We start from the raw sequence: 137687 nt of genomic DNA on the forward strand, positions 1-137687 counted from the left end.
GATATATGTGCCTCCATGGTCATTTGACAGTCAATGGTTACACCAACGCCCTTGTCCTTAGTAACAGAAGTGGTAGAGTCGTCTCCTACTTGCAGTGATGGTATGTGCAGCCATTTGTTTGGAGGATATCACTAGCACCTCAGTCTTGTCAGTGATGATCTTGAGGTGATGCTGAGCCATCCAGGTTTGAACTGACCTCAAGCAAGACTCCATCTGACTGACTACAAGAGCGGCCTATAAAACTTTAAAGCTGATATACAGTTCATTATCGTCAGCATACATGTGGTACAATACATTGTTCTTTCTGAGAAGGGCCCCCAGGGATGCTGTGTTGATGTTGAACAGAACGGACCCGAGGACCGATCCATGGGATATACCGCAGCCCAACTCAGTGGTACCAGACTTCGCTCCCTTCACTTTGACAATATGGGTCCGATTGGTAAGATAGGATACGAACCACGTGAGCACAGTGCCCTTAATTCCATGGTCCTTGAGGATTTGCAGCAAGCGTGAATGATCTAAGAGTTATATTTCTACTTTTCAAATGTTTTAACATCTTAAACATAACTCATGTTGTTGTTTTTTTTAAATTCCTATTCCAACTTAAATCGCGTGATCTAACAAACACGATAGAAAATTCTACAAATATGCATACACGTTTTGTAATATACTTGATTATCATTGTGAACTTGCAAAGAAGGATAACTCCAGAGAAGGACATGATAATGAATGGAGTTACGTTCCCTGCGCCAGGTTCTGGTTATAGAAAACCTTTAATAAGAAAGAAAATTCTAGATTAACACTACCCGTGTCAATGAATAATGGTGATGTCCTTATATTCCCTACGATAAAAAAAAATGAAGCAAAGTATACATGTGGACTTAATGGCCGCTGCATTTCATTGATGTAATTTGCCTGTTTGTTTTATATTTTGCTTTATATAATATACATCAATGTTATCTTTAACAGAGCCAATGGGTCTCAGATTTCGATTCAATAAACTACGTTTATATCAATTGTCAAGGAGAGCCAAAGATGCAGTTGTAGACTTTAATTTTCATCACTGAATTTTAGTTTTAGTTAACTAAACAATAAAATGGTTTCGGCTTCTACAACATGTATACTATCCACGTTAAGTAGAGGGGGCTTGTTTTTCTATGTTTATTCTTGCTAATAAATCATAAAGAACGTACTTGTTAACTACGGGTTAGGATTGTTGATCACACATCAACTTCAATAATGACAAAAGGGATAAATCCTAGTTCGTAATCGCCCTTATCATCTATTTCTCATTGTAAGACAGTGTGTCCCTCTATCATTGCAATTTTGGAAATGTAGTCTTTTAACTACATTATAAGAGAATGAAAATTTGTGATCAACAATATAAAATGAGACTATGTGATCGTCTTTGAAACCTTGCCATGCAACATGTTTTGTATGCATCAATTGACCTTTCTTTTCGAAATATGTTATTTTCGTTTTCAAACCATTACTTCACCCCCATATAATTATCTAGCTAGTTACATGTACTTGAAAAATTCGGAAGAACAGAATTCTTATTTTTCTAAGTACTACCCGGGATGAAAAACGTCAAAAATTTGTTAATCGTCTCAGTCTTGTTGACTCAATACAGCAAAAACAATCACTTACATGTATAAGTAAGCGTAGATATGAAAACTATTTTGCACTGAATCTGTAATAGTAAAAGCGGGGGGAAATGATTGATTGATTGAATATTATATACCGTCCCTCTCGAGAATATTTCACTCATATGCAGACGTTACCATTGCCGGTGAAATGCTACAAAATCAGGCCTATGCTCGGAGCTTACGGCTTTTGAGCAGGAAGGGATCTTTTTTGTGCCACATCTGCTGTGGCATGGGACCTCGTTTTTTGCGGTCTCATCCGAAGGACCGCCCCATTTAGTCGCCTCTTGCGACAAGCAAGGGGGTACTGAGGACCTATTCTAACCCGGATCCCCACGGGATAATGAGGACCTATTCTAACCCGGATTCCCACGGGATAATGAGGACCTATTCTAACCCGGATCCCCACGGGATAATGAGGACCTATTCTAACCCGGATCCCCACGGGATAATGAGGACCTATTCTAACCCGGATCCCCACGGGATAATGAGGATCTATTCTAACCAAGATTCCCACGGGATAATGAGGACCTATTCTAACCCGGATTCCCACGGGATAATGAGGGCCTATTCTAACCCGGATTCCCACGGGATAATGAGGACCTATTCTAACCCGGATTCCCACGGGATAATGAGGGCCTATTCTAACCCGGATTCCCACGGGATGCGGTAGAAAACATAAGATATCACCATTTATATTTTCGCAAACAAACGTGGGATTTTCAAAAATCTCTCCCGAGCATTTAGTCGCCTCTTACGACAAGCAAAGGGATACTGAGGACCTATTCTAACCCGGATTCTCACGGGATGCAGGAGAAAACATAAGATATGCGGGGGAAACATAAGATATGCGGGGAAAACATTATATAAATATTGCATGTATTTGAGGGTAACATTGAAAATTTTCACCCCGAGAAAACCATTGGTTTCTCGAGGGGTGAAAATTTCAATGTTACCCTCAAATACATGCAATATTTGTTTTATTATACTGAATGTTATGTAAACTGGAAAGCAGACAAACTTACGTCTGTTGACATTTGATCAATCACTGTCGTGCGATATTTCTTATTTCGATGCGGGTACTCGCGTTTATTACAAACGCTCAAACGACGTCGTCTAGCAATATACGGCGAACCGTACGCGCATAAATTTGACGCATGTGATAATTTTTTATAATATCACCCGTTGTCAAGTACTGTTACCTGTTGCTAGATACTATCACCCTGGGTCGCGTGTTTTCTGTTCTCAGAGGGTAACAATATGTTTTTTCAAATGCTTCTTGACCAATCAGGTTCGAGTATTTTACATGAAAGTATAATAATAGATAATAACAAACAAATATTTGGGTGTAAAGATCCTCACAAATGTATACATCCCTATCACAATAAGTTAGAAACAAACTCCAGAGTATCACTTCTAAAACCGCCAGTGTCGATCGTATGAGACTTTTGACAATATAGACAGCTACTTCCTCAAATCAATTACACGGAGATATTCATATCTTCTTACGAGTCATCCATAAATTATTTTGTTGTATAAAACTACGCATAAATACTCTGTATGAAATAAGTTCATGTCAAGATCCTCAATGACTATCTACATAGCTGTCAGTGATTAAGTCTTCATCCAGTCTGCTGGAATTATAATGGGCAACCATTCTAATCCTTTACTAGCTGTCTTGGTTTTGTATGCTTATGAGACGGAAGTTATTCAAGCCTTGTACATAAGAAGAAAAAATTTCTTGCTATGAGCTGTAACTCGAAATATTTACCCATGCATCAGTTTCGATACATATATCCCAATATATGATCATCATAAAATGATGATCTAACTTGCAAATATAACCTGTCTAAGATCAAATGCTGTCTGACATGTTTCATACCAAGCGTTGGCCGTTCTATACATACTGATTTTGACTACGGATTATTGCGTTTACATCACAGGCAATTATATCGATTGGGGTCGAATTTACTATCAAGGAAAAAAGGTGCAGAACTCTAAATATAGGGTACCCAAGGTCGCCGACGTAAAAACAACAAACTAAATGGTAAAAAATCCCACTCTGTATTTTGATATACTCATTCATAATTAATGTACATTGCTACCACAGTTCATCCTGAGATTCCGTATACTTACCAAGATATATAGAAATGAATTTGGGGAAAATGCCTAATAGCATTATTTGTGGTCGACATTTAGCTGAGTCTTGGCATTATACCACTAAATAGAGTGTCTGAGCATTGTAACAAGTTATTACAAAGAATTTGCAGCATCATATAATATTTCTAAGTTCAATTCAGAAATTGAAGTTCGTAATAGCTCGAAGTGATTAATAGCACCAAGTGATTGAAAATTGTAAAACCGTCTGCACTTACACTTATCACAGCCATTTTGACCGGTGCGACTAACGACCCAAATAAACATCATTATCATAAATCATCAAACACCTGTGTTGATGTTGTTTGGATATAAATAGAAATAATAAGACATTTGCATCTTTATAAGGATTTCTTATTAGCATAATTTATATATTATAATGAATCAATATTGATAACAATTAGTATTTGAGTCTCTAAATCGTTATGGTTCCTTTAATCTCTTTGGGGTAATTAGTTGTACTGGTCAAAATGGTTGTGATTTAAGTGAAAGTGCCGATGATTTTACACTTTTCAGGCACTTGGACCTATTACTAACTTCAGGTTATGATTGGGGTAAGAAATTCAGCTTAGAAATGATACAAAATTATTCACACGGGCGATGGCGCCCATTTCGTTTATCGAAAACGCTTGACGGTAAACAAACATGTTTTTGGAGTGTCTGAACAGGAGAAATAACTCGTAAATGCAAAAATATTGCAAATAAACATTTTGTTTAGATCAATAATCAATAAAAATAGATAAAAGAATACCATGGAATTTGCGAAATGCTGACTTTAAACGAGACTGTTGAAACACATGTACCATAAACGTGTCAGTAGCCTGCCTAGATTTCGAAATTGATGATACGCAGAACAAGGTCGTGCGTATCGTATTCCAAAACTGCCAAAAACCCTTACAAACATAGATACATTGCTGGAGTCATTAAAAAGTCATTATCTTTCCTCCTCACAAACCTATCAACTGATGTGAAGGAGACCATGATAACGTACAATGATGTAAATCAAATGTGGATTCTATAGATTCTAAAGAACTTTTAGTAAACTTGAAATCGCAAAAGTTTTCTCAAATCAACAATACCAAAACGTATTACTTTTCAACACTTTACACGATAATTCCTTATGATAAATCAAAGACTATACTTTTTGACATCATCGAAAGTTTCTTCTTTAGATAAAAATTGAACTATAAGATATTCGTGCATGTATTTTGTGTTCATTCATTTCAAAAATCACTTTATTAAACACCACTCTGATTATATGTACAAGTAGTCTGAAGTAGATATTAAAAAGATGATGGAGTTTCTATTGGAATTCACATGGGCACTAATTTTGCTCTTTTGTTACCAGACCTGTTTTTATGTTCTCATGTAGCGCTATTCCATTATCACCTTCAATGGTGTTTATGTCTGTCAACTGATTCAATACACAAGAGCGTGTTCTGTCTATGATCAGTTTATAAAGCAAGAATCGCTACTGACAAATACGTTTATGTTACAAGGTTTTCAACAGTCTCGTTTAAAGTCAGTATTTCGCAAATTGTATGGTCGTTATAACATTCTAATTTACCAACAAAACCTACCATTGGGTTAAATGCTGTTTCAGATGTTCCATACCAAATAGAGGCCGTCCTTTGCATACTGAGTTTGACTACGGATTTACCTTATTAAGATATATAAGACTCAAAGCGGATGTGACGGGTCGGCAGGGGATGGTTACTCCTCCTAGGCACCTGATCCCACCTTTGGTATGTCCAGGCCAGGGGTCCGTATTTGGGCAACATTTAATTTTGTATTATTTGTAGAAGTTATTAGACCGATCAAAGTTTCTTATCTTCGCCTTTTCATATACATGTACATGTATACAAAAACCACACAATACATCGCATTATCACCTTCTTGGTCTTGACATGGTTTTTTTTTTTAAATATAAAAGTATCAGTTAAATGCTCGGTTTTGATATTCAAAAAACAGCAAATTTCCACTGCAAAATTCATGAATATGCGTTTAGGTTATTTCTTAATTATCATATGATTGAATAATTCCATATTTATGATTGACTACGATCAAACAACCTTGGAAAAATAAAACATGTTATCACAGTTAATATAGATGTTTAGAGGGTAGAGCGATCGCCCCACATGTGGAAGGCCGGGTTTTGAATCCCGACCGTGACAGACCTAAGTCATTAAAACAGGTAGTGACAGTTCCATCGCCAAACGCTCGGTATCAGGTGTGAATGTCACAGGTCTTCGGAGATGACATTAGCGTAGCACGCTAAAGAACCCTCACTGCTCAATAGCCGTAAGCTCCGAGCAAAGGTCTAAATTCTAAGCCCATTACCGGTCTTGGTGACGTCTCCATTTGAATAAAAAATTCTCAAGAGAAAAGTTAGACAAGATACAATTTATCAACAATAATATACAAGTAACATTCCATTTCTCCATCATCGAGCCAAAAATAAATTGGTTCTCCATCTTTGATCCTATATTGAATTGGGAGTTCTTCATGTTAGAGCCTAATATAAATTGGGACTTTCACAATTGATACGATTGATTTTTAGTTTTGGTCACTCAATGAAAATTTCCTTTTGGTCACTTTCGACTACCTAACACAACAACTAAAAAAGGTGACTTTGATTACGAATTGGGGTAGCAATCGTTGAACGATAATGATTTCCAACCAGATCTTAAAATGACCTGTGATACATACATGTAGGTGACAAGTTCTCAAATTATTCAATCATGTAAAAGAACGAAAAACTCCATAACTGTCTCGCAGATTAGCTGTTCACAAAGTTGCCTGATCACGTAGGCTCTGATATTCAGTTTCCTTGTATTGAATTAATCATTTGTATCAGTCAATATGATGCTTCAGCCAATCACCAAGGTCAATATTCACACCCGGGCTAGCTGGATATTGTACTCAGGGGTCTTTAAAGATTTTTGTCTTAAAGTCGTATTCCAATGCTGGGTTGTTTTTGCAAATTAGATCATTATTATAACCATAGACTTTGCGAAATCCTGATGTTAAACGAGACAATTGGAACCCTGCCCAATCAACGTTTTTGTCAGTAGTCTGTCTCAATTTTAGAAAGATCTCTCAAAAGAAATAAGGCTAAGTAGGACTAAATATTTAAATCTAGTAATGGCTAATGAGTACTTGTGAAAAATTCTCATATCCGTAATCAAAGGAATAACCTGGCTTTATTTCATTTCTCATCAATATCCCCTAACATGACAAGATTTTAAAATCTGATGAAGTACGATCCATAAGTGCTTTGGTATAAACAATGTTAATGTAATTAATGTGCAATTTATAAAGTGGCTTACAATGAAAATTTATTCAACCATTAAATACATCCTACATAATTTTAAAAACACTCAAACACTGATCATACTAGACCCGAGTTAATATACACGGTTATTAGTCTTGCAATATTCAGTCAAACGCATACTAATCTCTATATTTACTTTGTTCGGTAGTTCTAACTTCGGTCATTGTAGTGTCATTCATTGCACAATAACACCAAATATTTCTTTGTAGTTAGGTGGATTTTAAATACCCCACAACTTCTATTCTAGCGTCTGTGTATCGTCCTACCAAGAGTCGATTTCCGTTATCAATCGATAATGCATACGGAAAGATAATTTTGTTTGTCGAGATGTACTGTAAGAATCGTCCTTCACGGTCTATCATATGAACGGTGTGGTTGAAATAATCAGCAATTAGAATGTTACCAAGGCAGTCTGTAGCTAGACCACGAGGATTAAAAGACTGTAGGTTTGTCGTATCAGTTTTCCCTCCATACAGAAATCTTAGACCTCCTGCAGGCAGAAACACTGCCACCCTCTGGTTCCCCTCGTCAGATGTACAGACATCACCGTTTACGTTTTCGCAAACAAACGTAGGATTTTTCAGAATCTCTCCTGGGCTATTGGTGCAGGAACCAATTGTTTGCTTAACTGTTCCATTTGACGAGTAAATGCGTAAACGCGCCGTTGCTAGTGGTTTGTTTTGTTCGGCTACTATGAGATCACCAGAACTCCTGCAAGCTACACCATTCGGTGTCCAATCGTCGTCCTTTACAAATGTCTCGTTGGTTCCATTTTGTATCTTCTTTACACCTTGATTGTCATATGTAGTATAATATACAGTTCCATCGGATCCTTCTGTGATAAAATTCGCTTGATAATTAACTGGTATTGCTTTAACTTCTTTTCCATCGAAATCTAGCATGCGAATTTTATAGCTTTTTTTCAGTTTGTACGTCCCGCACACGAGGATGTGATTATCATTTGTGCATGACAAATCGGAAATATATGAGTAAACAGTTTCTATTCTTTTCTCATTCCTGGCATTTTTCAGCACTTCGATTGCTTTCTCCATGTCCACTCCATTTTGAGTTTCAGGTTCTTCTTCATTAATAGACTTTGTTTTCTTTTCCATTGGAACCACCTCTCCTAAGAACTCAAGGCAATTAAAATATGTGTTGCTCCCTCGGAAACTGGGAAATGTTATTTCTGTCAACTTGGGACAATGATCGAAAGGATATGACGTTGTCTGGAAGACGGTTAACTGTTTGGCATCTGCCATCTGCTCATGTATCAAAGATTCAGCACCCTCAATGTCTTCTAGAAATTTCTGTATCTTTGATTTGTTTTCTCTGAGGGAATCAAGGTGTTCCATTTCCATAGCTTCTACCTGCATTTTTAATTTGCATACCGTCCCTTCAATTTCCTTCTGCAAAGCAATCCCTGCATGATCAATGCTCGCTCGTATATCTATGTATTTTGCGGGAACATCCGAAAGTTGTTCTTCAATCTCAGTCAACAGTTTTAGGTACATAGCTTTAAACTGTTTCTCAATTTTTTGAAGCTCTTCTGTCATTGCATTCCTTTGAGAAGCCAGTTGATCCTCCATAGATATCAGACCATGATCATTATGTGCTGTGCGTGAGCATATCACGCAAATGGATTCAAAACACTCTTTGCAGAAGAATTCGCACAATCTTGCATTGTGTTTCTCGCACATTAAGGATGTCGCGGCGATCATTAAGGATGTCGCGGCTGATCGCTCTTGGTATGGAACAGCTGAATGTTTGGGATTCTCTTTGATATGCTTTCCTAGACATTTTTCACAAATGTTTTTGCCACAAGTACACGAAAAATCTACATTTTCCTCACAGTATTCACAGACAACAGCTATTTGAGACTGTTGTGTCATTTCCATTGCAAAATTAAACGTTGGAAATGATCAACGGTGTGTCACATATTGTATAACCTTGCTGACGGCCGACACATGGAATAAATCTATTATACAATCGTCCTGTGTTTTAAATGTGTGCAAACAATCGAGCACAAAGTCCACGTTGCATAAAATCAATATTTCAATAGACGAAATACATCCTTAAAGTGTTAAAAATCGAACCTAGCCCTGTTTTCCCAGTTTAGGAAAGAACAAGGATCAATAAGGGACAATTTTCGTTCAATCTTGCAAATAGTAAATTTATCGATTTTTCAAGAAATGATCCCATTTATACTAGCGGAAAAAGAAAATGTGCATTATCTAATATATGAAAAAATTATTTTAAAATAGCAATGAACAAATTTTATTTTTGTAATACTATTAACAAATGTATTCGTTACAACATTTCACAATCCATTAATGTTAACGTTAACATCGAATAACGTCAATTTCAGCACACTCGAAAGACAATGGTATTCCAGCTTGAATTAACAAAGTTAATAACGAGTGTGACCTCCATTTGCATTCACGCATGCTTGACAACGGCGCCTCATTGATGCCACTAAAGTGTTCAGAAAAGCTTTAAGAATGTTGTTCCAGATGTTGGTTAAAGCCTGACCAAAATCAGTTCCAGTTTTGGAATAAATTCTCAGATATATTGACTACGTATTACATATATCTATTAACAATGATGATTTACATTCATATATCGATTCGATATATCCCAGTGAACTCGAAATAAAAGACACCACATAGTCATCCACTTGAACTGCTTCATACTTAGATATTTATTAACGGCAAACTAACAACTCAAGTTTATGACAAACGGGATGATTTCAGCTTCTCCATTCGTCAACTTCTCATATTTTTAAAGTAATATTCCATTATCACCTGCATATGTTGTTTATATCTCTCAACTGATTTGATACAGAAGTGCACGACTCAGTGGTGTCTTTTATGTCGAGTTCACAGGGATATATCAAACTGACATATACATGAATGAAAAGTATTATTGTTCATAAAGGAAACGTCGTCGATATATCTAAACGTTGAATTGAAGGCCACAGCAAGATTGTTGTTTCTTCTCATGTAATTAAGATATATAGAGATGATACTGAGTAAATAATTACAGTTTGTTAATTGTTTTCATTGATCTCCCATTCTGTATGTTGCTTATTTACTTTATGATTGAAACGCGTTACTTTAAATCAGAGTTATCAGAGTTTTCGTTCTTTGCTGTGTGCTCGTCGTTGATATCATTATCATTATATATTTGTATAGTATATAGCTTTTATATGTTTGGCATACTAGTACATCTACAATAAATATAGGAATTAACCAGAATTTGATAATTATCTTAATTGCATGCGGTTCGCCTGTTTATCTCCCTTGCATACCTATATTGGTCTGGTCATTTTGTATGTGCGAGATGTTTTGAAGTATGCATTGTAAGCATGACCATCAATGGTCTTGTCATTTTGTATGAGCAAGATGTTTTGAATTATGCATTGTAAGCATGACCATCAATGGTCTGGTCATTTTGTATGTGCGAGATTCTTTGAAGTATACATTGTAAGCATGACCATCAATGGTCTGGTCATTTTGTATGTCCGAGATGTTTTGAATTATGCAATGGAAGCATTACCATCAATTATGCATATTGTAATCCCTAAAAAGAACGGAAGAGAATGTATGGCACATTGTTTATTTAGCAGCAGGAACACGACCTCACTAGACTCTCCCTCTCAAAATTTAATGTCGCCCTGATATTCATAATCACATCGAAACTAACCTCAATAAATCATTATGCAATACAAAACTGTCACAAATCACTATCCTAATCAAGATTCATCAGGACATTGTCACTTTATTATATACATAATAATATCATACATGTATCAGTGCAAACAGGTAATAAAACTAACTGACTAGTGAAAAATAATACAAACAGTTGGCCATTCTGTTAATACATGTGGGGTTTCACTCATCTGCACTACTACCAAGGAATTCACAGTTCTTGTGCACAGGAATATCAGAACATTTCAAGCTATGACCCATTTATACATGTGTATAATACTAGTAAAAATTCACCCAGCGCACCTGTACTCATTCTATGACAATCTTGTTGAGAAATATCATATATGTAAACAAATATATAATACTATCAGCAAATCACAAATAGCATGTGTTACAAAAATCCTGGTTGTACAAATGTGTCTGTCATTGAACCACCTAACTGAACATTTTCTAATATTGGGTTGCCCAAGTTTATCATGAGTAAAGATCTTAGATTGTCACCTTACTCGGGTTGTCATAACCTTACTTGTAGTAGTCTCTTCATCATCTGTCATCACATTCTCCCTCGTCACCTGACATAGTAGGATGATTATCATCATCAGACTCCACATGTTGTTCATTTGTCGATTGGAAACTACAGGACGCCCCAGAGACTTCTATCGGCTCTACATCCTAAATGTATGGGCTGGGAGGAGGCACTTCCCGTACACCAATGTCACTGCTACTTGAAGGGGTAAACACCATTGCCAATGGGTTGAGAGGCTTTACAGGGGTGGTGATGGTTATATCCACATCAGATGAGCTATCGCTGCTTTCCTGTATTACACAAGGTTTCTGCTTCCTGCACCACCTTGGATGCTTGTCCTTTTTTTCTTTGAGAATCAGTAGGAACTGGTAAACTTTTAACACAAAAGAAACAAGCTACAATGTAATCTCCTCACCTTTCCTATACCATTCAACTACCTGACATCGTATACAGGCAAATGTTTAAGTGGACGGTCAACTACGACATACATATCCTGATCCCAATTTTCCTGGTCCTCCCTTCTTAAGTAGGTTATTTTGCGAGGCAACACGATATGCTTCCTTCGTGTGTTTCTTCCACTCTGTGACATAGGAAGTGTAGGAGACTCCACATCTTGATGTTCCATTAACCCTATTATTTGGTAGTACAATATCGACTGGTAAAACAGGATGACGTCCGAATAACAGATGAAATGGCGAAAATTCGGTCGAATCATGTTTTGAGCAATTATTATGTACTATTTTGTTTACATGCTTTCGCCAGTCCTAACGCTCATCAGCCTTTAATGGTCTCACCATATGTAATAAGCTGCGATTAAATCGCCCCACTGGCGCATTACCCTGTGGATGATAAGGGGTCGTCTTGGAACGTGTAATCCCACAAAGCCTCTGAAGTTCATAGAAAAACGAGTTTTCAAACTCTCTTCCTTGGTCATGATGCAAACGAAGGGGTATTCCAAATTTCAGAATAAAGTCATTAAACACCTTTTCTGCTGCTGTCGTCCCAGCTTTATTTCGGGTAGGGTAGGCCTGAACAAATTGTGTGTAATGGTTCGTGACTATTAGGATGTACTCACAGCCACCCTTTGATTTTTCTAAGTGCAAGGTGAAGATAACGAACAGTGATCAATCTCATAACTCCTACAAGCAATACAAAATAGATAGTTGGGCAAACACGGACCCCTGGACACACCAGAGGTGTGGAGAATCAATAGAAATCTGTTCTAGGAGTTGCGTTGTCACAATAGCTAGGTTCCATTGGCGGGCGGTCTGTACAATTTGGTTTCTTGCTCATTAAACAATCACACTCCTGTGTTACATACTTCTCCACATCCTTGTACATTTGTGGCCAAACGTAGCGATCTTGAGCCAATGTAAACATTCTGTCAACTCCAAGGTGTCCCATCTCATTGTGTAAATGGTAGATAACAGTGGATCTCTGCTCCTTTGGACGTACAAGCTGATTTACTTTTCCCTCACTTGGTAATGTAATGACTCTAAACAGCACACCATGTTCAACTTTTAATCTGGACCACTCCCGTAAAATTAACTTTACTTCCTGGTCAACTTACTCCGTTCAGATTTCGAGGGCTTTTTTTCCTTTTGTGCCATGTTTATCACTGATTGGAGATCTGGGTCTTCGGATTGCATCTTTATGGAAACACTTTGATTCAGTCGCTTCACGTTAATTTGTGATAGTAAAACATCCTCTTGTGCCCTTGCCTCCCTAGCTAACATTATCTGATTTGTAGGCTCATCATCCCTCAAAGCAACTAGTGCTGAGGCAATCATGTCTTGAGAGCATTCCTCTGTGTACTGTTGGCTTAAAGGTTCAATATCTAAAGGTATGCTACTTAAACCATCAACATCATCTGACATCCAGGCCTGTAATGAACCTTAAAGTTGAAATCAGTAGATGATGAAACCCATTTCAGTCGTGCTGCATCCAATTTAGGTGCTTCGAAGATATAATGTAGTGTGTCGTAATCAATGTAACCATCAAAGTATGGTACATAATAGAGATAATCCCGGAACCTCTCAGTTACACTCCACTTCAACGCTAAGAACTTTAGCTTGCCAGAGTGCATATATAAGCTCTTTTCTGCTGGTGTTAATGTTCTTGACCCATAGGCGACCACCCCTAGCTTCCCCAATGGCTGATGTTGATACAGGATGGCACCCAATCCGTTCTGACATGCATCAATATGAAAGACATAAGGTTCATCAAACTTAGGGTTTATCATTATAGGAGGGGAAACAAGTAGATCAATGAGTTCCTCTAGTATTTTCTCATGCTCGGTCGGCCATTAAACAGAAGGATTAGAACATTGCTGGCCCTTCTTATTGGACAACTTGATTTCTCGTTTCCTTTTCGGTTCTGGTTCCTCTTTAAACAGGTCATATATTGGTTTTGCTTTTCGAGAAAATTCAGGAATTTATCCCCTGTAAAAACCAATGAAACCCGTTAGATGTCTCACTTCACCCACAGTCTTTGGTTTCTTTTGTCGCAGTTTATTAACAGCTGTTGTGTCCACAGGATTAATGGTGTGACCCTTTGTTGTTATAAGATATCCCAGGCAACGAACACTTTTCTGTATTAGATGACACATGCTTGGTTTCAATTTGAGCTCCTTTTCTCTAAGTCTTTGAAACACAGATTTCAAATGCTTCAATTGTTCGTCAAAGCTCTTACTATACACTAGAATATCGTCCAGGTAAGGTAGACAAAATGTGTCTCGGAGAACTTCAAGTGTTTCATTCAAGAACGCCTGGTAAACTCCTGGTGCCCCAGTCAAATTAAGCGGTGTTCGATTCCATTCAAACTGATTGCAACGTGTTGAAAAGGCAGTGAACTTTCTACAGTTCGTCTGTATGAAACCCTGATGGTAAGCCTTGCTCTGGTCCAGTAATGAAAACCACTTGCTATTCCAAAGAGAATCTAAAGCATCTTGCACACGAGGTATTGGATGCTGGTTCTAAATGGTTTTGCGTTAAGTCGACGATAGTCCATACATAGACGAAGAGTTCCATCCTTTTTGCGCACACAAACTACCGGAATAGTACACTGTGATGTTGACTCACGACTCCACTGTTTATTCAACAAGTTCTTGACATAGTCTTTAACCTCTTGTAGAGGGGTTTTTTGAAGAGTCATATATGAACTATGAACTGGCATTTGGTCATTCAATTCGGTTGGCATCTGAAGTCCCACAGCACAACCAATGTCATTGTCGTCTTGTGTAAATGTGTGACATTCACCACTGAGAAGTTCCCTCACCTGCCTAATCTCTTCTTTTGAAAGTAGAGTCAAGTCTAAATCCACTGGTGGATGACTAACTTCAGCTTTTTCCTTTTGGGAATCATCCGCATGTTTCACTTCAGCCAAGCCCTTATCCTCCATGCTACCCACTTGAAGAACTGTACCTACCCTGTGAAGGCTCCCGAGCAGTCTCCCTCTTGGTAGAACATAATCCTGATTGACCCTGTTGGTTACCATAACTTTCACACTGCACTTGTGGTCAGTCCTGACTACTGTCTCTTCCAGCAAATCGTCCTCACTATCCATCTCACTCGGCTGAAAAACAGCTGTTGTATTATGAAGATATCGTTTACCCTTCAAAAATGCTGAGATTGTGACCGAGGTTCGCTTTGAAATCTTCAAGTTGTGTCGACCAACCCTAACCTGACAAATGAAGTCTGATTCATCCCTCATGCTCACCATTTCTCTGATAAGATTGTTAACTCTTGCTTGCAGTTAACTGTCATATTATAAGCAATTATTTAACACTTTCTTCATATCACTTACATCTGTATCATGTAACATGCATTGGATTATATTGTAACCCAAAATACGCTCACTCAACCCAGAAACATAATCATTAACTACCAAAATGGAATCTTGAGGACCTGATCACACAAAGTTACATTTAAGTATAATATGCCTTCTATGGGAATAGTGTTACCTGATGTTGATGGCAATAAAAAATTCACATCCAATATATTGATTACATTCTCAATCTGTGATATCAATGAAGGTATTTTTTTTTATGTTATTGAAGTGAACAAGAAAAACTTAGGCACCTGTATCCCATAAATCTTCACAAAAGTGGCCTTCAATTTCACACTTCACCAGGCAAGGTTTGCTAACAATATTTGCAAAACTAGGGCTAACATCAAAAACTGAGCCCTTAATTTCATTCACGTGTACTTCTACATTCTGACCATATTTTCTTGACATATATTTATATGAAAAACATTGGATTTCAGCAACTGATAAAAAACCCTACACGTGAGACTAAAGATTCCAGTACTTTAATTGACCATATTTATGTGAATAGTCCGGATAAGTTTTCTTCATCAGGAGTATTCCCAATAGGATTAAGTGACCACAACTTGATTTACGCTGTAAATGGTAAAATTAGAGCCGGTGCAAACAGTCACGTTCATATTAAATATAGAAATTTTAAAACTTAAATGAGAGCAGTTTTCAAGAAGAACTAAACACTATTGACTGGAGTCCCATATATGAAATGGTGGATATTGATACTATGTGGCAATTCTTTTATTCTAAATTTTTTGAAGTGGTGGATAAACACATTCCTCTAAAAGAAAGAAGAATTAACTCACGTTCAGAAGAATGGATAAACGATGACATACTTACAGAAATGCACTGTCGTGAACACCTCTTTAAAAAGGCGACACAGAGTAATGATGATCACGCGTGGAACCTATACAGAGCATCAAGAAACAGGGTGACGAAAAAGATCAGGGAGGCAAAACATGCATTTGTTGAGGAAGCAATTTCCCAGGCAGAAAACAAGCCCAAGGACATGTGGGACAAACTTAGGCAATTCTTACCATCTAAGAAAACGAATACAAACTGTACATTTCTTAAGGACAATAACGTAATTTTTAAAGATACAAAGGATATTGCCGAATGTTTTAATAATTACTTTTGTAACATTGATCATGAGCTAGGAAAACATTTTGATGACACTTTACCTACTGTTGAAGAACAAATGCCTAAAAATTCTTATACAATACCAGGTATAACTGCAGAATTTATTGAAAATGAGATAAAATGGAATGTCTGCATCAAAGGCAACAGGTTTGGATGGTATCTCTGTCAAACTTCTAAAACTTTCATCAAACAGTGTATGTGATATTCTTGCATATATTTTCAACTATTCTATATCTTCATGTACTTGTGCAGATGACTGGAAAAAGGCACGAGTTGTACCACTTTTTAAATCAGGGGATGAATGTCTAGTTAATAATTATCGGCCTGTATCCATTTTACCCTGTGTTAGCAAAATTTTAGAAAGGCATGTTTTTAATTCATTTTATGAGTATTTGTCAGTAAATTCTCTAATTACAGATTGTCAGTCTGGTTTTAGGCCAAAACACTCATGTGAAAGTACTTTTATTTCTCTAGTAGATAGATGGCTTAAAAATATTGATGAAGGTAAACTTACTGGTGTAATTTTTATAGACTTACGGAAAGCATTTGACACTATAAATCACAAGGTTTTATTACACAAACTCAAGTCATTTGGCATATGCAATGATACTTTTGAATGGTTTAAATCATATGTAACAAATCGTACACAGAGAGTTATTTGGAAAGGCAATTTATCGGATGAAAGAAATGTAACCATTGGAGTTCCGCAAGGCTCTATTTTAGGCCCATTGTTTTTTATCCTGTATATTAATGACTATCCACAAGCACTGAAACATTCTCATGTAAATATGTATGCAGATGATACTTCACAAGATGTAACAGACAAGTCAATGGAAAATATTGAGTCAAAGATGTGTGAAGATCTTCAGCGCAGTATAATGTGGATTAAGGATAATAAATTAAGCTTAAATCTGTCTAAAACTCAATGTATGCTTATTGGATCGGCACAAAAATTATCAAAGTATCGAAAATTAAATTTAGTGATAAATAACCATGTCATAGAATGTGTTCAGGAGTCAAAATTACTTGGTATTATTATTGATGAAACTTTGTCCTGGAAAAGTCATATATAATCACTTATGAACAAGATTTCCAAGAGAATTGGCATTTTAAGAAGAATAAGATATTTTATGTCAAATGATGCGCTGCTGAAGATTTTTAATACTATGATTTTTCCACATTTTACATATTGTTGTACTATATGGAGCAATCCAAGAAATGCTGAAAATGTGAATAAGCTTTTTATATTGCAAAAACGAGCTGCAAAGGTAATTCTTAACATCAGAAATTTTGAAACACCATCTAATGTCATGTTTACAGATCTTAACTGGTTGCCTCTATCAGATTACTTTGTCTATAGAAAAGTCATTTTAGTGTATAAAGTTTTACATGGTTTAATGCCAGATTATTTAAATGTTTTTAAATATGTATCAGAAGTCAGTCAGAGGCAAAGTAGAAATTCTTATTCAAATATATTGTATATACCCAGGGCAAAAACAGAATATTATAGAAGATCTTTCAGCATTTCAGGGAGCACAGTGTGGAATGCCTTGAGTCAAAATATAAGAAACTCAACGAGTGTTGCGTGTTTTAAGAGAAATTATCTTAGAGATTATCACAATACTTTTTAAGCTTCATTTTGTATTCTATTCATCTTACATTCATAATTATTTCTTAAGTTTATATGTATTCTACTTCTTTTAATCTGTGTTTATTTTACTAATATCTGTCTGTATGTATGTTATATGCAGGACAATATTGAAAACTAGCGTTATCGCTAAATATGTAATCCTGGTTAAATAAAGGTCTTATTATTATTATTATTATTATAATAGAATTACAAATTAATTTATGTTGTGCCCAGTGATCTTCCTTACATAATTTTGAACAATAATTAGAGCAATGACATGCACTACAGCACTTGGCAACATTTCTCTCAATATGTACACTACAGTTCATACATTTGGGACTGTGTGTTGATATGAACTAAACATTTTTGTTTAGTTCATCTAGTAATTCTGCATCTGTTTTGGTACTCCGTAGCCGAGTGGTTAGAGCATCGCCCTCAAAATCACAGGGCCTCTTGCCTCTGTTAGCGTGGATTCGGATCCCGCTCGCGCCGGTAAGTGGGTAAGTTTCCCAGTTTACTTTCGGAAGGTCGGTGGTCTCTTTCCAGGTACATTGTATCTGGGTTCTCTCTTCCACCAATAAAAACTGGGCGCCACCAAATAACTGAAAAATTGTTGAGTGTGGCGGAAAACATCAATCAATCAATCGACATGGTACTGTCTGAGAGGATGAATTTCATCTCCTATCTTAGAACCTGATCCCGAAAACCAGTTTGTACAGTTCTAGCAAACAATTTACGAACTACATCTGGGCTGTATTTGAGTTCATCACTGTTTTTCAAAGATACAAAGAGAATTTTGTTTCTCAAATGAATGCTGCGCATAGGGGCACCTGCAAATGACCTCACTACCATATTCATGTAAATTGTTTCAACTGCAATTAAATCAATTGATTTGAGTTTGCAATATGAGTATACATGTATAATGTTTTTGTGTCATCAAATATTTGGTATAAATTGAAGTGTTGGAAATGGCTTGACTTATTACACTCAGTTAGGCGCACAGAATTATGATGTGAAGTAATTTGATGATGTAACAGTTTGAATTATGATAGGTTTGATGATTCACATTAATGTTTTATTGAACTAATGTCCATGATGTGGATTGGTTGCTGTGATTAAGATTATGGCTGGTTTTATGTTGTAAACAAATTATCTTTATTACAAGACGTAATGATCTGGAGTGATTTTATCACTTTGTCATTATATCAGTTTGTCACTATGGGCGACATCAATTTTTACCGTCTCAATTACATTATAAGACTGACATATTGCTTCCACACCAACTCTCGTAAAAAGTAGGGTTACTTGAGTGGGATTCAATTGTCACAATACATCATATAAGAGTTGAAAATATCTTTATCTGATTGCAACTTGGGTATCTCAGGTAAGAAAGAAGTCGCACTTTGAGGGTGACTTCGACTGGAACTATAGTTCCTACAATCGTGACGACATTGTTGTTTAAAGGAGAGTTTGCGTAATACATTAGCCGAATAACAATAGTTAATACCCGATAAGTTCGACAATGGCTGACAATTTTCCTTTTCTCTATACGCTTTTGGAATTTTTTATTGACGATGGCTCTGATGAAAAATCCGTGACATTGTTCACTTCTCTGAGACACAATATCCTGTTTCTCTTTCAAAGCGTACGCTCAGTTCCCCTCGAATATTGAAGGATAAGTCGAGAATGTCGTCACTCTTTTCACGTCCGTTGATTTTAGATTTCACTTTATAATAAGTAAAGAAATGTACGAGTAAATTATATTGACGATAGGGGGAATGGTTGTGTCAGAGCGCGGAGGTGGTTCTGTAGAAGTTGGTCCACACAAACAAGTTTTAGTATCTCTATGCTACCTTGCCAATCAGTAATCTCTGATGGAAAATTGGCATCATTTCAACGTAGCGATGTCAACTTTTTATACTATCAGAAGAGTCAATAGAAACGGGAATTATAAGGTGTCAAATGTACCAATGGTTATAGCTTTAAAAAATCCACCATCCACATCTCAAAATTACCAGTAGTTTTCATTTCAAAATAGAATACGTCAATCCACATCTCAAAAGTTATAAAGAATCTTAGCGGATTTACAATGGGCTGCCGACATCGTCTAAAGAGTGAATTCATAAAAGAATTGGTGTAGGGAGGTCTGTCACATTAAATTCCCCTTATTCTCATTCTGTATGTATTGTAAATAATAGGCTCTTATTTTGAGTATGCATCGAACACACTCCAAATCCTGTTTGGAGACTCTTTTTACTGTGTCCTAATTAGAACCTCACTTCACTGGATTTTAAACCGCCAGTCCGTGCTGAATTCAGTTTGGACAGAGCAGTCTAGCAGGAAGGACGTTTTTATACTTCTCTGCATATCAGTTTAATATAATTAGCAAACTTCTTTCAGTTCTATACATGGCATATACATAGTGCTACATATGGTCCAGGTTTTCTGGGGTAAGGTGTTTTATTTACTACTCAGCAATATGTCTATTGTTTTATGTTATGTTAACAGTCCTAAAACATCCAGTTATGGAGTTCCTTAGTGTTAACTTAATTTCACACATGTGATTTTCATTCGTATCAAAATGGTACCAAATGAAACAAGTGTTCAGTGTATGGTGCATATATTATAGTCATAAAGTAGACTTTGTCCAATATGTGTAAATGCATAGCAATGCAATGTAAAACTTCGATGTGTTTGTGGAGTCTTTCCAATAGACAAAAGTGTAAATGTATTGTCTTAAACAGAAGGCATGCCCAGGATATAATCTGCAAATAAAATAATGTTGTGTGTATTTATGTGTGTAACGCCACTCAGTGCGTACAAGTAATATATTACATTTTATGTATGTGTATCAAAACAAGTTCTCTCCCTGTGGTGTACTACAGTTATCCTGATGTAATCAGTGTATGCAGGACATGAAGAGTAATTGTATAGTACCAGGACAACCAAGCTCCAGGAGTGGGTACACCGGTCAAGGAACCCCACATGGGCACTTGTGAACTGTGAAATTAGGACCATGTTCATATAAGAGATACTGTACATAATAAACTCATTATAATTATATTGTGACTTTTTTTTCAATGTGTTAGCTTGGTATGGTTACAGCCAGTTCGTCCATCTGTGACAAGGTCAAAGAATGATAACTCTCAACGAAGGCATATAATTGTACAATCGTGTATTTATATGTATACAAGTTGATCATTTAATTGTACTGTTTCTTGTGGTGTTATTGGATTAACGATCATTGATAAAAGTACATAACACCAGTGCTATCCTATGTCTGCCCAGTTTAACTAGTACACTGAGCGCTTAGTATAGGTGTAAATCTGTGGTACTTAACCGATGCAGGTGTTGATATCTCAATGTGAGTGAAAAAAACAAATAGCCATAAAAAAAAGTTTGATATGTTTTTGTTCTATCCAGCAATTTTACGACATGTTTGAGAAGTAATTGTCCAGTCACTGTACGAATTTTATAGAAGACGATGGATTATTTTTCGGATGTTTATTCGAATTTAAATAATAAAATCTAGACAGTGAATATTTTTTTCTGGATTTTTATTTCAATTTGTAGGAGTTATAGGAGGTATGAGATTGATCACTGTTCGTTATCTTCACCTCTATAGGAGTTATGAGACTGATCACTGTTCGTTATCTTCACCTTACATTGATAAAACTTAAACCCCTGTGATAAGAGACTCTTTGTAGAGGGAAATGTTTCTTAGTTTAGCAGCGCACCTATACCTGGATATGTAGGAAAACATCCGGTAATATAAGTTTGTACAGCAATTGTTGATGTTTCGATCTAATAAACTTTTTAAAAAATTCATATAGTGTAATAAAGTTTTAATTAACTTGGATATGCCAGATTTAAGAAAATATCAACGACCGAAAGTTTATGGATTACTTCTTTAATCTCAGGATTTGCACGGACCAATCACACGACGCGTACCTCATTTCATACTCTGTTACCTCCTCTTTGGCTGCCAGTGGAAGAGAAGAAGCTTGTTCGATAAATGCACACCAGATTGTGACAAATAAAAGAGATAAGATGATGGGTTTCAAGTTGAAGGGACTTGTAGTATGATATATCCCTGACCTGCCGCTCACTAAAATTCTTTAGGTAACACTGCAATGACTTGGAAAATGTGTCCTGAACCCGGAATCCCCTGATTGTTTACATTTTTTTATTTCTTACCATGGGTATTTTTTTCATACCGGTAGAGGGTCTATCTTTAAAGCTTACAAAAAGTGTTAACCGATTAGATTAATCGAAAGAGGAAAGAGAAAGACAGGGATTCCACACTTTTCGGAGAAATTATTGCCGCAAAAAGGGAAGGGGTAAGTAGTAACCGTCCTTCAGGTGCCTGTGACCCTCACCCCCTAAAAATTCTGATTTAAGGTTACATATCGTTTAATGTACGGTTAGAGAATTTTTCATTCATAGAGACTTCTAAATTGAAAGTAAATCTTCCACTCTCGGAGAAATAAAGGACAAAATCTTTTGATTCATTGAAGTACTTTTATTGCGAAAACTTATATTGTTTTCCGAAAGCCTTAAAATATGTGTCATTTTATTGATTTCACCTTATAAAATGGACAGTAAATAAAATAAATGATTACACAAGAGATATATTTCAAGGCCTATAAAATCTGTAACTTCCAAGAACTCCCCTGAAACCCTAGTTCCACTGGAGGCCTCAAGGCGGCCCAAAAGTGTTGTAGCAAAACAAGGTTAAGTTGATTATTGTGCAAATTATAAAATGCCGTGCAATTAAATTCTATTCAAGCATTCAATCCATTCTACATAATGTTACAAACACTCGAACACTGATAGTACTAGACTGAAATTGGTGTACACGTTTGTCATGTAATGTTATGCAATGTACGGTCAAACAATACTATTCTCTATATTTCCTTCGTTTAATAGTTCTCACTCTGGTCATTGTAGTGTCATTTATTGCACAATAACAACAAATAGTTCTTTGTAGCTAGGTGAATTTTGAATACCCCACTACCAAGAGTTTATTCCCGTTATCAATCAACAATGCGTACGGAAAGTTATTTTTGTTTGTCGAGATGTACTGTAAGAATCGTCCTTCACAGTTATCATATGAACAGTGTGATTGAAATAATCAGCAATCAGAATGTTACCAAGGCCGTCTGTAGCTAGACCACGAGGATTAAAAGACTGATAGTATGTTGTATTGCTTTTTCCTCCATACAGAAATCTTAGACCTCCCGCTGATATAAACACTGCCACTCTCTGATTCCCCTCGTCACTTGTACAGACATCACCGTTTATGTTTTCACAAACAAACGTAGGATTTGTCAGAATCTCTCCCGAACAATTGGTGCAGGAAGAAATGGTTTCCTCAATTGCCCCCATTTAACGAATAGATACGTAAACGTCCTGCAGCTAGATTGCTTAGTTAGCCTATGATGGTATCACCAGAACTCTTCCAAGGTAAACCATTCAATGTCCAATAGTTGTCCTTCACAATTGTCTCAGCAATTTCATTTTTATTCTCTTATCACCTTCATGGTCAAATGTAGTATAATATATAATTCTACCTGATCCTTCTGTAATAATATTCGCTTCATCATCAACGGGGATTGTTTCAATTTCTCTTCCCTCAAAATCTATTGGGCAAATATTTTAACTTTGTGTCGGTCTATACATCCACACACAAGTGTGTTATTATCATTTGTGTAGGACTAATTTGGAAGTATCCGAGTAAACGGTTTCTATTCTTCTTTACATTTCTTGTGTTTTTCAGCACTTGCTCTTACTATGTTCTCTTTATCTCACATTTCAGTTTCTTCTTCACAAACGGACTTTCTTTTCTATTCTAAACACTTCTCCTAAACTGCAAGATTTAGCATCCTCATTGTCTTTCGGGACTTTCTGTATCTTTGATTTGTTTTCTCCTAGGGATATAAGGTTTTCTATTTCCATAGCTTCTACCTGCATTTTTAATTTGGGTACCGTCCCTTCAAATTCTCTCTGAAAAGCCATCTCTGCATGATCAATGCTTGCTCGTATATCTGAGCATTCGAAAGTTTTTCGTCAATCTCAGTCAACAGTTGTAGGTGCATAGCTTTAAATTCTTTATCAAGTTTTTGAAGCTCATCTTTCATTGTATTCCTTTGAGAAGACAGCTGATCCTCCACAGATATCAGACCATGACCATTATGTGTTGTGCGTGAGCAGATCACAGGAATGGATTCAAAGCAGAAGAATTCGCACAATCTTGCATTGTATTTCTCGCACGTTAAGGATGTTACAGCAAATTCCTCTGAGTATGGAAAAGGATAATGTTGAAGATTCTGTTTGATATGCTTTACTAGACATTTTGCACATATGTTTTTCTCATAACTACAAGCAAAATCTACCCTTTTATAAGTACAGTATTTAAAGACAATAGCTATTTGAAACTGTTGTGCCATTTCTATTGCAAAATGAAATGCTACCTGTAGTCCAAAATGAAATCATCAACGTATGTCACATTTTGTGTAGCCTTGTCGACGGCCAACGCATGAAACAACCTGTTATACAATCGACCTGTGATTAAAACGTGTGTAAACAATCGCCTTCAAAATCTACGCTGAATTAGTATGGTGTCTTAAAAACTTTAGATAAATCAAGTTGAAGAGGCGAAACAAATAACTAAATATGATAAAAATCATAACTAGCTTTGAAGCTTAGGAAAGAAAGAAAAAAGGTCAATAAGGGTCAATTTTGTCCTATCTTGAAAATAATTCATGTAGCAATTTTCAATAAATAGTGCATTGTGTAAACCTTCTCGGCTATTTGTTCAGTAATATTGTCACCAATATATTGGATCAAAAACGTGAGAAACAACCACAAACTCTTTGATTTTAGAAATACTTCATAACTTTGTCAAGAAATATATCGCCCAAGTAAGATATCATGTTTCAAGTCAGTCTAACACAACAAACGAAACTCGTTACAAATGATGTTAACTGTCATTGTAGTGTCATTTCTTGCATGGTAACACCAAATATTTCTTTGTGGCTTGGTAGATTTTAAATAACCCTACAACTTCTATTTTGGCGTCTGTGTATCGTCCTACCAAGAGTTTATTCCCGTTATCAATCGACACTTCATACGGAAAGTTAATTTTGTTTGTCGAGATGTACTGTAAGAATCGTCCTTCAAGGTCTATAATATGAACAGTGTGGTTGAAATAATCAGCAATCAGAATGTTACCAAGGCCTTCTGTATCTAGACAATGGGGATTAAAAGACTGTAGGTTTGTCGAGTTGCTTTTCCCTCGGTACAGAAATCTTAGACTTCCTACAGACAGAAATACCGCCACTCTCTAGGTCCCCTCCTCAGATGTACAAATATCACCTATGATATTTTCGCAAACAAACGTGGGATTTTGAAAATCTCTCCCGAGCATTTAGTCTCTTCTTACGAAAAGCAAAGGGTACTGAGGACCTATTCTAACGCGGATTCCCACGGGATACTGAGGACCTATTCTAACCCGGATTCCCACGGAATTCGGAACAAAGCATAAGATATGCAGGGAAAACATAAGATAACAACAAACAAACCTTTGAGTGTAAAGATGCTCACAAATGTATACATCCCTATTACATTAAGTTAGAAACAAACTCCAGAGTATCTTCTCTAAAACCGCCAGCGTCGATCATATAGGACTTTTGACAATATAGACAGCTGATTCCTCAAATCAATTACACGGAGATATTTATATCTTCTTATGACTAATGAGTCATCCATAAAATCATTTTATTGTATAAAACTCTGATTCTACGCATGAATACTCTGAAGTTCATCCTCAAGATCAGGTCTTCCTCCAGTCTCCTGGAATTCTAATGGGCAACCATTCTAATCCTTTACTAGTTGACTAGGTTTTGTATGCTTATGAGGCAGAATTTATTCAAGCCTTGTACAGAAGAAAAAAATTCTTGCTATGACCTTTAACTCGAAATATATACCTATGCATCAGTTTCGATACATATATCCCAGTATATGATAATCATAAAATGATGATCTAACTTGCAAATAGAACCTGTCTTAGATCAAATGCTGTCTGACATGTTTCATACCAAGCGTTGGCCGTTCTCTGCATACTGATATTGACTACGGATTATTGCGTTTACATCACAGGCAATTATATCGATCGGGGTCGAATTTACTATTAATGAGTAAAGGAACATAACTCTAAATATAGGGTACCCAAGGTCGCCGACGTAAAAACAACAAACCCAATGGTATAAAATCCCACTCTGTATTTTGATATATTCATTCATAATTAATCTACATTGCTACCACATTTCATCCTGAAATTCCGTATACCTAGCAAGCTAAATAAAAGAAATGAATTTGGAAAAATTGCCTAATAGTATTAATTTTGATCGACATTTAGCTGAACCCTGGCACTATACGACTAAACAGAGTGTCTGAGCATTGTAACAAGTACAGTAATTACAAAGAATTTACAGCATCATATAATATTTCTAAGTTCAATTTCTTACCCCAATTCAGAAATTGAAGTTCGTAATAGCTCAAAGTGATAGAAAATTGTAAAACCATCCGCACTTTCACTTATCACAGGCATTTTGACCAGAGCGACTGGGTCAAAACACTGTTGTTTGACATGTTTCATACCAAATAGAGGCCGTTCTTTGCACACTGATTTTGACTACGGATATCTCCGTTTACCTTATCTAGACATATACTACTCATAGCGGATGTGACGGGTCGACAAGAGATGCTTATTCTTTCATGGCATCTGATCCCACCACTGGTGTGTCCAGGAGTCCTTGTTTGCCCAATTATTTGTTTTGTATTGCTTATGGGATTTATGAGATTAATCACTGATCCCACTTTTGGCATGTCCTGGTCAAGGGTCAGTCTTTGACCAACTTTTAATTTTGTATCCTTCATAGGAGTTATTACATTGATCAATATTTCTTATATTCGCCTTTTCATATACATGTATATAAAAACCACACAATACACGGCAATATCACCTTCTTGGTTTTGATATGTTTTTGAAACATAAACGTGTCCATTAGATATTCGGTTTCGATATTTAAAAACAACGTTTTTCGACCACGTAGGTTCTTTTGCAAAATCCTTAAATTTGCGTCAAGTTTATTTCTTAAATATCATATGATTGAATAATTCCATGTTTCATTACGAACAAACAACTTTGGAAAAATAAAACGTTATGTATACCTGAACTTCAGAGTTAATATATATGTAACATTTCATTTCTCCATCATCGAGCCAAAACTAAACTGGTTCTCCGTCATTGATCCTATAATGAAGTGGGAGTTTCACAATTCACTCTTAATTAGTTCTTAGCTTTGGTCACTCAATGAAAAATCTGTTCTTTTGGTAACTTTCGACTACCTAGCACAACAACCGAAAAAGGTAACTTTCATTTCGTTGAATGATAATGAAATCGAAGCAGATTTTCAAATGATTAGTGAGGTATAGGTGACAAGTTCTTTATGTTTTAGTAGACATTTTTGATATTTCGAAGTATTTAGTCTTGTATGAAAGGTGAAGATAACGAACAGTGATCAAATCTCATAACTCCTACAAGCAAAACAAAATAGAGAGTTGGGATAACTCGGACCCCTGGACACACCAGAGGTGGGATCAGGTGCCTTGGAAGAGTAAGCATCCCTTGTCAACCGGTCACACCCGCCGTGAGCCCTATATCCTGTTCAGATAAACAAAAACACCATAACTATCTCACATATTAGCTGTTCACAAAGTTGGTTGATCACGTAGGCTCTGATATTCACTTTTCTTGTTTTATATTAATCAATTGTCGCAGTCAGTATGGTGCTTCAGCCACTCCCAAAGACCAATATTCACACCCGGACTTGCTGAATATTGTACCCAGCAAGAGAAAGAGACTTTTAAAAAATTGTCTTAAAGTTTTATTCCAATGCCAGGTTCTTTTAGATCATTAATATAACCATAGAATTTGCCAAATCGTGATGTTAAATGAGACCATTGAAACCCTGTCTAATCAACGTTTTTGTCAGTCGTCTGTCTCAAATCTAGAAAGATCTCTCAAAAGAAAATGTTGGCTAAGTACATGTAGGACTAAATCTTTAAATCTAGTAATGGCTAATGAATACTTGTGAAAACTTCTCATATCCATAATCAAAGGAATAACCTGGCTTTATTTCATTTCTCATCAATATTCCCTAGCATGACAAGATTTCCAAATCTAATGAAGTACGATCGAAAAGTGATCCTGTAAAAACAAATGTAATTAATGTGCAATTTATAAAGTGGATCACCAATAAAATTTATTTAATCAATATATACAACCTACATGGTTTTATAAACTCCCAAAACACTGATCATACTACACCCGACTTAATATACACGTTTATTAGTCTTCCAATATTCATTCAAATTCATCTCTATATTTCCATCGTTTTATAGTTCTCACTCTGGTCATTGTAGTATCATTTATTGCACAATAACACCAAACAGTTTTTTTTGTAGTTAGGTGGATTTTAAATACCCAACGACTTCTATTCTTGCGTCTATGTATACGTACCAAGAGTCTGTTTTCGTTATCAATCGACAATGCATACGGAAAGTTATTTTTGTTTGTCGAGATGTACTGTAAGAATCGTCCTTCACAGTCTACCATATGAACAGTGTGACTGAAATAATCAGCAATCAGAATGTTACCAAGGCCGTCAGTAGCTAGACCACGAGGATTAAAAGACTGATAGTATGTTGTATTGCTTTTTCCTCCATACAGAAATCTTAGACCTCCCGCTGATATAAACATTGCCACTCTCTGATTCCCCTCGTCACTTGTACAGACATCACCGTTTATGTTTTCACAAACAAACGTAGGATTTGTCAGAAACTCTCCCGAGCAATTAGTGCAGGAAGAAATGGTTTCCTTAAATGTCCCCATTTAACGAATAGATACGTAAACTCCCTGCAGCTAGATTGCTTAGTTAGCCTATGATGGTATCACCAGAACTCTTCCAAGGTAAACCATTCAATGTCCAATAGTTGTCCTTCACAATTGTCTCAGTAATTTCATTTTTATTCTCTTATCACCTTGATTGTCAAATGTAGTATAATATAAATTCTACCTGATCCTTCTGTAATAATATTCGCTTCGTGATCAACGGGGATTGTTTCAATTTCTCTTCCCTCAAAATCTATTGGGCAAATATTTTAACTTTGTGTCGGTCTGTACATCCCACACACAAGAATGTTATTTTCATTTGTGTAGGACTAATTGGAAATATATGAGTAAACGGTTTCTATTCTTCTTTTCATTTCTTGTGTTTTTCAGCACTTGCTCTATCCATGTTCTCTTTATCTCGATTTTCAGTTTCTTCTTCACAAACGGACTTTCTTTTCCATTCTAAACACTTCTCCTAAACTGAAAGATTTAGCATCCTCATTGTCTTTCAGGACTTTCCGTATCTTTGATTTGTTTTCTCCTAGGGATATAAGGTTTTCTATTTCCATAGCTTCTACCTGCATTTTTAATTTACGTAGAGTCCCTTCAAATTCTCTCTAAAAAGCCATCCCTGCATGATCAATGCTTCCTCGTATATCTTAGCATTCGAAAGTTTTCGTCAATCTCAGTAAACAGTTGTAGGTGCATAGCTTTGAACTGTTTATCAAGTTTTTGAAGCTCATCTTTCATTGCATTCCTTTAAGAAGACAGCTGATCCTCCACAGATATCAAACCATGATCATTATGTGCTGTGCGTGAGCACATCACAGGAATGGATTCAAAGCAGAAGAATTCGCACAATCTTGCATTGTGTTTCTCGCACGTTAAGGATGTTGCAGCAAATTCCTCTGAGTATGGAAAAGGATAATGTTGAAGATTCTGTTTGATATGCTTTACAAGACATTTTGCACATATGTTTTTCTCATAACTACAAGCAAAATCTACCCTTTTATAAGTACAGTATTTAAAGACAATAGCTATTTGAAACTGTTGTGCCATTTCTATTGCAAAATGAAATGCTACCTGTAGTCCAAGATGAAATCATCAACGTATGTCACAATTTCTGTAACCTTGCCGACGCATGAAACAACCTGTTATACAATCGACCTGTGATTAAAACGTGTGCAAACAATCGCCTTCAAAATCTACGCTGAATTAGTAAAGTGTCTTAAAAACTTTAGATAAATCAAGTTGAAGAGGCGAAACAAATAACTAAATATGATAAAAATCATAACTAGCTTTACAGCTCAGGAAAGAAAGAAAAAAGGTCAATAAGGGTCAATTATGTCCTATCTTGAAAATAATTGATGTAGCAATTTTCAATAAGTAGTGCGTTGTATAAACCTTCTCGACTATTTGTTCAGTAATATTGTCACCAATATATTGGGTCAAAAACGTGACAAACAACCACAAACTCTTTGATTTTAGAAATACTTCATAACTAATTTGTCAAGAAACATATCGCCCATTAAGTAAGTAAGATGTCATGTTTCAAGTCAGTCTAACACAACAAACGAAACTCGTTACAAATGATGTTAACTGTCATTGTAGTGTCATTTCTTGCATGGTAACACTAAATATTTCTTAAATATCATATGGTTGAATAATTTCATGTTTTGCTATGAAGAAAACAACCTTCGAAAAATAAAACGTGATGTTTACCTGAACTTCAGAGTTAATATATATGAAACGTTTCATTTCCCCATCATCGAGCCAAAAATAAATTGGTTCTCCATCACTGATCCTATATTGAATTGGGAGATCTTTATGTCAGAGCCTAATATAAATGGGGAGTTTCACAATTGATACGATTGGTTCTTAGCTTTCGTCATTCAATGAAAATTCTTTTCTTTTTGGTCACTTTCGACTACCTAGCACAACAACTGGAAAAGGTAACTTTCATTTCGTTGAACGATAATGAAATCTAACCAGATTTTCAAATCACCAGTGAGCTATAGATGATCTTTGTTTCAGTAGCTATATTTGATATTTCGAAATATTTAGTCATGTATGATAAACAAAATCACCATAACTATCTCACAGATTACCTGTTCACAAAGTTGGTTGATCACGTAGGCTCTGATATTCACTTTTCTTGTTTTATATTAATCAATTGTCGCAGTCAGTATGGTGCTTCAGCCACTCCCAAAGACCAATATTCACACCCGGGCTTGCTGAATATTGTACCCAGCAATGGAAAGGGACTTTTAAAAAATTGTCTTAAAGTTGTATTCCAATGCCAGGTTCTTTTAGATCATTAATATAACCAGAGCATTTACAAAATCTCGTGATGTTAAACGAGACCATTGGAACCCTGTCTAATCAACGTTTTTGTCAGTCGTCTGTCTCAAATCTAGAAAGATCTCTCAAAAGAAAATGTTGGCTAAATACATGTAGGACTAAATCTTTAGATATAGTATTGGGTAACGAATACTTGTAAAAAAAATTCTCATATCCGTAATCAAAGGAATAACCTGGTTTTATCTCATTTCTCATCAATATTCCCTAGCATGACTATATTTTAGAATCTGATGAAGTACGATCCATAAGTGATCCAGTAAAAACAAATGTAATTGATGAGCAATTGATAAAGTGGATTACAAATAAATTTTATTCAATCAATATATACAACCTACATAATTTTATACACAACCAAACACTGATCATACTAGATCCAAATTAATATACACGTTTATTAGTCTTGCAATATTCAGTCAAACGCATACTAATCTCTATATTTCCATCGTTTTATAGTTCAAATTCTGGACATTGTAGTGTTATTTATTGCACAATAACACCAAATATTTCTTTGTAGCTAGGTTGAATTTAAAAACCACACTACTTCTATTCTGGCGTCTGTGTATCGTCCTACCAAAAGTCTGTTTCTCTTATCAAACGACAATGCATACGGAAAGTTAATTTTGTTTGCCGAGATGTACTGTAAGAATCGTCCTTCACAGTCTACCATATGAATAGTGTGATTGAAATAATCAGCAATCAGAATGTTCCCAAGGCCGTCTGTAGCTAGACGACGGGGATTGAAAGACTGATAGTATGTTGTATCAGTTTTTCCTCCGTACAGAAATCTTAGACCTCCTACAGACAGAAACACTGCCACTCTTTGGGTCCCTTCGTCAGATGTACAGACATCACCGTTTACGTTTTCGCAAACAAACGTAGGATTTGACAGAATCTCTCCCAAGCAATTAGTGCAGGAAGGAATGGTTTCCTTAATTGCCCCTATTTGACGAATAGATACGTAAATGCCCTCCTGCTACATTGCTTTGTTAGCCTATGATGGTATCACCAGAACTCATGCAAGTTAAACCATTCAGTGTCCAATGTCTTTCACAAATATCTCAGTAATTTCATTTTATATCCTCTAATCACCCTGATTGTCAAATGCAGTATAATATATAATTCTACCTGATCCTTCTGTAATAATATTCGCATCATGATCAACGGGGATTGTTTCAATTTCTCTTCCCTCAAAATCTATTTGGCAAATATTGTAACTTTGTGTCGGTCTATACATCCCGAACATAAGAATGTTATTATCATTTGTGTAGGACTAATTGGAAATATCCGAGTAAACGGTTTCTATTCTTCTTTTCATTTCTTGTGTTTTTCAGTACTTGCTTTTACCATGTTCTCTTCATCTCGATTTTCAGTTTCTTTTTCACAAACGGACTTTGTTTTCCATTCTCAACACTTCTCCTAAGCTGAAAGATGTAGCATCCTCATTGTCTTCCAGGACCTTCCGTATCCTTGATTTGGTTTCTCCTGTGGAATTAAGGTTATCCATTTCCATAGCATTTACCTGCATTTTTAATTTGAATTTCTCACTGAAAAGTCATCCCTGCATGATCAATGCTTGCTCGTATATCTGAGTTCTTTGCGGGAGCATTTGAAAGTTTTTCTTAAATATCAGTCACATTTGTCGATACATAACTTTGAACTGGTTCTCAAGTTTTTGAAGCTCTTTTGTCATTGCATTCCTTTGAGAAGTCAGGTGATCCTCCATAGATATCTGACCATGATCATTATGTGTTCTGCGTGAGCAAATCACGCAAATGGATTCAAAACACTCTTTACAGAAAAAATTCGTATAATTTTGCATTGTGTTTCTCGTTAATTCCTCTTAGTATGGAACACGAGAATGTTTAAGATTCTGTTTGATATGTTTTACTAGACATTTTGCTCATCTGTTTTTCACAAGCAAAATATACCCTTTTATAAGTACAGTATTTAAAGACAACAGCTATTTGAAACTGGTGTGCCATTTCTATTGTAAAATGAAATGCTACCTGTAGTCCAAGATGAAATCATCAACGTATGTCACATTTTGTGTAACCTTGCCGACGGCCGACGCCTGAAACAACATGTTATACAATCGACCTGTGATTAAAACGTGTGCAAACAATCGCCTTCAAAATCTACGCTGAATTAGTAAAGTGTCTTAAAAACTTTAGATAAATCAAGTTGAAGAGGCGAAATAAATAATTAAATATGATAAAAATCATAACTAGCTTTACAGCTCAGGAAAGAAAGAAAAAAGGTCAATAAGGGTCAAATTTGTCCTATCTTAAAATAATTCATGTAGCAATTTTCAATAAGTAGTGTTTTGTATAAACCTTCTCGGATATTTGTTCAGCAACATTTTCACCAATATACTAGGGCAAAAACGTAACCAAAAACCCACAAACTTTTTGAATTTGGAAATACTTCATAACTTTGTCAAGAAACATATTGCCCATTAAGTAAGTAAGATATCATGTTTCAAGTCAGTCTAACACAACAAACGAAACTCGTTACAAATGATGTTAACTGTCATTGTAGTGTCATTTCTTGTATGGTAACAACAAATATTTCTTAAATATATGGTTGAATAATTTCCATGTTTTGCTATGAACAGAACAACCTTCGAAAAATAAAACGTGATGTTTACCTGAACTTCAGAGTTAATATACATGAAATATTTCATTTCCCCATCATCGAGCCAAAAATAAATTGGTTCTCCATCATTAATTCTATATTGAATTGGGAGTTCTTCATCTTAGAGTCTAATATAAATTGGGAGTTTCACAAATGATACGATTGGTTCTTAGCTTTGGTCACTCAATGAAAATTCTTTTGTTTTGGTCACTTTCGACTACCTAGCACAACAACTGAAAAAGGTAACTTTCATTTCGTTGAACGATAATGAAATGTAACCAGATTTTCAAATAACCAGTGAGCTATAGATGACAAGTTCTTTATGTTTCAGTAGCCATTTTTGATATTTCGAAATATTTAGTCATGTATGATAAACAAAAACACCATAACTGTCTCGCAGATTACCTGTTCACAAAGTTGACTGATCATATAGGCTCCGATATTCAGTTTCCCTGTTTGGATTTGATCAATTGTCTCAGTCAATATGATGCTTCAGTCACTCCCTAAGACCAATATTCACACCCGGACTTGCTGAATATTGTACCCAGCAAGGAAAGAGGGCTTTAAAACATGTTGCCTTAAAGTTGTATTCCAATGCCAGGTTCTTTTAGATCATTAATATAACAAGAGCATTTACGAAATCGGGATGTTAAACGAGACCATTGGAACCCTGTCTAATCAACGTTTTTGTCAGTCGTCTGTCTCAAATCTAGAAAGATCTCTCAAAAGAAAATGTTGGCCAAGTACATGTAGGACTAAATCTTTAAATCTAGTAATGGGTAATGAATACTTGTGAAAACTTCTCATATCCGTAATCAAAGGAATAACCTGGCTTCATCTTATTTCTCATCAATATTCCCTAGCATGATTATATTTTAAAATCTGATGAAGTACGATCCGTAAATGATCCAGTAAAAACAAATGTAATTGATGAGCAATTAATAAAGTGGATTACAAATAAAATTTATTCAATCAATATATACAACCTACATAATTTTATACACAACCAAACACTGATCATACTAGACCCAAATTAATATACACGTTTATTAGTCTTGCAATATTCAGTCAAACGCATACTAATCTCTATATTCCCATCGTTTAATAGTTCTAACTCTGGTCATTGGAGTATCATCTATTGCACAATAACACTAAATAGTTTTTTGTAGCTAGGTGGATTTTAAATACCCCACAACTTCTATTATGGCGTCTATGTATCGTCCTACCAAGAGTCTGTTTCCGTTAACAATCGACAATGCGTACGGAAAGTTAATTTTGTTTGTCGAGATGTACTGTAAGAATCGTCCTTCACAGTTCATCATATGAACAGTGTGGTTGAAATAATCAGCAATCAGAATGTTCCCAAGGCAGTCTGTAGCTAGACCACGGGGATTAAAAGACTGAAAGTTTTTCGTATTGCTTTTCCCTCCGTACAGAAATCTTAGACCTCCTGCAGACAAAAACACTGCCACCCTCTGGTTCCCCTCGTCAGATGTACAGATATCACCGTTTATATTTTCGCAAACAAACGTGGGATTTTTTAAAATCTCTCCCGAGCAATTGGCACAGGAAGCAATGGTTTGCTTAATTCTTCCATTTGAAGAATAAGTGCGTAAGCGTCCCATAGCGAGTGTTTTGTTTTGTTCGGCTACGATGAGATCACCAGAACTCTTGCAAGCTACACCATTCGGTGTCCAATGGTCGTCCTTTACAATTGTTTCGTTGGTTCCATTTTGTATCTTCTTAACACCTTGATTTTCAATTGTAGTATAATATACAGTTCCATCGGATCCTTCTGTGATGAAATTCGCTTGGCATTCAACGGGAATTGTTTCAATTTCTTTTCCCTCAAAATCAATCTTGCGAATATTGTAGCTTTTTTTCACTCTGTACGTTCCGCACACAAGGATGTGGTTATCATTTGTGCATGACAAATCGGAAATATACGAGTAAACAGTTTCTATTCTATTCTCATTCCTTAAATTTTTCAGCACTTTGATTCCTTTTCCTATGTCCTCTTCATCTCGTTTTTCAGTTTCTTCTTCACGAACTGAACTTTTTTCCTTTTCAATTGGAACCAATTCTCCTAAGAATTCGAGGCAGTTAAAATCTATGTTGCCCCCTCTGAAACTGGGAAATATTAGTTCTGTCAACTTGGGACAACGCTCGAAAGGATATGACGTTGTCTGGAATACGGCTAACTGTTTGGCATCTGTCATCTGCTCGTGTATCAAAGATTCAGCACCCTCAATGTCTTCTAGGACTTTCTGTATCCTTGATTTGTTTTCTCTGAGGGAATCAAGGTGTTCCATTTCCATAGTTTCTACCTGCATTTTTAATTTGCATACCGTCCCTTCAATTTTCCTCTGCAAAGCCATCCCTGCATGATCAATGCTAGCTCGAATATTTGAGTACTTTGCAGGAGCATTCGAAAGTTTTTCGTCAATCTCTGTCAACAGTTGTAGGTACATAGCTTTGAATTGTTTCTCAATTTTTTGAAGCTCTTCTGTCATTGCATTCCTTTGAAAAGCCAGGTGATCCTCCATAGATATCAGACCATGATCACTATGTGCTGTGTGTGAGCATATCATGCAAATGGATTCAAAACACTCTTTGCAGAATAATTTGCACAATTCTGCATTGTGTTTCTCACACATTAAGGACGTCGCGGCTGATCGCTCTTGGTATGGAGCAGCAGAATGTTTGGGATTCTGTTTGATATGCTTTCCTAGACATTTTTCACAAATGTATTTGCCACAAGTACACCAAAAATCTACATTTTCCTCACAGTATTCACAAACAACAGCTTTTTGACACTGTTGTGCCATTTCCATTGCGAAATGAAATGCTACCAGCAATCTAAGAGGGAATTATCAACGGTATGTCACATATTGCAAAATGAAACGCTACCAATAGTCTAGGTGGAAATTATTACTGCATAGTCTTTCCGACGGCCGGCAAATGAAATAATTACACAATCGCCCTGTGTTTTAAACGTGTGCAAGGCGAAGATAACGTGTGCAAAACATTGCGTTCAAAGTCCAAGCTGCATTGGTAAGACGTCTTGGAAACTTTAAATAAAACAAAGTAAAGCTTGATAGATGAAATAAATAATTGAATATGATACAAATCGTACACAGGCCTCTTTTCTCAGTTTAGGAATGAACTAGGGTCAATAGATGATCTTAAAAATAATCAATTTAGCATTATTCAATAAATACCATATATACGAAAGCTATAGCTCAATCGAGATTCGAATTTCGAAATTCAAAATCCAAATTAACCAATGAAAACTGATGATGTATGTCACAATAGATTAAAGGTTACACGCATATAAACTTAAAATCTAACAGAAAACAAGTCAAATATAGAGCTGAATTCGTGGTTTCTTTGATCTAAAACTACGCAGTACCGTTATACATACGTGCATAGTGTTTATATAGACGTTGGGGATGCAGTGCACTCTTTATGTCTTGTTGATTCTAAATAATCAAACAACTATTGGCAAAAATCGCTAATGTGTTTTCTTTTGAACTATATTATGATGTATGCTTAGCATCCTGACAGGCCCGTAGAAAGCGGGAAGGGAGGGGAAGGGGCTCCCACATATTTAGATATTTAACTCTACATGCACTGTATGTGATAACCAGGTCAAATAATAACGAATGCAACCCATAATATGCCTTAAATTCAAATCAGATATGAAACTTATTAACTGATGATACCCCTCTAAATATTGGTTTTGGATCGATTTTGTTTTCAGTTAAGTTTATCATTAATCAATTGGTTAGGTACTTGTATTCTCCAGCCGCTTGAGATTAAACGGCGACACTTATATTATACAATTATTTTTTTGAAATTTCATTTATTTATTTATTTATCTGTTTAGGCATTGGGCGTTGGGGTCAAGGATTTTGTAGTAAATCTATAGACCTATCCAGTATAACAACCACCATATTTTTTATTAGAGTTACCTTTCCTAATCGGTTAAAAGGCACTTTCGGTTTCGGTTTCAAGCCATTTTATTATGCTATATTTTTTTTCATGTTTTCCACTAATGTTACTTACCCGAAGCAAATTAACGATTGACACAGACACCTGTTGTAATGATATTGTGACAAGAAACTTATCGACTTGCTTCTAGACACCTGTAAAGTTATTTTTCATTAGTTTTTATCCACACAATTTTTTTTATTAATATACTTAAATTGATTAATTGAATTTATAAAATGAAGTAACCGTGATTATAATCTAATTAATTACTTTATCAAAGTACTTGTAATTCAACCACTCCCATTGGCATGTAATTGACCATACGGTATACTAGTTTTGTTTTACTTTAAATCAGCGCCAGGCGCGAACTTTCAAATGTCTGTGGACATTGTGAATTATCGGTTTAAAGTTTGTATTAAGGTCTAAGAGAAATGGATTGATACTATATAAGTGTCTGGTAACAGACGTTTATGTAAAAGAAGATGAAAGATGGGTCCCTCAAAACTCATAGTAAATAACATTTAAGAACGCTTTCGTTCATGAATCCTTTTGTATGAATGAAAGGTGAAGATAACAAACGGTCACCAATCTCATAACTCCCATAAGCAACACAAAATAGAGTTGGCAAACACGGACCCCTGGACATAGCAAAGGTGAGATCAGGTGCCTTGGAGGAGTAAGCATTCCATGTCAACCGGTCACACGCGCCGTGAGCCCTACATCTTTATCTGTTAAACGGGGTTATCCGTAGTCAAATTCAGTGCGCCAAGAACGGCCTAACAGTCGGTATGAAACAATTCAGACAGCACTTAACCCAATGCTAGATTGTATTAGTAGATTTTTAATTAACCGACCAGATTTGCAAGAATACCAAAGACCGAAAGTTCATGGATTGTAATTAAATGTGATTGTAATTAAATGTGATTGTAATTAAATGTAGCTGGCCTTTACTGTATGTGATATTGTCATTAGGTAAGTGTACAGATATACAATGTAACCTGTAAGTGTACAGATATACAATGTAACTTGTAAGTGTACAGATATACAATGTAACCTGTAAGTGTACAGATATACAATGTAACCTGTAAGTGTACAGATATACAATGTAACCTGTAAGTGTACAGATATACAATGTAACTTGTAAGTGTACAGATATACAATGTAACTTGTAAGTGTACAGATATACAATGTAACTTGTAAGTGTACAGATATACAATGTAACTTGTAAGTGTACAGATATACAATGTAACTTGTAAGTGTACAGATATACAATGTAACTTGTAAGTGTACAGATATACAATGTAACTTGTAAGTGTACAGATATACAATGTAACTTGTAAGTGTACAAATATACAATGTAACTTGTAAGTGTACAGATATACAATGTAACTTGTAAGTGTACAGATATACAATGTAACTTGTAAGTGTACAGATATACAATGTAACCTGTAAGTGTACAGATATACAATGTAACTTGTAAGTGTACAGATATACAATGTAACCTGTAAGTGTACAGATATACAATGTAACCTGTAAGCTAGATATTGTCACTAAAGAAGTGTACAGTTATAACCTGTAAGCTTGGTCTGTCCACTTCTATAAAGAGAATATGTTTACGACACATAGGCCTATAATGTACCATGCACGTGAGTATAGCTGTTTATAAGTACTTTTCGATGTCTTTTTAAAATATAGTTCAATACACAAATGAATTAATGCCTGAATTTTTAAACCAAGTTAGAAACTTGAATATGGGTACATGTATAAAGTGTACAAGGTGTGTGTATGTGGGGGGGGGGGGGGGTCATTGATATTTGACAGCTCTCGGCCTAGACTAGATTAACATGGTACAATGCTTGATATGGTTGACGAAACCAAGTATGGTTTATAATTTAAATGAAAGTGTTAAAATTGTCTAATAAACTTAACAAGTTTGTACCTACATATATATGATTATGCAGAATATAGGAATATGAACACGACCATCTAGTTAAACATGTATATGCAGTTTCGGTTCAGATAATGACAACTGGTTTTACTGGCAAGATTTTTTAAAATAAAACATCAGACTTATAAAATACTGTCTGTATTGCGTGGCCATCCCATGTACAAATTTGAGGGGATCAACGCAGTTCTGTTTATGTGCCGTGTATCAATGACCTTTACATGACTTGAATAAACCTGAATAATTCAAAAATCATTTTTCATAATTTGATAATCTTTATAAATACCTGCTGTTCTATTTATCGCACGAGAATGAGTAGAAGAGGACGGGGTTATGTCTCGTAACAACTAGCTTTTTTTCGTTTACTTTATCCATATTACACGTACAGGAATTAAAATGTCGACAAATAATCTAACAGGTTGTCACAGTGTCTACCTGTATACTGTTCAGTGTAGCCCAGATACAAGTGACCCTCAATACACAAAATAACAGCGCAAACATCGGCTTCATCAGGAAGGGATTTAAAACTCTGTCTAACAGTCTCCGTCAAGATCCAAGAGTTCACATATTTTCTGTCATAAAGCGAGGACAATCTCCCTCCTTACCCCTACTGCAGCGCTTCACGCCTCAGCTGAAAAGAACTTCAAACCCATTTTTACGTTATCTGATTAAAATCATGAAATATAGCCCCCGGCCATTCTACATGAGTGCACTTTTCTGGAACAGGACAAAAACTAACATGCAATCAAACACCACTGAGAAAAAAAAGGCAGCCACTCCGCCATTTGTTGTTTCCGTATAAAGTTTTAACGCAGAACGCAAGTTGTAATAGTGAAGCATTTACCACTTTCAATGATAGTGTGTAAACGGACGGCATGTACAATACCATTATTCAAAGTACATGTATATTTTCTCGTAATTCATCAACTGTTCTAGAAGGAACAGTGACGATACAATGGAGTTCGTTAATATCCTTTAACTGGCTGACATTTGATTACACATTTTATAATATGGGTGCTAATATAATCAATTGAAAATGTGAACTAGGAAATAGGGGCTATCGGGGTATATTTCTTCTTTTTTATTTATCTAGTTTGTTTATGATATTAACAAGCAAAATGGAGTTTATCAATATTACCACATGGCGTTTAAATCGACTTATTTGCATCATAAACCAAGGCAAAAAAACCCTGACACACGGCTACCCATGTTCTAAATCATAATGTATCTGTTATGCAAGAAAATTCGTTTGGAGTACGATTGTATACATAAAAAGGCCCCAAAAAATTCTCTCTATAAAATGTGTCTGGAATTAACCTTAATCAGCGTTTTAAGGAAGTAAAATATATGCCAGGTATACTATGTCAACAAAATCAGAATGGTATTCCTAAATGGATAGCATTATGACATCATGAATAAGACATTTCCCGCCTTTATCTCAAAATAAGCCTGAAAACTGTCAGATGTCATACAGATTATTGCTCAGGAAAAGATGTGCGCATTTGTCGAGCAAAATGAAAATGATATATATTGTGTATTATTTTAAGATGAAAAACATGCTTGAATATGAATTTGCTCGACACATGCGCTGTATGTTTTCTGAAAGGAAACCCACTTGAATTTGTGGATATTTTCATTGAAAATGTCATGTTTGCAATTTTATGCCAACTTCAAGCTCTCGTCATATGACACAAATCATTTTGCTGATCAAACTGAACGAATGTTGGATTTACTAATCTATTCCTTATTTGAATGCCAGGGTTTGAGCTCCAAGTGAAATCATCGATATTTTGGGCCAGATGACTTTAAAAACTGTACCTACTTCTTTGCCCCATGATCGGGCCCCAAACCAACAATAGTGCCAGACCATTTGATTTACATTTAAGCCAATCAAGTCAGAGTTACTCAAAGCATCATTATCAGTCTCTTCTAAACATGTATACCTCCGAAGTTAGAGCTTGTTACAAAAATTTTGTGCTGCTCACAATTTACCTTTTTCTCTTCCTTTTTCGGAAGGAACTATCTGCAATTTTATTGGGGATTTGTTTACGCAGAGTTTAAGTTCTTCTACTATCACTTCACATATTTCAGCTATTAGTTATGTTCATAAACTTTGTGATCTTCAGGATCCTACCCACTCCTTTATAGTAGGGAAAATTATCAAAGGTGCCCATAACCTAGCAAGGTCTACTGACACTAGACTTCCAATCACAAAACCTATCCTTATCAAATTATTATCTGCGTTACATCACACAGTTCAAGAAGCTGACACAAAGATTTTGTTGTCAGCAATCTTCTTTCTTGTCGTTCATGCCTTCCTGCACTTAGGTGAACTGGGCCCTAGAAACAGCACGTTTAATGTCAAAGTAATTCAAAGAAAATACATAGTGTTCTGTGATAATAATTCAGTACAAATATCACTCAGGTATTCCAAAATCATGAATGATAGGCAGCCGATAATAATTACCCCGACAGCCAATAACCATTATTGTCTATATACCAACACGCATTTGGCTTTTTATTAATCTTCAAATCAGGGGATCCAGTTCTTTACACTTTTGTGGCATCTCACCTTAAACATACCGTAAATTTTATAGGTTTGGACTCCTCACTTTATTTAGGTCATAGTTTTTGCTTAGGCACTTCTACGGAGGCAGCAAAGAATGGATTGTCTGAGAATGGCATGCAACAACTTGGTCGTTGACACTCTAATGCCATTAGGCGTTACATTAGGATAAATGCTTTAAAATTCTAAATCTGCTTAACTTAGCCTTAAAGGCTTGCAAGTTAGATTTTCCCTTTACACATGTACTGCCACCGACTTTCGTGAATAGACAAGTCAGCATATAGCTGTTTTTCCTATGTTAGGAAGTAAAATTACACAATGCATTTAGCTTCTGATAGAGAATTTTATGTTTGTTTTATTATCAGTTTGGTTAATTGGGACATGGGTTCAGCATATGGTTACTCATATAGTCTTTAAACCGTTCAGTCATTAACTCAGTAAGATTTAGCTTAGGAGGTCAGCGTATAGCTGCTTATATAAACTGTACTGTAGTCAGTCACCTCAGCATAGTTCTGCTCTTACATATGTATATGTGTTACTTAAACTGTAGGCTACTTTTCATGAGGTCAGCATCTGGCTGCTCATATAAAGATTACGCTAGTTGGGAGCTCAGCATAATTTTGCTCTTGAATCTTTTTACGTAGTCTAAACTGGTATGCATGAGGTCAGCATATGGCTGCTCATATATAACTGTAGCCTAGTCATGAGCCCAGCATATGTTTCTCCTTAATGTTTTACATATACTTGGAACTTATTACATGAGGTTAGCTTAAGGCGGCTCATATTTGGTCCTTGTGTGTATGTTTTTGTTCATTCATTGAGGTACACACTGTGATTCATGTATGTTTGGTGCCTAATTCTGCACCAGGTTGTATACATTAATTTGTATTCATATAAAAAGCTTATATACTTTTAAGTTCTATACAATTTTGTATGAAAGGTGAAGATAACGAACAGTGATTAATCTCAAAACTCATAAGCAATACAAAATAGATAGTTGGGCAAACACGGACCCCTGGACACGCCAGAGGTGGGATCAGGTGTCTAGGAGGAATAAGTATCCCCTGTCGACTGGTCACACCCGCCGTGAGCCCTATATCCTGATCAGGTAAACAGAGTTATCCGTAGTCAAAACATTGTACCAAGAACGGCCTAACAATCGCTTTGAAACATGTCAGACAGCATTGGACCCAATGGTAGGTTTTATTGACGAACTATATCGTTATAACGACCATGGAATTTGCGAAATGATGACTTCAATCGAGACTGTTGAAATCCCTCAACCATCATCTTGTTTGTCAGTAGCTCATATGTGTCTTAACAAAAGGACAAATTCCAAATTTTATGTACATTGAAAACCAAAAAGGTGTCCATCCGCAGAGAGGAAACCACATGTACATGAATAGTATGTATTTGCATGTGTAGTCTTGCTTGAGGCAACCAGATAATTTTCACCAATATCTCCTTTTCTTGGAAAACCTTTTGTACAAGGTAATACAAATAAATGCATTTTCCTTGGGTGGCGTTGCATGAATCATGCAAGCATTTAGCATGCCTTGTGGCCTTTTTGTGTACGCCACATTCTTGTAACACAAAGTTTGTAATAACTTTATAAAAATAGCTGCAATAAGCATTAATTTGCAATGTAACATATCTAAGTTTAAATTATTCATCAACTGACCTTATCCCAGTTATTAATTTACATTATTATAGGTAATTCTATATTATATGTGCTTTTGTTCACTCTTTGTCATTTATCTGGACAATAAATGGCACAATCACTCAGCTGAAGTTTTTCTTGCTTTCCTACAATGGTTCAGGCAACAAGAACAAGCTTCAGAAAAGGCATTTAACTTTACTATAAAAGTGTAAGCTTTGTTTAATGAAAAAGTTGTGAATATAAATGATAATTTTACAGCTTTTTTTTAGTTTTAAGCTTTAAATCTTAATGTAGGTTCACACAAACAACGAATTCCATGATCATTCTAGTATTATTGAATGAATGAATGACTATTTATATAAAATCTTGTAATTCGCTCAGGTGTCTCATATAATAATAATAATAAAAATAATACCATATTCATATAGCACCCTTTTCATACACTATGTACACTCAAAGGTGCTTTACAATGCATATACACTTTACAACAGAATGTTATACATATGATACATAGAAAATAAATAAAACATTTTTTAATAAAACATCACAAAATGGTACTCGAAAACTAAGACACACAGTCTTTAGTTTTCACAGTTTTTCACAGAATCTAACCTACACGAATGACTGAAATGATAGAAACTAGTCCTGGAAAACTTGATGGAAAAAATGTGTTTTCAGTGACTTCTTAAACGCACACAGTCTTCTACAGTCCCTTACATGTTCTGGAAGGGCATTCCACAGTTTTGGAGCTATTATTCTGAAACACCGATCCCCGTATGTTACGGTTCGACTTTTTGGAACAACTTGAGTGACTGATTGTTTTATAGACCTAAGATTTCGGGTAGGCTTATATACCTCTAGTAATAGTTTGATATGAGTTGGGCACTCATCATGTAAGGCTTTGTAAGTATAAGTAAGTATCTTATATTGTGTCCTATACTGCACAGGTAACCAGTGTAGTTCTCTTAGTATTGGAGTGATATGGTTGTAACGAGAGGTCCTGGATATGAGACGTGCGGCAGTGTTCTGAATATGTTGAGCTTGCTCAGGACTTTCTTTGGAACACCAACCAGGAGAGCGTTACAGTAATCTAACCTTGATGTAGCTCGGGAGTTCACAAGAGATTTAGTTGCTTCTGTTGTTAAATATTTTCTGATGTGGCCTATTTGCCGCAACTGTGCATAACAAGATCTGCTGACAGAGTTCGCTTGTTTCTCCATATCCATCTTGGAGTCAAACATGACACCAAGATTTCGAACGCAGGTTGAAGGATTAATTTGTGAGTCACCTACTGTCACTGAAATGTTTCTAATGAGGTTTGCATTACGATCAGATGCAAACACAATGATCTCGGTCTTATCCATATTTACCATATCCTGCTTTTAAAAAATTCAGAGGTGTTTGATTTGCTTAGATATCATCATTACAGTTTGATATGCTACATATGTAAGTTAGTTTTAAGTACATTGTGATATACTTTTTAGACGTTGACAGAGGTATTAGTGGAATAGCGGGAACGATAACTCTCTGTAGAGATTGATATTTACGTTACTACTGATTCATATACCCTGTATATAATCATAGGTTATAGACTTTGTATGGGAAAATATGACGACGACCGAGTTTTTTGCCGCGACGAAAAACGAGGTCGTCTTATTTTCCTATACAAAATCTATAACCTTTTTACATGTATCATATGCTTTCAATTTCATTTCGAGACTAACAATGATTTTATTTTTAAGAATTTCTTTATTGGTTTAACTGAGTAAAAGATGAAAAACATGAAAAATTTGAAAATTAAAGGCGTAGTAATTTGCTTGTGTACTGATTGTGACGTAATATTTGCGGGCCGGAATGTTTCCGGACATATATTGTGTGATATATGCCCGCAAACTTTTAAAGAAAAAGAAGAAATGAAATGAAAGTATATAATAATATTTGATTGAAAATCGTAATTACGTAAGCTCAACGCGACGTTTCAGACGATGTGTGTTTTTACGTCATTTGACACATATTCTATTCTGCAGAAAATAAAACATCATTGTCTCATTTGGTAAATGTATTACTTCAGTGAATTATAAATTCATTTATTTTTCATTGACTCGGCTTTTTAATTTTTTTTTATCAGTCCCATTTCCCCCAGAGTAATAGCGTGATCCATGAGAGGCAAAGAAACAATCCCTACAAAGTGTTATCACGGACCAATACATAGATTACAAAATCTAAATATATGACCGTATCCCACTTTCAATTAAAGTCTGCCAACAATGTGCATGTACTTTTAAAATAACAGGGTCGGATTCAAGAGATTGAGAAGTTGTATATTTGAAATGAAAACTCGCCTAAGAGTATAAACACTTTACTGCAGACACGAGAACTTTCCTAATCTTGTCAGGAGATTCCTAGTTTCGAAAGTCTTCCTGACTACCCGAACGCAACGAAAATCTCAATGCGCAGTTTTCTGGGGGGTTTTCCACCTTTCTTTAACTTTTTGAACAAACCCGTTATTTAAATTACACGGGGGTATGTTTATCTCTATGAATTTCGCCGACCGTGCGACAGGGATATGATCACGAGTGCTAATTACATGTGTAGTGCCATACACGGTGATATTGGTCCCCGGGAATTTGTATTTTTTCCACCGAATGAGAGAGAGAGAGAGAGAGAGAGAGAGAGAGAGAGAGAGAGAGAGAGAGGGACAGATAGATACATCCATACTATACACATATTTATATACACCTAAACACTTTCTAGAAATATTTCGACCCTATTACCGGTCTTCTTCAGTTGTGTTTATCTGACGTAGCAAAATAACGCAAGACTACATACACAAAAGTACTATGACGTCACAGTGAATATTAAGTAATGTCAAAGTTTATATTGCACGAAACACAATTGAAAAAGGTAACAGTCTAATAATAAAATGAACAATACTCACCCGACCTCGTGGACACATCCTAAAATATGACTATGCATACAATCAAATATTTGGTAAGTAGTGTAGCAACATTTTAGAAATGTTTGTTAAAAAAGCAGTTAACTTCTGGCCTAAGTGAATACAAACAAGAAATATTACAGTTTAAGTAGTTAATCGTAAATACATCACTATACATTTAATTTGTTAAACAACATCTATAGAGAGAATTCATAAAAGAAACAGAATTGGTTTTACCGTTTAGGAAGATCTAAAAATGATAACTCTTAACGAAGAGATATGGTTGTACAATCTTGTGTATCTATACAACTTGATTATTGTATTCTACAGTTTCTTACTAACGATCATTGATAAAAGTACAGCCATACCACCAGTGCTACCCTATGTCTGACCAGGTTAGTCGGTACACTGAGCTCTGAGCATAGGTCTAAATTTGTGGCACTTCACCCACAGGTGGTGAAGTCTCAATAAGAGTGAAAAGTAAAATAATTCTCGACAGGACGCAAAGACAAACTAACAACCATAAAAAGTTCACTATATATTTTTGGTCTATTACGGTCATCGATCAGTTGAACTTGAGCAAATATTTGCGAAATGCATGAGTATAATTAGGGTTTTATGATTACTAGAACTATATCACCTTATGACATGTGATGGCATTAGTATTTATTGCGAATGACATATACTAATGGTTGTATATTGACACGGAAAAACATGTGCGACGTGTTAATCTCTGTCTCCGAGGCCTAGTACTCACAGAATATATTTCAGAAATAAATTTCATTTTTAAAAAATACACGAGGTCATGAACTGTGACACTTTATATCAGCCTACTTTATGAAGCGCATTAGTACGTCATGAAAAGTGAGCTGGCGTGAAGCGCCGCAATTCATGCGCTCAAGTATTTTTTTCAAAAAATTTCATTTCTGTCCGACTTCCAGCCATACTCTATCAAAATTCACACGCACATTGTTCATATCCTTGTGGAAATAGCTATCATTTGATATATTTCAAAGGCAAAAACAATAGAAATGTAAATATTTGAATATAAAGCGGTTCTTTTCGCTCCTATCAAGTTATGTTTTCACTTTATATATTTCATAATGTAGAAATCGTTACGTACAAATAAAACCCTAATAAACAATTGTGACATGACCGGCAATGTTTTTCTTTGAAGTTGACAGTACAATAACTAAAATACAGAACACTGTTCAGTGGGCGTTCCCTATGCAAATGACCCAAACTATACAACAACTAAAATAAAGAACACTTGAATCAGGGAACATCCAATTTATTTTTAGAAATAAACAAAAAAGAAATGACTAGATTTTTATTTCATAGCAATATAAAAACTGAAAAAACGCAGAAAACAGCTTCTTTATGCCGTTGAGAGACAACCTGAACATAATTCACTTCATAGAGAAAGTACACTCTAAAAACAATGTTTAGGTTTGGAACACTTTTTAAACGTGTTTAGGTCTAAACGTGTTTAGGTCTAAACGTGTTTAGGATTGTGCTTATATCCTAAACGCGAAGTGTAATAAACATGTTCTACCCTAAACATGTTCAGACTGAGAACATGTTTAGCTATGCAAAAATACAGTATCTAAACACAAAATAACATGCTAAACACTTGCTAAACACATTCCTAAACGTCTAAACACAATCCTAAACGTCTATGCGTTTAGGTTTTGAACATGATAAGCTTAGTAACATTGTTGACATTAGTTTTACAGTCTTCATGTAGAATATTCCTGTCTTCTGTAAATGAAATTCGAATTGCAGAAAAAATTGCATGTCAGAATTGCCATACTTCAAACTGCTATAGCGTACCAGGTCCCGATAGTGACCATAGTGTACATCATACGCCGTATTGCAAGTATACACTGTCGAGGTCGATATCCAAAATTGATGGAACCATTAGAAGAGCCGTCTATGGGCTTCAACCCTTTCCTGTTGGAAATGAGCAGAGTTTAGGAGTATCCAGAAAATTTTGATCTGGAATTCCATTTCAACTTGAACAGGTCTGGACACATACATATTGAATTTAAAAAAATAGTGTAATTCATTGTCTCTGGTATTAGACGTGCCTTTAGTGTTAATTTAAACCAATGCATCACTCTTACTTTGCATTGGAACAAAATTCATTTAAATCTTGTGAAAGAGAACATCAGTTGCAATTGATGCCCCCCCCCCTTTTTTTTAATTCAACATGTGACAGTGCCTGTTATGCGAAAACTAGCATATCAAAGACAAAAAAATTGTTGAAGTTGTACTTGCCGGATGATATTTAACCATGTATAGTTTACTTCTTATATGTGCATAAGTGATTTTCAGTGGTTTTGTCTTTAACATGTATCGCGGAAATGTCTACCGTGTTGTTTCGGCAATTAGAATATAGAAATAGACTTGCAATGTAATTTGAGAAGAACCGCCCAAACCCGTGTAGTGATTTTGGGGGGTGGATTTTTAGTATTTCTGGTCGGGCTCGGAGTCCTCTGATCCTGCACGTGATTTTCTCTCTCTCTTCTCCGCGAACTCTAGGCAATCGGACGTGTTTTAGAAAGTGCAGCAGTGTAGTTATTGTATTTGTTAACCCCTTGTAAGTTGTTCTGTGTATTTGTGAATATATCTGTTTATAAGTGTTTTACGGTGTTCTTTGTGTGTAGGAAATCACTTTACCCGCATTGTTCGATTTGAAACATCATGGATCCCAGAGACACAGTTTGTAATGCAAGGGATATTCTTGCTAGATTTTGCAAAGTTATTCTCCTATAATAGAAGAGAAAGCTACTATTTAAGACTCTTTAATGCTGTGGATTGAGTTTTGAATAGAAGGTTAGCAAATCATTTTGTAATTGAGACAAAGTCAAAACCTAAATACAAGGAGAACTAAACATGTTCAAAACCTAAACACAAAAGAGGTAAATGTGTTCAAAACCTAAACACAATAAGGGTAAACATGTTCAAAACCTAAACATAATAAGGGTTAAACATGTTCTACACCTAAACATAAAAAGAATTAAACATGTTCAAAACCTAAACACAATTAGTTAGACGTGCTCCAAACCTAAACACAAAGAGATTTAAACATGTTCAAAACCTAAACACATTGGGTTGAACATGTTCAAAACCTAAACGTAAGAAGTGTTAAACATGTTTAAAACCTAAACACAGAAAGTGTTAAACATGTTTAGATTTAGAACGCGTTCAAAACTGTACACAAGAAATGTGTTTAACTTTGTGTTTACGATCTAAACACCATTTTTAGAGTGTAAAATTACACATATTGAACACTGCTGGAAAGGAACTTAAATCCTTAAAAGGATCACGCTTTGCGGACTCGTTCTTGGTTTCTTTGCACATGGGTTCGCTGAAACCTGACAGGTCACCACTGTGGAAGTGCTTGTAAGACCGCTCATCATTTTTAGGGTCCAACGACCTCTTCACGGAACTCCGTGGCGGATCTAGAACTTGCGACACCTTTTTCAACATAGCCGAGCTGCAATCTTTATACTTCCGCACTGCCTCTGATCGATGTCCGGTTCTTTTCACGATTTCTTGCTCTGGAACTCCCGCAATATACATTTGAGTTGCACATGTGAGTTTTCCGCTATGATTCGTGAAATTCCCACATAGTTCACCTTTTTCTGCTATCACTTTCATGAAACTTTTTAGTTTGTTTATGCCGACATTTTGATGAAAATAGCGGATTTTTGCATCCCCCGTTGGTGGCAGTGGGCGTCGATAGAACGATCCCTCTCCAATAGCTTTCAGATAAACATCAAAGAAATCAATTATGCATCTCTCCCCTAAAATAAAAAAGGCATTAATCAGCGAGCCAAATTTAGCCAATATAAACCATGAGAGAGAGAGAGAGAGAGAGAGAGAGCAGTTTATAATTTGTAAACGTAATGAATGCAATCAATATGCGATCAAACACTTTTTTCAAATTGTAGAATGACAAACGCCAATACGAGAGAGAGAGAGAGAGAGAGAGAGAGAGAGCGAGAGAGAGAATTTCAACTTACCAGGATCAGAGTAGTGTTTGATGTTCTTATTCTGAACATTTAACTGGCCTAATCCCCCTTTATAAGTTTTGGAAGATCGCCCCACAAACTTTATGTAATTTCCACACTCGTCCGCGCCAATGAAAAATTGTTCAGCTGTCAAACTATGATGCTCGTCACATCCTCTGAGGCCAAATAATTTGTTAGCATAAAAAAACATCGTCAACTGCAATTGCTCTCCGTTTTCTTGTCCAAAGACCCCTTTCCCCACAGTTTCTCTTCCTGTTCCGGAAGTATCGGGTCTGCACGTTTTATGTCACAGCCAAGTCCTTTATCAATGAGATTTCTCATTTGTGCATCAGCAATCTTTCGAAATCCAGCAATTCTGTGTTTTTCTCATCCAAAAAATTCTTGTCATATATCCCTTTGTCTCGCAGGTGTCTTAACAGTCTGCACAATATCAAATAAATCGATTTTGGCGGATACTCCGTCCCGTCTTTTTTCGCATTTCCACCACGAACCGCTCCAGCCAGTAACCCATTTCTTTGGAATCCATAACGTGAAGTTTGGGAATATTTTCCGCCCTGTACTCTCGCCATTTCTCGAATACATTGACCGCCCATTTCGTATTGCTTTTAGTGTTTGCATTCTCTTGATCGGACACGAGTTTGTTTAACTCTTCCTCTGTTACCGGTTTCCTAAAGCGCGTAGAATTTTCTTCAGGTTGCATCTCAGGTTTGACGACAAACTCGGGGCCAGTGTCAATGCCTACACCAAAATCGCCATAACCATTAGGAGTTGCGTCTTCATTCAGATTGAGAGATAAATCACACATTCCCTCAAATGCCAAATTTTCATTCTCTAAAGTTTCGCAATTTTGAGAAAGAGTAAGATCGTCTATGCCATTGTCCCAGTTTGCACCAAGAAAATCAACATCCATTAGCTCCGAGTCCTTCGTCTGACCATCCATTCTTTCACCATCCAAATGATACTAACTGACACAATTCGCGCTCGCGCAAAATACAATGTAAATTGATTGGTCACTTTGTCAACTTAAGGAGGTATGCTACACCAGAGAAATTTGATGTAGATGAAAAGTGTAGGATATGTACAAAAATATTTTGAATTTAAAAATTTTCAAATTTACTTTATTTTGTCAAAAAATACAGTTTTAGTAGAAGGTAATCTGAAAAAAATTTAAAACCCCTGCTGGACTCGAACCTGCGACCTACAGTTCAGCAGTCGGTATTCTAACCTACTGAGCTACTCGGCTAGGTAATTTAATGGAAAAGGAAAAGTCAAATATTGCTGATATCGATTTTGTCATCCATGTTTTTAAAGGAAGTCAGCCATTATGACGATGTAGAGTACTACCTTAACCTTTAACTTTGATTTATATTCAGATTAGTTATCATTGCAACATCTGATTCGCTGTGAAAATCATACAGATACAGAATCTTCAAAATCTAAAAATAGCTGAACTGTCATGTGGCAAGTCATTTAGAATACTCGTTCCCTATTGTATGAGAGATACAGGGCGGGGCCCGGCTCGAGCTATCGCTCTCGCCTCAAGCCCCGCCCTGTATCTCTCATACACCAGGAAACTCGTACTCTAAATATTACTTATACTTACTAAATGGAAAACTAAATAAAATACCGATATATCATTCATTTCTAATTTCATCAGTCATGGTATGAAATTTATCTTCAAGACGTTCTAAATCAGTATCTTAAAATTTGGAAGAAGAAAAAAATTAGAAGGAATTGTTACAGTCATAATTTATTTCCGGTTTGGCTAAATGTTTGGCGATAATATACATATGTAACCGGCAAGTGTATTTAATCTTATTTAAACACAGCAAAATATAAAACGTGATATTTAATTATTTATACGATCCTTTAGCAGCTGTTTAAGGACCTGCACAACACTATACGGATCCTCTACATTTACCTGTTGAAATGTTTACTCATTCTCCGCTGTTTTCCGCTTCATTGAGAAATTTAATACAAATGACTAACCTTGTGACACCGTTAGTCCTGACACTAACTGTTGTGTTTCACGAAGGAACGCTTTAATCCACGGTATTGTCACAGATCACCGAGTGCTGTACAACACGAATTAGTATAGAATACACGTGTGTGAAAGTTTCATCCTCATGGCGTGTCTTTATGGAGTTTTTTGTGTTCTGTGTAGTTTTATGTCAATGGCTTTAGGAGAATTTGATTTAACAATATTACACACAAATGACATCCACGCGCGAGTTCAAGAAATGAACGCTTTTGGGGGCCAATGCACGGGCAGTGATTGTTATGGTGGAGTCGCCCGGATGAAAACAAAAGCAGAGGAAATTCGAGGTCAGTTTCCCAACACTTTGTTTGTGGACGCCGGGGACCAGTTTCAAGGGACACTCTGGTTTAATTATTACGGTGGAAATATTTCTGCTATCACGATGAATGAACTAGGATATGACGTAATGGTAAGATTAATCAACATGCTGGCTATTTAAAACGACAAAATGCGATGTATTTTTCAAAAATATGTATTTATTTGCCACTTATTGGAAAATCAATTTGCATGACAACAGTACACATAAGCAGGAGAAATAAACAATTTTTATCATACGATTGTGCCCAGGCATATTTTGATGTAAAGCAATTTTTAAACAGCCCTAAATTTGAGCATTAAGTTTAAGACGAAATGTTTGGTTTAGATTGAAACCTCTTTTTAATCTTTAAGAAGATATTGACATTTAAGAAATTCGATATTTACAAATTTCTGAGGACACATACAACGTTTTACTTGCTCTATCAAACGTTTGCTATTTAAGGAATAAATGTATATGCACATATAAAATATTAAGTAATTGATGTAAAATTATATTAGTGACAATTTCTTTTTTAATATAATATATATCTGAGTATTTCCTGTCGTGTCAGGTTGGTATAATATAAAGAAGTACAATATGATTAATGAAATAGTAAGGTTTTATTCATCACAAAACATTGGTTACTGTAAATGCATGAAGGTAATTCAATACCAAGTGAATTTGCTATAAATAAAACAAGCATTGCTTACTTTGAAAGACAACTAACCCCCCCCCCCCTATCCATTACTGTATTTCGTGTACATATTTTCAGCTTGCAGCTACCTTTCATACTTGGAACAACATTAAATAGGCACCCTCTTCAGAACAGGAAAATGGCGATGTATCGTCTTTATTTTACTTTAAGCAATACAATGGTATGGATTTAGTGGTTTTGAATTTCATGGAAATTATTTTCAGCAGATGGTCGAGTTTTATTCGGAACACTCCTCCCCCCCCCCCCCCCCCTCTCTCTCTCTCTCTCTCTTAGTATGGAAATCACTCTTATACTGGCTCCTCTTTGATTGTGCCGTTATATACACGTTTTACCCGCGTTTGTAGCTGTAGCGGTCAGCCGGGTTCGATCGCCGGTGGCAAGTTAGCTCAGTTAGTAGAGCACCTGACTAGAGATTCAGGGGGCCCGGGTTTGAATCCCGGTCTGGTCCGTTGCATTTTCTCCCTTCCTGTTACATTTGGTGCCGTAGACCAGCCCTTGGAACTGACAGGTGAACATGCCTGCCAAGGGATAAAGATACTGGGTTGATGTCTTCAGGTGTGAAGACATTTAAGGAGGGAGGAATATAGCGGTCAACCGGGTTAGATCGCCAGTGGTCAGATAGCTCAGTTGGTAGAGCACCTGACTAGAAAATTCAGGGGGCCCGGGTTCGAATCCCGGTCTGGTCCGTTGCATTTTCTCCCTTCCTGTTACATAGCCTTAACTTCCCCCCTTTGTAATATTCAGACTTGTAAACATTTCATAAATTCTATTTTTTATTTCATATTTTTTAATCGTATTTATCTTAAATGATGACAATGTTTTAAAGCACTTACAAATGTGAGGAACAGCACACCCACTTCACTCCCTGAATAATGATTGTTTACAAGGATGTGTTTTGAAATTCAGAATCGTGACGATGAAAGAGATCTATTATAATGCGTACGAGGGGAAAACGCACCGTTTTGCTACAATTTAATAAATGGGGTTTTAAAGTAAATTGAGAGGAAAGTCTGGTTGGGTTTTAATGCATGCATGCATTACGAAGTTCAAAAAGAGGAACGACACTTTGAATTTAAACTACTTTTATTCCGAGTAGTCACGTGGTATATTCCTTAACCCCACTCCACCCCACCCCTAATGAAGATATGGAGGGGACGATCAAACCGTGACAAGTTCCGAGATTATCATAAAAGACTAATGATACTAAATAATTAAAAGACTAATGATACTAAATACATCGTAATTAGAATAAGATCCCCGTGTGACATCATTAAAGAGAGTACCCGAAACGGTACATACATAAAATACGCCCGTAAAAATCTTATTATAGGGTGTTTTTCCTAAGCCATGATTTGCAGAACTTTGCTTCAGGCTTTATCAGCCATCATCAGGCTGTGGCATACTTTCTTTGCATTGTACATGTATGAATAAAGGGTCTTAGCCTAAACTGTGACAAGAGGTAGATAGACAAACCAAAATGTTTTGTGTGTAATATATTTCCACAAATTTGAACAAGTTCAACAAACTGTAAATATTTTAAACATTAAAAAAAATAATAATTAAAACTTGTTGAACCACAATCCGTGCAATATGCACATCTTCACGTTATTTACAAAGACACCATCGTCGCAAATGACGGTTTTGATTCCCACACGCTTCCTCAAATGATTTAGAGAATGGACGAGAGGCACCCGTGGGTAACTGACGATGCAAAGACCCTAGCTTCAAAACCGAGATTCTCTCAATCAGTTTTCAAGTGAGAACCTTCGTATCATACCTCAGTAAAGGACAAACCATGTTCTATATTTGGTATGATATTTCCTCAAAACAAACTAAGCTCAACACAGCCTGTAATTTTGAGGGAAATCAAAATTCTTGCAGCATGCACATCTTCAATACCCATACAAACACTCTGTAAATACGAAGGTTCTCACTTTCTAAAACTGTGGGACGAGTAAGCCAGACAAATTATTTACCTCCATTATAACATTAAATTTTCAAACTCCTGCACGAAAAATTGAAACGGATGAAAATTGCAATATGACCCACAAAGAAGCTACACACATGTAGCAATCCCGAATGGACGTACATACAGACAGACATCGCTGTGTATAAAAACTGTCAGTCAATAAACCTCGCAATATCTTTCATGTATGACCTTGAGAGACTGGCATCTTTAGTTACCAGCTGTTCAGGCCGTCCACGCTTCCGCGTCGCCATGTTTTTAACGGTCGTTTGTGTGGTGTATTGTGAGAATATTCCCTCGTGGGGATCTAGGTTAAAATAGATCCTCAGTACCCCTTGCTTGTCGTAAGAGGCGACTGAATTGGGTGGTCCTTCGGATGAGACCGCAAAAAACCGAGGTCCCGTGTTACAGCAGGTGTGGCACGATAAAGTTCTCTTTCTGTTCAAAGGCCGTAAGTGCTGAACATAGTCCAAAATTTTGCAACCCTTCACCGGCAATGTTGACGTCTCCATATGAGTGAAAAATTCTCGAGCAGAACGTTATTTAAACAATATTCAATCAATCATTATGTGATAATAACCGTCGAAAAGAACACTGGACCCCCCCCCCCCCCCCCAAGAAAACCAGTTAGTCAGTATGATTTGACCTCTTACCTTAAAAAAAAACCCATAATTATAGGATTCCACCTCTCATCTTGGAAAATTCCAATATGATTTGATGTGTGTCTCACTATAAAAATCAATGTCATACTCTCGCCATGAAGAATTCAACGATCCTTTCAGATGTGACCTTTTTAGCATAAGAATTATATAAGTCTGCTAAATCTGATGATCCTGTTAAGTATGGCTACTCAAATTGTTCACTCAATGTTGTCTCTGGTCTGTAGTTCATATATGTCCTTGAGCATCAACGAATAACTTGTGTATTTCTGATTGATTGATTGTATCTTGCTTAATTAACGTCCCTCTCGAGAATTTTTCACTCATATGGAGACGTCACCGAAACTGGCAAAGGGCTTCAAATTTAGGCCTTTGGTCGGCGCTTACAGTCATTGAGCAGTGAAGGTCCTTTAGCGTGCCAAACCTAGTGTGACACGGGACCTCGGTTTTTGCGGTCGCATCCGGGACATTCACACCTGATGCCGAGCGTTTGACGATGGAACTGTCATTACCCGTTTTAACCGACTTAGGTCTGTCGCGGCCGGGACTCGAACCCCGACCTTCCGCATGCGGGGCGAACGCTCTACTTCTAGACCACCGCGGCGGTTTGTACTTTTACTTCATGTCTAGGCACTGTGTGTCTGGTGAACGTTTCGGGTTTATTTTTCATTTTATTCAATGTAAGGATATTGTTTAGAAATAAGAGATGGTACAGATCCACTTGTACCAAACACGGAACTACCCGGTAATGGGGCGGATCCAGGAATTGCGGTTACGGGGGGCGCCACTTTATGAGGGGGTACATTTGTACTATTTCTTATTATTTTTTATAAGGTGAAATTAATAAATGAGGCAAATTTTAAGTCCTTTTCGAAAAAATTAAGTTCTACCGATAAAGTAATGCAAGAAATCAAAACATTTTGTCCTTTATTTCCCCAGGAGAGGAAGAAATTATTTCTTGTTTTATTATTGAGTACATTTTTCTAAACATTAATTACATACCACGATTTTCCTTAAATTTGAAAATCCCTCACTGCGGTGTGATCCCTCGTGATAGAGACCGCTAGCTGCAGGTGGAAACAGTGATGTTTTTATATAAGACGTGAGATTCCTCTTTCGTTAGAAGAAGGCAGAATTAGAAAAATGTGTTTAACACGTTAGAATTACAATTATCATTTTCTTTTCAGGCTTTGGGAAATCATGAATTTGATCGAAAAATTGAAGGCGTGCTGCCATTTTTGAAAAAAGTAAATTTTCCTGTCCTCAGTGCTAACATCGACACTTCATTGGAACCGTCCATTGTCCCGTACGTCAGAAAAAGCTATATCGCCCAGGTTGGTGGGCAACAAATTGGAATTGTGGGATACACCACTAAAGATACAACAATTATATCATCTCCAGGTAAAGCGATTTCGACTTATTACCGGTAAGCTATTGAAGAGGGATTGCTTTTTTTTTTTTATGGTTTTACGTCGTTTTGGCAATATTTCGGTCATTTTACGACGGTTAACTAAATGAGATATGTTCGGTATTGAGTTATGGAGTTTCCCTGACGGCTGCCAGTGAGTCTACTCTTTTTCAAAAGTCAGGGAAACGATTTTTTGCGTGCCAAGGGGGTTGTGATCTTTGACACAGAACACCCTTTAACGTTCCATCCGACGGACATTCGAGAAGTGAAACATAGCAAGACCGTATCTCGTTTCGCGAGAATTATCATACAGCTACATAAATGTATATCTTTAATCCCCGCACTAAGTATGTATTGGTATTTGATCGTTTTCTCGTTTTTGAATTATATACAGTACAGTGCAGTTATTATCATTTAGCACAGGCACCTAGAATGAAATTTAGTTTTATACAGAACCAATAATTTATCCAAAATGTGTTATTTCCCCTACCGATCACCTGATACGTCGTTCTGAACAGTCAGTTTCTACTTTCTGTAAGCTTTTGCGATGGCCACTTTATGATATACATACATGTACTCTAGTATCTCACAAGAAAAGGGGGGTGTACATAAGATCTACACAAGTCATCCACACTTTAGGTACTGTGTCAAAAAACATACAAAACTTTCCACCTCTACCGTTCTGACATAGTCTTTAGCGACAACAAAAAGGTTCAACGCATTCGTGGATCTGTAATGTGATTCCCCTTTAATGTTAATTGTCAACAAACGCCAGGTATCTACCCCCAACCCTTGTGTAAACAATAAAGTTCAAACTTCGGCAATACGTTCACCACAAATCGTCGATGTATTCGCTGCTCCAATGAACACAGGCTACACCTTCAGGAAGGCCCACAACAACAAAACATGGTATACAAGGACCTGATCATATTGATGATGCATCATCAATATGATCAGCAAATGCATATAAAGATGTGCAACAAATCATGTAAACAAACAGGGGACTACCTGCTTCGAGACCGATTCATGGGGTATAAACCCACTTTATCGAAGGAATTTCTGCGAATATCTCGTCAGGCTAATGTAGTTCTTACTTAATATGTCTTTCATCTAAATCCCATGCCATCCGTTTTATTTGTTTCTTACCCTCCTCCAGATCATTTGAAAATTCCCTACAAAACATTTTCACTTTTTGATTGGATGTAGGAGTGAAACTCGCATTTCTTATCCCGATACAGATCCATTGTTCAATGTATTACTTCACGATAAAGGTGAGAACTTCCTCCACAGTAGTTTAATATGATTTGCACTTATGAATGGGTTCCAGTAAACGAGACTGAATGCTTTCAGTTACCATGGTAATACCACTACATAAGTGTACGTTACATAGCATTATCTTTGTCGCATACAGTATGGAATACACCTTTTAACATATTTCCGACAACGTTAAGAAAAAGTTACCTTAAATTTCACAGGCTTTTAATGTAATAGAAATTATGGAGATTTAGAGTCTGTGAAACGATCTACATCAATCTTATTAAACAATCCAAAAGAAATTGAGGCCGTGTGAACCGGATTATTATTCTAAATTTATTAAATTTGAAATATCTTTAGCAAATATACTACATGATACCGAAGAGGATGATCCTATTAGTATATACAATTAATACTCAGCAGGTGTACATCTAAAACTCGTGTAAGAACTGGTTCGATTTTGGAGAAGATTCATATGATCTGTATGTAAAATCATTTACGTAGCGTTGTATTGTCATTCCTAATGCATGTCTATCAAGCTTCACATAACTTATTAGTATATCTTCGATGCTAGGATCAGTTGCGCAGTTTTTAATGTAGGGGCTAAAAGGAGCCGTTGATTGTTTAATCTACCATTTTGCTTGATCATAACCACAGGTTCCTTGGCTTTCAATGACGAAGTGAACTCCGTACGGACGGAAGTAGAGAGGCTCACAGGTCAAGGAATCAATAAGATTATCGCCGTTGGGCATGCGGGATTTGAGGTGGACAAAAAGATTGCAAAAATCCCTAACGTAGATATTGTCGTTGGAGGACATTCGAATACCTTTCTCTACTCAGGTACTGTTAGGAGATCAATGTAATGCATGTAATTGTAGCACAATGCACGTATAAATCAGGTAATATTAGGAGATTGTATGATATAATTGTAGCATATTGCACGTTGAATAAAAGTTACCTAAAACATACACAAATTTCTTTTAGAGAGCAATTAGATCATTCCAAGATTAACGCAATCACTTTTCGCCATTGGCTCCTCGCTAATGTTCAAGGCTGACAATATTACTCACAATAGATGTGTCAGGTCATCTGATTCAGGTAACTATGTCAGGTCATCTAATTCAGGTAACTGTGTCAGGTCATCTAATTCAGGTAACTGTGTCAGGTCATCTAATTCAGGTAACTGTGTCAGGTCATCTAATTCAGGTAACCGTGTCAAGTCATCTAATTCAGGTAACCGTGTCAAGTCATCTAATTCAGGCAACTGTCGGGTCATCTAATTCAGTTAACTGTATCAGGTCATCTAATTCAGTTAACTGTATCACGTCATCTAATTCTGGTAACTGTGTCAGGTCATCTAATTTGGGTAACTGTGTCAGGTCATCTAATTCAGGTAACTGTATCAGGTCGTCTAATTCAGACAACTGTCGTGTCATCTAATTCAGGTAACTGTGTCAGGTCATCTTATTCACTTAACTGTATCAATTCATCTAATTCTGGTAACTGTGTAAGGTCATCTAATTCAGTTAATTGCGTCAGGTCATCTAACTCGGGTAACTGTGTAAGATCATCTAATTCAGTTAATTGTGTCAGGTCATCTAATTCAGATAACTGTGTCAGGTCATATAATTCAGGTAACTGTGTCATCTAATTCAGGTAACTGTGTCAGGTCATCTAATTCAGGTAACTCTGTGATATAATTCAAGTAACTGTGGCAGTTCATCTAATTCAGTTAACTGTGTTGGGTCATCTAGCCCGGGCAACAATATGAGGTCATCTAATTCAGTTAACTGTATCAAGTCATTTAATTCAGGTAACTGTATCAGGTCATCTAATTCAGGTAGCTGTGTCCGTTTATATAATTCAGGTAACTTAATAAGGTCATCTAATTCAGGTAACTCTGTCATATAATTCAGGTACATGTAACTATATCATATAATTCAGGTAAACGTATCACGGCATCTAATTCAGGTGACCGTATTCGGTCATCTAATTTAAGTAACTGTATCAGGTCATCTAATTCAGGTAACTGTGTCAAGTTATCTAATTCAGGTAACCGTGTCAGATCATCTAATTCAGGTAACTGTATCATGTAATTCAGGTAACTGTGTCAGGTATTCTAATTCAGGTAATTGTGTCATCTAATTCAGGTAAATGTATCAGGTCATCTAATTCAGGTAACTGTCAGGTCATTCAAGTGACTGCTGCTTGTAGATAATTGAAATACGCTCACTACCATTCCAATAGCAGTGTGCCTCTTTGCTTGATCGAGTATACAAATTTTATTTGCGGATTGGTCGTATGGTTTCAGTAAAAGCGAGTTTAGATGACCACGCTGTTTGTTTTATGGTGATTGCTCACTTAAAATCCGTCCCATGAGAAGCCTCGCCCAAACATTCAAGGGAAATGACAGGCTGTTTTTCAAACGATAATAATGCTGTACTCGAGGCATACTATGGTGGCATATTTCTACCATCACTGGTATCAACTTAACATATGATTATGTCGACTTGTTATTTCGTGATGTTGACTTGTCAGATATGAAGACAAAAAGTAGGTGTCAGCTTATGACATTGGTACGAAATGTATATCATAATTAAAAGATAATGAGAAAATATGAGCGAGATTTTTTTTCTGACAAGTCGACATAAGTACCGGTGGTAACTGACAAGTCAACACAGTTATCTTACATGTCAACTTACAGTGTAATTATCTTACAAGTGGTGGCAGAAATATGCAACCATACTCGAGAAAATGTGGTGTGTAAATGAAATGCCGGCTGCTGTGACCAACATTGAAGGTCTCCAAAATTCAGCAAGTCACCGGTCAAAGACAATCGCTGTAATCCTTGAATTATTCTTAGATTTTATAGCATTCAAGTATTAGTTTCTATTCATTCTTATCCTAATTTGAATATATAGGAACTCCGCCATCCAATGAGAAGCCAGCTGGGGAATATCCCCATGTTGTTCAGAAGGCCGGAGGAGAGCGCACTCTGGTGGTCCAAGATTACGCATTCGGAAAGTATCTAGGATTTTTACAGGTTGAATTTGATGACAATGGAAAAGTTACGAATTATGGTGGCAATCCCATTTTACTCAACAATTCGATTGCAGAAAGTGGGTTAATTTTATGTGTATGATTAAACATTTTAAATTGTTAATTTAAACTTCTTAATAGTAAAGTTTTAGTCCAGAAATAGAGAGAAAGAAGAGAAATATTACACCTCAAAATTCAAACTGATAATACATTTTTAATAATCCTAGATACTCATTATAGTTTTATACAATGAAATAGACACATGTCAAACATCTCAGTTTTCTTTTATTTGGTTTGAAATTTAGATACCGAGTTAAAAGGCAAGGTTGATCTGCTGTACAGCGCTATTCAGGACACAATCACCCGCGTGGTAGGACGGACGTTAGTGACCCTGGAGGGCGGGGAACAGTGTAGACTGAGAGAGTGCAACATGGGTACAAGAAACACATGCCTTATGTAATGACTTCTTGACCGAAATTCGAATATATCAGTCATCCGGGCAAGAGAAACCGTTCTAAATTGTTTAAAATGATGTTTGAATGTAAAGAAATTTTCACGCAGAGCATTCATTGTTTAGTATAGTGCCCGGAGACAAATAGAGACATCTTTAATAAAATTCATATTGCCCGGAGACAAATAGAGACATCTTTAATAAAATTCATATTGCCCGGAGACAAATAGAGACATCTTCAATAAAAATCATATTGCCCGGATACAAATAAAGACATTTTCAATGAAAGTTTATCTGCTTTTTCTGGACGTACGATTACATGTCATCAAAACAGTTATGGTTGCGTTAGCACACAATTTTCTTCTTATTATTATTCTATTTTGATTAAATAATCATGTTTCATTGATACAACGAAAAAGATCAGAAACGCATTCTATACTACAACACTAACGTAATAGCACCCTCTCTTGCGCAGCTACATGTACTTTCCTTTTCGCGGCAACACTGAGGAGCCAGTGACGTCATCCACAATGGAGACGATCACACCCTCTGTATTCTGAGCAATAGATCTTGTGGTAACATATCTGCGCCAGAAGGGGTATTTTTACACCACTTGCAACTTACAAGCTCATCTCCATTAAAATACATGGTATTAAACAAGCCTGTAGCACCCCGTCCCCTTTCAAGAATATCCATTTTATTAATTAATCACTTAATTAGAGACAGGGGAAGCGTTCCTCCACCACCATACAAACATTGATGACAGGATCACACCCTCCACCACCATACAAACATTGATGACAGGATCACACCCTCCACCACCATACAAACATTGATGACAGGATCACATCCTCCACCACCATACAAACATTGATGACAGGATCACACCCTCCACCACCATACAAACATTGATGATAGGATCACATCCTCCACCATCATACAAACATTGATGATAGGATCACATCCTCCACCACCATACAAACATTGATGACAGGATCACACCCTCCACCACCATACAAACATTGATGATAGGATCACATCCTCCACCATCATACAAACATTGATGATAGGATCACATCCTCCACCACCATGCAAACATTGCTGACAGGATCACACACTCCACCACCATACAAACATTGATGACAGGATCACACACTCCACCACCATACAAACATTGATAACAGGATCACATCCTCCACCACCATACAAACATTGATGACAGGATCACACCCTCCACCACCATACAAACATTGATGACAGGATCACACACTCCACCACCATACAAACATTGATAACAGGATCACACCCTCCACCACCATACAAACATTGATGATAGGATCACATCCTCCACCATCATACAAACATTGATGATAGGATCACATCCTCCACCACCATACAAACATTGATGACAGGATCACACCCTCCACCACCATACAAACATTGATGACAGGATCACACCCTCCACCACCATACAAACATTGATGACAGGATCACACCCTCCACCACCATACAAACATTGATGACAGGATCACACACTCCACCACCATACAAACATTGATAACAGGATCACACCCTCCACCACCATACAAACATTGATGATAGGATCACATCCTCCACCATCATACAAACATTGATGACAGGATCACACCCTCCACCACCATACAAACATTGATGATAGGATCACATCCTCCACCATCATACAAACATTGATGATAGGATCACATCCTCCAACACCATACAAACATTGATGACAGGATCACACCCTCCACCACCATACAAACATTGATGACAGGATCACACCCTCCACCACCATACAAACATTGATGACAGGATCACACCCTCCACCACCATACAAACATTGATGACAGGATCACACCCTCCACCACCATACAAACATTGATGACAGGATCACATCCTCCACCACCATACAAACATTGATGACAGGATCACACCCTCCACCACCATACAAACATTGATGATAGGATCACATCCTCCACCATCATACAAACATTGATGATAGGATCACATCCTCCACCACCATACAAACATTGATGACAGGATCACACCCTCCACCACCATACAAACATTGATGATAGGATCACATCCTCCACCATCATACAAACATTGATGATAGGATCACATCCTCCACCACCATGCAAACATTGCTGACAGGATCACACACTCCACCACCATACAAACATTGATGACAGGATCACACACTCCACCACCATACAAACATTGATAACAGGATCACATCCTCCACCACCATACAAACATTGATAACAGGATCACATCCTCCACCACCATACAAACATTAATGATAGGATCACACCCTCCACCACCATACAAACATTGATGACAGGATCACACCCTCCACCACCATACAAACATTGATGATAGGATCACACCCTCCACCACCATACAAACATTGATGATAGGATCACACCCTCCACCACCATGCAAACATTGATGACAGGATCACACTCTGCATACAGACATCAATGATGTCAAGCTCTGTAGATGAGGAACTGTTTTAACTCACTTCAGTCACTCGAGTAACCTATTGCTGTTTTTTGAAAATTTTCAGTTTCTTCTCCAAAACGGTTGAACCAATTTTGGTATAAAACATCTATGGGTGAAAGGGGAAATTGTGAATTTCATGGATTCTGGTTCATGCCACAGGGTGGTACAAATTGGTCGTATATTAAAAATACACTCCCAAGAATATCTTTGAAAATCTTCATTAAGCAGTCAAACTGTTACTAGATACTCTACACACCACATGTTTTGCTCGATTGATTTCATACTTCACATGTAGGTTTGTCATCAAAATTGTTAGAGTCAAAGGTCAATGTCACTTCGGGACTTGGTAGAAAAATCTTGTAGAAACTCCACAGGTCACAGTTTTTGCTCGATTGGTTTGATACCTCGCGTGCACCTTTGCTATCAAGAGAAAAAGAAACCTGTTAATTCGGGGGAACAAAGGTCAAGGTCACTACGGGGCTTTCTAGGGAAAAAAACACCTTGTAGATATTCACTGCGAACGGAGCTCTTGTTTATATATATCTTAGAAAATCTTCTCTACTTCTGGAAAAAAAGGTAAATTCTGATGAGCCTTGATTCTTGTCCCCTATAAATCATTTTATATTGCACGTGGTAATTATACCAATAATATACATTTCATCTAGTACAAAGTACAAAAATGAAAAACACCCAAGTAAGCAATGATTTCTAAAGACCAAAAATTGTGTATACTCAGGTGACCGTTAAAGCCCATGGGCCTCTTGATTTTTTTTTAAGGTAATGCGATCGCTGATGGGCTCGTATACCATAACCTTAAGGACGCTGATGACGTCAATGGCACGAGGGTTTACATAGCTCTGATCAATTCGGGGTCCATCCGGACCTCCTTCAGCAGAGGTGAATATAACGTGTCTAAGCATTGTATTATGTTGATTGCAAATTGGTTGAGTATTCACATTTATTATCACCGTATACTACCCATACAAACTTAATGATGAACATGGTGACATCAGTGTCCTTTTCTGAATATCGCATGCTCATATTTCTGATAATTATACAAATGGCGCATTCTGTACCTGGCGTGGGAGTTAGATATCAGGTATTACATGTATTCCAAACTGACAAATTCTAAATACAAACTTTCTACTTATGTGTACCTTTTGTTGAGGACAATACAACTGTCAGTGACTGATATAGGGGGGGGGGGGGGTAACAGGGTTGCAATTCCCTTTGGTTGCACATATCTAACGTTGTTCCATTTTGGAGTTTTGAAACCTCTCCTTTTGGGAGGATACAAACCTTGAGTTACAATCTCTCTTTGACAATTTTCTGGATCCCCACCAAGCCACCATTATTGTCTTTATCTGATGTGTATTTGAAATTTACCCAGGGTGCTTTCTTATGCACTTGCAAAGGAAATTGTACTGTAGGTTTCACTGGGTTGCTGCGGCCATGGCTTCGTGTTGTCAAGCTTTAATACGGAGAAAGCAAATATCAGACAGACTGGCACTGCTTTGCAAGCAAAGACAAAATGCAATATATTTTAAGGAATAAAGCTAGCTGTTCTGCCCTGGATTCCTCGAAAAGAACTTAAGTCAAAATTTGGACTTAAGTCTGAGATTTTAATCAAATGTTGACTACTCAAATAGAAGAAAACTCAAACTTAAGTTTATGATTTCTTCGAGAAATCCAAGCCTGGAATATTTTTGAACAAGGAAATAATCAATGAAATAATGTGTCTAAAACCATGCATTAATATTTGAGCAGACCAAAGGCGTGTATCATGGGATATAGGATGGAAAATCTTTGTACATGATAGAACATTTTTACCCGACAATGAAAATGATTAACAACCATCTTTAAATGTTATATTCAAACAGCATTGCATTGTATTGCACTTTCAAAAATAAGAGAAATGTAGTTTTCAGGGACTACATCAAAGAGTCAGTTAAAGAAAGAAAAAGTAAAGAAAAGAAAAGACTTATAGGGGAGAACAGTTTTCCAGGAAAAAAATCACATTGTTATATTAAAATTTTCTTCGGTTATTTTCTGTTGAACATATATATATCTATATATGTGTGTGTGTATGTAAATTTTTCTTATTGTTATTTCGAATATGTAATGTATTATCTACAATGTTGAAATTAGCCTTCAAATTCAAAGTTGGTCCAAACAGCATTTTCCCCATTTAAGCACCATGTGCAATTTTGACATGGCTTTTGACTTTGAAGTTCTTCAAGGCAAACGTGCCCTTAGATGTTATGTACAATTCTAGGAACAATTTACAACAGTACTTTTGCTATGGGATCGAAATTCACAAACAACCGACAAAAAGTTATGGAACCTCTTTGTGAGAAACCTGGTTCATGTTAACCCAAGTAATAATTGCGCTTAGTATAGCTATTCAGTTGCATCTCTGGTTCGAATCCGCCCCACCCGCGCTGCATTTATATTTTTATTTCGTATTTTCAACACTTTTTTTATTTTATATAATTATGTGTTTATGTTTTATTTAAGGACAGATTTTATTGGGCAATATATTTGAGGTGCAGCCTTTCAGAAACACTCTGGAAACTATTCAACTTCAGGGAAAGTATTTACGTGAGACATTGGAGCACAGTGCTTCTGCACATAATGTGGCGGATCCAGATGGCGCGTTTCTACAATTTTCAGGTACATGTATTGCTAAATGGATAAATGCATATTTAGTTTTCAAGGTAGATAAACTGAATTTTTAGATAAAATTAAAAAGTAAATGTGTTGCATAAACGATAAGAAATTAATCTTGCACTACGCGCATTGATAGAGTTTTCCGTCCTGTTGTCCCTATGTTACCGCCATCAAGAAATGAATGATAAGATTCATTTCGTAATCCACGTAATTCACTTTGATCGAGGGCAACATGTGTTTGTTGGACTTGGGGACGCATCCGTCAGTTTTATTGATATTCTTGTTTCTTGCAGGATTACGCGTGAAGTATAATTTGAATAAACCAGTAAACCAAAGAGTTGTAGAGGTTAAAGTCCTCTGTTCAGACTGTGAAATTCCGAAATATGAACCACTGGAGGAAAACAAAATGTACGACGTGATACTATCCAATTTTATCTTGCTTGGTGGTGACGGTTACACAGTAGTGAAAGACCACGCTCAACAGAAACATATAGTAGGTAAGTCACGTGGGTGGATTTCTTACTCTGGCGAGGTCCCCAGCAGGATAACCGCCATGCACATTATATCCAGAAGAGAACAACCCCCCTGCTCATGAGAAAATATTGTTGTCCACTCTTTATCCCGAGAAACCTTTGCTTGATATACATTAACCTCTTGTACTGTGAAGTAAATGACCTATATTGATTTTGAAGTCACAAGGTCAAAGGATTGGTCAAGTTACTCCGGACTGTTCGTTCACCTTTTACTTGATGGGAATCTAACTTGACACACTGCTGTAATCACGGTTGTTGGGGTTTTTTCCCACTGGTATTAGAGATATTTTTTACTAGCATTAGAGATATTTTTTACTAGCATTAGAGATATTTTTACTAGCATTAGAGATATTTTTTTTACTAGCATTAGAGATATTTTTTACTAGCATTAGAGATATTTTTACTAGCATTAGATATATTTTTACTAGCATTAGAGATATTTTTTACTAGCATTAGAGATATTTTTACTAACATTAGAGACATTTTTACTGGTATTAGAGATATTTTTACTGGCATTAGAGATATTTTACTGGTATTAGAGATATTTTTACTAGCATTAGAGATATTTTTACTGGTATTAGAGATATTTTTACTAGCATTAGAGATATTTTTACTGGTATTAGAGATATTTTTACTAGCATCAGAGATATTTTTACTGGTATTAGAGATATTTTTACTAGCATTAGAGACATTTTTTACTAGCATTAGAGATATTTTTACTAGCATTAGAGATATTTTTACTGGCATTAGAGACATTTTTTACTAGCATTAGAGATATTTTTACTGGTATTAGAGATATTTTTATTGGCATTAGAGATATTTTTACTGGTATTAGAGATATTTTTACTAGCATTAGAGATATTTTTACTGGTATTAGAGATATTTTTACTGGTATTAGAAATATTTTTACTGGTATTAGAGATATTTTTACTAGCATTAGAGATATTTTTACTGGTATTAGAGATATTTTTACTAGCATGAGAGATATTTTTACTGGTATTAGAGATATTTTTACTGGTATTAGAGATATTTTTACTAGCATTAGAGATATTTTTACTGGCATTAGAGATATTTTTACTGGTATTAGAGACATTTTTACTAGCATTAGAGGCATTTTTACTAGCATTAGAGACATTTTTACTGGTATTAGAGATATTTTTTACTGGCATTAGAGATATTTTTTACTAGCATTAGAGACATTTTTTACTAGCATTAGAGATATTTTTACTAGCATTAGAGACATTTTTACTAGCATTAGAGATATTTTTACTAGCATTAGAGACATTTTTACTAGCATTAGAGATATTTTTTACTAGCATTAGAGACATTTTTACTGGCATTAGAGATATTTTTACTAGCATTAGAGACATTTTTACTAGCATTAGAGATATTTTTACTAGCATTAGAGATATTTTTACTAGCATTAGAGACATTTTTACTAGCATTAGAGATATTTTTTACTAGCATTAGAGACATTTTTACTGGTATTAGAGATATTTTTACTGGTGTTAGAGATATTTTTACTAGCATTAGAGATATTTTTACTGGTATTAGAGATATTTTTACTAGCATTAGAGATATTTTTTACTAGCATTAGAGATATTTTTTACTGGTATTAGAGATATTTTTACTGGTATTAGAGATATTTTTTATGGTATTAGAGATATTTTTACTAGCATTAGAGATATTTTTTCTGGTATTAGAGATATTTTTACTAGCATTAGAGATATTTTTTACTAGCATTAGAGATATTTTTACTGGTATTAGAGATATTTTTACTGGTATTAGAGATATTTTTACTGGTATTAAAGATATTTTTTCTAGCATTAGAGATATTTTTACTGGTATTAGAGATATTTTTACTAGCATTAGAGATATTTTTTACTGGCATTAGAGATATTTTTACTGGTATTAGAGATATTTTTTACTAGCATTAGAGATATTTTTACTGGTATTAGAGATATTTTTACTGGTATTAGAGATATTTTTACTGGTATTAGAGATATTTTTACTGGTATTAGATATTTTTACTGGCATTAGAGATATTTTTACTGGTATTAGAGATATTTTTTACTAGCATTAGAGATATTTTTACTGGTATTAGAGATATTTTTTACTAGCATTAGAGATATTTTTACTAGCATTAGAGATATTTTTTACTAGCATTAGAGATATTTTTTACTAGCATTAGAGATATTTTAAAGTTGACTGTGTTCATTATTTCCATTTCTATACATTTCTTGTGAGATATCATTTTATATTCTGATATTAATAGTTGTACGTTTTTGTTTTTTCTTATCAAATAATGCTGGTTTTGGTTTTTGATAAGTTTGAGGCCAGTTTACATTACAATGATTTATTTTTACTGAAGGGAATTTGGATATAGATGCCTTCGCCGCCTATGTGGAGGACTTTTCACCTTTGTACACTTCCTTAGAGAACCGTATAGAGTTTGTGGACAACAGTTATCCGTGTGGCACGAGCGGTGGCGCTACTACTGGACTCTACTTTTACACCACTCTTTTGTTTCTGTTGTCAGTTCGGATTACACATTATATTTTAAGTCTATAGCTTTAACATGTTTCACATTTGTATTTTTAATTTTGTTGTTTTATGTATTCATAAAAACTTCTACATATAATACATAACATTTCTAAAGTGCTCAAAATATTCATTGAGTATTTACATTTCGAATCATATATATTGTCGACTGACCATTTTCGGTGACCTTAGTGATAAACCGCGATTTTCTCATTAATCACTTAGATAAAATGAATAAACAATACACCTACCTTTAAAGTAATTAAATTCCTTTACTTTCATCCAAAAATTCCAAAATCATTGGTACGTTAATTGAATATAAATAATTTTCGTAACAAAAAAACATGACACTTGGGGTCCTAAAACGGTGACGTCACCTATTTCGGTGACCATTGTTAATATATTAGGTTTGCTAAAAGTTTGTAACTGTTAAAACGTATATATACAGGAGGAATGTGCAACTAAACGTCAATGAATAAAATAACATAGTGTAGAATTCTAGACTTTTGGTATACTTTTTATTGATTTGAAAGTTTACTTGAAAAAGTAATAAGTAAATTATGGGCTTATTTTTGGGGTGCTCGTGTTGATTGTTTGCATACTCTCCTTCTAGTGGTTCATTTTCGGGAGAGAGAGAAAATGAAGACGTACTCTATATTTGTGTGCAAACACTACGGCGAAATTGATGACGCAATCTACACCGGAAACGACAACGCGCACACGTAAACAAAAGGTCACCGATACTGGCCAGTCACCGAAATAGGGCAGTCGACAGTCACCCAAATAGGGCAGTCGACAGTCACCCAAATAGGGCAGTCGACAGTCACCCAAATAGGGCAGTCGACAGTCACCCAAATAGGGCAGTCGACAGTCACCCAAATAGGGCAGTCGACAGTCACCCAAATAGGGCAGTCGACAGTCACCCAAATAGGGCAGTCGACAGTCACCCAAATAGGGCAGTCGACAGTCACCCAAATAGGGCAGTCGACAGTCACCCAAATAGGGCAGTCGACAGTCACCCAAATAGGGCAGTCGACAGTCACCCAAATAGGGCAGTCGACAGTCACCCAAATAGGGCAGTCGACAGTCACCCAAATAGGACAGTCGACAGTCACCCAAATAGGGCAGTCGACAGTCACCCAAATAGGGCAGTCGACGGTACTACTTGTATAACTTGTACATATTTTGTATAATTTCATTTCCTGTGCTCAGACATTGAAAAACAAGAATGCCGTCATAATATATGATGACCACAATATGGAAAAGGGTATACGCAACACTAAATGTTGAATTCTGTATATAACATCTATATCATATGTGTAACTCAACATACATACTAGTTGGCACTGTCGATAATACTGTCCATGATACAGGTGTATATATACCTGTATTTTAATCACTTTGCAACTGAATAGAATACAAGACTGAAGTTCGTTTGATGAACATATAGAAAAGAGAGTCTGGCCATCGCTCATTGGGATCTCAAACCGTTTTTTTCCGTGCTGCTTTACATGTTTACATTAAATACTTTTATACGAATGACAGAATTATTTGCTATATTTATAACAGGAAGTAAGAAAATGCAACGGACCAGACCGAGATTCGAACCGAGGCCTCCTGAATCTCTAGTCAGGTGCTCTTCTAACTGAGCTATCTCGCCACCGGCGATCGAACCTGGCTGACCGCTACATATTCGTATATTCCTTTTTATTATCTTTTTTGATCGCCATGACGTCAACAGTTGCCTACTTGAACATCATTTCAGACACTACATGAACTCGTATGGACCATGCAGGTTTACGAAATATCGCTTACAAGTATCATAGATAAAGGGTGTGTGAATGAACGTAGCCTTAGTGTAAATTACCTTTGAATTCCAACTTATTTAATTAAATTTGGGATTATAATACAAATGTTTTCTACAATGCACATTTGAGCTCTTCTGAGTTGAAGGCTCAAAGAGCTAATCATATGGCCATATGTCTGGCGTGCGGTGTGCAGTGTGCGTCAACTTTTTGGAAAAAGGGCTATATCTCAAGAACCCCTTGGCCAATTTTTGTCAAATTTGTCACAGGGTATCCTTGGTCCAAGAGCTTTCATTTATACTAACTATAGGGTTGTGAGTCTTTAACAAGGGGAGATTATTAGGAAAATCCAAACAAAAGTAGTGGTTGCTAAAAAATCTTCTTCTCAAGAACCACTTGGCAAATTATCACCACACTTATGCATAAGAATGAGGATAGGTTGTAGATAAAAAAAAATGTTCAAGGCATCATCCTGGGGCAAAGGGTGTGGTCTCAAGGTCACTTCAAAGTTGACCTAAAATGTTGTTTTGTTAAAACTTTGATATTTTGCTTAGTATAAGAACTAGGATCATCAATTTTGTCAGTTGATGCATCTTAGGACCTAATATCATGTTGTCTCAAAAGTAGGTCATGGTGACCTACTTTTTGAATTTCGCAAGTAATTATTATTAAATGGATTTTGATGCATATCTTGGACACTTTTGAGCCTATGATCATCAAAGTTGTCAGTTGATAGATCATGGGACCTTGAACTGTGTCATATAAAAAGTATGTCACCATGACCTACTTTCTGAATTTTATGGCTAATCATTTATGAATACATTTTAGGTTGTTATTTCAAATACTGAGAGGTTTAGAATCATCAAACTTTTTTTAAGTTGATGCGTCTAATGGCCTCAAAACATATCTATAAAAATGTAGGTCACAGTGACCTACTTTTTTTTTAATTTTGCAGACATTCAAATTGCATATTTTCAGTTTTAGATGCATATTTTGGACATTATGAAAGCTAGGATCATCAAACTTTGTCAGTTGATGCATCTTGAGTCTTCATAGTTTGTTGACCAAACGTTGGTCACCGTGACCTACTTTTGGAATTTGACAGCTATATTTTAATATTTCAGATACTATTTGACTTACAATTATCAAACTTTGTCAGTTGATGCATGTTGACTCTTCAGAGTGTGTTGACTAAAAGGTAGGTCACCGTGAACTATTTTTTGGATTTTGACGGCTATATTTGAATATTTCAGATACTATTTGACTTACAATCATCAAACTTTGTCAGTTAATAGGTCTTTAGTCTTCAGAATGTGTCGACCAAAAGTAGGTCACTGTGGCCTTCTTTTGGAATTTGACGGTTATATTTGAATACTATTTGACTTGTCAGTTGATGCATCTTGCGTCTTCAGTGTGTTGACCAAAAGTAGGTCACCGTGACCTACTTTTGAACAGTTACATTTAAATTTTCAGGTACTGTTTGACTTAACATAATCAAACTTTGTTAATTGATGAATCTTGTTTAGTGAGAATGTTTGCCTGTTCTACAATGTATCAGAAGAGCGATTCTAGGCCCATGGGCCTCTTGTAGTTTTCCAAAACTCGTGTTTGACTAACATGGTACAAGGGGATAGGGGGTGACCAATTCAGAGAACGAGGGAGGAAAGATAAAGGAGTAGAGCCACCCCTCCCCACATACTCCACAGGTACTTCTATAATTACCGACTGACAACCCCTCCCCACATACTCCACAGGTACCTATATAATTACCGACTGACAACCCCTCCCCACATACTCCACAGGTACCTATATAATTACCGACTGACAACCCCTCCCCACATACTCCACAGGTACTTATATAATTATCGACTGACAATCATTTGGTTAAATGTTTTAATTAGTTTGATTTATGCTAATATGCATGGCACGTATTGTTGCACTGGTCGCGTCTTTTCTTTCTCAAACCACTACTGGTGATAATTCTATCTTTCAAATGAACAAAAAGAGAGATTTTACAATTCAGGAAATCTTCACCTTGTTATTAGAGAAAGAATTTTAGAGATCCATTGATGCAATCCTCATGCATGTAACACTACAAAACATTTCTGCATTATCTAAAGTTTTCATCTCTCTTTTTTTTAGATAATATAATTTAAACACCTAGGCCTATTTGTATTGAGAGATCGTATCTCTTCATATAAACGACAGCTAAAACAATGTGTGTCATTGATTGTTAATTCCGCAGGCATCTGAAGTATGGATATTGCTATCCCCCCCACCCCCACCCCCTTTATGATAATATTTTGGTGGCAATTTCTCTCTAATGTGTGAATCCCCTGTCTATCTCATCCCTCTTTCGATTTATGTAATTGTTCCACGCTTTTTGTAAGCTTTAGAGATTGGCCTTCTACCGGTAGAATAAAATACACGTGCATCGTAAATAATAAAAGTGGAAAAATAAAATTTTAAATTTTCCAGCTCAAATCGTGTCCATGCCCATTTAAATGAATTTAAGATTTGTTTATTAAGCAAGAGGCCCACAGGCCCTATCAGTTACCTGAGTATTAGTTATAAACTAGATCACTAGTCTGAGTAGTCTCGAGGCCTATGATATTTAGGGGGGGGGGGGGGGGTCCTGTTTTGAATACTAATATTCATCAAAAGTAAAAACGTTTTAAGAGCTCATCCTTTTTTTAATTATCTCAAAAGTGCCTATAATGATGACAGGATTTACATAAGATATATTTAACATTAACACAATATGACTAGAGGCAGTGCCCTGGGGTTGCGAAATTCACAAGTTTGTTACATCATTTTCTGCTCTCTTTTTTGTCGTAATAAATATGCATTTAGTTTTTATACCATATCAGCAAACTTCAAGAAGTATTTCAAGTGATAGATAAAACATAATCACTAAAATAATTTTGGCTCCATGGCCCCAACCCCTGGGATTTTAAATTATAAATTATCTAAAAAAATAAATAAATAAAATTTACAATTTTGGCAAAGAACCACCCTTGTTCTTTCTAAATATCCATTTAGTTTTAATTTAGTATCAATAGCACTAAAAATGTTTTTAAAATACTTCACAAACTATACATTGTATACCGAGTTTTGACTCTCCCTGGATTGATTGTGTATACTGTTTAATGTCCAGCTCGAGAATATTTCGCTCATATGGAGACATCACCATTGCCAATAAAGGGCTGCAAAATTTAGGCCTATGCCCGGCGCTTACGACCTTTGAGCAAGGAGGGATCTTTATCGTGCCACACCTGCCATCACCTCTTATGACAAACACGGGGTACTGAGGACTTATTCTAACCCGGATATACATGGGATGCCCCTCCCTGGAGTCAGAACCTCTACCCCCAGGAACATGAAATTTACAATTTTGATATAGGCTTTCCTGTTCTACATTATTATACATTTAGTGTTTCTTACACATGTACGGTTGTAGAGACGACATTGTTTTAAGATTTGCAAAATGTTTGCGGTTTTTCCCCGCCCCTGAGACGTACAACAGGTGTACAGGAGTCCCGACTTTGACAGTGTATATCCCCTTTATCCCAAAGGTGCTTCATAACAAGTTTGAAAATAATGCCAGAATGGTAGTTATCAAGAAAAAGTTTTAAAATGTTCAATTATTAACGGACGACGCACGGAGGATAACAACCAATTGCAATAGGTCACCTGAGTTTAAAAAATCTCCATCAAAAGAACTTCAAAACATGAGATTCAGCATTTGACCGAAACAGTCGCGGGTGTTGATTAATCTGGCACATATGGAGCGCCACTAAAATAATTGAAGATATCTTTTAATTATTTGAAGATGCGTGCATTGAAAATCATACTTTTGAAATATTTATCGAATAATCAAAATGTCAAGCATATGGCACGCCCTGTACATATTTATTCCTTTATAAAGATATATAATTTATAAACTATCTTCTATTTTCAATAAGGTATCTAAGAAATTTTACAAGATATCTTGTATAATTTACAGTTTATAAGATATCTCATAAAATATAAATATACATGTACAAGATATCTTATCAACCATTTAAGATATCTCATAAAGTTTCTAAGATATTTTATATATTGAACAAGATATCTCACAAAGTTTATGAGATATCTTGTAAGAATAGACGATAGCTTATGAATTTATTTATAAGATATTTTACCAAAAAATATTTCAAACGATATTGTTCAGTAAATCAGCGCAAAGAAAATATAAAAGAAAGAACAGCTGATCTGTAGGCATGACACTTGTATGCAAGTTATCGTTTTTGTGCTAGGTCGTCTTAGAAAGATATATAGAATCCTTCATTAGTACGAATGTGGAATTGGGAAATTCCACCGAGGGGAAAAGACTCGTAGTCTAGGATGAGGCTTTGCCGAGTCTTAGGCAGCGAATCTTGTTCCAGAGGAGGAATTTCCCTATCCCACACGAGTAAATAATGAAGGATTATTTTTCTCACATTTTACCTACAGTTTAGTGCATTAATTTAGGAGCTTTGAGAAAATTCTAAATTATCAAAAGCCTCATTTGAACTTCGATGCAAAAACTAATTTGATAGGCAGAAAGAGCATATCCGAAAATTGTTTACACTATAAGTGTAAACTAAGAAACCCAAGGTTATCCAACAGAAAGCTTTGTTATACCCCTATAAAACAGTTCCTATATAACTCCTTACAAAAATAAGTCCAACATTTCGACTGTTCTGGCGACTGTTGGACCGGGAACTGTTAAAATCGACTGTTATAAATGACTGTTGACCGATGACGTCATATGGCGCTAACTCGAGTTATTTTTTCGTGCCGTTTGGATAAAGAGAAATGACGGGTGACCATTTTGCGACAGCAACGGAAGATGAAATTCAATTAAATTTTCAAAGTAGGGACAGCAAGAACATTAAAAAATAGGCATAATACCGTTATCTGCACCGCATATCTTTAATATACAGTTTATTCCGTAATTTAGGTTCAGGTTCATCCACCACCATCCCCCACCAGCACCCAGGGGGTTGTTTTAATTTATACTTCTTTTAATTGTGCCATATGTAAATCTTTGAAAATTTGCTTATTCCTATAGTAATTTAACGGAATAAACCAAAATTAAAGAGCAAATAACTCTCCCTAAAGGAAAAATAAATCTTACATTTTATCGCGGTGCAGATAACGGTATTATGCCAAAAAATATCTCTTCTTCATCATTTTCTAGAATCAATTGTATATTAAGATGAAGTTTACTTATTTTTATTTTATTCGTGTTAAAGCGGTTATACGCAAGTCACATGATTCTTGGACTGCTGATTTGTTTACGTAATGGTGAGGTTCACTGATTTGACTGATGATGAAATATGGAATTTATAAGATGAAAAGCAGAACAGATTCACGAAAAATATAATTATCAATTAGGGTATTGGGTATGTTTTCTTTTAAACTAGTGGAATCGGTGATAAATGTACGCAATCACACTGTCGATCCGTTTAAAGTCAACAAACCATGTGCACCTAGTAAAAACTACCTAAAAACTGAAGGTGTATAACAAAACAGTTATTAACTGGGTCCTCGGACAACAGCTGTTTTGTTTGACCCTCGAACGGATCGGTTGCCCTCAGCCTACGGCTTCGGGCAACAGACCCGTTCTTGGGTCAAACAAAACAGCTGTTGTCCTCGAACCCAGTCAATAACTGTATAATATACATTAAAATTTAAAGATAACAATGCAAAATATTTTTGCTTCACCGTGTAACGTAAATCTTCACCGTGTAACGTAAATCATAGAAAATATATGACGTCACAATCAAATGACGTCGCAGCAGTGTGAGACAGAAAAATCTCGCATGGCTGTCTCACATGGGTAAAGTCGATCTCACACTGGTGATAATGTGAGAAAGAAAAATCTCACATGGGTAAAGTCGATCTCACACTGGTGATAATGTGAGAAAGAAAAATCTCACATGGCTGTCTCACATGGGTAAAGTTTGTGTGTTGGGGGGTGGGGAGTGGGGATTGAAATCACCTTATTCATTTGTTTGTCTGTTTGTAAATGTCTGTGATTTTCTTTACTTTTCTTTACTTTCATCGTTTCTAACAATAAACATTCATATGTTGATTTAAATCATTCAAAACTCTTCATTATCCTTTCGTATGTATACATTAAATACCTTAGAATTTGACATCGAGATAATACATGTAGTATAAATAAACTGGTAATTATTTTTTTTTTAAATGCAGAACTAACAGCTTTTATATGAATTAGGATTAGTTTGATTTATGTTTTCAAATTGGGGTTCTATGGGGTATTTAGGGAGTTCTATGGGGGTATCTTTGGGGTTCTATGGGGGTATTATGAGGTTTTTTGGGGTACGTGGTGGTGGTGGGGGGGGGTGGTGGTGGTGGTGGTCTATGGGGTAAAAATGAACTCTAGTCAACTCGGCCCTTGGTGAACTCAGCACTTGGTTTATGGATATAAGAATTATCTGTGTACTGAACAATATGTGTGTAATATTTCTAAGATTTTTTAACGTACTTGTAAGTGATCTATCTTCAACATTTATTTCGGAATATGATTGTCAGTATTACTTTTTTCCAATGCTACGGAGGTTTTAAATAACACCGCCACTCGGCTTAATATCGGCACTTTGATTGACTGAAATTGCTGCTCATAATTGTCAATCACACCTTGACAATATGTAATACAAATAACTTTCTCTTGGGCATGTAAATAGTTATAATTTGAGAAAATACACCAGATGGTGGTATGCAAATTAATCGGAGAAAGATCTTGTGTTTCCTCGGAGTTCTCCCATTCTCATGGAAACGTATTATTTATAAAGATAAATTCCTGCGTTATTTGCTAATAAGGAGGTTATTACTCAATAAGTTGTGTATTAGTTTAAATGATTAAATTCTGCTAAAGATTTATCTTCAATGCTTTCAACTTTTCTTATCTCTTATTTGGAACTCTCTACTTAATTTTGTAAGTGAGGGTTTTTGGAATTAATGTTTTATTAAAGTAGAGTAAATTTTTTAGTTCTATGGTATAAAAATAATTTTTTTTTATCTATATTCTTTAATTTGATATAGGGAATTTTCGAAAAATCATATCATTGCATGTGTATTTAAAAATATAATCAAAATTATCGCATGAATATGAATCAAGATTATTACATTATGGAATATAAATCAGTTATTTGTGGGGGGTTTTCCCAGCAATCTGAATATAAAGAAATTGCTGTAGGTTGTTGTGCGAAAAAGCACTGTTCCATCTTCGTACTTCTAGGAACACTTACCCCCTCGTCATTAACACCTCACGCGCCCTCGTGTATAAGGAACCCTACGGAAGCTGATAGGTGCCAGGGTATAGAATTAATATTTATTTAACTGGCGGCCGCCACTTAATTTATGTGACGGTCGCCACTTAATTTAACTGGCGGCCGCCATTTATTATCTGCCCGCCGCCAGTTAATTTATGTGGCGGCCGCCAGTTAATTTATGTGTCGGCCGACAGTTGATTTAACTAGCGGCCGCCACTTTATTTATATGGCGGCCGCCACTCAATTTAAATCATTTATATGGCGGTCACCATTTATTCAACTCCTCTCTCTTTCTTTATCTCTCTCTCTCTCTCTCTCTCTCTCTCTCTCTCTCTCTCTCTCTCTCTCTCTCTCTCTCAAAATGAAAGAGGTACAATCCCTCCCCAATGCTTAGTAATATGTATGTGATATATATACAATCAAGAGCATTAAATTATTGTTTTTCGATTGTACTGTTAAATACGTAGAACCACGGGGCTGACCCTCCATTTGTTTGACAACGTTCAATTTCTGTTATTTTCACATGCAAACTAAGTTATTTTCACATGTGAAATAAGATTAATTGGCGGATTGACCCCCACCCCACTCTTTTGGTGGTATTAATGAATGGTCAAAATGTAATAATGAATTAACTGATCAATTGAAGGTTGAACGGAGCCCCCTCCCTCCAATTTAGGAGTACGAAGTTTGGGCAAAAGAGACATTTTAGGTTCCTTTTCTGCTTCTCAACAATTGTAGAAGACAATTTCTCCTCCGACTATCCCTATACACTTTGAGAAAAAAAAAAAAAAAAAAGATGCTATGTGTTTGCGTACTATTCTAAATCTTTCCAAAATAATAACTCAGCGATACGAATTACATTGTTTTTGCAATTGGCAGCCGCCATATATAAATTAAGTGGCGGCCGCCAGTAAAATTAAGTGGCGGCCTCTAGTTAAATAAATATTAATTCTATACCCGGGCACCTATCGGCTTCCGTAAAACCCTTATATTATACCACCTTCTTGTTTTAACAATTTCATCACTAAATTGTCTCATATCTTGGGACTTTGATGGGAATACATGTAGTTTAATATCAAAACATACACAACAGCATTCTTAGATTAACCCGACCACCTAAGATTGCTATAGCTAGACCTTTGAAATGTTTCAAAAATGTATACAATATACATGTATACAACATACATGTAGGCCTACATATTTTAACCTTCATCAGGAGCGTAGCTTTGTTAGGCTCAAGTAGGCACGTGCCTACACATTTTTGTTTATTTTCAAAATACAATTTTGTCTATGAATGTTTGCAACATATAATATATTCATTTATATTCCTAGTGTTTAAAATCGGATATATGATCATTTCGTCGGACCTTTTCTTTTTATAATATTTCTACATAATGGCTCTATATTTTTTTCTAAATTTATTATACCCATGACTCACCCCACTTAAGTTTAATATCTTTGAAAAGTTAACGTTGTACAATATTAAAATTTTCTCGGGGTGACCCGCCGAACCCACCTACCCCCTCGGCGCTTCGCGCATCGGTGAAACCTTCAGTTTCATCTTTCGGGCCTACACATTGAAATAGTCCTAGCTACGCCTCTGTTCATATTTCTTTTAAAATTCTAATATTTTCGTATAGACTGTCCTGTGCCATTTTGTCCTAATTCCATAACATTTCTGAAGATGACTTTTTATCTGTGACGTCTTTTATCCTGTGACTATACTCACTTTCCAAAAAATTCAAAGTTCTGTTATCTCGAACTCCTCCAAGCATATTGCTAATTACATGGGGAGGGGGGGGGGTCGTAAAAACTGAAAAATTCTACTCCGCTTTTATTTCTGATGTAAAAGGCATTTCTTGATATTTCGTGTACTTTAAGACTTTCCTAATAATTTCCAATAATTTTTTGCCCCTTAAAAGGGCCTTTTTTTATTCTGTATCTTGTAATCTTTATTTGTAGCGAAGGACTTCTTTATCGCGGATAAATAGTGCTGTAGACCGCTCTGATTTAGATGTATCATGTCAGCAACATACTGTCTTGGGTATTCAAACCTGAATTTCACGAATTATTATTTAAAGTAACGTTAAAGGGGTCTGTTTATGACTTTTGCCTTCTTCTGGAACAGAGAATTAGATAGACCACGACTCTTTGGTGACTCGCCTCTTGGAATCATGCTTCCTACCAACACAAAGTCATCCCTTAATTGATTAATGCTATTTCACCTGTCTCATAAGATTTTATTTCTAATTATCACCCCTATCTAGTAGACCAACACTAAATATTCTTAAATACCAAATAAATCTCATAATTCGTTTTTCTTGATTCATATAAAAACAAAGTCATCCCTTAATTGATGTATCTTAAATTACCTGTCTCATAAAATTTTATTTCAAATTATCACCCCTATAGTAGACCGACAAACAATATTGTCAAATACCCCCCCCCCCCAAAAAAAATCTCATAATTTAAACAAACCAAAACAGGTGCCGAGTTGACCAGACTTTGGTGCCGAATTCACAAGGTGTTGGGTGCCGAATTCACTAGGTGCCGAGTTCACCAAGTGCCGAATTAACAAGGTGCCGAGTTGACTTGTAACCGGTTTAAATACTCAACCACTTTTACCCACTCCAACTTTGCTAAATAAACTTCCGGTAAGTTTAAATCATTCTATTGTTTATTTTTGGGCGACAACTTATATTGCCCAAAAGTAAACTGTAATAGCAAAATAGTAGTATTGGCATAGCAGTGTAGCATACTTATGACAAAAGTGACTGACAATATCATTTTTAATGATGTCTAAAGTTAAGACAATGAATTTACGTTTTTGAGCACTAGAAGACCAGTACAGTCGATTTTTACTAGACCTGACCTTACAAGTTACATCCACTAGCCCTGACCGATCTCCAGGGGGAAAAAAACCCTGGTAGTTTCTCCATATTTAAATACTTAATTTAAATGACAAATGTTAAGTTTGAACTAAAGTGTATTTATTTATCTAAAAAAAATCTATAGTCTCGTCATTCAATTTGATGCTTTTATTTTTAACACATTTTCTATTTCTTTAAATTCTACCCGGCACGGAAATTCTTTAGTCCATTTACAATAAAATGACATCAACTGTTTGTTTTGTTTTTTTAAATTTCTATTTCATAAGCCCTGCTTTTTTTCTTCCCAACCTTTTCCTTTTTTCTCTCTCTCTCTTTTGGACATGGTGGATGAGAATTCGTATTTGAATATAGAGACATTCCCGCACATATGTCAGTGTTTGAAATTGGTTTAAAACTTGGTAAAGACCCCAGATCCATGCCAAAACGATGACATCGACCTCATCGAATTGGCATAGACCGCAACATTGAAAAAATAACACAAATTTAAAACATTTTCATTTACTTCTAATGTATATAGAAAGTATATTTTCTTTCCATTTCCATAACAATATCTTCCTTTCCCCATAACATTTATCATATGTCGACTGACCATACAGGATCCTTTGGGATAACTTCATTACTTTATAATTAATCTAGAAAATCGACATAGACAATTTGGTCTATCTCAATTACAATTGGCATAGATCGGTGTTATTTTATAACATAGACTCAGTCTATGGTCCATTTCAACACTGATATGTCATCACCGAGAAATGCCTGTTTATGGTGTAATTTATTAATTTGATAAACACTTTGTTATATTTCATTTTAATTCAAATACATGTAAACTGTTTTTTAAAATGAAAATGAATTCAATTTATATAAATTTATCAAAAACATAACTTTACACACATTAACATTGTGAAGACCTATGTAAAACATCACTACTGATCGCGACTTCTTTATTAGAATTAAAAATAGAGGTATGTCATCACGCGGTTCAAAATTGCTCGCAAACTCTTTACAGTTATTTTTTGTTAAGAATAAAATATCTTCTGGTTTAAAGTGAAGTTTCTAAAAAAAAAAATTTTTTTTCAACACGACCAGTCGGACTAGTAAATCGACATTTTACCCGACTGAACCTATCATTTATCTATTTCATTGTATTGCTTATAGGAGCTATGAGATTGATCACTGTTCGTTATCTTCACCTTTAGTAGACTCGGTTGGTCGGACGTGCCTTAATATCAAACCCTGCTTATTTCAGTATAAGCAGTACAGTCACTGGGTGTAACAAATCATGTTCTTCCTCTTCTACTGACAAATTACAAAAACGATTGCATCTTGGAATGTTTAACTAGTCCTTTTCCTATAGTAAGGTCATTGACCTATCAAATCTATTTGTTAATTCATCGACTAAGTCTGGTTATTTATTCATGCTATGTAAATTTACTGGAAAAGTTAATCACATACATGTAAGGTGTATTAATGTAACAGGAAGGAAGAAAATGCAACAGACCAGACCAAGATTCGAACCCGGGTCCCCTGAATCTCAAGTCAAGTGCTCTACCAACTGAGTTATCTGGCCACCGGCGATTGCACCCAGTTGACCGCTACATTCCTCCCTCCTTAAATAACAGTTGAAGACATCAACCCAGAATCTTAATCCCCTGGCAGGCATTTTCACCTGTCAGTTCCAGGGGCTAGTCTATGACACCAAATGTAACAGAAAGGGAGAAAAATGCAACAGACCAGACTGGGATTCAAACCGGGTCCCCATAATCTCTTAATTAATTAGGTGCTCTACCAACTGAGCTATCTGGCCACTAGTGATCGAACCCAGCTGATCACTTCACATAAATATCATGAATGGAATACAAGCTCTCAAAATTATTTTATGTGATTTAATATTTTATTTTTTAATCCTTCTATAAAAGCATTACAAAGATTTTATAACAACTGTAAAGACCAAATCACAAAAGTCTGTTGGGCGTATGAACACTCGAGAGCATGGCGTCTGCATATTAGTCAATGCTTTGTTGCCCAATCCTGTCTCAGACAAAATAAACACACCTCATTCGATGACTGAAGAAGTGGATTTTACTTCTAATGTGGTTAATATTACCAACCAAACACAAGAAATTAATCCAAACGTGGGATTATGCAACAATTCCTCATCTAGTAATTGTACTTTGGTTCTCAATTTTTGAAAAAGGACTGGCACGGTCAGCTATATACCTCCCCCTTAGTGATTATACCTACGTTGTTAAACAGTTAAATGAATTTGAAAAGATGTGAACAGTTTAAAGTATAGACTGCACAACTTTGTTGAATAATTTAATGTTTGTGATATTTTATTGACAATGAATTCAATAATTGAATTATTAATTTTTTTCAACATTGCTCACTCTTTTATCTTTTACCATATGACATCACATATGCTGTTCTGTGGCTTTTCCATTCATTGCTTTGTACTTGGGTGCGAATTTAAAATGTACAGGTAGATAAAAAAAAAAAGCCCACATTAAAAGAGGTTTTAGGAATATAAGCTGCAGTGAATTTTTTTTTGAAGGGTGTAGTTTCATAACTGCAATGGTGTGTGCAAAAAAGATTCCTGACGCACTAACTCGCGCTATTGAATTTGAATGCACATGCCGTTGCAGTTTCAAAATATAATAATTCATTATATGAATGTTTAACGGAGTGTTTCTGATGCAGACTGGGTGTGCTGCATTATCATCTAAGGCTTATATCATCGATATAGAAGTTAAATAGTAAAGGACTGAAAATATTGCCTTGTTTGACTCCATGCCTGGAATTGTAAGAGTGACTTATGTAGGAATTTTATTCTAAATGCAGTTCTAGTGCTATAATAGGCCTAATCTATGTTGAAATGGGTGGTCATAAAAGTTGAAAGACACTTGGTCTTGTTTCCATATTTGGTCATGATTTCCATATTTGGACTTTATTTCCATATTTTGTCATGTCTGGCATTTCCATACTTTGGTCATGATTTCCATATTTTGGACATGATTTCCATATTTGGTCATAATTTCCATATTTGACCATGATTTCCATATTTGAAAGACAGTAAAGGGAAATAGTCCAAGGAGGATAACACATAAGACATTACCAGCTGTAGGTGCAATACTACAAATTGATACCAACGCCTATAGCACTCAGGGTTGTAGCAGTGAGGGTTCTTTATTATGCCAATGCATGCTGCCACACGGCACCTCCATTTTTTTAGATCATACCCGAAAGACCTGTGATTCTCACTTCTAAATGCAGAGTGTTTGGCAAAGGAGCAATCACTAACTATTTTAACGTCTTATGTTTGATGTGGCCATGGCACGGGCAGGGTTCGAACTCACGACCTCCTGGTTGTGAAGTGAATGCTCTACCACTGAGCTATATTATGATGTGAGGCAGTGCATGAATCTACCAACACCTTATGGGACAGATCAAAACTACCTGTAAGGCTAGGATCATTAAAGCTACAGTACCCATGTTCCCAGTGATGGCAGAAAGAAACCTATTGTTTTTCAAGATCAATTTATGTACATGGTAATTGTGTGGGCACAAACCATGATAACAACAGCACTAGTATAGGGTTAGGATAATCAAACTTATCCACACATTCAACCCTCACAGTGTGTGTTATGATGTAGTGCAGATTTTGTGTGTCTGTGTGTGTGTGTGTGTCTGTGTGTGTGTGTCTGTGTGTGTGTGTATGTGTGTGTGTGTCTGTCTGTGTGTGTGTGTCTATCTGTGTGTGTGTGTGTGTGTCTGTGTTTGTGTCGATCAGCACACTAGAAACAGAGTACTAAAAAGGCAGGGAGAATCATGCAAGCGAACATAGTACATGTGTTCTCCATGTTAGTATGAAGATTCCTCTTGTATCTCAAGGTCAAGGTCATAACTATCTGAGTAACCTTGAAGGAAAAGCAGTATAAATACAAAGCGTAGGATCGTCAAACTGGGTGTGTAGATGTTTTCTATCACCCGTGGTGAAGCCAGGTATATTTTGAACAGTACATGGAATTTATTACTCTAAGATTATTCTGTAAGAAAATGAAATCTGTCAACAATTGAAGATTTAACAAAGCCATCTTAGACCTACATTTTTTGTAACATTTCATCAATGCTGTCTGACCATTGAGAGAGTAAATAGAATACCATTTCAGATCCATTTTAGCGTAGTTGATTGTTAATCTTTTCTGTCTGTGATCACTGCATTACACAACATACTGGACAGGCATATTTTGCGGGATGAATATTTCTCTTGTTAGATGTTGGTAGCCTAGATTTTTAGTTTTGGAAATTTTGATATTGTACATATTTTGATATACATTGTGTACACATATCAATTATATTTACTACCAGGTGTGGAGGAAGAGAATGTCTCGTGATCCAGCATTTATATGATGCTTCTGTGGTAATCTACAACTGTCTGAAGAGGATCATCACAGTGGTAAACTATTAATATTTCCAGTATATATCCATTTATTCTGATGTAAAGGTGAATAATTTGTAGTCACATAAAACTGGATTGTATTCATCTCATAAGTTTTTTGTGGATGTTCGAAGAAACAAATGGAACAATACAAGAAACTTATCGATATTGGACTATTCACAAACTAAAGTTCATGAACACAGAGATCTATTGATATTATGAACACAGATCTATTGATATTATGAACACACAGACCTGTTGATATTATGAGGACAGATCTTTTGATATTATGAACACACAGACCTGTTGATATTATGAACACAGAGATCTATTGATATTATGAACACACAGACCTGTTGATTTATGATTTGATTTATTTATTGATGTTTTTTGCCACGCTTGACAATTTTTCAGTTATCTGGTGGCGCCCAGTTTTTATTGGTGGAAGAGAAAACCCAGATACAATGTACCTGGGAAGAGACCACCAACCTTCCGAAAGTAAACTGGGAAACTTTCTCACTTACCGACGTGAGCGGGATTCGAACCCGCGCCGACAGAGGTGAGAGGCCGAGTGATTTTGAGCGCGATGCTCTAACCACTCGGCCACGGAGGCCCTCTCAGACCTGTTGATAATATGAACACAGACCTGTTGATATTATGAACACACAGACCTGTTGATATTATGAACACACAGACCTGTTGATATTATGAACAAACATATCTATTGATATTATGAACACACAGACCTGTTGATATTATGAACACACAGATCTATTGATATTATGAACACACAGATCTATTGATATTATGAACACACAGACCTGTTGATATTATGAACACACAGATCTATTGATATTTATTGTTAACACAGAGACCTATTGATATTTATTTTGAACATTATTTATTTGATATTGTGAAACCTGTGTCCACTGAATGAGGGATTTAAACTCAAAATATTGGCTGTCTGGTCCATATGCTGGAAACATGTGTTTTTGAAATATTCTCTTAGTGAGGGAGTACATTACCTGTGTTATAGGACTTAGTGAGGGAGTACATTACCTGTGTTATAGGACTTAGTGAGGGAGTGCATTACCTGTGTTATAGATCTTAGTGAGGGAGTACATTACCAGTGTTATAGATCTTAGTGAGGGAGTACATTACCAGTGTTATAGGACTTAGTGAGGGAGTACATTACCTGTGTTATAGGACTTAGTGAGGGAGTACATTACCAGTGTTATAGATCTTAGTGAGGGAGTACATTACCTGTGTTATAGGACTTAGTGAGGGAGTACACATTACCTGTGTTATAGGACTTAGTGAGGGAGTACATTACCTGTGTTATAGGTCTTAGTGAGGGAGTACATTACCTGTGTTATAGGTCTTAGTGAGAGTACATTACCTGTGTTATAGGACTTAGTGAGAGTACATTACCTGTGTTATAGATCTTAGTGAGAGTACATTACCTGTGTTATAGGACTTAGTGAGAGTACATTACCTGTGTTATAGGACTTAGTGAGGGAGTACATTACCTGTGTTATAGGTCTTAGTGAGAGTACATTACCTGTGTTATAGGACTTAGTGAGAGAGTACATTACCTGTGTTATAGGACTTAGTGAGAGTACATTACCTGTGTTATAGGTCTTAGTGAGAGTACATTACCAGTGTTATAGATCTTAGTGAGGGAGTGCATTACCTGTGTTATAGATCTTAGTGAGGGAGTACATTACCTGTGTTATAGGACTTAGTGAGAGAGTACATTACCTGTGTTATAGGACTTAGTGAGAGTACATTACCTGTGTTATAGGTCTTAGTGAGAGTACATTACCAGTGTTATAGATCTTAGTGAGGGAGTGCATTACCTGTGTTATAGATCTTAGTGAGGGAGTGCATTACCTGTGTTATAGATCTTAGTGAGGGAGTACATTACCTGTGTTATAGGACTTAGTGAGAGAGTACATTACCTGTGTTATAGGACTTAGTGAGAGTACATTACCTGTGTTATAGGTCTTAGTGAGAGTACATTACCAGTGTTATAGATCTTAGTGAGGGAGTACATTACCAGTGTTATAGATCTTAGTGAGGGAGTACATTACCAGTGTTATAGATCTTAGTGAGGGAGTACATTACCTGTGTTATAGATCTTAGTGAGGGAGTACATTACCTGTGTTATAGATCTTAGTGAGGGAGTACATTACCTGTGTTATAGGTCTTAGTGAGGGAGTACATTACCTGTGTTATAGGACTTAGTGAGGGAGTACATTACCTGTGTTATACATGTAGGTCTTAAGATTGACATGGTGCCAGAAACAAAATATTGAACATGAACCTTCGGGAACTTTCTGGTAGAATAACTTCACTACATTAGGCCACATTTAAAAATATGTTTGTTTCCCCTCTCCCGACCCTAAATTTCAGAGGAAGGTCGGTAGGTAGGTAAAAAGTTTTTTTTTTTTTTAGCTAGCAGAATTTTATTTATTATGAAATTCCCATAACCATTAACAATGCCCGATACCAAACGTCGTGAATCACATCATCCAATTGTTTCCTCATCAAACTCGTATAGTCAGTTCTCGCGTAAATTCTGCTTTGATTGCCACGTTTTGCAATTAGGGAAGGTGTCGATATTTCGGACAGTACTTCATGTATTTTGGAAATGCTCATTATCTAACCACTAAACTTAGGCATTGGACTACATGTATACATATTGGTTGATTCGACGAACATTGGGTTTCATCAGAATTTTCTCTGCTATTTATGCCACATACTAACACTTAAATAAAGTTAGGGAGAATGTTGCAACTATGGACAATGGTGTTAGTTTTGGACACATGGTGTTATAAAATTGGTAAACTCGGTTGCTGTCTTTTATTTATGGTTCACTGACATTTTATTCTTTTGTTTTTTGCACATTATCTTAATTTGTATATGATAGTGATTTTGATTATATTTTTAAATGATATCGGTAGATCTAGTTTACCAGAAAACGTTTCAACGGGACTTGATTTTGCCGATCAAACAAAATGGATGCTGACATCAACCAATCAGAGCTGAGTTACAAATGTGCATATAATTAGGTGTTTTCCAGTTTGTAAATATAGCATTAGTTCAGAAATAAGTTAAATTCAGAATGCTTCTGATTGACTGTCAAAAATATCGCATCCATCCGAAATATCAGCACTTTCCCCTACTGAAGAACACAACTTGCACACTGGATGCCCCGAATTCTCTTGTTTCCTCGCTCCTCGTATAGACAACATTTCTCCATCTCGATCTTGCAGATCACTAGTCCGAATTGCGAGCCGAATTCAATGTTAAACTCACTTGTAACTAATCAATAAAACAATCATGATTCTTGTACTTATTAATATCGATTAAAAGAAAATATCAATCCAAAATTCGATATTAAACAGAAACCAACAGTTGTAGTCAACCGAATTTTCACTGCCATTTGAGCAAACGAGTCTTGTGACTCAAAACAAAGCTCGACAGTTTGATAAAATGTTTTCAAGAGACTGTTTATGTGATGAAAGAACCCATAAAATCGATATTAGTAAGTACAAGAAGAATCGTTTTATTGATTAGTTATGAGCTTAAAATTGAATTCGGCTTGTAAGTATTTGAAATCAGCCAGAGAATGCTGCCTCCAGCTGGAGGCGGCGAAATTTCTAGATTTCGGACCAGAACACCTCCTGTATTCGTATTATTATTTTTTTTATTTTGGATCGAAACCAAAGAAGATATAGAAAATTTTTGTCATTATAAAATACTGATCTGCACCAGAAACGACCTTGAAATTTTCTTAAAATTAAAAAAAAAAACTTCACCAGAATGGCGTAATAAAAACTTATGGGTCGGTGTGAATTTTCAGACTCGGTCGGGCGAGGGGAAACAAACAATATTTTTATTTTGGCCTTAGTAAAAATGAATTCATCAATTTAATTTAAAATTTACATGTAGCCGGACAGGGACTTTTTGTCAGAAACAAATAATAATGAAAGCATTGGAAGTATTAGATCTTTATATTTTATAAACATGCATTAATGTATATTTTCAGATGGAGGATATATCAGGTGTAGTGTTGGATCAAAAGTGGACCTCAGGAACTTCAACCCATAAATCTAGGCCCTCCAGGTTAAGGCAGAATCCCTCCAACTCAGAGAAAGGTAGCAGAAATATTACAGTAGAGGCCTGCAGTACTCCACGTTCACCGGTCCAGCTTTACAAATGTAAGGTGTGCAGAAAAGCATACCTTAAATTGTCAAACTTAGAGAAGCATGAAAAAAGTCATGAAGGCCAGGTTAATGAGGTTACTGACATGGCAACAACACCAAAGTCAAATAATGCAAGGGATTCGCAAGCCACCACGAAATCGGGTAGCTTGCCAAATTATACTGTCAATATTCAGAACGTTGTGAGTATTAAACAGGAAGAGTGTACAGAGATTAAAGAGAGTATTAAATCTGATATTTTGGCTCAACAGCAGCTGAATGATGAAGTGAACAGGGCAAATCCACTGCAGTCACTCACGGGAATAAAAGGGTGCACATCGACAAAAATTCAAACTGCCTCTGGTACAGGCCAAAAAACGAGTACTTTTTTTCAGGTAGAGCAGGAGGCATTGAAGCATTCTGAAACAGAAAAGGATGTGCAAAAACAGGTTACCAAGATCTTGGACTACTTGAACTCAGAGGATGATAAAGATAATGGCTCAGACTATCAGAAAGATGGCCATACCAGTGAGTTCTGTAGCTTGATTCCGTCTGCTGCCGAAACAGAAGTGGAGGGAGTGAAGGCAGAGTCAAATACAACTGAACAAAACAGTGAAAACATTGCAGAAAAATTTCAAAATATTGAAAGTGGTAAGGACAAAACAACTTTAAAAGAAATTAGTGAAAATATTTCTGAATTAAAAGAAGCTGGTGTGGTGGAGCTTTTTAAAAATTCTAGAACAACTAAGAGCGCAAAAAGGGAGGAGCCGGCTTCCTCAGAGCAATGCCAAGACTGGAGTGATCGTGGTTCTGATTTCACAGGAGAAAAAGATGGTAATGAGGATGCAGTTGCTGAACCAAAAAGTGAAGAATTTATGGAAAATAAACCATTTTCTTGCTCTATTTGTGATGAAAAATTTAAGAATAAATCTGACATGAAGAGTCACAGATGGAAACATTCTCTCCTTCGAAGGTCAGTGCGTGGGGATGAAGGACGATCTTGTGATGTTTGTCACAAATTAGTAAAATCAAAAAGAGCTTTGATAGCACACAAGAAGACTCATTCAAAGGGAGACAAGTGTGAAAAATGTGGGAAACTATTTTCCTCTCCATCAAATCTGTTTAAGCATAAAAAGACTGTACATATCGAAAAGCTCTTCATGTGCGATGTGTGTGGGGCATCCTACAAGGCGAAGGGACACCTGACCACCCATACTTTAAAAGTCCACGATGACAAAACATACCTATGTGAAGAATGCGGAAAATCTTTTCCTCACCCATCTAATTTAAGAAAACACATTCGAACCCATGCAGCTATAAAGTCATTCATCTGCGACATTTGCGGCAGGGGATTCACTTTTTCTGGTCTCCTGCATCGCCACATGAGAACGCACTCTGATGAGAAACCTTATAAATGTATAACGTGTGGGAAGTGCTTCAGAACTAGTTATAACCTCTCGGTTCACACGAGAATCCATACAATGGAGAAACCGTTTAGATGTAACTTGTGTCCACAAGCATTTAATCACAATGTTTCACTGCAAACGCACATGAAGAAATGCCATGTCTGATGTAAATTGGTCATTGGAGACATATCGTTCAGCAAGTTTTTTCCGCGGCTGTAAATTTTGATGATTTTTTGGCTCATGGGTATACTTTATTTGTTATTTTTAGCAGAATATATTCTGGCAAACATGGAGTTCCCAAGCATGAAAAATGATGAATGTTGTAATAATGTTTATCAATTATCTGTAAATGTTTTACTGTTGGCACAAGAAAACCTACATAAGAAACCACAGTTGTATATTTACCCCCAAAGCTGAAGAGTGTTGTAAGTTTTTAGCAGAATATATTCTGGCAGCCATGGAGTTCCCAAACATAAAAAATGATGAATGTTCTAATGTTTATGAATATCTGTAAAATGTTTTGCTGTAATCAGAAAAAACTGACAAAAAAACACAGTAGTATATTTTCCCCCAAAGCTGAAGAATGCCACATGTACCTCTTGTATTCAGGCATTAACATAGTACTCTACATCGTCATAATTAATATTAATGGCTGACTTCCTTTAAAAACATGGATGAAAAAATCGATATCAGCAATATTTGACTTTTTCTTTTCAATTTAAATACCTAGCCGAGTAGCTCAGTAGGTTAGAATACCGACTGCTGAACTGTAGGTCGCAGGTTCGAGTCCAGCAGGGGTTTTAAATTTTTTCAGATTACCTTCTACTAAAACTGTATTTTTTGACAAAATAAAGTAAATTTGAAAATTTTCAACTTCAAAATATTGTTGTACATATCCTCCACTTTTTATCTACATCAAATTTCTCTGGTGTAGCATACCTCCTTAAGATGGGACATTCTGTACACTACATTGCAAGATAGCGATTGTCTTAATTAATAATGATTTTGATATTTTAGACCATTTTGAAATATTTCTGTATGTGTGCTTTGGTTTTCTGTCTCAACATGCTCAATAAATAAATTTTAATGTCTTTAGTTCTGAAATAATTGCAGGAATGTTGATTTAAGGTTTAAGGCTCTGAAATTTGAATTGCTAACCTATATTAATGCATAAAAGCATTAAATTCATGTTGATGGGTTTTATTTACAACATATGTAATATTTCAGTTTGTGTGGAATGGTTTGTCAGCAATAAGTACAGGTACATTTATGTAATATCGACTTGATGTACATTAGTACTTCTTAGCTCATCTCTGGTTGAAGTTTGTATGTTTTCTGTCTGTGTATAGATTTGTTTAACATTTTCCAACTTCTTAAGAAAAAGGGGGCTTAAGTTCAACTTGACATAACGTGATCTGTAATATGGATGACCCATTCTCTCACCAGAGGGAACGTTACGCAAGCTTTACATACACCTCTGTCAACGCTTGGAATCACGTGATAATAATATAATCACATGATATAAACAATCATTCTCGGTTTCCTTTCCCTTTAAAAGTTAGGCAAGAAGTGATAAATCAGGCTCTTTTCATAGCCAACTGACACTTTAGTAAGTGCATATATATACCATTTAGCTGTTTGTCTCTTATTTTACAAGTTTTATCGTATTTTTACAGCCTTTCTTACTTTTGATTCCATGTTTACATTTAAATCTCCACCACGTGTATATCCTACATTCATACGCATATTACGAAGTAGTTCCAAATTTATGATCAGAAAACGGTGATTTTAAACAATTTACAGTAAGCATCAATTTAATTGCACCAAAAACATATCATAATATGACTAAATATTTAGTCCAAAACATAAATGTTGGATCAAAGAAATTTTTACAAGATTTTTGTAAAAAGCCGTTGACAGAGGTGTAGTGCAAGGAGCGCACGGAACTCTGGGTAAAGAATGATGGATGACCATGTTCCCTTCCAAGGGGAGATAATTAAGAAGTAGGAGGGATTGGGCATTTAAACAACATTTGCAAGAACCACTTTACCATGGCTTCGTTCAAGACTGTAGCCGATAACCAGCTGTTTGGCTGATATATTGGGTGTAGTGAGCACACTGTATTAATAAACTTTCGATATCCCTACGTGGGGCTAGCCTAAATGTTCGTTCAACATCGTAGCACTATCAACACTACGAAGCAACTCTAGAATTTCGAATGCAGCCCAGAAAATCCAAAACTTTCTGAACATGACACCTTGATTATAATATGTATAATAACGATTCAGATTTGTGCAAAGTATGATTGCAGGCCTGTTTTGGATCACTATACAGGTTTTGAATTTTACATTGAACTATAAGTATGTAGGAACAGTCTTCAATTCTACAATTTGTCAACTTGATATGCCAACAGCCCCTTGTATCACCATGATCCCAAGGGGTTCAATTTTTTTTTTTAATTGTAGAAAAGTCGGGCTTTTTAGCTCACCTAAGCCAAATGTTCGAGTGAGTTTTCTGCTCACATTTTGTCATCGTTGTGTGGTGGTCAGACAAATCTAGATTGGATCACTGTTGTCCAGGTAGCTCAGTTGGTAGAGCACCTGAGGCAGCATAGAGATTAAGCTGAGAGCCAGGGTTCGAACCCTGGTGGTCTAGTGCATTTTCTCCCTGTTACATTTGGTGCGATAGACCAGCCCCTGAAACTGATAGGTGACACAGAGTATATGTACAAGTTTGTCTTATGTATAGAAAAATCTCCAGAACAAGAGGATTAGTCATGTTAGTATGCAAGCATCCCTTTGTACATAGTGCAGATACAAGATGCAGGCATCCCCATGATGTTGTGCGAATTCAAGTTTAGTTACACATGTATTTACCAATTAAGACCCTAATATTGGGGTCATTTTTTTTTCTTGGAAATCACAACAGCATGAACAATGTGACTCATGGGCCTCTTGTTATTCAAGCTAAGAAAAAAAATAATGTAACTTGAATGTGAGTGATTAAGTAATTAAAGATTATCTTATTTTTATCAGCTGTTTTGTGTTTACTTGATATTAGAGACACGCATAATCAGATTTTTTTTAATGTATATATAGCCCACATTTTCGTAGGTCTTCAGTAATCAGTCTTCCCTAGGTCCGACTACGTATTACATGAAAGGACTCCGTACCTATACTGTAACTAGTTTTACACAGTTCCAGAGTGCGCTTCCGGTTTCATGTTATTTGGCGGAAAGCATATTTTCAGGTAGCTCTAACCAAAATAAGTTCACTAACAGGTACTAGTAGTGGAACTGCATGTAGTGAGCAAGTTTAACACCAGTTGTTGCGTTGTAAAATTAAATAGTATAAGCCAGAATTGGCTCCAGTTCACCTGTGAAAAAGCACGTGCAGATTTCTCACCTGAAGGGCTGTCATTGTTATGATTGTATTCTCAGCGAGATTCGTCGAGGCTGGATATTTGGACTGACGCCGAAAGAGGCGTCAGTCCAAATATCCAGCCTCGACGAATCTCGCTGAGATTATTATGATTGTAGGTCGCCTAAGGTCGGCACTAAGCTCAATAAGTACTGTCAAGTTTTGTGATTAGGCTATATCTGGCATATGATCAACGGAAATGAGAGAGCGCAAGTAGATCTTATTCGCGCTGAAGGCTTGATTTAAAACCTTCTACAGTCTTTGAACACACTTGATGGTCACTCAGTTCATTCCAGTCAATGTCGAATGTACACGTGTACAAAGAATGAGTTTCTTCTTATAGGTGTGTTACACGATGGTATATTGAAACTACGGCTATTGTTGGTACTATGGAATATGGATGATGTTCCGTGTTTCAAAGTCAGTAAATTTCTTGGCCTTGGTTCGTCGCTTGTTGGTGGCTGTTACCAAGTAAGCCCTTCAACCACCTTGAACAGGAACGTTGGGCGTAATTCTCTTTCATTCTTGTAAAGATGGTAGATCTAAGGTCTTAAGCATGTTGGTAATGCTCCCTGGTGTCCGGTTCTTATAGTCTCCAGTAATAAAACGAGGTGCTTTCCTTTGTATCTTCTCCATCTTAATGATGTCCGATTGAAGGAAGGGATCCCATATAATGGCTATGTACTCTAGTGTAGAATGTACTAGGGAGAATTGTATGCTGTTCTACGAGGAGGTGAAGGGCTGTGGCGAAGATTCCGTCTCAGAAAGCCTAGTGTGGAACTTGCTTTCTTACATATATTATTTATGTGGGTTGTCCATTTAAGGTCTGATGACAACATGACCCCTAAGTACGGGTTTGTCTGTACACTTTTGAGGATGGTTCCATTTAGCTGGTAAAAGAACGTAGACTTCTGTCGGATACTGAGTACATAACATTTAGTGGCATTAGAACGCATCCCCCACTTCTTCGCCCACTGCTCCAGGTTAGCAAGGTCTTGCTGCATTATTAGGTGGTCTTTGTGTAATGTTATCTCACGGTATAGTAGGCAGTCATCGGCGAATAAACAGACTTTAGACTGCACCGTATCAGTTAAGTCATTTAATATGACAAAGGAATAGGAGGGGGCCTAATACAGTACCCTGGGGTACTCCTGAGTCCACCGTGACTTCTTTTGAGCACTATAAACTTCTGTTATAGCTTAACAAGGCGAAAACTTGCTGAGAACTATATATACCAGCATCAGCTCAGATTGTGTCAACCCCTGTGATGTTGATGTAGCTATTTTGATATATTTACACCCCCAGTCTTTTCCTTCAATATCCTTGCCAATTTAAATGATAGTTATTTCCTCATTAATGTGCGTTTGAATCTGAGGATCCGAGTTAGAGTAGGTCCTAGTATCCCAGTGCTCCAAGTCACATCTGCTACTGGGTCGCAAAATGGCAACCTAGAAATATTTTTGGTCACCACTTTCAAATTTCTGGTCGCCATTTTCAAAATTTCTACTCGCCATGGTACAAGATTTTGTAAATAAGACTTACAAGTTTTTGTTTTTTTTAATTTGAATATCTTTCAAGAAAAAATCAACACCCATGCATGCATTTTGTTTGTTTTATTGTTAGACTAAATAGAAATGTGCTGTGAAACATGCTGGATGCTAAGTCAAATATTTACTCTGGCAAAAGTTGTATTGCATTGGGGCATCCTGTATATTTTACAGCACGCTTCTGAGGGGAAAAAAAACCAGCGTTCCACACAAGGATTTGCTTAAGTCCTCAATGAGTGGGGGTGAATAAAAGCTTCTACTTTTGTTGGATCTTTTGCTGAACAATGAGCGCCATGCAGCATCAATAAGAACATTACATTCGGAGTTTGTAATTGTTTTTAAAAAATAGCAGCAATAGTTGCCCCGCTAATAATGCAGTCACAGACAAAGATCTGTCTCTAACTGTTACCGTGAATAGTCACACTTCCACGTTTGAAAGATGTACACCAGGTCGTGGTGAAATCGGACAATGGGTGTCCAGAAATGGTGGACGTTGCTGGCTAATTGGTCTCACAAATTCTGTAAAACATATTGCAATCTCTGTATATCAACCATGGAGATTCCTTCAGCCATTTCAGGACTGGGGTTCTTCCTTTACTTTTGCATTTTTCTTTAGGCACTGCTACGTCATCTTTAGATACAGGACTTTCTCCGTGTGATTCTTGAAATTCTTCGTAATATGTACTAGGCTGAGACTTCTACTTTTTGCTACTGATAAATCCAATGTGCTCTAAACTTTGTTTCCCCGCCATCTTTACTGCTTTCAAATGTTGCTTTGACCGAGACTGAAAAATATTTATTCAGACTTCCGATCCCGATTATAAAATTTTACTGGATGCCCAAATTTTCACCACTCGCAAAAATACGACTTAACAGTAATCTCTAGTCGCAAAATCAATTTTCAGGTCGCAAATGCAACCATTTTACTCGCAACTTTGAGCACTGTATCCCTTAATGCTTCCCGTAATCTTGAGGCGACTAAATGGGTCGGTCCTTCAGATGAGACAGCCAAAACCAAGGCCCCGTGTCTCAACAGATGTAGCAATATAAATGATTGCTATGATAAAAATCCTCCCTGCTCAAAGGCTGTAAGTGTCGAGCATAGGCCTAAATTTTGCAGCCCTTCACAAGTTCACTGGCAATGATGATTGACGTCTCCATATCCAGTAGGATGTTAAAGGGACTGGTTCACAATTCTTGAACAAAACATTTTTTATTTTTGATGTGAAACATTTAAAATATGACTCATTTACAGTGTTCAAAATTGGTTTAAAACTTGGTATAGACCACAGGTCTATGCCAAAACAAGATGACTTAGACCTCATCGAACTGGCATAAACCGCAACATTGAAAAAAAAATTAACACAAATTTAAAACATTTTCATTTACTTCTAATATACTTAGAAAGCATATTTTCTTTTCAGTTCTATAATAACCTCCTTTTCTCATAATGTTTATCAGACGTCGACTGCATGACCATGCAAGGTCCTCTGGGATAACTTTATTGCTTTAAATCTAGAAAATAGGCATAAGCAATTTGGTCTATCTCAATTACAGTTGGCATAGACCATGCACTGCCATTTGACATGGTTAATTTCGAACACTGCATTTAATGTTGTCGGCCAACATTTTGACCTACTGATTATAAGAGTAATTTATGCAATATTTTAGCCTTAAATCTGTGTTATGTAAACAAAGACTCGAGTCTTTTTATGTAAACGAACAAACCAGTCAATTTTGTAATATAAAGCATCTTACTTATGCATATCCATAACTTCTTTGTTCTTTGACATAGGCTTACCATATTTGACACATGAGTGTATCACCATGAGACGATGTGTCGGATACCTTCATGACCTCCATATAACCTTGACGTCAAGGTCAAAATTAAAGGCTTTTACAATGGATTCATGTCGGGGCCATGACTTCTTTGTTCTTTGACATAGGCATACCATATTTGACACATGAGTGTATCACCATGAGACAACGTGTCATGTACCTTCATGACCTCTATATGACCTTGAACTTTGACCTCAAGGTCAAAATTGATTATAGGGTTTTGACATAGTCATACCATAAGACATGGGTGTATCACCATGATACTATGTGTCATGTACATTCATGACCTCTTTATGACCTTGACCTTTAATCTCAAGGTCAAAATTATAGGTTTATACCATGGATTTGTGGGGGGTATTCTTAATGAGCATTGCTCACAGTACCTCTTGTTTTGCTTTAAGGTAGCCTTACCGGTTGTTTCATACTAAAATTACATTTAACTACACTAAGTTTAAATATATGACCGAGATAATTGCATATGATTGAAATTGCTCACATTCAAAGTAACTCTTTGATCTACATATTTTAGCAGCAGACAGATTATTGTGACAGATCTTGTCAGCAAATAGATTATTGTGACAGATTTTTTCAGAAGACAGATTTTGTGAAATATTTTGTCAGCAGACAAATATTGTGACATATTTTGTTAGTTGTCAAATTGAGTGAACCACTGCTTGAGAACAATCACTTTGATACTGAATAGGGTTCAATAGCCTCTATACACAAAGTGAATGATAATGTGCACCATTAGTCATGTATGTAATCATATACACCAAGAAAACTTAGAATTTAACAATGCACTAGAAATTGTCATAATTCTGTAAAGTTTTTAAAGAACAAACGCTCTGTACTCTCCCATATCTTTATTTCTGCAGGTAATGTTGGGTACTGCCTTGACAGTCTGAAAGTGCAGTCCAGAATAATTATCAGACGTGTCTTCATGAACAACAGCAAGATGAACGGTCAGAAGAAATGTCGAGCAAGCAGAAGTTTGTCTTCAGGAAGCGGCCGTCACTCAATCAGGGATCGGTCTCCAGTATCGGGAAGCAGTCGTCGGTCAATTAGAAATCAGTCTCCAGCATCAGGAAGCAGTTGTAGGTCAATGAGGGATCGGTCCCCAGCATCAGGAAGCGGCCGTCGGTCAATCAGGGATCGGAGTAAACAAGCAGTGAAATCTTGTACTTCACAGGCAGATCCACTAACCATTATTTCTCAATCGTCAAATAAGAGCAGTTTCGCAAGACCTTTCAGGCATGTCAATACACAAGCCGGTGGAAAATCGCCAAGCACAGATGTGAAAAATGATGAAAAAACAGATCATGATGGAAGATTTCAATCTGACTCGGTAGATAAGAAAGGAGGTCAAAATCTTAGCAAGTGCAATAATGATATTGAAAAGGAGGATGGGGTGGGAACAAATTCAATGGACGTTAATGCTAATGGTGCAATGGACAACTCGAACAAGGTTTCAGAAGCTGCAGAATATATCTGTGGAATTTGTGAGGAGACATTTAATGATGAAGATCAGCTTATACAACACATGGGAAGTCACCCCGAGTTTGTGCCCCCTGTCGTTATGGAGGGTAATGATTCTGATGAAGTAGATGTGGAAACCGTGAAAAAACGACCACAAGGGAAAAAGTGCAAGCTGTGTACCAAATATTTTATCAAACTCGCTCGGCACATGAGGAAGATGCACACGCCATTAAGGTGTACGTGTTGTGATAAAATTTTTAAAGATCGCCTGAAAATGAAGACTCATGTGTTGCGTGTGCACTCAGGGAAAAAATATAAGTGTGAATTGTGTGAGAAATCGTACACAACCCGATATCAATTAAGAATTCACAAAGAAACTAAGCATGGAGACAATGCAAGTATGTGTGAGGTATGTGGAGAAGTTTTCTTCCATGAAGTTAATCTAAAAAGACACAAGAAAATGCACTTAGGGGAAGAATATAAAGATTTTGTGTGCGAGGTTTGTGGTAAAAGATTTGCTTTTCACAACAAGTGGAGACACATTAGGACCCACACAAAGACTAAAGCCTTCAAGTGCCCAGACTGTGATAAAACGTTCAACGAAAAAGATCAGCTTAACAAACACGTGCGCATTCATACTGGAGAAAAGCCCTACAAATGTGAGCACTGTCCTAAAGCCTTCAATCACAATGTCTCCCTGAAAGCACATGTCAGAAAGTGTCATTGATATGAAGTTGTCAAGTAAACAGAAATTTATACCAATCATTGTCACATGGGAACCATTCCCCGATAAATGTAATGAATCACGTGGGCAGATGTGCAAATGCTTAGAACTACGATACTTAGTACTAACATTGAGATTTCAGAACTACGATACTTAGTACTAACATTGAGATTTCAGAACTACGATACTTAGTACTAACATTGAGATTTCAGAACTACGATACTTAGTACAAACATTGAGATTTCAAACTTCAGAGAGGCTATTATACTCTATACTGGTTATCTTGAAAACAACGAATCGGTTTGACAGCACGACACATGCTTTTGAAAACACTGCGTACATTCTCATTCAGTTGTCTACTGAAGTACATTTTTATTTTCATACATCATGTATATCATGTAAATTGTATATATGACAGAATGAGAATTATTAAGAAATAGTTATTCTGTTGAATGAAGAAAATGTTATTTTCTGTTTGAGTAGATATCTGAAAAGCAGTTGGATTAAGGGGTAATATCAAAAGATTGATGTCTGACAAAAACTAAATTCGCTTAGTTTTAACTAAGACCCCCCCCCCCCCCCCCCCCCCCCCCCCCCCCCCCTTAAAATTAAATATGATGTATGTTGAAACTAATCAATTAACAAGTAAAAACATATGAGTACATGTATAAATAACACTCTGTACACCTTTTCTACTACTTATTCATAAATGAAAGTGTACATTAAAACTATTATTAGATATTCATGAAGATTTATACAATTCATGGATTATTGTGTGGTTTTTAACAGCGACCTGTCTTTTTAGCTTTTTCCACTGAAGTGTAATCAATGTCAGATGGCTGAAATTTATGGGAGTGTTTATCCCTCCTCCCCCTCCCCCTTCCCCACTAACTATTTGAATTTAGATATTTATCCAACATTGATCTTTTCATCTTGCCCCTAAATCATGTGATGTTTCATTGCTGAAAGAGGAATTGTATTTCATGATTATATATTTACATTCCCTGAATCTTTTTTTCTTGTATTTCTTTTGAAACTGATATTGCTTTCAGCTGTGACAATGAATGCATGTTTGTTGCAAACTAGTTAAATCCAGTTTTTAGTACCAACTCTCTATGTAATCATTACCAAATATGGAGCATCATCAAGGTCAAAAGGTGCAAAAAGCCTGTTGCATTCAACATAACGAAAGGGTCAATGATATGATATTTTAGTTCTTAAATCTAGTTTAAATTTTAAAGATATAGAAATATAATCAATAAAATGTCTTTCTGTGTTGTTTCATCGGGTGATGATTGCAGAAAAAATTTACGTGTCACATCTACGCAGGATATGAATTTTTTCTGCAATGCTAGCTACCATCATCACCCGATGAGACAACAAAGAAAGCATTTTATTGTTTAAAGAGACACTACAGCTCATTTTGCGCAAAAATCATGAAATGACAATTTTCCTAGTGCTTTCTCAATTTTTGTTGCATTGTGAAAGTATGAACTTTGCGAAAATAACATTTATCTAAAGTTAAAAATTATTGTTTTAACGTAAAAATTAATACTTTTTGATGGCCTATACAAAAAATATCGAGTCTCCTCCTTTCAGTCTTCAGACGCATGCGCATAGACAGTAAACAGTGCAGCATGTCGTCCAGTGAGAGAAAGTGTAGTTGATAGATCTAGAATTTTGACAGATTCTGTGAGAAAAGAGGTAAAAATAGAATGAGATAAAACTCATATGTGAAATAGAATTTACCTGGTATCAGTTTGACCGTTGGAAAACAAAGAGTTCGGAGAAACTCATGTAACTCAGTGGCGGATCTAGGATTTCCGAAGGGAGTGTGAAAGTCAAAGGTTAGCCACAGTAATCGGCCATTCTGGTGCAAAATTTGGATTTTCATTCAAAATCTGTGGCGTAAAAAGGGAGGGGGGATCCTGCCCCCCCCCCCCCCCCCCCTAAATCTGCCATTGAGATTAGCTGCTAAGACACTACTTTTAAAAGTAAGTGCTATTTTTATCTGAACACGACACGTGTTAGTTGTAAAAACATCGATCAATGGGAACATGGACGGGTTTCTGTTGAAATAATGATTGATATAATTACTTATTTTAAGGAGCAGGGAATACTCTTATACTTGAAAGGTGAGTGTGGACCTCCTTGAAGGGGAATTTAAATAATTTCCTACACAACACCTTTGCTGTCATTCAAAACCACGTGATGTAAATAAGCATTCAAAAGTCCGAGTCAGAATGAAGAAACCTTTGAATTCCGAACGATCTTCAAAGCGCAGTTGAGAGTAAATTGATGCATCCCAATTGTTCAAATTGTCAGTATCGATATGAATTTTATCATTTTATCAATACATGTTTTAAAAAACACTTTATTAAAATGTGGAAAATGAGCTGTAGTGTCTCTTTAAATAACATTTGGTAACTGTACCTTTGTTATTGTCTTAACTTGGGATTTCAAATGGCTTAGTCTGTAATAATTGAAATAGGTACCCCCTTCCCACTTCTGTTTGATTAAGGTGGGTTCTTAGTCCTGGATTTTTGGGGTTTAGGTAGCACTTTTTTGTTTGGAATCAATAAATTAACATTCAGAGTAATGAAAAAAGGCAAAACAGTTAAGGATTTCCATATTAATTTTTATTACATACACCACTAAAGTCATGTACCCCGATGTAGATTTTTATGAATTCATTGGAAACAGTTGTTTGTTTTATTTTAATATAAAAACAACAAAATATTTTTTGAATTGCATTTATTTATCAGGAAACATGTCAAATAACTAAAACACATGTCATTTTCAATATGTTCATCAAGTTTTAGAATAATATGTGCAAAATTATTGAATTAGCGTTATTCTCCAAAATGTTAAAAAACAAACAAATGTGGATGCACATTCCTTATAGCATGGTTTACATATCATTTTTTCTGTTTATATTAGTAGAGTTACATCTGTTATAGTTATTCATGGGAAAAAATCCATACCTTTCCTTAATAATTTCAAATCTATAGCTTCCAGATTTTGTATACCCCCATCAAAAACTGAAGTATGGCACCATAAAGCTGAGCTATTTAAAATCACTCGGGATTAAAAAAATTTATGTAATTTCACGAAAAGACACAGATGATGATTCCTTATCACCTTGGTAAAATGTTTGTCAAAAATAAAGGAAATCTATCGCATTATGGACTTGATAAATAATTTAATGAGAACAGAGTTATTGTCCTTGGATTCAATATTTTGAAACATATCATTGACTATTCAAATATAACTAAGACTTTTGAAATATTTTATGGCTAACAAGATTTTTTACAATAACTATTGAAAAAGATTCAAACAAAATTTATGTTCCTATCATTAAATCATTGACTTTGCAAAATCCTATGACGTCACAGGAGTGTGGAACTACGTTAATAACTGTAAAAGCTATGATGTATCTCAAATTTGGTCTTTCTTTTTTTTTTGGGGGGGGGGGGGTTAAATTTTTTTTGTTTTGGACATGTATATTCTTTGGATCCCTTTTGAGATTTTTTGCCTCGGTGTAGGCAGCACCTTACTCTTGTGTACTTAAAGCTGACATGAATTCATAAATGATGCATAGTAATGCATTTTTATGCCCCCCTTTGAAAAAGAGGGGGCATATTGTTTTACAACTGTCGGTCGGTCTGTAGACCATGTGTTGTCCGCTCAATATCTTGAGAACCATTCACTTGATGATAATGATATTTCATATGTGGGTTGGTTATGAGTAGAAGAGGACCCCTAGTGTTTTTCAGGTCAAAAGGTCGAGGGTCAATCTACTCTGGACATAGGAATATAATGTCCGCTCAATATCTTGAGAACCCTTTGCTTGAAAAACATCAAACTTAGCAAACTGGTACATCCTAAGGAGTAGATGACCCCTATTGATTTTGACGTCATATGGTCAAGGGTCAAACTGGGCATAGGAATATACTGACCATTCAATGTCTAGAGAACCCTTTGCTTGACAGACATCAAACTTGGCACACCAGTACATCTTCAGAAGAAAATGACCCCTATTGATTTTGAGGTCACATGGTCAAGAGTCATACAGGACATTAGAATATACTGTCCGCTCAATATCTTGAGAACCCTTTGCTTGACAGACATCAAACTTCATACACTGGTACATCTTCAGGAGAAGATGATCCCTATTGATTTTGAGGTCAAAGGTCAAGGGTCAAACTAGACATAAGAATATAATGTCCGCTCATTATCTTGAGAACCCTTTGCTTGACAGACATCAAACTTCGTACACTGGTACGTATTCAGGAGAAGATGACCCCTATTGATTTTGAAGTCACATGGTCAAAGGTCAACCTGGACATTGGAATATACTGTCCGCTCAATATCTTGAGAACCCTTTGCTTGACAGACATCAAACTTAGTACAGTGGTGTATATTCAGGAGGAGATGACTCCTATTGATTTTGAGGTCACATGGTCAAATGTCAAACTGAACATAGTGATATACTGTCCACTCAATATCTTGATAACCCTTTTGCTTGACAGACATCAAACTTAGTACACTGGTACATCTTCAGGAGAAGATGACCCATATTGATTTGAGGTCAAAAGTGAATTGTTTAACTGAACATAGTAATATGCTGTCTCCTATATTTTAAGAATTATTTGCTTGATTGACACCAAACTTGGTACACTGGTACAGCATAAGAAGTAGATGACCCCTATTGATTTTTAGGTCATATGGTCAATTCACTCTTGACATAGGAAGATATTGCCTGCTCAATATTTTGAATTGATGATACTACTATCAATTAAATGATGTGTATGTATAGCCCTTTTCAATTTTGCACCATGGGGGGCATATGTGTTTTACAAACATCTCTTGTTCTCTTTACCTGTTGTATTAGGTGTGTATTCTACCAATGTATGGGCAAGTGTTGCTACGTTTCACTTCAAACCAGAGTTACCTATTTTCTGTGCGAATAACCTCTACAGATACAGGTACATCTCATGGGCGGATCCAAGAATTGGGGGGGGGGGGGGGGGGGGGCTACGCTTAATTTTGGTTTTCAGGGGGTGGGGGTCCATCTTAAAATGCATTATGTTTACCTCTTTTTAGCAAACTTTAATGATGAAAAGAGGGGGGGGGGGGGGCAAGACCCCCCCCCCCCCCCTTCTGGATCCACCACTGCATGTATGATGGTAATATATAGGGTCTATACATGATACATGTAAGAAACAGTTGAAAGTCATCAAGTGCTCAAAATTACAATAAAGATATATCTTAAATTGATAAAGCATTCTGTAAGTTTAGGTACTTTAGAAGAAAACATTCTTATTACATGTGTGAGTTTTTGCAGTAAATATGATAAAATTATGTAATGAAAATGGGAGTTATCATTTACCAATTATCTCTTGCTCAAATGTATTATGTTAAGGTCACATCATTTATATTTCACATCCACTTTAATCAAAATACACCAATACACATATAACACCACAAGTAATGCATATGGCATGCATGCTCGCCCTGAAAATACATTGAATTTGGACATTTTGCCTGGGGATACTTCTAAAATTGTGACAAACCATTGATGTACTTGCATACTTGTTGCGATTGATAACAATGTTCTCCCAATTTTTGTAATCTATGAAATAAAATGATGCACACTGTACCTCATTGTAAAAACATTCCCACTTCATTGTACAATCTGCAACAAATTAAGTCTGCCAAACAGCTGTCTTCAATCAAGGGAAGTATCAAAGTAGAATACTTACCCATTTATTGTGCACAAATGCTTAATAGACTGAATGATTTAGTGGCCAGTATTTGGAAATCTTGAAGGGGGGGGGGTCTCTTGTGTACAGACCCTAATGCATACTGTACTACTACACCAAATGAACCGTTCCTTTCTCTAATAGAATTGTTCCACCACGACACCATACCTCTGTTCAAGCCATTTAGCGCAGCTTCCAGGCAAGCTTTTCGTCATGCACATGTAGTAGTTAGGGCTATATGGACTGTGGGGCTCAGTGGTTAGAGCACCTGACTAGTAATGCAGGGTTCAGTGGTTTGGGAGTTTGGTGACGAGTGTGATGCAAACATTTAGTTTACCACGAATTCATTTTTATACGCCCGTCTATAGATAGGACGTATTGTGGTACAGCCATGTCTGTACGTCCGTCCGTTCTGGGTTTTCTCTTTATAATTTCATTTCCCTTTCACATATCATGCTGAAACTTGCTGTGTAGTTTCTTTGTGGGTCACTCTAGATCATACTGCAATTTTGATCCATTTCAACCTTTTTTCCAGGAGTTTTGCCCCTTTATTTGGAAATAATTATTATATGGAGGGTACATAATTATCTGCCCTACTCCTCCCACAGTTTTCAAGTGAGAGCCTTCTTATTTTATGGAGTGTTTGTATGGGTATTGAAGATGTGCATCTGGGGAAGGATTTTGATTTTCTTCCATTTTTGAAAAAAAATTACAGGTTTTTGAACTTGGTCCATTCGCGGTTGAGTTAAGGCTTTCCCCATAAAATTTTTAATACCAGTGCTGTACATAAATATACTTTACCGCACTGGCGTATTGCACGACGTCACAATGAAAAATACGTCATGACGAAGGTCATGACGTACATATATACAGTCCTTTTGTTGTTGGAAATGTCAAAATATTGTTTCGTTATTTACCACCGCTGTCAAACGGTAAACTGCAATCGCGTAAAAGTTTCTGTCAAATTGGTTATTTTAATTCTCTTTGATATTGAAAAAGTTTCAATTTCTTCTTTATATAGCATACATGCTAAAGTAATATCCATATTATATTGTGATCTTGATATCGCCCCTAATCTACACGTATAGTTACTTTCACAATGGACTCATTTGCATAAACAGGGTTTCCGTACATAAAAATTTCATCATTGGCACGACACCCCGAGGTTTTTAAGTGAAAGATGTTTGATTTATCTGACATGTGAACTTCAGTGCCATAGGAAAGTTAGGAGAGCAAGTTCTGGCTTCAACAGAAAATATGTTTTTCAGGCTAGATTCAACTTCGTATGTGCAAAAATCGCTGCATCTTGCATATTCAATACAAATATTAGACATGTTACAAGTCACAATAAACTTGCTCTCAGCACTTTTCAAATTAAGAAATTAATATGCTTTGAAGTTATATTAACTTCAACTTGCATTGATATCTGGATATCGTGCCAATTCAACGATTTATACATACACGATACGTTTTTATCTTGCTGTTTGATCACGTGATACAGAGTTGATGTAGAGACTGTCGGTCTGGTGAAAAAATGTATAAGAGGTCAATATGAACTTAATGATATATACATATTGTTTTTGTATAAAAGGGTTGTGTTTACAGAATTTGTCACAAATTGATCTGTTTATTAACGCTTTTTTTCCTGACATATTTCTATGGCCCTACTTAACACAACTGCGTTTTGAAGAAATCTCAATTTTTAAGCTAAGACCCATTGTTCATATGGAAGTTTGTCACAGCCTTATGATGGCTGATACTACTTGAAAGAAAGTTAGGTTGGGTCAGAATTTAAAGTCAAGAAAGATTTATGGACCAATTCTTCATAACATCTCGTTGAAAACTCCGAACCATCGTCAGGTGCACTCGGGTGCCGAACCGAACCGGCGTGCACTCGGGTGCCGAACCGAACCGGCGTTCACCCGGACTGTCGGTAATTCATTCAGGGATTTGTCACATACTTTTATTTTATATAGACATACTATATATATAAACTTTTAATTTTATATCTAGATATATATGATAACAAAATTTGAGAACTACTACTTTCAAAGTGTCACTTCTATGACTCGTGATATCTAACCATGGCAGTGGTGTAGCTAGGTTTGAAATATTTGTAAGCTGGGGGCAGAACACCCCCCACCCCCACCCCCCACCCTCCCCCGAAGATTATTCGTCGAAAAATCTTGAGTATGCACAACATTTGTGTGTGAGAATGGTTTTCGAACAGATTTATAACCGTGGGTCACTTTTAAGTATGAGTAGCTCAGTACGATTTAGAGCAAAGAGTTTGAGAATGAAAACGTGTTCAAAAAGTTTTCTAGCTTTCGGGCCTGAACCGCATTCACACGGAGTTTTAATGCGCATTAGTTTAATGAAAATTTAATAATTTGATTTACTTCACATTACCTCCGGATCTTGTGAACTCAACGCGAAGCTTATTAATGCGGATTAAATGAAGACGCATACAACTGTACGTAATGGCAATCTAATTAAAATTAGATGTTGGATCCGCTCGCATACTCGCTACACAAACATCTAACAACATCCCGTAGAGGGTCACGTCAGAGGTCAAATTCGATTGACCAATGAAATCACCGCTGGCAATATCATTGAATGTTTGTTGAAGCCGATAAGTCTAGAGTGATACCGAATTTGACCTCTGACGTGACCCTCTATGGGATGTTTTTAGATGTTTGTGTAGCGAGTATGCAAGCGGATCCAACATCTAATTTCAATTAGATTGACGTAATGGCAGCATTATAACCGTGGTTAGTAAAATATGTTTTTATGGTGTTTTTTAGGCGGAAAGCTAAAAACGAATACACACAGCATGTCATTAGATAATACCAGACGTAAATATGTGCTCTGTTGCATCTACATTGAGTAATACATATGGGAGGAAAGCATGTTCTTTTGTACTGATTTTGATTTTTGAAATCAAAAATGAAAATAGACAAATATTGCTGATATCATGTTTTAAAAGGATGTCGGCCATTATGACGATATAGAGTAGGTCCACTTCATGCATATGATATACTTTATTTAATTTAAATTTTTTTATTATTATTATTATTTTTTTTTACATTTCAACAAATACATAATTGCGTATATGCCGTTCATTGTTTAAATTTCATACCATACATAACGTAAATTTCGTCACAGTAGACTTAAATAATTGCGTATCCAGAAATTAAAATTGGTCAGCGGAATGGTGAAAGAGATGTTAATTCCGAGGTGTAAACTGGGCTCATGCAGAAGCAATATTTTCTTGATTGAATGCTGGTCGATCTAGAAAATAACAAGTAATTCTTGTGAACCTATCAAAACAAACACGATAATTTCAAAACCTCTTTGTATATACATAGATCAGGTACGTTGTAAATATGTTAATTCATGTAGTATTTGAACAACGAATTTTATATAGATTCACAATATTAATTAAAATATCTATCAAAATAATTATCAATGGTATAGCCTATTGTTCATTAGCTCGCCTCAGCTGAAAACACAAGTAAGCTATTCTGATCACCTTCTGTCTGTCTAGCCGTCCGTCCATCTGACTGTCTGTAAACTTTTCACATTTTCGTCTTCTTCTCCTGAACCACTAGGCCAATTTCAATCAAACTTGGTACAAATCATCCATTGGTGAAGGGGATTTAAAGTTTATCCAAATGAAAGGTCATGCCACCTTCAAAGGGGAGATTATCATGAAAATGCTAAACTATGGGGGTCATTTAATTTTCTCTCTCTCAAGAACCACAAAGCCAGGAAAGTTCAAATTAACATGGTAGCTTTAATTCTGTCATTGTGCAAATTTAAGCTGGCTAAATCCCTCCCCCCCCCCCCCCCGGGTTTGATGGGACATAAAAGGGGATCAAAGTTTTACATTGGAATATGTAGGGACAATCTTCTCAAGAACTACGGAGCCAGAGAAGTCTACATCTACATGAAAGCTTCCTGACATAACGCAGATTCAAGTTTGTTCAAATCATGGCCCCAGATTTGGTTGGAGTCATAATAGGGGATCAAACTTTGACATACAAATATATAGTGAAAATCTCCTCAAGAACCACTGGGCCAGGACAGTTCAAATTTGCATGACAGCTCCCAGATATAGTGCAAATTCAAGTTTATAAAAATTATAGTCTCCGGGGGAGGAGGAGGAGGCCACAATAGGGGATCAAAGTTTTACATACACATATAATGGGGAAAATCTTTGAACATCTTCTTCTCAGGAACCATCAGTCCAGGAAAGTTCAAATTCACATGAAAACGTTCTGAAATAGTGCAGATTTAGGTTTGTTAAAATCATGGCCTCGGGAGTAGGGTGGGGCCAAAATAGGGGATCAATGTTTTACATACAAATATAATTGGGAAAATCTTTATATATCTTCTTCTACTGGACTAGAAATGTTTACATTTAGATGAAAGCTTCCTGAGATTGTGCAGTTTTAGGTTTGTTAAAATCATGGCCCCGGGAGTAGGGTGGGGCTAAAATAGGGGGTCAAAGTTTTACATACTGTAAATGTAATTAGGAAAATCTTTGAAAATATTCTTCTCAAGAACTACTGGACTAGAAATGTTTACATTTACATGAAAACTTCCTGGCATAGCATATTCAAATTTGTTAAAAGCATGGCCAACGGGGGTAGGATGGGGCCACGTGTACAATAGGGAATCAAACCATTGAAATATATAGGGAAATCTTTTTTAAAATCTTAATTCTCAAGAATCACTCGCCCAGTTTGAATTTACACAAATAAGCTTCCTGACATAATGCAGGATCAAATCTAATTAAATCATGGCCCCTGGGGGGTAAGGTGGGGCACAATAGAGGATCAACGCTTTACATACATATATATCTAGTGAAATTCTTCTCAACAAACACTGGACCAGGAAAGTTGAAGTTTACACGAAAGCTTCCTGATGTAGTGCAAATTCAAGTTTATAAAATCATAACCCTCAAGGGTAAGGTGGGGGCCACAATAGAGGATAAATTGTTTATACTTACGAGTATAAATAAGGAAAATATTTTAAAATCTTCTTTTCCAAAACCGCAGGGCCAGGAAAGTGAAAATTTAATATACACGAAAGCTTCATGACATAAATTATAAGTAGATCCATGTCTGTGCAATCGATAGTCCTTGGGCGTATGGTGGGTCCGCAATAGGGGATCAAAGTTTTAAAATGCTGATATATTGGAAAACTCTTTCATATTTTGTATATAGGTTCTTTATGGGAAGACCTTTTTTTCATGAAGACTGGCCTTGTGATCGTGACCTTAGAGATGGACCTGCTTTTTGAATCTCTAACCTATTCAATATTTCCTGAACTATTTAAAGCAGATCTTTAATATTTTGTATGATCTAAAATAGATCTTTAAAATGTTGTGTATAGATTTCTTATGACAAGACCTTTCATTTCATAATATGACCTTGTGACATTTAAATGTCTTCAGAACTATTCAAGGTTGGCCCCGGCTTTCATATTTTCTATATACATCTAGATTTTTTCACACGACAGTCGTATTTGATCCTGTGACCTTGACCTACTTTCTTAATTTTTTTATCTAATTAATATCTTCTGAACTATCTAGATAAGGCAAATCTTCTATATTTTATGTATAAATTCTTTAAATAGCGATACCTTGTTATAGCTTGGTGTTTGACCTTGTGACCTTAACCTGAAAGTTTGACCTACCTTTGATGAAAATCTGTCCTATTCAATTTCAATATCTCCAGGCCTGGATTTCTCGAACTTGAATTAAGTCGAAACTTGGACTTAAGTCTGAGGTTTTACCCCTAATTTTGACTGCTCAATTCGAAGAAAACTGAAACTTCCGTTTGATTTTTTCGAGAAATCCACGCCAAAATTATTTACGATAGAATTTTCATATCTTGTATACATACTATAGTCTTTTAGATTACTTATGGTAAGATAGCATGTGTACCGTAACATGATGCATGACCTTGTGAGATTGGTCTTATACAGAACAGCAAGGTCATGTTGGTGTTGAGGTATTTATGTGTTATATGAATTAATTTTCATTGATATTGCGATCTTTTGAGGCAGTGTTGGGGCCACAATATGGGGTAAAAAAAAAATCATGGGAGTAAAGATTGATAAAATATCTTTCAAAAGTCACTACAGCTGAACAACGGCAGGGCCAAGTTGACCGGCTCAGTGAACGATCGATGTGCCCGTGGGCCTCTTTAAAATTTATTTCGCTCACCCTTAATTTACAAATGCATATAGTATTTTTAAATACGTCGCATTACCTATTATATATGATAGTTTACTTCTCATTACCGCGATGTGAACGCGAAATTTAATGCGCAGTATTTTACTTCGCGAAGTAAAATTTAATGCGCATTTGTGTGAACAAAAATATATATTCCACAGTTCCACAAATATGTCATCTACCGAACCTATACTAGTCAATTAGCATTTTAATGATGCAAGCGAAGTGTAATTTAAGGTAGTTCATTACACCAAATTTTTTATTCATTGGCTTGTTATAACACCTCTTATTATGATTTCACCATCGAAAAAGTGATACAAGCTCTCAAGTATTTTGTATGATTTTTTGTGATTTATCCCGGAGTGATAAAAAAGGTACTTTGTTTGAAATGAAATACACTATAGTCCAAATTTTGCCGTGATTTGGACTCAAGAATCTCCTATCTACAAACAAAACACCTTTTTTATCATTCTGGAAAAAAATCACAAGAAATTCATATAAAGTAATTGAGAGCTTGTATGACTCTTTCGATGGTGAAATCATACTTCATAAGAGGTGTTTTAACGAGTCTTTAAATAAAAAGTTAGTGTAATGATCTACCTAAAGGCGAAACAGGTATTGGGACGAATTTACTTGGGGCGAATAGGTGATGGGGCGAAACGACCTGAACTCAAAGGGAGCATTGCATCGAGCAAGCAGTTCAGTCTCGGAGAAGGTAGAAGCTGTAAGCCTATTTGTAGATTTTTAAATGTTTTAATTACAAGTATTTTGGGATTTTGATTCATACATGGGAGAAACATGGTCTCGTTTACTCGAGTAGGTCTATATTGTACAGTTGTAGATTGAAATATTTCTGGTCAAGATGTCAATTTTGTAAACAAGGACTGTGGAGATGTTTAGCGTGCACCGTGCAGTCTGTGAAAATTTATTACACGCAGAAAAAACATCTAAAATACATATCTTCCATAAAAGAAAGGCGATAAAGATAGAATTTGAGTATTAACAAAGTTAAGCACTTTTCGAATTTCCTCTGAAACTTTTCTGAAACCAGAAATTGAAGCTTATCATAAAACATTTCAGTGGTATTGAAATGACAACCTATACACTATGATGAATAAAGTCATGCTTTTTTGTATGTTGTTTTAAAAAGGGGGTTTACAGCAGATTTTATCTTGTTGGACATTAGTTTCTGTGGAAACGAGGGGGTTATTTATATTCAGTCTTTCCTATCCCTTGATAGAAAAGACCGAATATAAATAACCCCCTCGTTTCCACAGAAACTAGTTGGACATCAGTGCTTACCGAGGATTCACCGTTACAGAGATACTTGTGATCTCGTGTCTGTAATCACATGGTAACCCAGTGTAGTTTCATGAGTTTGGTGATTTGGGCCCTGTGAACAGATCTTGTGTGCAAACCCCCAACACCTTCTAGAAAGAAAATATTTTCATACAGAACCAATGATTTATCCAAAATATGTTATTTCCCCACTGATCTCCCTCATTAAGTCGTTCTGAATAGTCAGTTTCAACCGTCTGTAAGCTTTTGAGATTACCACTTGAGAGATTCTAATATATGTAAAGGTGTGCAACAAATCATGTAAACAAACAGGGGGCTACCTGCTTTGAGACAGATTCACGGGGTATAAACCAACTTTATCGAAGGAATTTCTACTAGGAATATCTCGTCAGACTAATGTTGTTCTACTGTCTTTCATTATTGTATTCTGCCATTTATTCCATCGTCCCCGAGCGCTTGTACGTCTATCGACAGCCATAAAGGTGGTTGTGACATAATTTTACGTCTTGTGTCATATGATTGTTTTGCACTTGCATCATCTTTCCAAAATATACTTCGGATAAACATTTCAGCTTAGTTAATTTTGATTGATTATCATTTTCAAATAATTAATTGTATAAAGTTATGTGTCAAAACTATACGCCTTTAAAAAAAATTTAAATAGTGCTTTCGTATATTTTCGTTCATTGGTAAGAAAATGGCCAAGGTGGTCGGAAGATTGAAAAGCCAATCACATAACACGAGACGCAAAGTGATGTCACAACCTCCTTTAAGGCTGTCGATAGATGTTAAAGCTCGGGTACGATGAAATAAATGACAGAGTAAAACGCATGGCATGGGATTTAGATGAAAGACATTAGTAGAACTACATTAGCCTGACGAGATATTCGCAGATATTCCTTCGATAAAGTTGGTTTATACCCCGTGAATCCGTCTCGAAGCAGGTAGCCCCCTGTTTGTTTACATGATATGATGCACACCTTTACATATATTTCAGTATCTCACAAGTGGTCATCTCTAAAGCTTACTGGAGGTTGAAACTGACTACTCAGTACTCAGAATGACTTAATTATGAGGGTGATCTGTGGGGAAAGAACATATTTTGACTAAATTATTCTTTGTAGAAGGGGAGGTATGTACATAAGATCTATACAAGCTATCCACACTTCAGGTGCCTGTAATAATACACTAAAAGCATCCACCCCCCTTTCAAATTTTGACAAGCTATACCATTGAATCTACATCTAGATCATGTAGATAAATTTTTATTAGCTATAAGTTTTATGTTACTTTTGTTTATTGCAATGGTAGCTCCTTCCACACCAAAACTTAGAATTTATCATCTATAAACAAAGCATGTAAATTAATCCTCTCTCTGAAAGCTGCAGAAAGTTGAATTTCCTATACATTTTGTGATTGTTTGCTATTTATACCCAGTCCCTAGCCCAATTGTATCAACAATAATTTAAATGTAAGTATGATAGGTCTATGTCAAACTTCTTCCTGTTAGCAGTCAATCAGCATTGGAACTAGGTCAACTGTTTGCCCCTGTTGATACAATGCCAAGAGTCGTCCTTCAACATGGATTCATGTTTCTCCGTAAGCTAGGCAAGGATTTTGTTCTCTATAAGCAATAACACTCGGAGTTAGCCATAGTGATATCTCTGTTCTCCTCAAAAAGACAGGCCCAATAACTCCTTGATTACTTATTACTTAATGCAGCCCACACCGTCACTTTTTGAAGATGTAGAGACATAAATGAAAATCTGGGTTTTTAGTTGACCAGAACTGTATGAAAGTAACAATTATTGAAAAATACTAGAATTGTTCCAAATTCATGACAAAAGTTACAAATACATATTGATGAGATTGTACTATTGATACAATATGTAAATATCACACAGACATACATTTCAGTTTGATATAAATGTTGTATTACCTCACCAGGATTTGATTTTCATATTATAGGATTAAATATTTGTTTTGAAGAATTTATCGATGTGTAAACTCTGGACACTTTACTCACAAACTGAATAAAAATGCAGCAGATCCATTGCTTGGTCAAACAAAACAGCTCTTACTCTTGAAACCAGTCAATAACTATACACTCCTATACTCTGACAGAGAAGGATAAAGAAACCCATGTTAGTGGAAGCACAAGGATTATCATTTTTGGTGTCATTAATATGTCAAACACATGTATATAGGCACATTATTTGATATGATTGACAGATAAACTGTTTTCTGTAATTTGATTTACAGGCAAACAGATTATGAGATATGGAGGTCGGAGAGAACTGTGATGTCACAGAAAGTGCAGCGGTGGCAAGGGACACTGAACACTGCTCAGTAGTCAAGGCAACTGAGGAAAATAGTAACAAAGATATAAATGGTGAAGGTAGCCGGAAATTCAAAGAGGAGAGTGTTGATGAGAAGTGTGATGACAACAATATAGGGAGTAGGACGTACAAAGAGAAGTGTAGAGAGAACCACAGAACTGAAGGTAGAAATATTGAATTCAGAGCAAGTGAAGGGAGTCACATAGTGGAAATCAAGAGTGAGAGAAATCACTCTCCAAATCTATTTCTAAACGATGGTGGACAGTTAGACGAGTTAGTGGATTTGAAAATGGAAGTGGAGGAAGAGGAAGATGTTCCCCAGGATGATGAGAAACCATTGGAATGTGAGATGTGTGATGAGGTCTTCCCTTCCCAAGAAGATTTAGAAGAACACTTGATGACTCATGCTGGATCAACTCTATACGAATGTACCGTGTGTCAAAGGAGATTCCCTTGTGCCAAGTATATGATGAATCATATGAAGATGCATGAAAGCAAACAGGATTCACACACTTTTCAGTGTGGTGTTTGTAGAGAGCAATTCAAACAGGAACAGGTACTTCATGAACACATGGCTGTGCATTCTGGCATTTCAAATTGTGAACTCCATGATGAGAATTGGAATACCGGCACAAGAAGTATGGTAGAGATTCCACAGACACACCAACTACATACCATTAAAACCTTCAAATGTACTCAATGTAAAAAGATATGCTTGTCTGGAGAAGAATTAAAGGAACATAAAAAAATTCATGAAACTGATAAGCATCCCTGTCAAATTTGTGGCAAGAAATTCTCACGGGAAAATCTGATCACTCACTTAGTGCAGCATAGTAGAGATCTTGCGTATCTCTGCCGCGTGTGTAAACTAGTGTTCACAGAAAAGTCGCATCTGGACAATCATATACAAAGTAAGCACTGTGTGGATGCAATAATGCTCTGCGGTTTCTGTAAGAATTCCTGTTTCAGGCGTTCAGACTTAGAGAAACATTTGAAGTCTCATGTGAAGAAGGTTTATAAGTTGCGGGAGACAACTGGAGAACCTTATAGTTTGAGAACAAGCATGCAGAGATTTTTTGCTTGTGAGTTATGTGAAGAGAACTTTCTTACTGAGCTGCAGTTGCTGGTTCATATGAAGAACCACTGCATCGAAAATATCTTATCACACCATAATAGTGTTCCGATTAATAACAAGGAAGCACATTCAACCAGTGAAGTTCCACATCTTGCCCAGTCTGCTGTTGATAAACAACCAAACACCCAATCAATGGTTCTTAAACTAGTGAAGCAAAGCACTCCACTACCTGCGAGCATCCTTGTTCCTAAGGAGGTGAACCAGAATAGTGTTAAAACAGGACCGTCATTACGCATTGCAAACTTAAACCAAACTGACGAAATGTCACAAACCACTTTACTTAAGGTGGTGAATTCAGGTTCCGGTAAAGTACTGGTGCCAGTCCCAAATAAGAACAAAATGCATTCATCAGAGAAGCAAGACAAAGGGATGTCTGACCTGACTATCGATCGATCCCTCAGCAGTCAACAACCAGCAATGTTAATCTATCAAGTGAACAAATATGATACTCCAGTAGATTTTGATTCCAGTTTTCATAGCGCCGTGCAAAATTTTCTGACGAACCCAAATCCGCAACAACTAGAGGCCGATGAAGATATTCCTCTGCCATCATTAAACTATGAATGCAACATGTGTGAAAAGGACTTGCATACCACTGGCCGTCTGTATGAACACATAGTTGAACACAATCATTATATTTGCTCTTGTGGTGATCATTTGGATGCCACGTCAGCCTTGTACAAACATATTTACCATCACAAGAAGAAACATATTCACCAATGTGAGGTCTGTGGAAAAACCTTCCACCGATTAAGTAGACTGAAGCCCCACCTAAAAGCTCACAACAGGGAGTACAAGTGTGAAGAATGTGGAAAGACATTCTCCTGGTCCAACTGTCTCCGCAAGCACATGCTGATACATAAAGGCGAAAAGTCCTTCATCTGTGTCAAATGCGGCATGGCATTTAACGTACAATCTGCCTTGACACGGCATGAAAAAACTCATACCGATCAAAAGCCCTTTCAGTGCAATGTGTGCGAGAAGAGATTCAGGGTGAGGGATAACCTTCATGTCCACATGCGCGTCCATACTGGTGAGAAGCCTTACCAGTGTGAAAGATGCGGACAAGCCTTTAATCATAATGTCTCACTGAAAACTCACCTCAAAAAATATCATTCAGAGGATATGTAATGGTGGGACTGTAACAAATGGGGAAATTTTGTGGATTTATTCATCTAAGTTATGAAATGCTTGTGCCATTTATGTCCAGGTGTTCTTAAATATCCATATTTTGTGATAATGACAGGTGAAAATTAACTAACTGTTAATACTGTGCATTTAAGATGTCTACAGAGTGTAGTTTTGTTGTGTTCAAGTGAGGAAAATTAATTATTTTACTGGTAGTGTTGACATGGCACCGAAATGACAGCGAGACAGCTAGTGCCAGCTACAGTGTATGTTATGTTAAGAATAAGGAATACATGAATACACTCAAGATATGTATAGATATTTTGTATTAAGCTAATATAAAAATAATGGAAATAAGCATATTTTCTGTTTTGATATCACAGGTTCAAGGGTCAAACTGGACATGGCAATAAACTGTTCGCTCAACTTCTTGAACACCCTTTACTTGACAGGCACCAAACTTTGTACTATGGTACATCCAAAGAAGTAGATGACCCTTTGATACTGATTTTGAGATCACGGGGTCATAGGTCAGGGTTCAAACTTGACGTAGAAATATACTGTCCATTCAGTATCTTTAGAACCCTTTGTTTGACAAACATCTGATCAAATTTGGTAGACTGGTATATTCCAAGGAGTAGATGACCTCTTTTGATTTTGAGGTCACATGGTCAAGGGTCAAACTTGACACGGAAAGATACTGTCTGTTCAATATCTTGAAAACCCTTGCTTGATGGACATCAAACTTTGTACACTGGTACATCCTAAATAGTAGATGACCCTTATTGATTTTGAGGTCACTTGGTCAAAGATCAGTGGTCAAACTGGACATAATAACTTATTATTTCCTATAGTTTAAAGTAATAGTAGCTGAAGATTTTATTTTGTTAAACTATGGGCTATTATGATAGCTTTGTATTTAACTTAAGCATAATCATTAATAAGATTAAAACTAAATGAAAGATTTTATCAAAATCTACATCCCATTTCTATTGAATATATATATATATATATATATATATATATATATATATATAAAGTCAAAAAATAAAATCCAATACTCAAACTGCAGGCTTGTCAGTAGATTTTTAAACAATGTAAATAAGTTCCATTATGACGTCATCCTCGTGAAGTTATGTGGGCAACGTCAAACATAATACAGTCATGATTGTGACGTCAGAACATTATACATGTTAATGTTAGGCACTTTTAAAAATACAGACATATTTAAAATAGCGGTTGCTCCATCCTCATGTGACTTATCAATATTAATGGTTAAAAGTGGAAAAACTTTATTAATTTCCACTCAATATAGTTTAATTTAATTAATGACCAAAGAAAATGTATATGTTGCCATCTTTTTAAAGGTGTCAGACATACAAAAACAGAAGTATACATCAACATCAGAAAATCACACATTTTCGTTAAACAGAATAATAAAAATAGATAAAAACTTGTTGAAATGACAAAATTTAAATATCAACAGTTTTAAAAAACTGCTAATTCATAAATATGTATAGATTAATTGTGGATATTAGGGAAACCAATGTATAATAGACATCCAGTAGAGGAAATTCCAGCATAGGAGTTATTGCCCCTGTCAACATTTTTAAAATCATAAATAATTGATTATCTATAGAAAATATAAACTTTTTCAGTATCAATAGTTTACCAGATTTTTTATTATATCCAGTGAATAAAATTCCTCAGAAAGATTTATTTCTATCAGGCACAAAGTTTGAATTATTAAGATTTTTGCAAAAACATATGACATCACATGAGGATCGACCGACTTGGCTCTGCGTAATTGTTCATTTTCCTCTTTTACTTTGTAAAATGGAAAAATATAAAAACTGCCTCCCCCGCACGAATAAAAATGTCCGCTACACGGTGTGTTTCTTATTGTAGGATCTCTGATCTGTTGTTTATGTACACGAACACGGTCAGCCAATTTGGTACGTTCCTGTTTGACCTATATAGTTTTCTCCACATGTAGGGCACGTCATACAATAAAGTAGATTTTTAGATTTACACGTCATAGTTGAATTTACATTGAAGTTCATTCCGTTTTTGAAAGTTATGGAGTGGCCGATTTGTATAAATTGGCAAGTACCGCATCGTGGATCCTCGCATTTGAAGACTGCTGGTTTTTCGGGGTTTGATGTAAATTTGGCTTTAGTGAGAATTTTTTTCAAATTTGGTGGTTGACGTCTGCTGTGGAGTATATCCGTGGGCTGAATGAGGTCATTTAATGTTTCTGATTGTTGAAGAATAGGGAATAACTGCTTTGCTGTTTTGAATATGTTGTGATTTCTCGGGTTGTGTGTAAGAGCGAAAGGAATTTTGTTGTTGGTTTCTTCATGTTGTTTAATAGTTCGCAATTCTGTGATGGAAGTTTCTTTAGCCTTTTGTATAGCTGTTTCAATTAATTTTGGTGGATATTTCTGTCTGCATAAAAATATTTTAAGTTCAGATAATCTTGTATTTCTGCGATCCTCATCTATTACTATTGTGCAAATTCTCCGGGCCATGTTAAAAGGGATGTTTCGTTTGGTGTGAGATGGATGACATGAGTTAAACATCAAATATTGGTGGGAATCTGTATTCTTGTAGTAAAGATCTGTTATGATTTCCACCCCCTCCTTTACAATCAGGATGTCTAAAAAAGGTAATTCATTTTCGAAAATTTCCATTGTAAATCGTATGTTATCGTGTATAGGTGATTGAGCATGTTGTGGAAGTGTTGTAGATCTTTTAAAGATTTGGTCCAAAAAATAAAGCAATCTTCAATTTCAATAAGTTACAAATTTTAGAAATTATTGTGCAAATTATTGTTTGATTTCTGATTGTGTAATTTATAATACATGTATATAGAGGGGAAAAAACTACAATTATATTAAAATTGCATTGTTCAGGGGTCTTTTTAAAAACAATTGAATTACCAGAAAATAGTAGTTGTGGACAGGTCAATGCTATCAAAACTCAGGTATGCTGGGCTTCCTCAATATCTAAAGAATGTATGTAGGTACTGGCTGTTATTGTTATCAAAACACCTCTCTGGGGCAATCTCTCACCAGAGGGCGTTACGCTACGCTCCACAACTTGTAAGCTGCCTGTCAATCAAACATTTAACAATAGATCTCAGGTGGAGTGACATCTGCAGTCACTGTGGTCTGGAGCTACCCCAGAGAGCATTCTCTCACCAGAGGGCGCGCTACGCAACGTATGTTTCTTATTTTTCCTTTCATTACTATAAACACATCATTTCTATTCAAAAAATGGAAAGAATCATATGTACCCATTTCTAACAATCTGTTTACCATAATAATATACAGAAAATGTTTAATTTCCCAACATTTTGATTAAATGTATACCGAATCTTATGTTTTTGTTGCTTATTTTGGAATTAATACCTTTCCATAGAAACTGTCAGTATAATCCACCACGCGGTGTTATGAATGAATATTTAACGTGAACCTTAAGACATAGATGTCCCCTATTAATTTTTAGGTCAAAAGGACAACGGTTAAACTACTCTGGACATACGCTATTGTCCGTTGAGAAATCTTTCCTTGATAGACATCAAACTTGAAACACTGGTGCCCCTTATGAATAGATGACCCCCATTGGATTCCAAGTCACAAGGTCAAAGGTCATACAAAATTACTTAGAAATATATACACTGTACATGACATTTATGTAAAGCTTTTCATAATTCCGAAGTCATTGGCACTAGTGGTACCTTTAACCAATACTCAGGTGAATGATGTGGCCTGTGGAACTCTTGTTCCTAAAACCAATAGTTTCATAGACAGCCTTTTAAACCGGACTCTGACACATCCAATATTGAAACCTTAAAAACAAACAAACAAACAAACAAAAAAAAAACAACAAAAAAAAACCCCCCCAAAAAACCCGCAAATTTATATGCACGCACACACACTTGAAACTGTTAAATGCTATACTAAAATGATAGTACAATGCATTATTAATGCTTTTTTGAAACTGAGTGATCAAATTAATTTTTTCAAATTGTTTCTTAATTTTATCTCCATTCTTAGATAGAATATTTCCTTTCACAATTTCCGTTTTTTCTTTGGAAATACTTTTGAATAATAATTATAAAAATTCAGCGACCGATTTATGCTTTGCATGAAAATTATGTACAGATTTTATAATCTCACAGAATATTGACAGTGGCGAATTAGGGGGGGGGGGGGGGGGGCGCCGCCTATAATTTTTAAAACTGGCTAAATCGTGGTCTCTTGTTTAGAAAAATGTAGACGATAAAAAAGGCAATAATTTCTTCCACTCTCGGAGGAATAAACGATAAAATCTTTTGATTAAAATATTGGATTACTTTTATTAGGAGAACTTACATTTTTTTTAATTTGCGTCATTTTATTAATTTCACCTTATTACAAATGACAGAAAATAGTAAAAATTACTACTTGGGGAAAAAATATTTCAAGCCCTATAAAACCTGTAAAATCCAAGAGCTTCCTGGAGTTTTGATCCCCGCCAAGGTGAAGTGGGAGTGTCAAGGCGGCCCCCAGATCCCCTGCCTCATAAACTACCCCCACCACCACTGCACAATTCCTGGATCCATCCCTGATTGGCATGGTAAAAATTATAAACAAAGCAATTCATAGCATGCACAGTGCATCAAGTTGATCCATTTCGACAGTTCTTTAGAAATGTTTTTATTTTCGCTATTGCTTTATCCGGAAACTCTTGCGCTTGTTCACTTAGATTTACGTTTTACTACACGAGGAATATTTCCGGTGTTGTAATTGACATTGACATATAAGAAGAAAGCAGCTCACCGCAAGCACATTTTAAGTGGTGAAATGCACAGTCTACCGGGTAGTACTCTGTACAAGGGCAGTACCACGGGTCGCTTGGAACCTTGTCAAAAAGTTCAACAGGGTTCAGAAGAACTGTCCGCCAGGAAAGAGGATATAGCGAGAAAGGAAAACCAACAAAAACGTCACTACTTCTATCAGAACGAGCTCCAAAACATGGCGAGAGAATTACCTGGGTAAGTGTGGAGAGGATTCTTGTGTAAAGCAGGTGGATATGCTATAGAGTTGTATTAGATCAGATGTTGTCCTATAACAAAAACATTGTAATATGTTGTACGGTGTGACCGTTGAGACGAGCGAAGCCCATTAAAATCTTGCAACACGACTTACAGACCATTTTATCCGCCTCTTCATTTAACGCGGGAAATATAACGTGGTGGATGTAACCTTACATTGTGACGTCATATTAGATGCAATGTTTTTTCTTCTTCTCTCAAACCAAGCAAAAACAAAATGTTTGAGACTATGAGAAAGCCTGTCTGGAATTTAAAAACGTTTATGGTACTTTCTGAACAACCGCAGTGACGGCGACATTTTTCCAGAAGCATTATGGGTAATACTCATCTTTTTTTCAGCTGAAGAAGAGCAAATCACGTGACTCGATTGCGTAATCATTGGAGCGAGCTAATATGATTACGGTGTGACCGTTGGGGCGAGCGCAGCATATCTGAATACATTTTCAAAAAATTTATATTGAAAACAAGGAAAACTGATCTGGTTCACTGTCAATACGTAGGATTACTGTCTTGCTCTTCTCGCCAATGTAGGAACCAGTTTTGCGGGAAATGCAACGAGCGTGTTGTGACGTAGCCTGGTAGTTGTGACGTGACTGTTTACATTTCTTTAGACAATATTTTAAAAAGAAAAAGAAAGGGGGAAGAATATGATTTTTATCCTTTCCTTTCAAATAAGAAAGGTTTGTAATACTTCAAAGATTTTTTTAAATTATTTTTTTACGAATCGAACCATTCGCCATTTTGTACGGGGGACTTCTGGGATTGGCGTCAAAAAAAAATTCTTGTTAGAGGTTGAGATTTAGCTCGGATGATTTCCCGCGCTCTAGTCATTAGAGCTCGCAGTACGAGCCAGCGCGGAGCGCTGGCTCGCTGCGCTCGCTATAATAAAAGGCTTTGAAAACAGTCATAACTCATAATGCCGTGCAGACTTAACAGGTTGGGAACACTTCCCCTATAGCGAGATATTCTTGCTAAAACCCGATTATCCCTCTCTAGCGAGAATAAATATATGCCGTACAACCGAGAAAAACACCCGTGGAGTACAATCTCTTCGTGTTTCACGTGAAAAGAAGAAAAAGTGCTAAAATGTCGGATACTTCTGCAAATACATAATATGTCTTATGGCGTGACCGTTTTTGAGGGCGAAGCAAAAAATATTGGCATTAGTATCTATATCCAAAACAGAACAAAAACAACCCGAAGTTAGCACGAGGACAGCTGTATCAAAGCATCCTAATTTTGGACATTTGATCCGCCTATATATTGAACGCGGGAAATATAACGCAATTGATGTAAACAGTACATTGTGACGTCATATTCAGCGTCGTTGTTTAGCAAATTTACAAACATAGGAGACATGGCGTTAATCGAAGATTGATTAGGCCTATATATATGATTAAGAAAATAAGATTTACATGCTTTTATGGATTTTATGTAACATCTCAGAACTACGTGAACTGGGTAGACGAGATTCAAAGTGGAGGAATACATGTCCACGCGCTAGTATTCCAATTGACGCCACTGGGACCAAAATTTTCAAGTTCCAAAGGTATGGTTTAAGTTTTCATTATTTTCCTATATTTTCCTTTTAAACATGTATATACGTGTTACCTATAGGGAGAACTTCGCCCTCTAATATGTTTTACGGCGTGACTGTGTTTGAGGGCGAAGCAAAAAAGTTTTGGCATTAGTATCTATATCCAAAACAGGACAAAAACAACTCAAAGTTAGCACGCGGACGGAGCTGTATCAAAGCATCCTGGACATTTGATCCGCCTATATATTGAACGCGGGAAATATAACGCAATTGATGTCAACAGTACATTGTGACGTCATATTCAGCGTCGTTATTTAGCAAATTTACAAACATAGCGTTTGAACCACAACAAAAAACATGGCGTTAATCGTGGAGTGATTATATATGATTAAGAAAATAAGATTTACAGGCCTTTACGGATTTTATGTAACGTACATCTCACAACGACGTGAACTAGGGTAGACGAGATTCAAAATGGAGGAATACATGTCCACGCGCTAATATTCGAATCGACGCCATCCAGGTACCAAACTTTTCAAGTTCCATAGGTATGGTTTAATTTTTCATTATTTTCCTTTTAAACATGTATATACGTGTTACCTATAGGGAGAGCTCCGCTCTTACGGCCCTTCGGGCCGTGAGAGGGCTTCGCCCTCTATTAATCAAAACAAAAACACTCACGATGTGCATTGAATTTCGGACTGCTTCCCTCTTACGCAACAACTTTGGTATGCAATTTCTTGACTGTGTTGTCAATTTCATAGAAACAATTCGCGTCATGTTGAGTGTGTGTCGCACTTATGCAGCGTTGCATGGGATTTACCATTATTTTCAATAAAGACACCAAAACACCTGTTAATGGTAATGTTTACTTTCTAGCTAAAGAGGGATGGTCGCGTTTTAGCTATATCTCGCTATAGGGGAAGTGTTCCCAACCTGCTTGATGCTCCCTTAATCAGAGATTCAGGAGGCATGTATAGTGTTCTTATCTATCTGTCTATTTGTCACTTTAAAGATAGTAGATTTAGATGAAAAAAGGTGCTCCATCTTACAAAAAGCTACATAACACGTCTTTCGGCGTGACCATGTTTGAGGGCGAAGCAAAAATTATTGGCATTAGTATTTTGATCCATAACAGGACAAAAAATATCCCGAAGTTAGCACCTAACGTGTGAGGACAGAGCTAACTTTTGACAGTTGATCCGCCTATTCATTGAACGCAGGAAATACAATGCAACTGATGTAAACAGAGCATTGTGACGTCATATTGAGCATCAGTGCTTAAAAATTTACAAACATAGGAGACATAGTACAATCGCATTAATCGAGGAGTGATTATATATGATTAAGAAAATGATTTACATGCTTTAAATTTAAACAGATTTATGTAACATCTCAGTACGTGCTGGCCAGTAGGACCCTTGAACTCTCTGAATTCACTTACTCACAGTGAAATTTACTGCCCCCCCCCCCCCCCCCCCCCCCCCAATTTTCATAGTACATGTTTATCAGTGGGATACACAACGTAGCTATTTTTGTTTTCCAACAAGTTGTTCATTAAATATTCACATGATTTACGTACAATTTTCCTTGACAATTACAAGTTTTGTTATATTGTTCTTTACTTTTGAAAAATAAACAAATGACGATGTTCAAACACTTACTTTATGTACGATTTATCAATTTATTATTATTTTTTTATGGAAAAGATATTACACAGACAATTTTACTGTTACTATACTGGTAGCTAGCCTAGTTGTTAACTTGCAGGGGTGTGTTTTTTCCTCTCTTCAAAGGAAATCCTCTGATTGACTCAATTTTCTAAACAATTAAACACTGGGCTTAATCTGAAGTGACAGAAAATTATATTTTCCAGGTAATTTATGATGTTTTCCTTCCTTTTTGACCAGTTTTTTCCCTGATTTCTGAGGAATTCAGTCAAAACCCTGTTAAGGCATTCATTTCACAATAGAGAGGTCCATATTTGATCCCAGCATCACTGAAGATCTAAGACGTTTCTACATAGGTAGTGACTAATCGTTTGCCAATCTTTCAGCATTAAAAGGAAACATCTTTCAAATATCAGCTCAAATACCCCCCCCCCCCCCAAACCCCATAAAACACCAGAGGTCGTCTCAATGTCAACCAAGCTACACTTTACTACTACTACATGTTTGTTCCTTTTGTAGTAAATATCAACAGAGGATGTCGTATGATCTTCTGTCTGGCTTGGCTAATTCCTTACTGGATGGGACTGTCTTTGAAATCGTCCGCAGTCTACAGGAAGTTCAGCAGCTGGAGGAAAGACATCTGCACACACAAAGAGTCAAACTCATCAATGACCATAAAGGTTGTGTGCTTGTTATACCAGTTAAACACAACCTGTCACAAATATAGAGGGCGTGTACTTGTTAAAGTCTGTCCATGTTAAATGCAGCCTGTCACAAATATAGAGGGCGTGTACTTGTCAAAGTCTGTCCATGTTAAATGCAGCCTGTCACAAATATAGAGGGTGTGTACTTGTTAAAGTCTGTCCATGTTAAATGCAGCCTGTCACAAATATAGAGGGTGTGTACTAGTCAATGTCTGTCCATGCTAAACACAACCTGTCACAATTATAGAGGGCGTGTACTTGTCAAAATCTGTCCAATGCCTGTCATTGTTTATGTATTACGCCTTTCTTACAATTTACAAATTCAAATGTCATAACCACTCTGCCAAAAATAAAATACAACAAAACGAAATAAAACAAAAACCCTGACAACATTTGGTTTTGAGGTGAAAAAAGATATGCAGTGACTGATTTCACTATGAGAATGACCCACTTTAAATTTGATTATTCATTTACGATCATCACATTCTCAGGTAAGCTTAATGGTCACTGGGCCTCTTGTACTTACAGCACAAAGACACGAACTACAGAAGAGACACAAGGAGTTACTACAGAGCTGTCAAACAAAACCCCACAATTTACCAATAGTGGAGGTGCAGATCGAGAGAGAGAAAGAGGTAAATTTACAAGATGTTCATTTGAGTTGTAATGGCGTTGTTGATATATTTGTTCAGGCAATGTCAATCAGACTATTAAGAAACTGATTGATTGATTGTGTATTGTTTAATGTCCCTCTCGAGAATTTTCCACTCATATGGAGGGTACTACCGGTGAAAGGCTTCAAATTTAGGCCTTTGCTCTCATATGGAGGGTACTACCGGTGAAAGGCTTCAAATTTAGGCCTTTGCTCGGCACTTAAGGCTATTGGGCACTAAGGGTTCTTGAGTGTGCCACACCTACTGTGACACGGGACATCATTTTTTGAGGTCATCTCCGAGGACCCATGACATTCACACCTGATGCCGAGCGTTTGGCAATGGAGCTGTCGCTACTTGTTTTAACGACTTAAGTCTGTCGGGGCCAGTATTCCAACCCTGACCTTCCACATGCGGTTCGAACGCTCAACCTCCAGAACACCCCGGCAGTGTCTGCTAGAAAATAAAACTCTCTTTATATGTTCTGTGGTATTTTTGTTCAGACAATGTTATTTGGTCTACTAGGAAATAAAACGCCTTTTATATGCGTTGTGATATTTTTATGCCCCCCCCCCCCCCAATTCAAAGAGGGGTATACTGCTTTGCGCCTGTTTGTCAGTCGGTATGTCAGTCGGTAAACCAGATGTTCTCCGCTCATTACCTTGAGAAGCATTCACTTTAATTATCGTAATGATATTTCATATGTGGATTCACAAGAGCTATGCCCATTTTAGACCTAAACTCTGTGATACTACGGTCAAGGGTCAGAAACTAGGTGCTGGATGCGCAATTCACTGCTGTCATAGGCGAGAAACCACCCGGTGACCTAGATTGGTAAATGTCCTAGTAAAATAAACAAGTGAAATTGAGAGAATGATGACGTATATCTCTGTTATTTTACATGTAGCTTGAAATTTGGCATGCATTTAAAACATTAATCTATGCAAGGAAAATGGCAAATTACTCATACAACACCTACAATTTTTAGTTTAAGATTTTTTTTTAGGAATTTGAAGCAAGTGGGTAGTTTTTTTAATCTTGGTCAGAGTTAGACTTCTTTCTATATTTATGGTATCCCAGAGTTTGGATCCAAAACAGGCTTAGCCCCTGTGTGTGGGTTGGTTATGAGTAGATGAAAACCCCTATTGATTTTCAGATCAAAAGGTCAAGGGTCAATTTTCTTTGGGCATAGGAAGACATTGTCCGCTCAGTCAATATCTTGAAAACCCTTTGCTTGACAACCATCAAATGTTGTACACTTGTAATCCTAAGGAATAGATGACCCCTAATGATTTTGAGGTTGCATTGTCAAGGGTCAAACTGGACATAGGAGTATACTGACCACTCAATGTTTAAAGAACCCTTTGCTTGGCAGACATCAAACTTAGTACACTGGTACATCTTTAGGAGAAAATGACTCCTCTTGATTTTGAGGTCACATGGTCAAAGGTCAAACTGGACATAGAAATATGTTGTCCACTCAATATCTTGAAAACCCTTTGCTTGACAGGCATCAAAGTTGGGACACTGGTACATCTTCAGGAAAAAATGACTTATCTTGTTTTAAGGTCATATGGTCAAAGGTCAAGAGTCAAACTGGACATAGGAATATACTGTCTGCTCAATATCTTGAGAACCCTTTGCTTGATAGACATCAAACTTGGTACACTGGTACATCATCAGGAGTAGATGACCCCTATTGACCTTGAGGTCACATGGTCAAAGGTCAATCTGAACATAGGAATATTCTGACCACTCAATGTCTAGAGAACCCTTTGCTTGACAGGCATCAAACTTGGTACACTGGTACATCAAAAGAAGTATATACCCCCTATTGATTTTGAAATTACCTGGTCAAAGGTCAAGGTTTTAACTGAACATAGTAACATATTGTCGCCTATACATAAAGAACCATTTGCTTGATTGACACCAAATTTGGTACACTGGTACAGCATAAAAAGTAGATGACCCCTATTGATTTTTAGGCCACATGGTCAATCCACTCTGGACATTAGGAAGACATCGTCTGCTCAATATTTTTGAAATGGTTTGGCACTACTATCATTTAAATGATGCATGTGTATAACACTTTAATTTTGCACCATGGGGGGCATATATGTTTTACAAGCATTTCTTGTTGTTCAGACAATGGAGAGGAGATGTGAGGAGGAAGTAAAGAAAAAAGACATGAAAATCATCATGGAGCTGGACCAGAAAACCATGGACCAGCAGGTCATGTTAGAGAAGGCGGGGGTCCCGGGGTTCTACGTCACCAACAAAAATATTGATGTACGACTACAGATGTACCTGCTGGAGTTCATCATCAGACTAGGACACATGCAGCCTCCGTGAGGGTGGGGACATGTTGTCATTGTTGTATTTAATTTCCTGGATTTTCTTATTGACCTTAAAGGGCAGGGACATGCTAATGTTATATTTGATCTGAATTAAATTTTGTTATTGACCTGTAAGAGTGAGGACATGCTGTAAGTGGTAAGTTTGAATTCCTGGATTCTGTTATTGACCAGATGAATACATTCTTTGTAAAATTTGGTATTCAATAATTAATTTGACAGCTATATGCATATTTTTAAAGAAAAATAAAACCGACTGTTTTTCTAACTGTCCATGAAATGACAACAATATACATGTATGACATGTTAATGAAATGTACACATTTAATATCTTATTACTTGTAGATATATTAATAATAATGCAGATTCATTGATTTAATATGTGATAATAATTATGACTGGATATTTATGAATTGGTGTGAATTTATTTGGTATGACTGGATTTATTTGAAATGATGTCAAATTAACCATGTGTTTTACAATCTAAATGAGGGAATAAAGATAAAATTCTTTTTAAAATGGTTTGTAATTCAAAGAGCATGGGTAAAGTTATATTTTGTCGGTGTGACAAAAAGTTAAAAATATTTGTCTTGAGGATGTCTTTAGAAACATTAGAAATATTTGTCTATAGAGACATTATAAATATTGTCCTGTATGGGGCGCCAAATTAACACAAGTTTACACAAATAATTGAAGATATCGTCAATTCAATTATTGCTTTCTTTAATTGAATTAATGCGCACATTAAATCAATCATTGCTTTCATCAAAATGAATTAATGCGTGCTTCAATTCAATTATTGCTCTCATCAATTGAATGAATGCGCTCATCAATTGAATTAATGAGAGCAATAATTTATTTAATGCGCACATTAATTCAATTATTGCTCTTTTCAATTTAATTGATGCATGCATCAATTTAATTAATGAGAGCAATAATATATTTGATGCGCACATTAATTCAATTATTGCTCTCTTCAATTCAATTGATGAGAGCATCAATTTCGTAGAAATATTGCTCGCAATAATTAATTTAGAGCTCGGTATAAATAATTTGATGATCTCTTTTATTCAATTGAAGATATCTTTAATTATTTACAATGCTTTTGTATAAGGAATTAATGCGCATATCAATTCTTTTAAAGAGAGCAATGATTCAATTAAAGAGATCATTAATTCAATTGTGGATATGTTGAATTGAAGATATTTTTAATCATATAGTTGTTCTCAAAGAATTATTGCTCTCTTAAAATGAATTATCGATATTAATTCAATTGAAGAGAGCAATAATTGAATTAATGCACGCATCTAAACAATTCTTTCTCTCATCAATTGATTTAATGTGCGCATTATATCAATCATTGCTCTCTTCAATTGCATTGTAGCACGCATCAATTCAATTGTTGATATCTTTAATTCATTTCAAAAGATCATTTAATTCAATTAAAGCGCACATCAATTCAGCTGAAGAATTAATGCTATCATCAATTCAATTAATGCGTGCAATAATTCAGAATTGAAGATATCCTTAATTTTTTGAAGAGATCTTTAATTAAATTGTTGCGCACATTAAATGAATTGATGATATCTTCAAATAATTGAATATATCTTTAATTATTTGAGTTTTTGTTAAATTGGTGCTCCATAGTCCTGTCGGTGTCTTTAGAGACATTAGAAATATTGTCCCATCGGTGTCTTTAGAGACATTAGAAATATTGCCCTGTCATTGTCTTTAGAGACATTAGAAATATTGTCCTGTCGTTATTTTTAGAGACATAAGAAACATTGTCCTGTCGGTGTCTTTAGAGACATTAGAAATATTGTCCTGTCATTGTCTTTAGAGACATTAGAAATATGGTCCTGTCGGTGTCTTTAGAGACATTAGAAATATTGTCCCATCGGTGTCTTTAGAGACATTAGAAATATTGCCCTGTCATTGTCTTTAGAGACATTAGAAATATTGTCCTGTCGTTATTTTTAGAGACATAAGAAACATTGTCCTGTCGGTGTCTTTAGAGACATTAGAAATATTGTCCTGTCATTGTCTTTAGAGACATTAGAAATATTGTCCTGTCGTTGTCTTTAGAGACATTAGAAATATTGTCCTGTCGGTGTCTTTAGAGACATTAGAAATATTGTCCTGTCGGTGTCTTTAGAGACATTAGAAATATTGTCCTGTCGGTGTCTTTAGAGACATTAGAAATATTTGTCTATAGAGACATTAGAAATATTGTCCTGTCGTTGTCTTTAGAGACATTAGAAATATTGTCCTGTCATTGTCTTTAGAGACATTAGAAATATTGTCCTGTCGGTGTCTATACAGAGACATTAGAGACTCACACTGGGCTTTGATTGTAAGTGGTGATTATGACACCCACAAAAATTCAGTTTAGTTTTAGATTAATTCCAACTGAGGATTCTGATCTGCAATATGACTTTGTTCTCGGCATGATAAAATCTCGCAAACCATACCCAAGTAAAAAAAACCAAACAGTTTCTGTAGAAAGTACTCTGAAAACAATTAAAACCCCTGCTGGACTGGAACCTGTGACGTACAGATCAGCAGTGGACACTTCAACCGACTGAGCTACCTCAAACTTAAAGCAATCAGATTCAAAAGGAATATACAGATATTGCAGATTTATATTCTCATTCATGTTTTAAAAGGACACCAGCCATTAAATTATGATGATGTGCGTAGCCAATGAACGCGCTTGATATGTCTACACCGATCACAAGTGTACAGTACCTTTCCATACTAAAATGCAAAGGTGTACACCACCTATATATCCTGTACAGGGCTTATATGTTGATAATGCATTGAAAAATTCAATATATTGGCTGAAAAATGGTGAGACGGAAAATTTGCAGATTTCTCTTTCCGTATTTTGTTACCTGTAAAGTCTATCTCAGCAGATAACCCTAGTGTTGTGTATATGTAGTCATTTACAAAAGTTTATTTAAAATGTATATTAAAGAATGAATGAAAATGATAGATATTCCGCTCAATCATCAAAAACAAGTTCGGTGCGAAGAAAAAAAAAAAGGTGTATGACCTGATATTTTTCAGCTGTATGTAGGTATTTACCACATTGAAATACCTTTTTGCAAAGACAAAAATCTTAAATTCTAGTAATTTATGTACATGTAATTCATTTAATTTGTACTTTATTTGAATCTCTCTCTAATGAAGATCTCCTCAGATGCTGAACGTTCATATTGAATACATTACAGTAACTACACTACACAAAGTAGGTGTAAACCGACCACATCACGTGTACAACGGTGTAAAAATTTAAGCTCGATCAGTATTTATTTTGCATCGGGATCGGGATTTCATAAATTAACGATTAGTGAAGAGGGAGAGTGTGTTTTCCATTAAAAATACTCAAATGAATAAGGCATGTTAATTTGTTAAAGCGATTAAATGATGTATTCGAACAGTTTACACACTTGTAATAATTGAAAATCCCCCGAAGTTCTCTAGGGTTTTCTGTTGTGACTGTTTAAAACTAGTTCTGCAGTTAATCGAACCATTGTGAAAGATGGCGGGAAGTTCTCGGTGCGATGCTCAACTAAATAACAGTTCTTCTAGTTCAACTGAAAATGACCTCCCTTCGAGTACTTGTGACTGGACTAAAGGTCTCATTGATAAACTTGGATTACGTTATGAATACAAACTGCCATCTGATATGGTAATAGAACACATGTCTTCCGTAGCTCACCTATTTCCTGAAGAAATTAATGATCTCGAGAAGGTGGCGAGTAAGCTCGGCACTGTGGGCAATCTTAATCACGAAAGTTTACTCCAAATTAACTTGGCCGGTCTCCGCTGGTTAACCCAATCCGACGAAGATGTAGGACTACTGCGGACAGAAGTACCATTCAAGGAAATAGATGTGTAAGTTAGTTTATAGACATTTTTTTGCCCCAGAGGAATCGAGGAAGGTGGGGATGGGTGGGAGGATTTCAGACCTTTCTTTTGGTACCAAACTTAGTGACTTATAGATTCTCGTGGCAGGATAATTCTTTATATAGCTTGAGCTTTGATCTTGTTGCATTTAGATTGGCCTTAAATTTGAGTTTGACCAAAATTTCAACATTGCTGTTTGAATAGTAAGTGGTAGAGCTCTCTCAGATTAAATGTGTGCAAACCTTTCTTATTGTACTTGTTGACCTTAAGGTACTTCCCCATACCACGTCAAATAACATTAGAAACGTTATTCACGAGTCACGAACGTTATCGCACATTCAACGAACCCGATGGCATTTTGTTGAATTTTGTAGGCTGTATTAAGACTGATTGTTTGAAAGCAAACAACAAAAAATTATAATTAAAAAAAACAACATACGAATCGCAATAATACAATGCTTGAGAGAGAGAATGCTTATCGTCATACATCACGACATCGTAAACTCTCCATACACATCGCGTCATGACACACAGTCGTTTAGTAATTCCCATGAGATTTCTGCAAATATTATAGATTATGATGTTAAATCGTGTTGCCAACTTTCAATGTATCTATTGTAGGCCATTTCTTTTGTGTGATTTCTGATCATAATGACAGGTAGAAATATTGAATCTCCTACACAACAAAATGCAAATTTTGTGTGCTAAATGTTCTGACAGACACAATTTTTGTTATGTTTTCCTTCTTAAATGCGTTAAACCTGAAATAATACGATTGATGTCGATCATCATGATCTAAATAAAATGTATGCATAATCTAATGCTATATCACATCATAACCTCCATTGCAATATTTTTATATTTAGGCCCTATATATATATTTCCACGACAAAATTCGCTTTCGTGGCCCTCCGAATCCATTATGATAAATATGCATATATATATATGTACAGTGAAACTTCTCCAAACCGGCCCCTCAGAAAACCGGTTCTCCCTGAATATTGGCCAATTTTCCGGCAGAAATCTTCACATTTCCTTACAAAGAAAGTCTTACAAAACCGACCACCACTGAAAACCGGACATCGGCCACTTTTTAAAGTACATTTGTTAACAAACGTGTAATTTACCCTTATCATACTGGCCACTTTTTGAAGACAAGAAGATTTTGGCCAGAGGTTTATCAAGATCGTCCAGGTGTGCAATTTGACTGACCTGGTCAGGTGGGAAATTATCAACCTGAGGTGTGAAAAAATATGAATGACCTCTTTAATTTCTATTGTTTGCCTCTGCTGTTGAGGGTGTTGATTGACACTTAGTTAATCAAAGTGACCCTTCCAAATTCTGTACAAAATGTTATAAAAAAAAACAACCAAAAAAAAAAAACCCAGTTAGGAACATATTGAATGAATACAGTATCAAACACCATATTGTTGCACCATTCTATCGTATGGATATAAGTGGTAGTTAATAAAAAAAACAAAAACACTTGTGCCTGTTAATAATAATTATTAAAAGATAACAATGTTCTTGGTTTCCCTAAACTTAAAATTCCTAAGAAATATTCAAATAACAATTTCATATTTATTACTGTACTTTTCAAAAACGTCAAAACAAATTTGTTAATGA

General features: G+C 36.1%; 8 protein-coding genes and 1 pseudogene across 13 annotated transcripts in view; 5 read left to right on the forward strand and 4 right to left on the reverse strand.

Moving 5' to 3' along the window:
- Nucleotides 1-7346: 7346 nt before the first annotated feature.
- LOC125673660 (tripartite motif-containing protein 3-like) lies at nucleotides 7347-9026 on the reverse strand. The gene has a single exon (XM_048910345.2). The coding sequence runs from the start codon at nucleotides 9024-9026 to the stop codon at nucleotides 7347-7349; it is 1680 nt and encodes a 559-aa protein (XP_048766302.2).
- Nucleotides 9027-28153: 19127 nt separating this feature from the next.
- Nucleotides 28154-29053, reverse strand: LOC125673665 (tripartite motif-containing protein 2-like). Its single transcript, XM_048910352.1, has 2 exons — nucleotides 28545-29053; nucleotides 28154-28232 (listed from the first exon to the last, which is right to left on the reverse strand). Exons 1-2 carry the CDS (start codon nucleotides 28914-28916, stop codon nucleotides 28206-28208), a joined length of 399 nt encoding a protein of 132 aa, XP_048766309.1. The 5' UTR covers nucleotides 28917-29053; the 3' UTR covers nucleotides 28154-28205.
- Nucleotides 29054-35080: 6027 nt separating this feature from the next.
- On the reverse strand, nucleotides 35081-36745 carry LOC125676195 (uncharacterized). The gene has a single exon (XM_048914091.1). The coding sequence runs from the start codon at nucleotides 36743-36745 to the stop codon at nucleotides 35081-35083; it is 1665 nt and encodes a 554-aa protein (XP_048770048.1).
- Nucleotides 36746-48285: 11540 nt separating this feature from the next.
- LOC125673661 (uncharacterized) lies at nucleotides 48286-52499 on the reverse strand (annotated as a pseudogene).
- Nucleotides 52500-52624: 125 nt separating this feature from the next.
- On the forward strand, nucleotides 52625-72689 carry LOC125673659 (snake venom 5'-nucleotidase-like). 2 transcript variants are annotated; one of them, XM_048910342.2, is made up of 9 exons: nucleotides 52625-53497; nucleotides 57914-58127; nucleotides 60046-60228; nucleotides 62310-62507; nucleotides 62733-62861; nucleotides 66179-66298; nucleotides 67919-68074; nucleotides 68365-68568; nucleotides 70976-72689. In XM_048910342.2, the coding sequence occupies exons 1-9, from the start codon at nucleotides 53177-53179 to the stop codon at nucleotides 71173-71175; spliced, it is 1725 nt and encodes a 574-aa protein (XP_048766299.2). In that variant the 5' UTR covers nucleotides 52625-53176; the 3' UTR covers nucleotides 71176-72689. The 2 variants fall into 2 exon arrangements, with proteins under 2 accessions (XP_048766299.2, XP_048766300.2); XM_048910343.2 differs by lacking the exon at nucleotides 60046-60228 and having other exon boundaries at nucleotides 52681-53497.
- A 10237-nt stretch (nucleotides 72690-82926) lies between these two features.
- LOC125676197 (zinc finger protein 37 homolog) lies at nucleotides 82927-103229 on the forward strand. The gene is made up of 4 exons (XM_056161028.1): nucleotides 82927-87619; nucleotides 91656-93378; nucleotides 96403-96495; nucleotides 100896-103229. The coding sequence occupies exons 2-4, from the start codon at nucleotides 91656-91658 to the stop codon at nucleotides 102221-102223; spliced, it is 3144 nt and encodes a 1047-aa protein (XP_056017003.1). The 5' UTR covers nucleotides 82927-87619; the 3' UTR covers nucleotides 102224-103229.
- An 11653-nt stretch (nucleotides 103230-114882) lies between these two features.
- Nucleotides 114883-120487, forward strand: LOC125673655 (zinc finger protein 836-like). 2 transcript variants are annotated; one of them, XM_048910338.2, is made up of 2 exons: nucleotides 114883-114953; nucleotides 117791-120487. In XM_048910338.2, exon 2 carries the CDS (start codon nucleotides 117809-117811, stop codon nucleotides 120131-120133), a length of 2325 nt encoding a protein of 774 aa, XP_048766295.2. In that variant the 5' UTR covers nucleotides 114883-114953; nucleotides 117791-117808; the 3' UTR covers nucleotides 120134-120487. The 2 variants fall into 2 exon arrangements, with proteins under 2 accessions (XP_048766295.2, XP_048766296.2); XM_048910339.2 differs by having other exon boundaries at nucleotides 114886-114944.
- Nucleotides 120488-124881: 4394 nt separating this feature from the next.
- Nucleotides 124882-132668, forward strand: LOC125673663 (protein DGCR6-like). Its single transcript, XM_048910349.2, has 4 exons — nucleotides 124882-125171; nucleotides 128958-129118; nucleotides 129671-129777; nucleotides 131941-132668. Exons 1-4 carry the CDS (start codon nucleotides 124981-124983, stop codon nucleotides 132145-132147), a joined length of 666 nt encoding a protein of 221 aa, XP_048766306.1. The 5' UTR covers nucleotides 124882-124980; the 3' UTR covers nucleotides 132148-132668.
- A 2810-nt stretch (nucleotides 132669-135478) lies between these two features.
- Nucleotides 135479-137687, forward strand: part of LOC125673662 (uncharacterized) — a 70085-nt gene continuing 67876 nt past the window's right edge. For 3 of the 4 annotated variants that reach the window (XM_048910348.2, XM_048910347.2, XM_056159209.1), the window contains exon 1: nucleotides 135485-136049. In XM_048910348.2, coding sequence (XP_048766305.2) covers nucleotides 135694-136049 — 356 coding nt within the window. In that variant the 5' untranslated portion in view covers nucleotides 135485-135693. Of the gene's footprint in view, nucleotides 136050-137687 lie in introns of all 4 variants that reach the window. The other variant, XM_048910346.2, reaches the window with a different exon arrangement.

This window comes from Ostrea edulis, chromosome 3 (assembly GCF_947568905.1).
Source record: "Ostrea edulis chromosome 3, xbOstEdul1.1, whole genome shotgun sequence".
NCBI lineage: Eukaryota > Metazoa > Mollusca > Bivalvia > Ostreida > Ostreidae > Ostrea > Ostrea edulis.

Bases quoted from the DNA above. Each gene is read 5' to 3' on its own strand.
- LOC125673660 (XM_048910345.2), bottom strand. From the start codon at position 9,026: ATGACACAACAGTCTCAAATAGCTGTTGTCTGTGAATACTGTGAGGAA.
- LOC125673665 (XM_048910352.1), bottom strand. From the start codon at position 28,916: ATGGGGACATTTAAGGAAACCATTTCTTCCTGCACTAATTGCTCGGGA. The intron at 28,233-28,544 runs GTACGTATACAT...TTGTTTTTACAG, and splicing joins ATAACGAAAACAGACTCTTG to GATCACTTTTCGATCGTACT.
- LOC125676195 (XM_048914091.1), bottom strand. From the start codon at position 36,745: ATGGAAATGGCACAACAGTGTCAAAAAGCTGTTGTTTGTGAATACTGT.
- LOC125673659 (XM_048910342.2), top strand. From the start codon at position 53,177: ATGGCGTGTCTTTATGGAGTTTTTTGTGTTCTGTGTAGTTTTATGTCA. The intron at 60,229-62,309 runs GTACTGTTAGGA...TTGAATATATAG, and splicing joins GAATACCTTTCTCTACTCAG to GAACTCCGCCATCCAATGAG. The intron at 66,299-67,918 runs GTGAATATAACG...GTTTTATTTAAG, and splicing joins CCGGACCTCCTTCAGCAGAG to GACAGATTTTATTGGGCAAT.
- LOC125676197 (XM_056161028.1), top strand. From the start codon at position 91,656: ATGGAGGATATATCAGGTGTAGTGTTGGATCAAAAGTGGACCTCAGGA. The intron at 93,379-96,402 runs GATGTAAATTGG...TACTGTAACTAG, and splicing joins CATGAAGAAATGCCATGTCT to TTTTACACAGTTCCAGAGTG. The intron at 96,496-100,895 runs GTACTAGTAGTG...TTATTTCTGCAG, and splicing joins CAAAATAAGTTCACTAACAG to GTAATGTTGGGTACTGCCTT.
- LOC125673655 (XM_048910338.2), top strand. From the start codon at position 117,809: ATGGAGGTCGGAGAGAACTGTGATGTCACAGAAAGTGCAGCGGTGGCA.
- LOC125673663 (XM_048910349.2), top strand. From the start codon at position 124,981: ATGCACAGTCTACCGGGTAGTACTCTGTACAAGGGCAGTACCACGGGT. The intron at 125,172-128,957 runs GTAAGTGTGGAG...TTCCTTTTGTAG, and splicing joins ATGGCGAGAGAATTACCTGG to TAAATATCAACAGAGGATGT. The intron at 129,778-131,940 runs GTAAATTTACAA...CTTGTTGTTCAG, and splicing joins AGATCGAGAGAGAGAAAGAG to ACAATGGAGAGGAGATGTGA.